The sequence below is a fragment of the Pieris brassicae genome, chromosome 2 (assembly GCF_905147105.1).
Source record: "Pieris brassicae chromosome 2, ilPieBrab1.1, whole genome shotgun sequence".
Taxonomy (NCBI): Eukaryota; Metazoa; Arthropoda; class Insecta; order Lepidoptera; family Pieridae; genus Pieris; species Pieris brassicae.
The window spans coordinates 6,773,085-6,917,263 of NC_059666.1; the positions used below are offsets into that span (position 1 = coordinate 6,773,085).

General features: G+C 34.1%; 2 protein-coding genes across 4 annotated transcripts; one reads left to right on the forward strand and one right to left on the reverse strand.

Annotated features, from left to right (window-relative positions):
- The first annotated feature begins 920 nt into the window (after nt 1-920).
- LOC123720386 (somatostatin receptor type 2-like) lies at nt 921-96,323 on the forward strand. 3 transcript variants are annotated; one of them, XM_045676972.1, is made up of 5 exons: nt 921-1,095; nt 50,895-50,953; nt 90,699-90,765; nt 94,073-94,118; nt 94,418-96,323. In XM_045676972.1, the coding sequence occupies exon 5, from the start codon at nt 94,469-94,471 to the stop codon at nt 95,711-95,713; it is 1,245 nt and encodes a 414-aa protein (XP_045532928.1). In that variant the 5' UTR covers nt 921-1,095; nt 50,895-50,953; nt 90,699-90,765; nt 94,073-94,118; nt 94,418-94,468; the 3' UTR covers nt 95,714-96,323. The 3 variants fall into 3 exon arrangements, with proteins under 3 accessions (XP_045532928.1, XP_045532930.1, XP_045532929.1); XM_045676974.1 differs by lacking the exon at nt 90,699-90,765; XM_045676973.1 differs by lacking the exon at nt 50,895-50,953.
- Nucleotides 18,332-32,703, reverse strand: LOC123720385. The gene is made up of 2 exons (XM_045676971.1): nt 32,672-32,703; nt 18,332-20,384 (listed from the first exon to the last, which is right to left on the reverse strand). The coding sequence occupies exons 1-2, from the start codon at nt 32,698-32,700 to the stop codon at nt 18,578-18,580; spliced, it is 1,836 nt and encodes a 611-aa protein (XP_045532927.1). The 5' UTR covers nt 32,701-32,703; the 3' UTR covers nt 18,332-18,577.
- Nucleotides 96,324-144,179: the final 47,856 nt, after the last annotated feature.

Sequence of the window (144,179 nt, forward strand, 5' to 3'; positions counted from 1 at the left end):
ATTTAAGACTAGCTTAACAATTTAATCTCAAATGATGAAGATTATTAAAATTAATGAGAAAATATTTTTAAAGAAGCGAAACCCTAATCCGATCTCCAATCAATTTTAAATCTCCTTTATGAAGTAAAATGATTTATATGAAAACAAGTAATCCATTTATAATGATAACTTTTTGGGTTTTTACCTCTACGAGTTATAACATAAATGTAATTATAAAGACCTATAAATTTGGAAGTGTTAAGAATAGTGTAGTAGACACTGTAGCCTTCACGCACAAAACGTTAACATATTAGTTCTTCCGCGGTTAGTTAATTGGTTGTAGCACGATGGTTTAACCTAAAAGCATAATTGAAAAACGCTTATTAAATATATTCCTTCAGTTTGAACCACCTGGATTGTATTCTACTAAATGCAGCTCTTTAGTTTTAATATTGTATAAAATCAAGTATAAAAGTTGAAGAGTAAAAGAGAGTAGTAATTCTGTTTGAAGTATTTGAGTAGAAATGAAAAGTAACCCAGCTCATGCACAGAGTGCGCGTCGTGAATACTGACTCAAGTGGCGGCGTCGGGAAAGTTAGTCCTCATTGGACACACTGCTATGTATGTACTAACTTTAGCATTATGTCGAACGTATTGTAACAAATGATTATTATTGAAATACGTAAACTAAGGTTTTAAAACTATTTGACTGACTTTTAAAATGTATTATAATTTCATTCTATAGCAATATGGGATTTTTATTTGTCTCGTTTTTATTTTATTATATGCATGTGATTTTTTTTACTTTAAATAAATTAATGAATGAGTATTGAGAACAAAACCTACTGAAGAGATCACGCTACGCGACTTCTACATGCTACAATGCTACGAGCGCAGCTACAATTATTGTCAGCGTTGAGCGTTTCAGTAAGCGGCCGACGCTCCTACTAGACGGTTGTGTGCTCTGTAATTGCAACAACGTAAAACTTTATACGCCTTTATTGTCGAGTGCAAATAGTTAACTTGTAGTGAGACATTTGTATAGCTGTAATATAATTGCTATTAGATATAGATGTTATGTGTATTAAGATCATTTGCCTGAAATTTCATCATTAGGTAAGTAATATTTAATTCAACTGAAAAATATATTATTATTTATTATCGAAAATAATAATTAAGTTACGTATGCATTTTTAATATGAATTGAAAAGAACTTTAATGATTTCACAAAAAATGTGTAAAATAAAAACGTTTTAAGTTAAAATTAGGGATTTAAAAAAATGGATTGAATGCAACATAAACTTTTTTACGGAATCATTACATACAAAATGTACTTTACCAAATTAAATACATCTATAAAGTACAGTAACATCATCCTCTTATTGATAAAAAAAAAACAAGTAACGATTGAACAAATCAAAGTAAAAGCATTTCAAAGAAATTGTAATTGAATAATAACCAAAACGAATAATAGAAATTGCTGACTTCTTTTTATTTTCACGACAAAATCGCGGCTGATTTTCTTTTATCTCATCGTTTAGCATTAGCATAACGATTTGAGCTATCGGCGCGCCCTCCGGCTCCGCTCGACTCGTTCTGTTATCTGATTAGAAACATGAAAGGAGCACTGTAACCATGACAACGGATTATCTATCGAATAACTTTCTCAGCATAAGCACTAACCAGGACTTTGAAGGCAACAAATGTTGTGCATCGTGTATGTAAGATATATAAACCTCGTGATTTGCTTGGTTTAATTATGTTATAAGTATTTTAAATTCAAATTTATACCTTGTCACATTTGAATAATGGTTCCTGCAAATAACATTTAATATAAAAAAACCTGAAGTTTTATGGGTCATTGGTCACAAATGAATTTAATATTGTAGCAGTTTTAAATTACTTGCATTTTCTGTCAGTATTTAAGTCAACGATACGTTATTTAATCAGCTCTACGCTTATCAGGAAAATTCTCATATCCAATATCCGACGAAGCCGACACATCCGGTATCTATGAAGTATAAACTATTATGCTTATGAGTGCAACATAATGTATACAGTATTATATACCTTGGACCTGATCAGAAATACAAATACCAAATACATTAAGCAAATTTAAACATAAGGTCCACAAATTGAGCTTGAAATAGGCTGTCACAATTGCTTTAAATATATCAATTTGTAGTCTTCTTTTGCGTCTTATTAGTACATTGGTCAAAAACCGTTTCCCTCGTAAAATTATTAATATATGTAAAATTTATGGTGTATTTTTTAATTAGACCCGATTTAATTTTTAAATATATTCTGCAGAGGCCAAAAATGTGGCACGTTATATACTTATTTCTATATCACTTTAATACTATATATATAATTTTATTTTAAACATATCCGAAATACGTAAATACAGTCAGAAACGAACTGTAATGACTAATCTAAAATTTAAATTCATATTTCGTAATTAACGGTTCCACATTTTGAATGAATTCTATTTTTGAATATTTCAACAAACCTTTCTTTCGAAATTTAACTATGATATATGTGAAATGACAAGTAGCTCACTTCTGCCAACATTTGGCTATATTATGCTCGGAGCGGCTGGATGCGGGATCATTAGGTGCACTTGTTACACACGTGACACACATTTCTGACTGATAAAAACTCAGTTGAAGGCTGAAATTTCGCGATTGCCAAATCCTTTATAAGTAAAGCAGTAAATCCGAAACCCTTTTTTACTTAAAGCCCTTTCTTGTTATGATAGGACGTGATAGTTTTGTGAAGCGTACACTAGCTATTTCGTAAAGATAACATAAAGTGTTTTTGCCTAAATTTAAATACGCCATTTAAATATTTATACTTATACTTTAGCATATGTTAAAGTTGTATTAGTTTGAATGTTTATCGTAATCTTCGTGGTAAATTCAATCACGAATGATATATTGATTGCGTTAAATATCAGACACTAATAAAATAGATACATAATAATTTTATTTACGTTTATCTTAGCATATATTCATTTTATTTTATACGAAAATTAAATATAAAAAGGTGCAAGGCTTTTTAATTCGTAATAATAGTATAACTATGGCGGCAGTTGGTTGATTGCTACTGAGTATAGTACTGTGGTATGAAAGCCGCGTGAGGGAAGAGGGCCAGGGCCGCCCACCGACCTTGCACTATTGTATTGCAAATTAGCACAAAAAAATCTTCCCATTGTGATATGTGACGCAACAATGCCGTGTCATGTGCGACACTAAAACCAGACCTCTTAAAATTCTCAACTGCAAAGTTCTATTTTATGTAGTAGCTTTATTTTCGATGCATAAAGGTGTCATAGAATATTATGAAGTCTATTTGTGATCTATTTAAAAATAATTAAAGTTAAGTGAAAGTCTTCTTAGCTAGTTTAGATAACTGTTTAATTAGGTTTGAGCCACCTATTTGGATATAAAAATATTAGCATATTTCGAGGTTTTGTGACACTTTCACACTCTTCAATAGAAGGAAGTACATTGTAAGCTTAATAGGCTATTTCTCTATGTCAGACATTAATATATCTATGCAGCAGGCAACAATCGAATCTGCGTTAGTAATTATATCTTCATCAATGTCCCACACCCGGAATTACGGACACGCTATGATGTGGTATTAATTGTTTTGCTATACCATACCGCATCTCTCTATAATGTTGTTTACGGTTTTGCTGTACCGCTTCAAAAATAATTTATTTATTGCAAGAATATGGTACAAAAATGTGTAGGTACAATAGTAAGTTCGCATATTCTGCCACACACAATGGCGCGCAAATTTGTCTTTAAAGGAATTTGACATTATTAGTCAAATGAATTGGTAAATTCTTATATTATTTGTATCGTACATATCATATCATACGTTATTAAATTTATATCAAGTATAGTGTCTCACGCAAATAATCTTTATTGAATCATACATTAGACTCTAGTCGGAAGATCTTTTAATTCTTTTGGTAAATTATTGTTAAATATCTATATCATTTGAATCGCGGTATTCAAAATAAAAAAGCATTTCAATACATATTGTATATGAAATAAATAACAATTAATACATATATGTTGAATAAATTATGCATACAACCACGCAAATAAAAACAATGCGAGAGTTTTTAAAGGGAGAATCAAAAGAACAATATCATAAAATGGTAATGTAATTTTTTGAATTTTGTAGATATATTTATTTATTTATTCACTCTTCATTACCTTATACATAAACATACGTGTAAAACAGCAGGTTTCATAAGTTATCGGCCTTATCGCTAAAAAGAGATTTCTTCCAGGCAACACCAATATGGAGCAATAAAAAAGAAACATCTACAGAGGGTAAAGTACAAGAAGTGCATAAATAATTAACAAAAAAGAACACAAAATAACATGTAACACTTACTATAACTAAAATAAAGAAAAACATAATAATATGTATAAACAGATATGTAAAAGCCAAGGGTAAATTGAGTTACAATCAATATGTATATATATATACTACCCGGCAAACGTCGTTTTGCCATGTAAATTATAGGAAATTTCTTTTTAAATTCAAAAAAAATAACCTATCTACTATAATAAAAAAATAGGGGTTGATCGTAGAGGGATGACAATTAAGCGCTTATATAGCGTATTTTTGTATGCTGTTTAAAAAAAAATTGCCGTTTCGGAGGAGTATGGGAATGAACATTGTGACACGAAAATTTTATATATAGAGAGATACGTAGCTTATTACAAGGCAGAAGAAAATAATCAAAAATAATAATTTAAATAAATTTAAAGACAGCTCGTCTGGTATCAATTGGTAAGTAGTTCCAAAGCATACTTTGCACAGTAAAGGAGGAGTGATAGAATTTAGTTTTATTAGTACGAGTTTCAATAATTAGATTGTCTAGGGAACGTAAATCAAAACCACTGCCAGAGAGAAACATACAATTTTGCTTTTAGTAACTAGGAGAATTAGGATTAAAAAGAACATTATATAGAAGTTGTAAGTGTGCATCTTAGGCCACAATCGAAACGATAGCCCATTAAGCTTTCTTCGGAACTCCGAAATATGGTCAAATGGACGAAGTCCAAATATGAATCTGATGCAATCATTTTGTATGCGCTCTGAATTATCAATGCAACTTAGTTAAATCTGGATAACGCATCAGCGTTATCAAGAATAGCAAGTAGTACAGAATGATCAAGAGAATTTTAAGTAGAGATAGGCAAAACATTGTGTAACCTATTAAGTACGTGAGAAGAAGAAAAGAACCTCCTGCTCAGGTCGTTAATTTGTAAAGTAGTATCCAGGTTCCTAGCAGTGGAGCAACATGGAACGACAGTACAATCTGTAGTAATCTAGGGTAAAGTTGACTCATTTATTCTCATTATATACGATGCAGTTCCAATGATGATTGATAATGTACTTGCCCTTATGAGGGTTTATCTAAAGACCATGCGGTACGCCAGCGAAACATAACACAATGAAGAAAAGCAGTCGGTTAATTTGAGTTGTTGCTGGTCGATCGGAAACATAGCTTTTAAAACAATTAATCACAGATGGGAACATATTAATAGATCGGAACAAGGCAAGAAGAACATCAATGTCTACCGAATTGTAAAGTAAGTATTAAAAAAGTCAAGTAAAATATGTGTTGTGAGTTTTTAATTAACCATGCCATGCCTAATGTCATCTGTACTGTGCCGGACCTGGTTCGTATAGGAGGAAAACCGGATTCAACAGAATGAAGAAGGGTGTGTTCGTTGAGGATGATGGTTAATTGCTAATGAAGAATACATTCAAGGACCTTAGAAAGGAAAGGAAGGATTGAAATAGGATGTAAATCAGAATAGCCAACTGGGTTAGCGATTTTAGGAGTAGGAATAACATGAGCATATTTCCAGAAATTAGGAAAGACACCAGAGGAAACGCAGGTGTTGAAAATGTGTGTTAGTTCCGGAATTCATATGTGGACAATAGGAAGGATCATATCCTGACCAATGCAGTCATAACCAATGGCTATGGACGGGACAGACATGTTGCTAAATATATCTAATACTAAAAATATTTTTCGTTTTAATCTGCAACGGCATAAATGACTACATATTATACTAATTCTAATTTTACTGTATGAAATTTATTAAAACGAGAAACTAGTTTTATTTGTCACATAATTGTATATAATAAAATAGTAAGAAAAATAGAATTTCAGAACAGTTTATTAATATATTAGTTTTAATCCCATTAAAAGTGAAAATGTCTCAAAGTGATCGCACGAGCAGAAATTTCTAATATTCTCCGTAATCTATAAAATGAAATAAATAAGAAATGGGGATATCTCTGAACCAATTAAGTACTAACAAGACTCATAACGTTATTATCTAATTAGTATTATTTCTCATGTCGGTTTTGTTACATGAAGAAATACAATAACATTTAGAGAAACAAAACTACAAGCAAGATTGGTGGGGAAAGTGGGGGGTGGGCCGCGGCCCTTGTTCGAGATAATTGTAGTAAATTGAGACAACTCAGGTACTCACTGAATTAACAACGAATTCAATTCGAAAATTTATCCCAAAAATGGAGACATTTTACGATAAATAAATTAACAAATTAAATTAAATGAAAATTGAGTTTGGAGTACTGTTTACTTGTTTTAAGCTAATCATATGATACTATTGAAAACAGTAAATGTTTTACAAGTTTTGTTCTTACTAATGTTGTAGGCTTGTATAGTTTACTTTTGATAATGATTAAGTAATTTACAATTTAAAAAATTTGCTTAAAAAATAAATTTGGTATAGCTTGCGGACTTAGTTTCCGCACTTAGAATCTCAATAGGTCCGTTGTGCGGTATTAAAAGAAATTTACATACATTTTTTTCGTTCTGATGTGCGGTTTGAAAGCACCTTTTGCCACGCACCACCACACACACACACACCAACACGATTTCGGTTCTCTTAAGAAAATAGCGTACCAATTATTAAAAGGTTGCGAGCCTTCTGGTAATGAGAGTGTCCACGGGCGTCTATATCATCTATAATGAGACTCCTGCCTGTTTGCTCTGTAAAGAAGAATGTCTTTAGGCGCGGTAACTTTTTTCTTATGATACAATCTGGAAATGGACTTCTTTTTCCTATTTCAGGCATATAAATAAAACTAAAACGTAATAAGTTTACAATTTATTTAGTCTTTACATTAGAATTTACATCAGTAACTTGCGCGAACTTTTTGTGAAGAAACTAACACCTTGGCCCCTTTTTTAATATTTATAATATGATAACGCCAGTATCATAGTAAGGGCATGCCGAGGAATAATTAAGTTCAGTAGTATGGAACTATGCAAAACCTAATAAAGTTATCTTAAGCCGCACCACCACTTCCATTTAATTCACTTAAACACACATTCGTATGCATTAATTATATGACTTTAGACATTAATATGCTAATGGAAGATTACTTAAGGATAAGTGTTATGTTCGTAATGAATTTATGCTATTTCTGTTTTTAATCTACAAACCTAGGAATATTTGCAATTAATTGCAACAATAAGTTTTATGAACGAATTTTATTACATAAGTTGGCATTAGGAGCTATCTCACTGTGAATTTATGTTGCATTAACATTATTTCCAAATCTAGTCGAATAATGACTAAATTGTAATAAATAATACGACTTATACCAATTTAATAAAGCGCTGTCCTATACAAGATTACATACATGTTAATAATATCATACATTTATCATACTTAAAATATTTCGCAGTATTTATTTGAAAACCAATTCATTATACATATTGATACTGTCTGAACTTAGAAATGGGATCTCTTTGTAATTTTGCAGTAATATTATGCAGGATGTACTAAAAACAACGGTATGCAACTCTTGCTTGCCGGCTTGCCTTAGATCCAAAAAAAGTCGACGGCGTGCGTCAGGCACAGAAGGCTGATCACCTATTGACTACTACTTTTATCAAATGATCATGAAACAGATACAGAAATCTGAGGCCCAGACCTACTATCTTATTTATAAAACATAATCAGTATTTCCCCGTGTTAACGTTATTCGTCTCTTTCATCATCTTGTAAGAAAGAGACAATGTATTAATGTATAATTCTTATGTAGTTTTGCATTTCTTGCGTTCACCTTATTTAATTTTTTTTTCTCACAGTGATGACCTCTAAGAGATTGCTCGAAAGAGATAAGGATAAGGTACAACAACGATGTGTAAATAAATAAAATTAAATACTTTAGTTAAAGGAGTGCAATCATGCTGATGCAATTTTATGAATGTATGTCTACCTGCTATAAGTAACTTAAGTATAATTTTCACCTGGTAGATTATTTAAATTTTCCATAGATCATAATTTCCACGAGAAAGGATTACTGTATGTAAACTGTAAATATTATGACGCTCGTGTGTGAGCACGTGTGATAACACGGTATCAATGTTTGCTTGCGTTGCCGCCACTGGCGCCGCTATATATCATCGATTATTAATTGTTTTACTTTGATATTTGCATACACCTGTTACGGTCAGCGAGAGTACACTCAGATATTAAATTAAGAGAAAATTTCATAGTTTCTATTGAAATAACGGTATTGCCTTATAATTAAATTTGCCACGTTTTGCCTTGGTATTGGCAGTATTTTAATTAATTGCGCATATAATAAAAAATAAATGTGAATGTTTCGATAATTGACGTGACTAGGTGTTACAGATTCAAAATATACTTTTATTTTAATAAAAATATAGCGGATAGTTAAGAAAATACGAGTAAGCTGTTATAAGCAACGTTTCCGGTCACCGAGTTCTACGCTGACTATTTTGAGTCAGTTCTTTTGTTATATTGCAGTGAAGTTATAATGATGCAACTGAAGTAAACAGGTGATGTGGTTAGTAAATTTCTTATTAAATTTAATAACAATAATTAAATCTCATATAGCTGTCAACGCTTTGAACTGTAAGTCACGTAAGTCTACGAAAACGAAAACAAGTTTCACGTCAATTTTGAAAAAATATTCCCTGTCCATATGTAAATTTAGATTGCAATACTCGAAAATAATTACGTATTATCCGTTATAATTTCACCCTCTACAAGTCTGCATTTTATAAAAGTGAATTGCATGTATAAGATATCTGAAAATTTGCTATGAACAAAGAAACTTCGTGACTATTTTTGTAGCATAAAATAGAACCCTCATATTTTGTGTAATATTTGACAAAGAAATTCAAATTTAAATTATAGTAATTGCTACAATCTTAGATGTTTTATTCCAGTGAAAAATATTAACTCGCGTGCATCATGTATTGGATAACTCACTTTTAATAAACAGCGATAAATAAAAAGTCACTATGGGTGTGGAGCGCAGTTTGTTCTACTAATGGTATTAAAACATCATAAATGTTGCTCCAATACCATAACTTAATTTACTTTTTTCCGTTTATTATCCCTAAAGCAAATTTAGAATCTGTATAATGTTATGAGATTAATGGACCTGGTGGTGTTGTGTGATGTGTTAATATAAGGTTCTATTCCTATAAATAAAAAAAATATATTAAATTAATAGATAACGGAGGCTGATCACTAGAAATACGTAACAAAATGTCTGTTTAAATGAAGTTGAACAACAAATAATTGACATTAAATTAATACATTCCATTAATAGCTGCTTGTGATATAAAATTTAATTTACGTAAAAAAATTAGATAATATTATATCTATATATATATATATGATATATGAATTTGCATTGAATCTAAATTTATGTCGTAGCTACAAGCTTAAGTTCTAAAAGTCGAGCACAATTTTCTGAGATATGCCCACTCGCCGCCTACACTAAATGTGCAAATCTGTGACATAATTATCGTCTTTAGTCGAAACTCGAAAATTATTTCCAATGACTCATTCAAAGTTTCTTTCTTATGTTTTATTAGAATAGCGATTCTAATCTCCATTAGTGCATAATTTGTTTAAAGTTTGAAGCAATATTTGCAATGTTAACCATTGAATGTTTTATAAAGCTATTTGCGTTGTGCCTTGTTATATATTTCATACGTAATCCCTATCCGCTTTTGCCGTTAATGAAGTTTCCCAAGTAAATGTGTTATGCAAGGTGTTTTGTGTATAACGAATTGTAAAGCTTGTGGGAGTTTGTGCTATTTCTTACTTACGACTTCAAGTCGAACATAATAATAATATCTAAAGTGTGGTTCGTTCACTAAGGAGTTTAGCTTCGTATTAAGTCTCGGTGAAATGGTTTTAAAGAAAGTATTTATTCGATATCGAATGATAGGATAAGTTCTTAGCAGGTTTAGAATGCAGTTTAAAAATTAAAATATTGTGTTGCGATGTTGATTGTGTTTAGTAAACAATTTGTCTAAATATTTATTTACTGAAAATTCTAATTATTGATTTAACTATATTTCATTGAAAAGTGAAAAGTTGAAAAGGAAAATGCATGTAATTTAAAAAGTAAGGACAAATCAAAGCTTTTGTCTATGCACGCGGGTTTTATTAATTTTGCACGATCATAAGCAAACTGTAACGTTTATTATCTTGTGCTTTGGGAGTTTAACTAATTTTGGGCAGACACTACTTTACTTAAGTTAAGGGTATATGGTGACTGTATAAACGGTGGAGGGGCTAAATTCTACCTATTTCCTATCCTTAATAACTCGTACATTTACAGTACAGCACAGCAAATTAAAAATACTCAACATAAGTACAAAACCAGATGGAGCTTCTAGTCTGTGTGTACGTGTGTGTTATAATGAGAAGCATGTGAGAATAGCATATCATGTGATTACGGTATGTGAACTATATTTTCTAAATTCTAAGGATGGGACCCATCCCATTGTTATGGAAATAGTGTTTATTATATTCTAAGTCCCGTGGATATCTCGTTCGTTGTCACAGAATAAGTCCGTCCATCCACTACGGCCTTTATGTAAATCGCGCTCGTTTGCATGCGATATGAAACATTTCGATTCGCCCGGCCTGTTTAAAATTTAAATATGCGATAAAACAATTTGTTACTTCGTAAAAAACCATTTTATGTTGATGGCGAGTTTTGCGGCTGTGAGATTAAACGACACAGCCATTTATTTAATTATATATTATTAAGTAGAGTTACGAAGTGCGGAAAGTTGCGTACCTGGATCATGTGTTACGGCATCACCACTACCACCTCACTCAATTAATTATAATGGGTAGAATGCAGGGTGAAGGCGATCGGTAAAACGAAAAAATCATGGCTTCGCAACATAAGGCAGAGGTCGGGTATTGCGACTGCGTAAGATTGGCCTCACCAAAAGAAGAAGAAATTCCAATGAAATCTAAAACTATAAGGGGTGGTTTAACCGCTTAACAAATATAATATATATTATGATTAAGAACTTAAACATTTAATTAATCCAAGCTTTCTCGAAATTTTAAGATAGATATTTGTTTAATTCGAATGAAATCTAAAACTCGTTTGATGGTGTAACGTGGAATGAGTGAAGTGGGCGTTATCTTATCGCAATTTATCCGATTACCACTCATTACGGAGTACGGATCGCAATACCCCTTACCACCCTCCATATCCCCCATACAGCCTACTTCTACATCGTATGTATATACTACGCCTTATTTACTATCTGTTTAGAACATAGAAATGTTTTTTGAAACCGTATTCAAAGAGATTCAATTGAATTTAACAAACAACAAACAAATAAGATTTGACTTTGGCTTGCGTTGACCAACAGACTTATTAGATTGTCTACTGCCACCGTACCTTCTCACGGAACGAATAAAATTAGAAACCTACGTAACTTAAACATCTCTTAGGCTATCGCTATTTAACTATAATATATTAAGAATCATATTCAGAGTCAAATAAATTATGACTAATGGTTTTTATCTACTAATATCAATAATAGCAATAATGATGCACCTTCGCTACTGATTTAAGAAAGAATTAAGATATTTTTTAAATTGAGAACTTATTTAAATATTTCCTTGTAATGGCTTAAGTAATCGTTATCACTTAATAATATGATTCTGAGAACGGCTGTAAGACCTGATTAACTTGTACATTGTATAACGCTGATTGCACTTCGCAATCAACAGTTGAGCTTTTAATGTTTTTCGATAGACGTTCCCTTTTACTTTTGATTAAATTATTTATTACTTGGAAAAAGCTCGTTTTAATTGACGTTTTATAGAGAGTTCTCTTAATAATATATTAGATTGTATTTATAAAAATGTCAAATTAAATCAGCTTTTTAAGTTGGTGTTACACTAACTTCCGGGCGTATTTCCTGATGTAGGGACGGAAACACTCTGATCAGGTTTGAAGAAATTCGGGCATAATTAAAAATAACCAATGGTTTAATTTGTTTACGAGGTTGTTTCGTGCGAGGGCTAAACATATTCAGTCTTACAAATGGGGATTTATGCACATCATATAAGCCTGTTATAAGAAAAATGTATCTCTGTCTGTCTTGCCTGTTATGTATGTCTAGGAGACTTACAATTTACAGCATTTTCTATAACTTTACAATTAGAATATGAAACTAAAGACGTCTTGTTTGCATTTCATTTGTCAACTGTCTAATCACAGATCGAATCTTTGGAAGGCAATTTTTTTTAAATTATATATTCTAATATCTTACGTAATTCCGATGCGATATATGAAATAATTCGTTAAGTCCGCAGAGTTGGACGGTTTCCTTTCAATTTGAAAAATTAATAGCGATTTCCAAACCTGCCGTTTTTCAATGGTCTCCGGAAAGGCTTTCATCGAAGCTCGTTTTGTAAGCTTCGTGCACCGTCGACTATAATATAATGCTTTAAACTTGTAACAAATTTATTTTCTGTTATTGATTCACAATCGTTTAATTCTATAATAAAACAATGATATGAATCTCGCGGTGATTTAAGAATTTAAATCATCTCGCGTAGGAGGTAATATTTATTATGCATTTTTGTTAGAATAAATAGTTCTCGTGTCAATAATGTCCATCCACGAATCATTAAATAATTTATTTGCCGTGACATTGTCGACAGATAATAAAGGGCACAAAGACGACATTTTTTCTCGTTACGACAAAAAGGTACCGATTCGTTGTCATGGCAACCAGACTATGGCACTTGGAGAAGCTTTGATACCCGGGTTCTTGCAAAAAGACACCTGAAACTTGATTGATAGGCTGTAAAGATTAAAGCCTGACGTGATATATAAAATAGATTTTATTGAAAGCTTGATAACATTTATTGCCATTCGTTTGTTTGAAATTATATCGGCCGAAAGGTACAGTTTTGGTATATTTTGGTTACAAGTATTTATTTGTTTATAAATAAACAGAATACAGATATTAATGTTATGGTGGACCACATATTCGACACCATTAGGAAGAGGTGTCATTCATTATAATTTTTTTGTCTATATGTATATATAAAAATGAATCTCTATTTCCCTTGGTCACGGCATCACGCGTGAACGGCTGGACCAATTTCGCTAATTCGTTTTTTGTTGTGGTAGTTATGGTCGGGAGAACGTTCTTATGAAAGAAAAAAATAAGAAAATTTCACGGAAAATTAGAAAATTAAAGAAAACTTAACTTTAAAAAATAAGTAATACTAACTTCTAAAAAATTAGTAATACTAACAAAAATGACTAGAATGACTTGTTTTCGACGCCCGTGAATAGTGTCAAGGTACAGGGTGTTTTTAAAACTAAACTTTATGTTTGTAAAAATAAGTATAAAATAAAGTAAGGAAAATAAACGTGTATGCTTAAATATTCTTTGTTTTATATAGGGAATTTTTAAATTTTAATGTATTTTTTAAATAATGTAATGTAAACTTACTACAAGTTTATTAAATTTGGAATGATGGTCTAATATTTTTCCATATATGTATTTAGGTAATTATAATTAGTTTTTGAATGAAATATTTCAATTGTTTTTATTTACTTTTCATTAAGTAATGCTAGTTGTAATTTCTTTTGTATAAGAATAAAGTTGATAAATGCAAATGTTTGTCTGTAGTCCTTCATGACTTTAATGTCATAACAATATTAATATCGTAATAATCAATAATCCTTGAATGTTCTCTTAAGAGGAAAAGGAAAATTAATATACGAATCTTTATTATTAAATTACTTATTTGTACTTGTAATTCGATATCTTATCTTATTACGTTAATAATTTATTATAAAAATAAAATGTCGTTTTCATTTTAGACATGTTTCGTAACAATAAATGCAATAAATTGCTATTCAGACATCTTATTTTAAAAGGTAAATTAAGTAAGTTCTAAAAGAGTTTATAGACATATGTGTGAAGTGAATGTAGTGGGCTGAAATTGGGACGTGTATATCGCTCGTATATCCATGATACTAAGCTTCTCATGTAAATGAAATATAATTTTGTAATGAGAAATATAGTTCTGTAAACAAAAATGTGTCAATAAATATAATATAATAGGTTCAATAAATTTAAAATAGAAATCTTCAAATCGTGAATAAATCTGAAAACCGGCTGACGGGCTGGCCATTCTCCAACAGGGCTTTAACATCAAACACTGTACTCGGAAAGATCAATTGTACGTGATTCATAATATTCAAGTGTAATGCATTTAAAATGTTGAGTATAGTAATTGCACAATATCTCTTGTGGGTATCGTAACTACTTTAATATAAAAGCAGACAGTTAAGTCTATTATGTCAGAACGGCATCTATTTCACGAATATTTTCACGATTCACATGTGTGTGCTTATGCATGTTCACTCATTAGTTTTTATGTACGTTTGGTCCTTAGTCTAGAATAATAATTTAACATATACGGCCTCTTGAAATTGTCAAGTCCGCAAACATGTGTCAAGGCCGTACTGGCCTTAACATAAAACGTGGAAAATTAGGATACTAGTTACTATGTTTATTTTTTTTATATTAACTTAGTAACCATGGTAACACACAAGTACCCATTTATATTATGAATGATTTTAGTGCTAATTGAATAGCTATATGTAGAGATAAATAAGAATAAAATATTAACAAACAGAATACGAAACGCGAATACTTAAATTTCCTATGTAAGTACCGGCCGTTGTTGAAGGCTCTTTGTGTATCTTTCAAGTTATTTAAGTGAATGGTCCTCAACAAATATGTCAAATGCAGGTTCCTGACAACAATAGGAAAGAAATGTCAATTCCGGTAGTTTCGAGTTTGGTGGCTTTATGTGTTTTGTGTTTGAATGAACATTATAATAATATTATATTATTCCCTTTTCTATTTAAAATATATGTATTGAGTTATTTAGCTTAAGAAGACTCAATAAGGACTACGTATTTTTTCTTTCTGGTAACTAAGTACATTATGCAGTTGGCACTATTTGGCTTCTAGATATATCAAAATAAATATTGGAATAGCCTTTTGCCTTATAATCCCAATATGACGGGAATCGCATTCAGGACTTGTACCACTAAGCTACAATGATTTGGTAAAGAGAACTAACAACACTGTGTAAATACTGCCCAGCTAAGATTCATAGGCACGACCTTCTGTTATAATGTAAACTGATTTTATAAAGACTTCTATTTTTAGGGATAATATAAGAAAAATGTTTATTATGGAATAAAAGATACAGGTATCACTTATACCACGTCATTAAATTTGTATCAGAAGTACCTTCTCATCGGCAAAGAAGACAGGGTGTAGGTCGAGAGAAAAAGCCGGCGTAAAAAACTCTCATCAAAAAAAATCATCATACAAAATTTGTATACTAATTTAGTTTTTAGCCGCGGAGTTTATGTAGGTATTCTTGCATATTACGAGCACTCCGTCAGCTCCGCCATTAGATAACCTCGATTATTTTTACTCTAACATTACCTGTCAGTCAGATGTAACCGATCATAAATAGGTTTATATTATTTGTACTTCCTACATCAGTTATTAGTATTCAAATCACTAAGGAAAATAAACAACAAATGTATATTTATTTTTATCTTCCTACTGTTGGCTGTTCCGTAAGGTAACGTCTAATATTCATTTAAAATGTATGACTGCTATGAGTTACACTTGGAATAAATAGCTTTTATAATAAGAATTACTTTATAAATAGTTATAATAACATTATATAATTATACCTAGTTAATTATGTACCATCAATAATCGAATAATTTACACTGAATAAAAACTATAAAAAAAAACTATAAGACGTCTATAAGCTTCAGTCTTGGCATCAATCTGATCTTTTGTATAGACAATTCACCTGTATCTGACATACGCTATCGCTTTTTGAGTCTTACCTTCACAGTATTAGCAAGTAGATTAAAAATAATTGAATGCCCGAAAGCATAACTTCTGAGTTGACGTACGCGTATACTTACATTGCGCACACTTGCGAACATTAAGCTATAATTCGTTCAGTAATGTTAAATCGAAAAGTTGTTAAGTGTTGTATACAAAGTAGACATGAAAGGTTTAATTACTTAAAAGGCTTGTCAATGAGCAGTAATTAGCAGTAACAAAGCGACGTGTCAGCGATGAGTCGCAAGTTATTTTAATTAATTGAATATTAAAAGTTGATGAAGTGGAGGTCGAATTAATATGGCCCAAAAGTTAAAATCTACCTACTAGCAGTCAAATACTTGCAATTATTTTACAAAATCAAATGACTGTTGTGAACATTCGATTTAAAATTTTGTATTTTCCCTCCTAACTTGTTCAAATGACGTATTATTACAGTTTAATATCTATAACTTGAATGTCAAGGGAAAAATCGGTTTAAGGTGTTTTTGACTTAACAAGAACTTCGAGTTTAACTGCTGAAATTTCGACTTACAGAGGCGCGATTACCAAGTATATTTTTTTATTTGAATCGAGTCGAATTTGAATATCAATTCCAGTTAACTTTTGTAGTATTATACTTTTTTTTCATATTACAACGAATTAATGAAGTAAACTATAAAATATTAATGCACGTGTACAAGACAAACACAATATGTAACAAGCCCCAAACCCGATTTGGGATTTTATTGCTATTATTTCGGGAAATTCCAAGTACGACGTAATTATATTTTACTAACTACGACTTACGGAGTCTTCGTTATTCAAGTTATAGTTACTTGTTATTTTTTTTTTTAGTTATGAAGTCAAATAATTCGAATTAAAAAGCTATTGTACGCTTACTTAGTAGACACACGCCTCTGCAGCTCCATCGGGAGAAAGAGAAATATATATATATATGGTAATACTGGCAAAACATGAGTGTAATCTCTACGACAGATATTTTTGTCTTGAACTGTTAACTTTCTTATACATCTCTACAAGATTGCGGTATTATATTTTAAATCAGTGGATTCATGTACTAAGACTTATTTTGGAGCGCCCCCGTTTTGTTATATTTATAAATGAAAAAGATAATTGGATTGAAGTTCTTAAATAATATGACCAATAAAGAAAAAGAGCATAATTCAAATAGTACGTTGCTGTCGATACATTTCGAAACTTGCCTGCTGTACTAGGGGATTTCTCCTTCAATGGTTTAAAAGTTCCACCTGGATTGTGAATATTTATATATTTATAGAAGCTTGCCAACGATCGACACACTGACACATTGGTACAAGAACAATAAAATAAAATTTTTAATGTGACAAGCACTTATAGGCAAACGTAACACATACGAAGACATAAAAAAGAACTAAACGAAAATCGATTTTGAAGTGTGAGGGGAGCAGCTATGGATATGCAGGATATTTATCAGTTAGTTTTGGCCAAAACGCGTTCTCCGGAAAGGAGTGACAAATCAATGGTAGGATGGCTGAGGTGTCACGTAATTTAAATTTTGTTAAAAGGTTGGGACAATGGACCTGATTGTTAAATATCTTAAATGCAAACGATACATCAATTAATTTTCTACCGTTCTAACTGTACTGTTCTGGCCCTCATTAGGGTAAACCTTAGGTTACCAATTTAGTTATTATATTTCAATTTCTTTCCTATAAATTATTACAAAGCTTTTCAATGCCTGTGCTTATTTTGATAAAGTGTACCTTATATTTTTTTTGCGATGAATTCTCCATACTGTAACCGACGACCAGAAACACCTTCGCATGGACTGGTGTCGCCAAATGTTAGATAGGTTCAAGGGCGGTGACTCAAGACGGACTGTTGAATAATTGATTATGGCAGATGTCGGATAATGAGTCATCCGTCAGACAGTCCTAACCTAGCGCCCTGCGACTTATAATAATAATAAATTATCCGAAGAACTAAAGATAAAATTCGAGGTATTCGCTTTACGAGCCCTGAAGATGCGGTGAAAGCGTACTGTTATACGACGTCCCGGATTTAGAGTTTTAAAAAAAAGGATTATCTTTACACATAGGATTTATTTAGAAATATAGATTTAGAAAGACAACTGCTCGGTTTGAATCGTAAAGTGGGACTAACTTTAGCTGAAAGATAATGCTCATGGCAGTTGAATAGGAGAATGCCAGCTTGCTAAAATAGAAGTTGACATAGGGTGGTCTCTAAGGTTTTAAATATATAACAACCCCCTCGTTATGAGGAAACTTACGGTTTATTTGTAAGTTTCCTTAATATTTAACAAACTCGCAAGCGGGCTACTGAAGGATTACTCTGGTTTTCCAGATTATTATCTTGCTCAACCGGGATATTATTGGAAACGTGGAGTTTTCTCGAACATTTGCCTTTCTTATAAAAATATACAAAAACAAAACTAAAAACTAGGATTACAGAGAAAATACTTAAAATAGGAAAGCTAACATGACTATTAAAATTATTAGGATTTTTGATCTCATTTAGATCCTTCATTGACATGTCTGAAATAGCTTTAATTGATTTTAAATTATCAAGGTTAATAATCTTGATTTTTGGAATAGAAACGTTATTACTTAATTTGTTTACACTTTTACAACAATCATCGTCAATAATATCAAAATTCGAGGATACAGCGGGGACATATGTTTTAGGATACACTTTAGTCACCAACTTAAGGTTTTTATGAAAACCTACACAATCTATTGGTAAATTTAGTACACCTGTACCGGATATAACTAACTCAGATACATTTTGATTACATTCAATAGACAATTTAGTGGACTTTGATTGTACAAATATCCATTTGTTATTATTTAGCTTATGCCAAATATCTAAATCACCAAACATGACTTTAACAGGACAATTTTCTGGAAGGGTAGTTAAGGCTTTAGTAATTATTTCGATTTCACATGAAGGGTTATTAAGTACTGCGTAGACATCGGTTATTTCACAAAGGTAAGTATAGATAAGTATGCTTTTACAATCATTTAAATCTTTGAGATAGATATAAGATAGTTTATCTGTGCTTAAGGCTAAAAATTGTTCCGAAGGGAGGATCATAGCGAAAGAATTTAAATTACCCTCCGTATGTGGAATAGGCAATGGCACAGTTTTATAGATATTAAAATGTTCTAAGGTTACAAGTGGAATCTTTACAATAAACATTAATTTTTTGTTAAAATAGTAACAAGTTAAATCGGCTATATTAATTAGAATATGAATATTGCTTATTTCTATGTTTACAGGAAAGTCTTTATACTTAGGGAGTAACTTAAAATTATTTACAATATCATTGTACATTTGGTTTGGGGTTAGAACTGAAGGATGCAAGGTGTTACTTTTAATGAGTAAAATGGAATTAAGTAAGTCTTCCACCTTAAATGATAAAGTCAGTAAATTTGATTGCAAAATATTTAAAATGTTATAGAAATTATTCCTAAAATTAACCTCATTAAAAGCATTTGTTATATTGGATACCGTAGACGCTAATTCTTTGACGACACCATTCAATTTTGCTTGATTAAGGTTCATTTCATGTAAGGATTGATTTATATTGGTAATGGCAGATTGGGAAGCAATTACGGTTTTCTTCAATGTTCCTGAAATCTTTTTATCATTTTCATAAAGGGTTTTAATAGCGTCTTCATAGGTCTTCGCATCATCTTCGGTCAAGGTACCGAATATGTGTTTAAATACAGTGCCTATTCCGGAAAACCATGCGGATCTTTTCGAAACGTAATTATCGGATACTAGATGTGAAACGGCATTAAAGTCACGTTGGAGATCTTTAAGGATTGCTTCTAAAGGTTGCAATAAGTTATGACATTGCGAAACACCAATTAATTCGCTTCTCTGACAATAAGACTGAACGTTATTGAACACTTTATTTATGTCCATTATATGATTTTTTATGGGAATGATCTCTACGGGAATTACAATATGAAATTGGTCGTTTATTATCTTTAGTGTGCCAACAGGGTCGAAGAAGATCCCAGGACCTTTCACTATATTTTTGACATACTGATTTTCAGTTTCAGCTAGGGTGACATTGCAGAGAATTGCGATGACCCTGGAAAATATGTGAGCGTGTTATAATACTATAGAAAGGATTAAAATAATGTTACTTATAAAAAGTAAAATACAACAATAAAATTTTATAAAAACTTATCTTATAAAACTGGCATTTTAAATACCTATACAAAGTATATGTATATAATAAAAATAAAAAAATTTATAAAATGAAATTTAAATTAGATCTCGTGAGCTGGTTTTACTTCATCAAAATGATGTTTAACATGACGTCGATTTATTAAAAGGTGTAAAGTATTATTATCGTAGACTTTAACGATTTTATAGGGACCTTTCCAAATTGGCGAAAGGGCCTTGCGCAGTCTGACGTGATTTTTTAAATAAACATAGTCACCTACTTTATACTGTATAGACCGCGTGTGTTTATCATAGTAGGTTTTTGATCTTTCTTTGGAAGTTTTGATATTTTCCAAAGCCTTTTCTCGAGAAATTTTTAATCGGTGATGGAGCATTTTAATATACTCTGGATATGTAACGTCAGGGCGTGATTCAAATATTGAGTCAGGGATATATGGCTTGTGGCCGAAAACAAGTTCGTATGGAGTGAATTTAGTCGTTGTGTGGACACTACTATTATAGGTTAACATGGCGGTATATACGAACTTATGCCAGTTTGTCTGATTTTCATTTACGTAAGATTTTAAATATTCCTTTAAAGTTGAATGGCTTCTTTCTAAAGCGCCTTGCGTTTGAGGGTGGTAAGGTGATGACCAAATTTGTTTAATCTTTAAAAATTCGCATGTGCGTTTAAATAATTCGGCAGTGAAATTAGTTCCTTGGTCTGTTAATATGGTTTTAGGGATACCAAATAGGGAAATAAAGTGAACTAAACCTTCGCAGGTTTCTTCTGCTGTAGCGTTTGATATTGGGTATGAAATGGAAAACTTGGTTAAATCATCCTGAAGAGTAAGTATGAATTTAAGTTTTTGAAATCCAGCTTCAGGCAAAGGGCCAACTATGTCGAGACTAATTCTTTCAAATGGGCGTGTAGCGGTAGTCGTGATTTGCATGGGTGATTGGTTGATCTTCCTCAGTGCTTTGTTTGATTGACATAATTTACAGTTTTGTATATAATTTTCTATATCTGTACGCATATTCTTCCAGTAATATCGTTCTTTGATTCTATTATACATCCTATTTGAGCCCAGATGTCCTGCAATCGGGATATCATGGTTTTCTTTAAGGATTTTAGTGATCTCGGAAGGAACAGGATATAGGATGGTATTATGGTGTATATTTACTGTTATGTTACTATTATTAAATAAGTATATAAGCATGCCATATATTTTAACAAAGGAATGTTGTTCGAAGAGACTTTTAAAGTCAGATATGGCTATTTCTCCAATGTTCGCGGAAAGCAAGATATCGTCTCGGGCTGTTTTGAGAGTTTTGAATATATCTGGATATGTACAGTCGTCGAAATAGTAGACTTTGGTAAATAAAAGATAGTATATCTTGTTTTTATTTTCGATTTTTTGAAACGAATGTAGTTCTCTTTCTGAATTTAGGATATTGGCAGAGTCGGGTAGTGTGGACAGAATGTCTTGGAGATATGGATTTGATTCATCGAAGTCGATTGATACTGGGATTAAGATGGCTTTAGAATTACTCTTAAGGAGACTTTCATTGTGTTCCTTTATATGAGTATTGAAGTTTTCATTTTTGTTTGAGAAAGTTTTCAGGAAGTCGTTGTAGGCAGTGTTAGAATTTGAAATGCCTTGAAGAGGTGAAAAGCGTGAAGGGTTTTGTGAAGGTGAGTTGGTCTCATTCTCAGGGCTAGTAGTAGGAATCAACATTTCATCGTTTTCTAAAAGATCGATATTGGGTAGGCTGTCACTATCAGCATTGGATGTCGAAGGGAGTTGGATACCTAGATCATCTATTGTAAGAGGACTAAAGGGAAGTGGATCATTATCACTTGAAGACGGTATTACTCGTTGAGAATCAGTCTGATCTTTGATAATTGGATTGACGGGAAATCGAGACAGAGCGTCGGCGTTACTATTGATTTTTCCCTTCTTATATTCAATGTTGTAGTCGAACTCTTCGAGTTTTAAACGCCACCTTACAAGCTTGGATCCAGGATCCTTACAATTAAATAACCATTTGAGTGGTTTATGGTCTGTGAAAATTGTAAATTTGTTACCATACAGGTATGGTCTAAAGGTTTTAGTTCCCCATATGATAGCCAAGCATTCCTTTTCGGTAACACTGTAGTTACTTTCGGCTTTAGATAGTGTTCTAGACGCAAAAGCGATGGGGCGGTCTTTTCCTATAGGCCCTTGTGACAAGATAGCGGAGATTGCATAGTTAGATGCGTCGCATGTGAGATTGAATGGTTGGTTAAAATCAGGGTAAGCATATACTTGCTTGCTTGGCGGGTGCGGAGATCAAGCTATTTTTAAGAGTTTCAAAGGCTAACTGTTGTTCATGTTGCCACATGAACGGAACATCCTTCTTTAAGAGGTTTGTAAGGGGTTTAGCAATTTTAGACAGGTTAGGTATAAAACGACGATAGTAGGACACTAACCCCATGAAGGATTTAATGTCTTTAGGACATTTGGGTTGGGGAAAATCTTGGACTGCTCTGGTTTTTTCGGGATTCGGCTTGACACCTTCGTCAGTTATTATGTGACCGAGATAAGAAACTTCTTTGTGCAGAAATTCGCATTTATCTGGCTGAAGTTTGAGATTAAACTGTCGGAGTCTGTCAAAGACATTTGAGAGGTTTTTCATATGTTTTTGGAGATCAAATGAGTAGATTACGATATCATCTAAATAGACAAAGCATTGCAGCCCTTGCAGGCCTGATAGAGCGGAATTCATCAACCTCTGAAACGTGGAAGGGGCATTTTTGAGCCCAAACGGCATCCGCGCAAATTCGAAGTGTCCTTGTGGGATGGAAAAAGCAGTTTTGGGAGCGTCAGCTTCAGACATTTTAATTTGATGAAAGCCGGAAGCTAAGTCGAGTGTACTAAAATATTTACATTTACCCAATTGGTCTAAAATTTCTGAAATATTAGGAATAGGGTAAGAATCTCCAATAGTGATATCATTTAATCGGCGATAGTCGATAACAATGCGCCATTTACGCTGACCAGAAGCATCGAGCTTTTTTGGAACTATCCAGATCGGAGATGACCATGGAGAAGTTGACGGTTTGATAATTCCTTCATTAAGCATTTTATTAATCTGATTGTTTACCTCTTGTTTATGCACTTCAGGAAATCGATATGATTTTGTATTAATGGGTACAGAGGAAGAAGTTGGTATCTGGTGCTCGAGAGCATTAGTACAAGTCAGAGAATCTTCAGGGAGGTGGAATATATCCGAAAATTCAGCGCAAAGATTAAATAATGATTCTCGTTCTTCGTTATTAAGGTGAGTGACTCTTAAAAGGTCTAAGACCTGCTCAGTTCTGTTAACGGCATTGTTGGGGATTGTATGAGATATATTGAATATTTGGTGATTTTCTTTATTTTCCAAGGGCGTAAGTTTTAATTTTAAGTTTGAGTTTAACGTAATTGGAGATTCAGAGATATTTACAACAGAAATGTTTATTCTAGAATTAGGTTTCACCTTGACAATGCAGTTAGCAATTAGAATTGAGTCGACGGGATTTTGATCTACCATCAAGCCTTCACCTATTTCTGGATTAACTACCGAGCATTCTATGATGGTTTCAGTTCGGGGAGCAATAGTATATATTGGTTCATTAAATTTTAAAACAAGTTCAACTTGACTAATCGTAAGCGATTCATTCTTAAAATCAATGTTTGAGTAGTTGTCTGATAGGAAATCGTTTCCAATTATACCATCGTAAGGAAAATTTATGTTATCAATAATGTGGAATCGATACTTCAGAGAGTTGAATTCGATAGGTATACGTCCAAATGACCTCATTGGTTTATCTGCAGTTCCAATTCCTGAAAATGTTATAGTGTGTTCGTCTATTTCAGGCATGTTTTGAATAGATGATTTCTTTATAAGGCTAATAGATGCACCACTATCAACAAGGAGCTTAAGTAGTTTGGTAGATACAGAGGTTTGAACTTCCACAAAGGGTAAGTATTTTTCGGATGGATTTGAAGTAACGTTATGTATTTTGTTATATATTGTTACGAGCTAGGGGATCGGATAGAAAATGCCGTAGATTTCTTCAAAGGTTTATTTCTTAATAAATCAATGAGGAATTTATGGGCATAAATTAATTGCAGAAATGCACTAATAGCACACAAAAACACAGTCACTAATTACTTCACTTATGCACACTTCACACAGTACTTTATCACTTATATTCACTTTATCGCTTCGGTGTTTCGCTCTTGTTATCGCATTCAAAACTAAGTGACTAGTCGCGTTTCGGCTCGCTTATATATCCCTGGGAATAATTCTAAACAATATTCGAGAACTTTCTAGGCGGGCTTGCTACTGAGTAGCGATTGCACAATTCTAGAACGTTCGCACTCTTTGTCTCTTTCGCACGTTGCTCCGTCCTTGTCGTACGGCGTTCTAGAGTGCTCGTCTAGTTTCGAGAAAGTTCTGATCTTCTCTCTCTCTCTCTCGTATCATTTCGTCCTTGTCTCACACCTAGAAAGTTCGGTCTAGAATATTCCTTCACCAAAGGGGTATAACTAGGCCTGAAAACGGGTCTCCTGAAAACTGCACTACTCGACTACACATGTTCTGAAACCGACTGAAAAAAGGTTTCAGCTTCCTGAAAACTAGGGTAATATTATGAAAATTACAATTTTCTAATATGTGATTGACCCTCTCCTGAAACGGTCAGAAATCATATTACAGCTTGCTGAAAAGTTCTCTAACTAGTGGAAAAATCTAGAAACATTGCAGTCGACCCGTCTTCGTAACACTACCCCTTCCTTAGACATGCTCGTCCCGAGCATCATTACATCCTTTATAGGGAGCCAATCGATTTATGTGAACGACTTTCGGTTTGCTCCTTAAACCACCCACTTTCTTTATGCGATAGGTAACGTCATTTATCTTCGTGACTATCGTGTATGGACCGTCCCAGTCAGCTTGAAGCTTTGGTGATTTGCCTTTTCGTTTTGTTGGGTTATGGAGCCATACTTGCGAGCCTTCTTTAAATTCTATGTGATTCGTCTTTCTGTCATACCTAATCTTCGTAGTCTCACTTATTTTACTTTGTGATGCTCGTACGTGTTCATGGATTTCGTCCAGTTTATTGCGCAGATCCGCAGCATATTCTGTAACACTCTCCGGTGTGTCAGGTGGTCGCCCAGTTACAATATCCGCTGGTAATCTAAGTTGTCTCCCAAACATGGCTAAAGCAGGAGTAACATTTGTGGTTTCATGAACCGCAGACCGGTATGACATTAGAAATAATGGAATATACTTGTCCCAGTCTTTTTGATGGTTGTCCACCAGTTTTGCCAAGTGCCTTTCCAAAGTTTGATTGAAGCGTTCCACCATTCCATCTGACTGTGGGTGATATGGAGTAGTCCGCGTCTTATGAATTCCCATTAATCGGCACAATTCTTGAAATAGTAGAGACTCAAAATTTCTTCCCTGATCACTGTGCATTTCCAAAGGTACTCCAAATCTAGAGAATACGTCATTTACAAGTATCTCAGCTACTGTAACTGCCTCTTGATTGGGAATAGGGAATACTTCGGGCCACTTCGTAAAATAATCCATAACAACCATGATGTACTTATTTCCTTTTTCTGTTAACGGAAATGGTCCAGCTATGTCAACTGCTATCCTCTCCCATGGAGCTCCGACATTGTATTTCTTCATACTCGCTCTAGTTCTCGACTGTGGGCCTTTAACAGCTGCACAAGCTTTACATTTCCGAATCCAGTCTTCTACATCTTCGCGGCAATGTATCCAATAAAATCTCTCTTTAATTTTCAAAAGAGTCCTTTTTACACCTAAGTGTCCGCCTGATGAGCCGTCATGAAACATTTCCAATATGTTGCGAATCTTGGCTCTTGGCACAACTAACTGTAGATGAGATGCATCCCCACGAGCGTTTTCCCATTTACGACATAACACCCCATTATGGAGAATTAAGCTATCCCATTGAGCCCAGTAACTCTTGGTCGTGGTGCTAGTAGATGCAACATCATTCCATCGCGGCTTTATAGCTGAAGATTTCATCCAGTCCAGAATTGGTTTAATGTCAGAGTCTTGTTGTTGCTCTTCCTGAATTAATTTACCACACCAATCTGGACTAATGGTATCCGTTCTGAGTATCCTCACATTGGCAACCTCTCTACCTTCGTGTCTTGTACAATGTTTACAGTCTTCCTCACATGGCCTACGAGACAATGCATCTGCGTTCCCGTGCGCTCTACCCTTGCGATGTTCAGTAGCAAAGTCATACTCTTGCAATTGTTCGATCCATCGAGCCACTTGTCCTTCTGGGTTCTTGAACTGAAGTAGCCATTTTAATGCAGCATGATCTGTTCTAAGACGGAACTTGCGACCTAGTAAGTATTTACTGAAATGCTGCAGCGTCTTCACAACAGCCAGTAGTTCCCTCCGAGTGACACAGTAGTTTCGTTCTGGTTTCGATAACGACTTGCTGAAGTAGGCTATTACTTCCTCGCGCTCACCTTTTACCTGTGATAGTACACCTCCGATGCCAATTCCACTGGCATCTGTATCTACCACATATTCGCCATCATGGTCCGGGTAGCCTAGTATCGGAGTCTCACATAGTCGGTTCTTGAGCTCATTAAATGCAACTTCACACTCTCCATCCCATGTGAATTTTCTCTTCTCTTCGGTGAGTCTGTGAAGAGGTTTTGCAATATCCGCGAAATTTTTCACGAATCTTCGGTAGTAAGAACATAAGCCTAAGAAAGCACGGACTTCAGTTTTATCTTTAGGTACTGGCCATTCCTTCACCGCAACTATCTTCTCGGGATCTGTTCGAACTCCGTCCTGCGATATAATGTGACCCAAGTAGCTCACTTCTCTTTTAAAAAATAAACATTTCTTTGGACTTAATTTCAGGTTGGCTTTATGGAGTCTGGTGAGCACCCGTTGCAGATTCCGTATATGATCTTCAAAATTTCTCCCAATGATGACTACATCATCCAAGTACACTAAGCAGGCTTGTCCTATCAGTCCTGACAGTACTTTCTCCATTAGTCTTTCAAAGGTAGCAGGCGCATTGCAAAGCCCAAACGGCATAACTTTAAACTGCCATAGTCCTTTTCTAGTTGAGAACGCTGTCTTCTCTTTATGACTTGGGTCTATCTCCACCTGCCAGTACCCACTTTTCAAGTCTAAAGTTGTAAACCATTTTGCCCCACTTAAGGTATCCAAGGTGTCATCTATTCTAGGTAAGGGATAACTGTCCTTCTTTGTGATATCGTTAAGACGACGGTAGTCGACGCAGAACCTTAAACTGTTATCCTTTTTCTTGACTAAAACTACTGGAGAGCACCAAGGGCTGGAAGATGATTCAATGACATTATGATTTGACATTTCCGCAATCATCTTGTCTATATTCTTTTCATATGCGACAGGTACTCGTCGCGGTCGCAAACGTATCGGTGCTTCGGTTCCAGTCTCAATTCGATGTTTAACTACACCTGTCCTGCCTAGATCTCCATCGTGTGTAGCAAACATGTCTGAAAATGACTTCAATAGTTCCTTTGCTTTCAACATTTCTTCTTTTGACAAGGTTACCTTACAGTCCTTTAATACTTCTTGAACTATATCTCGTTGTTTACTGACTGTACTATTTTCAGTGATGGATCTATAGACGTCATACCCACCCTTCAATGTATTACCTTTTAGAGAAACTACCTCATCTCTACACTTGAACGTGCCGTTCTTCAAGTCAATCTTACAGTTGTAATGCTTCATGAAGTCTAAACCGATAATACAGTCATCCACGATGTCAGCAATAACCACCTTATGTCTGTATGATCTTCCCCCAATCTTGAAGGTAGCGATACCTTCCCCTCGAACGGTTATGTGCTGACCAGTAGCTGTAAGGAGCTCTACATTTCCACCAGAAAGGCTTTTGTAAAATGACTTCAGAAGTTGGTATCTAATTACTGTCCGGGAAGCTCTGGAGCTTCCCGGACAGTTGATACTGGTATCAAGGGTTAACTCACACCTACATCCGTTTACTTCTCCGTCGATAACAATGGTATTCCCATCCTGAGTTTGAGTGATCATAACTTTTGGGGCCTTCCTTACAGAACCGGCCAGCACCCGCCCCGTGGTCCTGGCTTCTACTCGTTTCCCTGCCGCTGTTCAGCGGCAGTCACACCCGCTGCTTCCGGATCCCCACGTCTAGTCTTTATTTCGCCTCTGAGATCTTTTTTAGGGCATGAAAACCTCATATGCCCTATTTCCCCACAGAGGTAACAGGTGGGTCCACGTTGGGTACTTGGTTTTTCCGTGACAGCCCTAATGCGGTTAGGTCGATGATCCTTGCAAAATGCTTCCACCTCCAACGCATGGGCAAGAGCATCCTTAAGTTCCTTATGGTGACCGAGGTTCACAGCCATTCGAATTTCACGGTCCCGAATACCGTCGACAAAAGCTTGAACCAGCATCTTGTCTGCAACATCTGGTGAGGATGCGTAGGCCTTCCTTACCAGCTTCTCTATTTCAAGTCCCCATTTTTGCAAACTTTCATTTGTCTGCTGTATTCTATCTTTCAATTGAGCCCTGTAAACGTGCTCTAAATGTGCGTCTCCATACCGTGATTCCAGGGCATCTAGCAGTTGCTTCAACGTCACCTTACCTTTCTTGGTATCTAATATGGAGAGGGCTTCGTCTCGCAATCCCAGAATAAGGGCGGTAACTGCTTGATCGTCAGTCCACCCGTTTGACTGTGCTACAGTCTCAAATTGAAGCTTGTACGCGCCCCAAGAAGATGTACCATCAAAGGGAGGCACTTTCACATTTCCAGGTGGTGCTACAGTCGTGACAACACCAGAGGTCTTCAGGCATTGGATTTCATTTTCTAATCCAAGGATACGTTTATCCTGCTTGGATAGCTTACAATCCATATTAGATTCCAAATTCTCGATCTTTTCATCTACCTGTATTTTCAGGTCACAAAGTTTTTCTCCTATTCGGCGAGCCTGCTCCTCTTGACGTCGTGCCTGCTCCTCTATCATGCGACGTGTCTGAGCCTGTTCTTCCATCATTTGGCGTGTATGTTCGTCTTGACGGCGTGCCTGTTCTTCTTGACGGCGTGCCTGTTCTTCCATCATTTGTTTTGTCTGTTCTTCCTGACGGCGTGCCTGTTCTTCTTGACGGCGTGCCTGTTCTTCTTGATGGCGTGCCTGTTCTTCCTGTCGGCATGCCTGTTCTTCTTGCCGGCGTGTCTGTTCTTCAATCATTTGGCGTGTCTGTTCTTCCTGACGGCGTGCCTGTTCTTCAATCATTTGGCGTGTCTGTTCTTCCTGACGGCGTGCCTGTTCTTCCTGACGGCGTGCCTGTTCTTCCTGACGGCGTGCCTGTTCTTCCATCATTTGTCGTGTCTGTTCTTCTTGACGGCGTGCCTGTGCTTCCATCATTTGCTGCAGAGCAAGGAGGATGTTGCCATCGTTACTTTCACCCATCCCGCGGTTCGCATCGAAACTTTGTCGCCGGGCGGCGTCGCGTGCTGATTGCGCCCTTGTCTGCACTCCCTCCGCAGCTGAAGACTCTGCCACAGACTCCTCTTGATTCTCCCTTGGAGTAATTGGCATGTTTCTATCCCACTTCTGACACCAAAATGTTACGAGCTAGGGGATCGGATAGAAAATGCCGTAGATTTCTTCAAAGGTTTATTTCTTAATAAATCAATGAGGAATTTATGGGCATAAATTAATTGCAGAAATGCACTAATAGCACACAAAAACACAGTCACTAATTACTTCACTTATGCACACTTCACACAGTACTTTATCACTTATATTCACTTTATCGCTTCGGTGTTTCGCTCTTGTTATCGCATTCAAAACTAAGTGACTAGTCGCGTTTCGGCTCGCTTATATATCCCTGGGAATAATTCTAAACAATATTCGAGAACTTTCTAGGCGGGCTTGCTACTGAGTAGCGATTGCACAATTCTAGAACGTTCGCACTCTTTGTCTCTTTCGCACGTTGCTCCGTCCTTGTCGTACGGCGTTCTAGAGTGCTCGTCTAGTTTCGAGAAAGTTCTGATCTTCTCTCTCTCTCTCTCGTATCATTTCGTCCTTGTCTCACACCTAGAAAGTTCGGTCTAGAATATTCCTTCACCAAAGGGGTATAACTAGGCCTGAAAACGCCTGAAAACGGGTCTCCTGAAAACTGCACTACTCGACTACACATGTTCTGAAACCGACTGAAAAAAGGTTTCAGCTTCCTGAAAACTAGGGTAATATTATGAAAATTACAATTTTCTAATATGTGATTGACCCTCTCCTGAAACGGTCAGAAATCATATTACAGCTTGCTGAAAAGTTCTCTAACTAGTGGAAAAATCTAGAAACATTGCAGTCGACCCGTCTTCGTAACAATATATTGTTTTTTATCTCAGGCGTGGTGTTTGGGGTATCGACCATGGATCTTGTAAGAGGAGATATGGCAGGCATATATTTTAGAGTGCCAGATACTATAGATGCATATGTCCTTTGTTGGGAATTTATTGCACCATTGTTAGAATTAGGGTTATGTGGTACAGAGGATTTTGAAATTGATTTATTAACGTTGCTACCACTATGAGTTTGACTACCCTGCTGTGTGACCTTGGATTTAGAAATAGGAGCATGGTCTTCGTTTTGGGGCTGGTTACCCTGCTGTGTGACCTTGGATTTAGAAATGAGAATATGGTCTTCGTTTTGGGGCTGGTTACCCTGCTGTGTGACCTTGGATTTAGAAATGAGAATATGGTCTTCGTTTTGGGGCTGGTTACCCTGTTGTGTGACCTTAGATTTAGAAATATTAATATGGTCTTTATTTTGGGGCTGGTTACCCTGTTGTGTGACCTTGGAATTGTAATAGGATATAGAATTTGCGGTGTCATTTGGATATAGCAATAGAGGACGTTGAAATTTCGGACTCGGGAGACACCGTCGGGAGTCCTTTATTCGTTTAAAGGATTATCTGTCTCATCGACTCCATAATCTTCATAAGAAGCTATTGCATGAATCGGTTGGTTCCGATTTTGAAAGGAAGTAGTAGGGTTTGTGCGGTTGTAGCTTGAATTTTGATTGTTTCCAAATTTCCTATTATTGTATTCTCGTTTGCGACAACCTTCAATAGTATGACCTGGAGCTTTGCAATATCGGCACACTATAGGATTAGAGGGCCTAAACGCGGCAGATGTTGTATTATTACTAGTGCCATATTGTAAAGCTGATCTATTTGGTGGATATGATGAGTGAGATGGGCGAAATCGCGCCTGATTCTGAGTATTTGGAGTTTGGGCGTAATTAGTGTTTCGTCGTGTCAAAGCATTGATAATCTTTTCTTCCGAAGTAGCGAAATTAATGGCGTCGTTCAAAGATTCAGGGTCACGGCATCGAACTACAGTAGACAATCTTGGATTTAGGCCGACTACAAACGTGTGTAACGCTAAGTCTTTCATAGCTGCGACGCGGCCTGCCAGTTCGTCCTTTTTCTTAGTAGGGATAGTTATATTAATTTCGGATAATAATTTTGATAAGCAAGACTCTATTCGTAATGCAAACTGGTTGACCGTTTCGTTGCCTAATTGACGACATTCTTGTAAATCAGAAAGCAGCGCAGCATAGTGCTTTTTATCACCAAATTGAGATTTTAAGAACTCTTCAAGCTGGTGCCAATTCTCAAATTCTTTTACACAACAAGCCGTTTCTGCGCGTCCTTCTAATTGACTTACAATATATTTTAGTAAAATGTCCTGTTGGTTTTGAGTAGCAAGTTCTACCGCATTTCTACAATTATTTAAAAATGCACTTAATTTTTCGCGGTTACCATCGAATTTATTTATGAATTTAATTAGTATATTTAAATCAACGTCTGTGGCTGACCTATTCTTAGACTCGCGTACAATAACATCTTCCTTAGGCATTGTCACGTAGGATATGGCTTAGACAAAACAATACTGATAACGACGCGACGACGGCTAGCGTTACTGAGAACTGATTAGGCGATGCACTGATTTCTTATTGGTATTGTAACCAATTATGAGATTGTAATTTTATAAAACAACCTTTCTATTTTTAGCACTTTAAACTTCACTAATTGTTTTCACACAACACACTGAAATACGAATATATAGGATTTTTGAAGACTTACAGGGATGCTGCAGTTTTACTGATGAACATCTTTGATGTATAGGGCGGAGACGGCGAATGTTTCTTTGCAAAACAATTTCAGAATTCACAGCGAATAGGAAAATCTAGTTATTCACAGAAATATTCACTTTTGTAATCACTCGTTAGTCGCAACTGCCAAACTGAGGCGTACCGAGGATTTTTTAAAAAATCCCTTGAGCTGCCACCAATGTTATACGACGTCCCGGATTTAGAGTTTTAAAAAAAAGGATTATCTTTACACATAGGATTTATTTAGAAATATAGATTTAGAAAGACAACTTGCTCGGTTTGAATCGTAAAGTGGGACTAACTTTAGCTGAAAGATAATGCTCATGGCAGTTGAATAGGAGAATGCCAGCTTGCTAAAATAGAAGTTGACATAGGGTGGTCTCTAAGGTTTTAAATATATAACAGTACGAAGATGCCATAGAAGAGACGACCCCTAAGGAAGAACTGCTTGTACAATAAAAGTATTGGCAACTTTCTACATTAAGCCGTTTTTAATTTTCTTAACCTTGTCGACGACAAATGCCTGAATTGAAAAATAAAAGCAAAAACTTCTTTCATATACAGAAATTACATATACAAAACAACGAATAAATTTTCGTAAAAAATGTAAATTGGATAATTCATATATACGAAGGTAATTCGAATGCCGTGTTTAATGTGAGGCTCTACGTCTTGAATGTGACAAGTGATGTGAACAGAGCCGTATTTATCACGCCTATATAATATAAATAACAAAGATGTCAAGTGAAGTAAAGGTTTTTCTAAAAGAAGGTTCTTATTTAACGAAGAGTTGCACCTCTTCGCTGAACTTCCTCCATACTTTAAGTATCTACAACTGCATAGCTGTAAACCGAATAGTCTCGACAAACTTGTGATTGTAGGGAGGAGTCATTTCTAAGTCAGGCACAACGTTCAATAATGAAGACTATGCGGCTTTATTTATTCATGTTCGTCATTATATACACTTATGAACGTCAATAGTAAAAAAAATAAAGATCTTTATATAAACTAACAGTTCCCAAATCAAGATCGTTTTATATGTACATGATTTTCCAGTTTATAAAATGAAATAACAGTAACTGCAAAGGCGAAAGCAGCTCCATGTTTGGGGGGGGGGGGGCAATAATGTGATTGAGGGTATAATACCAGTCGTATACCGATCTCATGAATTATTTCTTCAAAACATATTAACGAGTCCTCAAGGTCTTTGTTATTCACTCCTTTTGCTTATTCCCTTGTATTAACGTTATTCTTACTTGAGTTTGAATAATGTGATTCGTATTTACTCCCATTTCACGTATTTATATTCGATGAATGCTTAATTGTTTTACATTATTGACTGTGCAAACCTTTTTGGAAATGAACAGGATAAATACAATTCATATTTTATGACGTATTTATATTATATGATTTTGGAATGGAGAGCAAGTACCAAAGCATAGGGCTAGTATATTCATGCGTACGCGTGATAAGATACGCGTGTTGGTAATTAGTACCTATCACGCTCTAACGTAACACTGATAACTGATAACAAAGTCTATGTGTTACTTACACTTAGCTAGTTTCAAACATTTTCTTACATACTGCCTTTTTCACATGAATGACTTGGTTTTATTAACCAAATATTCTTTTGAGGGATCTCGGAAGTTCGTAATGAGGGTAGCCATTCATTCCTCAGATTTACTGCTCGTCTTCTATTTGTGCAAAAAACTAGCCACAAAGGCGAAAACACCCTTCGTTTTACTAGGCCGATATTGCAGTAATAAAGGCGGGTGGAATTTTAGGCTTCTGTAAAGAGTCTTAGCTTTGTGTTGCCGTGTAAATCTCGGGAAACTAGCTAAAGTCCTCTTCCTAAATGGTACGTGAAAATATTTCATATTACGAATGATTTATTATATTTACTGTCAAGGCAAGTTCCTTCGAAACATAATGGGTGACGACACAGCAAAATCAAAGGAAATTGACAATTGCCAATTCACTGGAGCCACAATGAAGGTGAAGGTGAATGAACTACATAACTCCTTATCGCGATAAAGTTATTTTTGGTTCACTTTATCTGAGCCTGTGACGTAGGAGTGAACGAAGTGTAAAAAAGAAAGAATTGTATTTAATTTTAAATTGAATTAATTGTCAATGCTTTGTACGCCTCTCGATGTTATGTATCATATGATATAATACATAAACAGTCTCTTAATAACTATCTAAAGCGATTTTCCTCCACGTTATCGGTATCAAACGCGGTCCGTCATATATTTCAGCGATTTGGGAGCGATATACTGACAGTGAACGGTAAATGTGATTTATAGCGCCGGGGGTAAGGCGATGAGACGATAGATACTTAATCATTATGAATGACGACCTCCCTCATTTTGTGATTACTTCATCGTCTAAGAACACTCGCACTCAGCACCTGTGGGGACTCATTCGGGTGATAATGATAATTTAAACGCTTTCAATTCACTTATTTAAGTGAAATATTTATTCTAAATATTTCTTACAGAAATACACGCAGGCACGCTTCAATTAAATATATTTCTAAGAATTAAGAATCTTATTTTGATTGTGTTCTCCGTAAAATTTAATTGGATCTATACATAACTACAACTGGTTAAATCATATTTGTTCTACAATAGTTTATGCGGCGGTAATAATTGTTTATGGTCAGTAGAGAACATAATGTAACTCCATCGTACCATATCGGTGTATCGAGATATAAAAGTCACGAAATAGATCTTAAATTTAGTCTAAGTAGAACGTGTTGTTGGGCCGAGGTCGCGGCTTCTACTCATACTCCAGTAAGCTGCTGAATGCCGGTAAGCCGCAGTAAGCTGTACTGATAGCTGCCAATATCTCAGCTTCAGCTAAAGTAAGTGCAACAGGTTCACATAGTCTTACTGTATTTTACGTATAATTGCCGTTTCATTTTGCTACGAGCAGAACAAAGTACTATTATCATTTCTGTTTATATATTCATGTCAAAATAGGATCAAAGGTTGCATATTAGTAATGCATACCAGTCTCTGAGTGTCATGAGATGATAAGTTCTACACATTCCACCATTTTCCGCTTATATACGCACTGAACACTTGCTGATAGCAGTAAAGTATATCCTTTACACGACCTATTTGATTGTTACGGGAACAACAGCCACCTTTATACATATCAACATAACTACAGAAATGAAAACATAGCTGTATAAAGAGACCAATTTAAGTTGATTTCACGTAACCGGTATTGACATAGGACCGATACTAAACTCGGTTTTCGCTCTTTGGCCTAAACTAAAACACGGTCAATGCTCAGCCTTTGTGTAATCAGCTTAATAAAGTACTGTAATAAAGTAAACTGCGTTGGTATGGAATTAGGTAAGTCTACATCTAATATAAAATTAGATTTATTGGTTTAGTAGTGATCGCGCGACAATAACGATCGTGTATTTTTTATGCAGATTATTATTTGCTTAATAAATAAACAGAGCCTGTGTCAGTAATAAAAAAAAACTTAAGCGTTCGAATAACGCTCGTGTAGAATAAAGAATTTGTATTTATTTATTTCCTCTTTTTACAGTAAATACTAATGAATACAATAGAAAACTTATTAATTTAAAAATTAAACTAAAAACATAATATGAACAAAACAAAAATCCTAATCCTATTTATAACTAAATAAAAATAATGCAATTGGGTGCGCAAGACATGCGTAAATGCCGCTTCTCTGAGTTAATTTGTAGGCGCTCGAGGCACTGCAAGCAATTGCGACCACGCCGAGTGTGATTATTTGGCATGCGCAACCGCAGTCTCCCCAATATTTCTGCATTATACGTATATATACTACTTATAAGGACCTTAATAAATGTCATAAAGGTTAGTAGTTTTAGAATATATGAATGAGAGCTGTGAAACAGGCTTTATTGTAGTATGCTAATCGTAGAGTTTGACCTAAGGATTTAGAGGCCTTACCGAACATACAACGTATTGTAAACACGTGTACAAATTGTATGGAGAGACGCTACTTCAGATCTGTCAAAAACTGACTTTATTGTCTAAATGCGTGTGAGTCTTCTAAATAAAATCCAATAAGTAAATCAATGTTGATTTTATTAGTTTAAACAATACGTGGGTAACGCTGAAAATGTTTAAAAAGGGCCAGTTACAAACATTGCTAATGAAAACTTTTTTGAATTTCAATTTTAGAACTCTTTGGTAACCTAATGTAGTATATTGCATTGATTTGTCATTTGTTTTTGTGAATTAGCGGCAAATCTAAAACTCTTACATTACATGTTGAAATAACGCGAGAACATTTTCGGTCAATGATTTATTATGACTTTCGTTGAGGGCTTACTCAATAACAAAGCTATAATAGGCTGCGATTAGTATTTCTTAATGAAGCCCAATCTCGTGCCACTATTTACAATGTTTAACGAGTTTAAGCGTGGACGTAGCAATCTCAATCATGATCCGCGTAAGGGACATCCTTTAACAGCGACTACTGAAGATAACATCAGTGCTGTGCGTCGGAAGATAAGAGAGTGGCCTATCAGCAGATACGAGCAAGCTTCGGCATTGGTATGAGTCAAGTTCAAAAAATATTACACGAACATTTCGGCTTCAGGAAGCTTTGTACCCGATGGATTCCCCATACTTTAACCGACGACCAGAAACACCTTTGCGTGGACTGGTGAATATTTGTCTATGGCAGGTGTCGAGATAATGAGTCATACAGTCCCGACCTGGTGACTTTCATTCCCAAGTATTAAAGTTAATTCGAGTTATTCGCTTTACGAGCCCTGAAGATGCGGTGAAAGCGTACGAAAATGCCATAGAGCCCTAAGGATGAATGGGCCCACTGCTTTTCTCAGTGGTTCCATCGAATCTGACGATGTGTAGAGAGGAAAGGAGATTACTTAAAATCAATTAAAGTATGGCAACTTTCTACATTAAGCCGTTTTTCATTTTCTAAACATTTTCAGTGTTACCTGTATTTCTAGATTATTAGTAACGTTTAACAATAAATCTAAAGGAAACAAATGCTATATATTATCAACTGTATTCCCATGAGATTTTAAAGTTCAAAAGGGTGAAACTGAATGAGTTTTGAGTGAGCTGAGAATAATATTGAATTTCAGTTAACGTAAGGCGAGTTCCAAACAATGAACTTTGTAACATGTAATCCTTTTGTAAAGCCTCCATTCAACACGCCACATGGCAATTCTGGAAATAGATGATATAATAGGCGTTAGAGAGATTTTACACGTGCAGATTAATCTTGAGCTTTGAGATTAAATTCAAAGTTTCATTCAGCAATATACTACCAATAACGTGAAAAATTGTATGTTTATATTTCTTTATAAAACTTTGCTTTTTTTACCTTGATCAATTAGATACTGTTTACCCATCGATTGTTTGTATGGTATGGTATGGATATAAATATTTGACGAGTATAATATATAATTATAGTATATATCTTAATTGAGTTAAACTCTTACAGAAACTCTAAATACGGATGTTTTGTTACTAAGCTTTGTCCTGTAAACACTTAGAAACTTAGCTATGGTAATAGGGGCTACAATGTTATCCAAAATATTGGGAAGGTTCAGATTTCTTTACAAGAACTTTCTTTACAATAGTACTGATGTGTTTTACAATAGCAACAATAGTGACACGAATCGCGGGCCTTCATTTGCCTATGGATATTAAACATGTTTTTAGAAGTGGCTACGCCAGGTCAGTTGCTAGTTCCGTAAAAAGATAAAACTAGATAAGTATGCAAATGACGTATATATAATAAGATCCCTATTAATAAAAAAGGGTTACAATCTACTGTATAATCTATGATCTATTTACGAGAAAAGTAATTTTCTTTAAAGCCACCTTATATACTTTTAGTAACTCTAATATTATGTAGGGTTCATAGTGCGAATGAATAGCATTTACATAGACATGAAACAAAAATGTACTATTAAGGTTAATGAGATGTTTGAACTAAGGAAATAAAACCAATCTCATTATATTAATTGGAGTGTAGAGTACGAATCGGCTACGCGTACACCCTTGTCAGCTCAAACGTCCTCTTACAAAGAGAAAAAATATTATTTTCAAAGAAATTAGAATTCTTAATTTATCAGCTTGCTGAAGTTCTATAATATGCCCCGCGAAAGAACAAAAGATAGAAATATTCCGCCTCTTATTTCAATACTTGAATGCATTTTTGTATGAATCTTGGAAACTACAATTTCTATTTGAAAATTATCAGAATTAACGTTATTGTAGAAACTTGTAAATTTATTTGTCTCAGTAATAAGTTGGGTTCACAAAACAATAAACTACCCTTGCCTCATAAATCAGGAGCGGCCCAACTTAAATCGAATTGAATTACGGCATATCTGTCCCCGGGCACAGCTTACAGGAATCGATGTGAAAACGGAACGTGACGGAATGAGGCGCGGCCTGTTTACGTATGTGTTTACCCAGACTTTACTGCTCTGTGCATTTCATACAGCCTTGCAACAGTATAGACTGCAATGTCACCTCCCAAGGCTTTAACTTTGGCCCTTATATGTCTACCGATAGTTTGATATCAGCATTTACTAAAATTAGGAATAATATTTTGTGATGAATCGTATTAAATTATCGCATTAATTTAATGAATTTACATTATAGAAATGTATAGATATACATGTCACAGATAATGTTATCAGAGAACAAAATGTCATTTGTTTTATTAGAATCACAACACACGTATATAGACATATTACAGTTTGTAAATTGTCAATGTGTCAAAGTCAATTTATCAGTAGTGCGTTGTATCGATCATTGCATTCTGCTCTACACCTGCGCCGGTTGTACTAATTGACTTACTTTAAAATAAAATCTAAAAGTCGGACAACGATAGTGATAACTATTTGGCTAATTTTAATCGCTTCGAATCTGCGACAAACATTTTTATGCACATTATTGTAATTAATATTTTGCTGCTTGCACTTGTAATTGCTCTTTTCCATACAATTGTCTAAAACTGATTATATACAAATATATAAGGCATATCAATTATTATATCAGTATAGTGATGGTAGCTACATCAAAGAACGTATTTAGTTCGGTATATATTGAATAATTAATAAAATTAGTGTAATCAGCCCACGTTATGAACAAAGAGATGAAATAACCATTTGGTACGTCGGTTTATGGGCGAAGACAAGTGTTACGATTGTTTCCGCCCGATTATTTCACCCTTAATTACCACCAATTATAACAAGCATTTAATATTATAACGAATTATTTACCCTTGTTGGGCTTTTAATTATTCTTGTAAATATTTTAGAAGAACTTTTATCACTTTTTCTTTCCTAAATATAATTAGATATATTGTAATGACTACAATACGTATTAGTAGTTTGTGAAACTGTATCATAGTAAGTTCGTTTGTATGTACATTTTGACATATTTTATATAATAAATTGGGATCAGATCTAATAAAAAATTGGTGTGTGACGGATAGCGCCAAAAGTGCAAATCGGGTGCGACCACAGATAAATAATATCTATAGTCTGTGGACGAAATACGATCTGAGATTTGATAAAATATTTGGTAGAACACCAAAAAATATACAATCATATAAAAATATTAAATAAGGCACAGTTAACATAAAACGAGGGCAAAATACTACGAATTCTGCGAGTGTTTAGACCGCGGTCACTTGGGTTTCGTTGAATTTCATAACGAGTCGTTGTAACAGCGTGTTTTTCGGAATTTCATTAATTATTTATTGGAATTTCCGCTCGTTTAATCCGATCATTGTAATTAAACTCCACTGAAACTGATCCATAAGCATAGCGATGGAAATAAGGTCAAGAATAATTCACAAGTAGACGACACATGTGACACAGTTTTATTTTCTCCCTTTTTTGACAATTTTGTCACAGTCAAGGCTAACACAATTACACAGATTATATAAATCTCGCAGCAGTGTCTGACCATAGATTTCGTGAAATATTCATAAAGTTTAATTGGATTCATGCGATAGTCACCGCGAAATATATTATTGATGACTTCATGTGACAAAAGTTTGGAAACGAATATTTTTATATAATTGAGAGCGGAATCCACAGGCCAGATATATATTTATTTCTAGTTCTTTCATTTGTATTTAAATATGTAGGATTTTACATCATTAGTTTATAAAATCGGATAGAAATAAAAAATGTCGTCTAAAGAACTATACAAAAAAACATCTATTCTATTAAAATCACACTTAAATCGATTCTCAGCGGCACGGCGTACAAAATTTGAATAAACAAAGAATACAACTTCTAATAACTTATTACTTAATGTAGTCTTCATATAGCGTGGCTTTAGAAAAACATACAATATTTTTAGTTAGAGAAGATGATACATAATACTTGAGAGCAGTCTGACTTTGCACGAAGGGTTATGTGTGCACTCGAGTCGCGACTGAAACTAGATACTGGATTAATTAAAATAATGACTGAATGAGACTGACTCTGAGTAGGCGGGAACACTGTCGAGTTAGCTGCTTTGTTAACTTTTAATTGGGTTTTTCACAATCCCTTTTTAGGTGACACGGTTGGGGCGATGTTTTGTTAACGCCAGGGCATTAACGTAATTCTGTGGAATAAAGCAATATTTTTAAGGCAAATATTATAAAAATAGCATGACGATAAAATTATATATTATACATTTTTAAAGTCATATCCATTGATGTACTAAAATAATATATGAAGGTTGGTAAATGTGCCCTTGAGTTTTAGTTTAAAATATAATAAAATATTTTTCAAACTAAATTTTATCTATAGCCTAATGTATTGTTATAATTAACCATAATAGCGTCAATTTTTATTCAAAGTCGTTTCCCCACTACCCTTGATTTAGTATATAAGTTAATGTTGAAGATTAAAGTAGTTGATACTTTCATTCAACAAAGTGGTTTAAGAAAATCCTAAAATCCACCCTCGAACTTAGTTTTGTCTAGAATTACTTTTGTACAAGAAAATAGTAGCTCTTTTTCTTAGTAATCACAATCGTGTAGACAATGAATAAGTCTATACGTAAGAAGTTTCGAGTAAAAACTTATCTGTAGTGAAACGTGACTTACTCCGTCCTTAGGTACCGAATACATCATCTAAAACATTTGCATAGATATCAACTATTGTGTGCACTTTAACATTATGAGCATTTTCTCGAAACAAACATTTAAGTTGATAAGATAAATACAATAAATAAAATTATTACAAAATGTCTCGTCTACCTTAATGTTAAAACCTTATATTATTGTTGTATCTATTACATTAAGAATTAACTCTTGTTTAAGCACAAAAACAATTTACACAAATTAATAAATAATGTATTGAGTAGTTGCCGTAATGGAAATGCATTAAAGTTCCACCACACCGTACATTTAGCAAATTTATAAATTGCTGTTCACATGTTTAAAGTGCTAATAAATTAATTTTTATAAAAATAATCCCTATGTAATTACTATTATTATCGATAATTACTGGTTTCTGTCCATAGTGTACGATGGACGATTCGATCGATTTGAGGATGATGAATCTTTTGCTTGATTGGTCCATCTAATTGGTCAAAGTCAAAGTAAAAAATCATTTATTCATATAGGTAACAAAATGTACACTTATGAACGTCAAAAAAAATACATTAAATGCTTCTAATTTTACATTTACTGTCAGTTCTCAAACCAAGTGCGTGGAACAGAAGAGAAGAACTGGCAATAAACTCTCCGCCACTCTTTTTAATCGCCAAGTTTTTTTTTACACAACGTTTGTAAGGAGCTGTAACCATTACATCATGTTCCACATGACATCTTAAGTAATAAATTATAATAAAATAAATTAAAAACAAAGATTTGTCTCAGATTATCAAAGATCCTCTATCAGCAGGAGGCATGGTGAAATAGGAGCAAGCACTTACATTCTCGTGGGAACAACACACACATACATAACAAACATCACCGCATACACGAATTCAGGTACCATCAGTCACCACAAGTAGCACCCGTTTACGAGTATGACGCATGGCCAGCCATCGGCCATATTTTTGGGAGAGAGAAAACCCGACGCATGGACGCATAGATGGTGGACGGCAACGTGACCTTTTTCCTCCTATGTTACCAACCACGATCCGTTTCTCATCACCTCTGCGCATTGTATGGCCGAAATATTACAACATTCGTTGTCGGAATATGATAGAGTTCACATTGATGATCGATTTGACTTTAACTTTTTTAATTAATTAACTTACTGACATACAATGGCAATGGTAGCTGACAGTAACCCTATTGTTCCGATATATATTATCTGTACAAGAAATACAGTATTATTTTAAAAAGGTGCCCCAAACTACTGATAATTTATCAGTACAATATGACTGACTGTACACAGTTAAAAACAGAAAATTTCTTGTTGTAGGCCTCTGTTTGTTGGAGGCAGTCACTTTTAGCCGAGTGAATTTTATATAGTATTGTCTTTGGTTAACATAGCTACACATTGAAAGAAAACAATTTTTTTACCGGATTAAAGCTATTTGTATTATTATACGTGAATGAATAGAGGATACCGTGAGTAATTTCTGCAAAAACCCGTCATCTTTTAGTCGCTACCAACTGCGGGGAAATAAATACAGATAACACAACTTTCTCTACAGCTGTGACACTTTTGACATTCAACACCTTTTGTCTTCACTCACCGTGACCACGCACGCTGTAAAGCAGGCGAAACGTCGAAAATTTTTATATAGTTAAATTAGTTATATCGGTCAGACTTTCGGTCGGGACTTTCGGGTCCGTATATTAAATTATTTCGGCTTTATTACATTAAATCATTTCCAAAACTATTTTAAGCGTTTTAACAAACAAATCGTTGTTCATCGCACCATATTTTTATATACAATTAATACTGTCTAGCCTATAGATATTAATAAGTTTTATTAAGGTTTAATAACATTAACGCTATATAACAAAGATTTCACTAGCTACCTATATCAAATAATGTTTTGTTTTTAGATTAGAAAAATTATAATGGCAATATTATACAATTCTGTGGTGCTCTTTGTGGGCGTTTTATGCGTCTTCGCCTCAAATTGGCTTCGTGTCTACTGGTGACGCACGGTTTTTGGGTCACCATAGACCAAACCCATTCACAACCGGCGTGAAATGCACGAACTCAGGGTCGAGATTCGCCCGGCTAGCTACTACACTATATTTTCGTAAGGCATTGTTTAATGAAATGTCAATACTGCAGCCACTTGAGAACCATAAATCATATTTTGGTTATAACAGTGTGTAGGAAAATGATGTATCTTCTGTCCCGTAAATTGCAAACTTCAAATGCAGTCTGTGCTGATAATATTTTCGACAGACTTAAGTGACCACGGCGGGCGGAGCCCAGTGGACACAGATAATAAATAACGCTAGGTATACGCAACGCGACAGTTTTATCGAAATAGTTTCGGCGATACAGCTATTATTTAAAGACTGAATATCGGTTCCGAGCCGCATCGCTTGCAGTTTTGAGTCTGTGGCGAGCGTACCGGAAATATCTCTAACGGACACATTTCGTAGACATCATACGTGCCGCATATTTCTGATACATTCAGCTTTTAAACGAAGTTTTATAGCTCTTTGAAAATATAGGGATGTCAATGGTTGAACACTTTTATTTATGGTAGAGGGAGTGCTATTAGATCGTAAAAATTTATGTTTGTTCTTAGAAAGTGAACTATAGACAACTATATAACTTACATTTCGATTGCCTTTATTAGATGGTAATAAAGAAGCTGAATTTTTGATTGAAATTTATGAAAAGGTATATGATTGAAATTCAATTAAATATTTGTTAAGTTTTTAAAAGCGTCGCGGTAACTCAACGGACCAGCTGTTGTCCTATAAATAGTTCAAGCAATTTCATTTAGATGATTTTAAAAAGAAAAAATATATTTGCGAAGTAAGATTGCGTTCTTAATAACGAAGCATGCCTCCGGCCATCAAAGAGATTTATGGAGCGACAATTTGCTATTGAGATATTCGTCATTAATAAAATTCATGTTGAACCAAAAACTTAAATCACGCACAACTAATACCAAGGCATATATATACTTTTAAATGTTTTAACAGATTTCGGAGTTTTATCGTGAACTCAAACTTTTATTGAATCACGATGCCATTGTAATGTGGAAACTAGATGCATAAATTAAACTATAATAGGCATCAGTTCTATATGAATACAAAATTATTCTCATTAACTCGCAACAAATTGAACCTTTTCGGACTCTTGTTTTGTCAGTCTATCGTCACCTTTTATAACTAAAAATATATAACTTGCAAAATTTAATGTATGTTTTGTAGTAACAAACAGCATTCTTCTTTGATAATACTAATGTTTACCTATGACACCATTTTGGGTCTTATTTTGATTTAAGGTAAATTGTAATTCAATGTACACTTGTCTAGTTTTAAATATTATTTTTTAACTTTCTTTACATGAAATTATAATAAGGGTATAATTATTAAATCACATATTATCTTTTTGAAAATGACTTTAAAAGTAAGTTATTGTATATGATCTGTTCGCGCTAAATCGGTCGGCTAATTGAGTTTGACACACGAACCGGAGATGGTAGGTGGTGTCCCGGCGTAATGGCGCAAGGGAGTTAAATTTTAACCGCTGTCGCGTGCGCACTAAATATATACCGCATACCATATAGCATTTACTTTTATTTTGATTCATCAGTCCAGTCCAGTGTTTGAAGTGAGATGCACCACCGTTGATGGTAAGTGCTAGTCTTATCGATTATTGGATTCCTTTTTTTATTATACTGACACGCCACAGCCGAACCAGCGCATATTATTTCACCGGGGGAGGGAAAGGAGCATGAGCATCCTGGATATAGCTTCCGGATACACAGGCCCACACATGATCTTTAGTATTAAAAAAAAATGCAAGTAGCGGTTTATTATAAAAGATGACAAATCTAACAACTACAAAGAACTTAAGTTCGATACTTGACTATAATTTTCATAAATTCGTGTGGGTGTAGATTGTGTTTAGCGAGCGTTATCATCTGAATCCCTGTCTCGTGTCCACATCCCGACAGATAAGATAAACCTATGTTTTACATATCCTGATAATTATAACTTATTATTTAATATTATACATATGAGAAATATTTGCTTATTAAAATTACTGAATAACTTTTATTGCCGTTGGTTTTTGGCCTTTAAAAAAATAACCAGATCGGTTGCTATTAATATATTTACAATTTGCTATTAATTTATTTTATGTTTAATTTTTTTTTACAATAATAAAAATCACTCTACATTATATATTAAAATAGTGTTGGGGGGTTCCTTGGTTAACATTTAGAGTCAGACTTGAGATGGTAGTCAAAGTGGTGACAGTTAGAAACGACACTTAACACGACCTATGACTTCGTGTGTCAATACGTTTTATTCTACTTATTGAGGATTGTACTACGTTTATAAGACAATCTTTACAGTTAACGAGTACAAGTCCTACCCTCAGATCTTTACCCTAGATACAGATTTTTATTTACATCATCATTAAAGAAACAATACATACCTTCCGTAACTATATAACTAGCCGCCTTATACGCCTAAACCAGGCGTAACTCTGTATCCACGCAAATGCATGCTAGTAATTTATATAAATATAGGATGTTATTCTTAGAAGGAACTTGAAGTTTGAACCTCAATTACTTTGCAAGAATAGCACACTAGCCGACGAGCCAATTTCAAAGAAAATACTTCAATTTTATACCAATATTATTGTTTTAATATAATGAAAGTTATGTAAGTACTTTATTGTTTAAGTGTGATTTTTATACTACATACATTTCAGGGTTCAGACCTGAATTTTGTATTACTATGAAGACCCTTCATAAGTGATATATTGTACCCTTTTGATAAGATGCCAACACATTGAATTTTCGGGAACCGATCCCGCTATCAATCACTCATGAACAAACTTTAACTAGAATCCTTTGATACAAAATGATAAATTGTCTTAAATACCATATGAATACTTGACGTACGGTTGTTTGATAGACATTTTGATCAAACTGGGCTTTTGGAAATCTCGAAATTACTAAAGGTTTCCGATATTCATTGTACACGAATTATTGACATTGCAATGAGTTTAATTCAAATACTACCGAGCTACGGAGATTATGAGATGTTTAATATCAAAGTATACCATGATAAGTTTTTGGGTCATAAATGCAATTCAACATTTTTATAACAAATAATTACAATTATATTTAATTACAATATAATTATTATATTATTGTTTTTTTTTACATTAAATACATGCACAAAAAGTGTATTCAAGACTTCGTCTACGGCCATAATCTTAGCTTAGATTCTAAACCTAATTCACACCTGAATGTTCTCAAACAGGAGCTGTAAAAAGTCTTTTTATGTCCCAGAGTAGACACTGTTAGAACGTTAAACACATGGGCTATAGAATGAAGTAACCATTGAATGAACACTTCTCGTTATTATGCACGGACAATGCAACTCTCCATCAGACTAAAAGGCTCTTTAGATCGGTATTAAGAGTGAGCTTATTAGCTAAGTAACGGTATACGGCGCCACGAACTTAATTGTTAAAAAGTAAGTAAACGAAAAAGCTTTTGTAGATTTTATTAGTAGTAACTTTGCACCGCAAACGTTTCATAATGTAAAGTGAATTGTTATCTTATATATATACTGTTTTCAAAAAACTTTTATTTTATTTTATTAAAAACCTGATTATCCTTAATGTATGTAAGAAACTAAATTTATTTCTACAATTTTTTTAAAAAGGTTGACACTAACATTGATATAAAATAGTTATAATAATAAATAGTTGTGTGCTGAGGCCCTATTTATTTCGAATATGTATTTCTGTGTTGTTCCCACGAGAATGTAAGTGCGTGCTCCTATTTCACCATGCCTCCTGCTGATGTCATGCGGAACATGGTGTAATTTTTGCAGCTCCTTACAAACCTTGGCTAATATAAAAAAAAGAATTTGGCGTTTAAAAAGAGTGGCGGAGAGTTTGATGCCAGTTCTTCTCTTCCGTTCTACGCCCTTGATTTGAGAACTGTCAGTTAATCTAAAATTAGAAGCATTTAGTGTATATTTGTCTTTTTTTATACGTTCATAAGTGTACATTGTGTTACCTATATGAATAAATGTTTTTTTGACTTTTGACTATATAAGTGAGGTTGTTTGCTATGTTTAAAAAATTATAATTTTCAATTTCAACATATCAAAAATAAACTAACAAAACAAAATAGGTATTAGTCATGGCTTTCACTTGCAAATAATATTCATTTAAGTATTTTTAAAGCGTAAAATCTTTGCGCTGTGAGAAATTCGCTTTGAATTTAATATAACCTGAATTTTAATAGAGGTAAAATCGACTCAGTTTTTTTATGATTTATTGGCTTTATTGTGGAAAAACTACAGCGTTGAAAACTTACCGAGCGAACGTGAAATTTCTGTTTAAAGTATTTTTGAATAAAACTGCCTTCGGGATATAATATTTCTTGGCATTAACTGAGAATCTTTCTTTAATTTTCTGATTTTTATTTTAAATAACTTTGAAATATGCTTAAAACTGTAATGAAGTTTAAAGTTCTTAACTATTTAAGTTATAGTTTTATTTGCGATCTTGGCGAAAAAATGCTTTTTACTAAATTTCTTTAATTTAAATAAAGGGGAAGAGAAATGTTAGGAATAAGCCGAATATCTTTAATAAAGTTAGTCGTTATTTTATTTAAATTCATTTTATTTAAAACAAAAATTGGCATTATTACGATATTTAAATAAATGCTAATGCTAAAATAAATTATATTGACTTCAGATTTAAAGCTTTATTAAATTCGTCTTTGGGTCCAGCAAAGCAATAGCGAGCCTTCTGGCAGCCCCTCGCTCTTTAAAAAGGTTTCTGTTAATGTCAAAATTCGTATCTTAAGCCCAAATAAAGTTCGTCTTTTAGAGGCTTTACATACTTACATATTAAAACATTTGTACATAAGTAACAAACTTAAATAATTTAAAATATCTAAATATGTAGTTCCATATAAGATTTAAATGAATTCAATTTATTTAAAATATTGACAAATTACACTATTATCTTCCTTCCCGTTTTAAAATATGTAGTGATAGATAAGTACACTCACGTAAACAGTGAGAGTTATATTCAATTTTAATATCGTTTTTTTATAAATTGCTCCGCTTCCTTTTCCTCAAAATCTTTATTCACGCTAGTGCTTTTATGCAGCAATCTTATTCACATAAAGTTTATATACCGAGTGCATGCTGATCGAACGAGATATAAAATGTACGTCCCAGTTGAACGTATCAAATACTCTTTATAGATGAAGCGGAAAATTGCTGTGGCTAGAATGCGAGTGATGATCCCCGCCCAGTGATCTGTCATTGAGAATAAAATTAGCTGGTTTACATTTAAAAATTATTCCTATTAAGAAAATAATGATAAAGTGTACGATTTTCGAATTAATAGCGTGCGTTCGAATACCTGCAGCGCATTATATTTGCTCGTATTGTGAGGTAAGACAGATTATCAAGTATCAGAACTAGAAAAACGCAACGTTGCCGATAAAAATTAACAATTTTATGTTTATTGTTCTTTTTACAACTACCAAAAACATCCACTGCTTTATATATTTAGAATAGTGTTGTGGGCTATAACGTGCGACTCTTAATGCTGAGTGAACGCACTGCGCGTTTCAAGCCCGATAATCAACGTGACAGGCACAGAAGTCTTCTATTTGTTAATAACAAATAGGTTCATTCATTCAGGTCAAGACTCGTAAAGCTGTTGGGTAATATCTAATAATGCTGATTGCTCTATAGTCTTTTGTTTCTATTAATAACAATATGTTCATAGTATGACGTGATAATTACGCTGTCGATCACCTCTGTCGGGTGCAGCCGATGCATTCAAACAGGACTAGCTAGTACCAAACCGATTATAGCTAATCTATAAAACAGGTAATTTCATGATAAGTAGTTTCATATTAATGTTGGTAAACCATAATTAGAAAACGCTCGGTCCGCTGAAATGTCTTTAAATAATATAAAGATTAAATAATATTTTTAAATTGTGATTATTTAGTATCACTTATACTTTTAGTAATCAATCAGTTACGTTTAAAAAATACATTTTAATTAAAAGTTAAACTATATTTGTGAATTGTATTTATCGGAAAAAAAAAATTATTTTATGTAGATCGGTAGTCGTTTTTGGCATGATTTTGTGCGGAATTGTATATAAGCTTTTATAATATACTATAAACAGAATGGCTAAAGGTTTTCTAATTCAATTGTTTGTATAACACATAGAGTTTGTTAGACGAGAGTAACCAATGGGTTAGAAAAGAAGTAATGACTTCTCAAAGTACTTTATAAAATGTAACCTATACTTATACTTATTTAATTTAGGTTTACTACTATGAAATATGTTACATTTTGTAATACCTAACTACAATTATTATTGTAAATACAATACAATAGATATAAACAAAACACCGTGCGCCATTTGTCAGTCCGCCCACACACTATCACTTTATAGACGCAATCAGCGCCTGAAGATTGCTTTTCGGTTAACAATTACGCTCACAGTACTCGTATTTTTGATTACGTTCCGAGGTGTATATCGAAATTGTGTTATAATAGCACAATTGGGTTATTATGAACAGCATCCGAAAATCGTACGAATAAAGTACTAATTTGTCGCTTTGTATTTATCGTAGTATAGTAATATGGGCTTATATACATAAAGTACAAAATTAGTACAAAATGTTTTTAATAAATGATAAAATAAACTTGTGAATCTTAGCTAGGCATTACAAATAAAAAAAAATTAGTAAGAGAGAGTGACTATTTTTACAGAAAGGTTATATTTCAATTAGTTAACGAGTTGTCTTTTTTTAGTCCTTAAGTATAAGAAATAAGTTCAATTAATCAGTTTTGCCACAATTCTAGTGTTCTACGTTACGTGTAAAAAATTCTAAGATTACCAGTAACTTACTCTGTGGCTTGACTATTTCATAATTATTGACGATAAATTATGTTGAAAATGTTGAAAAGTTAAATACATCTAAACAGACATGATTTATATTTTGTTCCAGATATTGTTGAGAGGCAATTAATATTCACAAACTACGCCTGAAGAAATTCCTCAGTCACGGTATGTTTTCATTGGTTTTTAAATGATTAACTATTTGTAATTGCGTAAATTTTTGTGAGATTTAGATCTTAGTTCAGGCCAATCGTATTATTATTAACTTTCAGTAAGAGTTACAATTATTATATTTATATTGAAATTATTAAAGATTATAAAAGATCCAACAAATATGACAAAGTTTTGAATGAAATTGTAATTGAAAATACAGATTCTAGTGGTAAGAAAATCTCCACCCTGTCTATCAGTTTACAACTGAACGGTTGAAACTTTTTTAGGTTTTTTAACGCGCACTTTTATGTTCAACATTCTTCTAAACCAACACGACTAAAGATTTCATTAAGGGGCTAGCAACAACCTCGCAAGCCTTCTGGCAGTGAGTGATTGTCTATAGGTTGCCGTATCAATTAATATTACGTGGCCTTCCGGGCCGTTGGTCCACAGATCTATAGATACGTAAACAATGTATAGAATTGATATACCTATCCAAAAAAACCAAATACTGTTAATAGGTGAATGAAGTATATCTCTCCCCAACTTGGCAATACGCCAAGCTACATAACTGCCCTCACACAATGAATGGAAAGTTTTTGCCTAAATACTTTTAAAGTAGGCAGTAATTTTGAACTTTTTTATATATATCTATGTATAGAAGTTTCCTTTGGTACTGAATTATATAATTGTTTGCTTCGTTAGTATTGCTAATAATCTAATGCAATATTCCATTTGTTATCATAAAAGACATTTATATTTGGATAATGAATTAAAATATACGTGCGATTAAGAACGGACATAATATGTCAGGTTTGGGCTTTCTGTATCTGTTCAGCTTTCCACAGCCGAGGTTTGAACCTATAAAAATTAAAGTATCATAACTAGTGGTGGCATCGCTTTAATATTTCGCATATCTATATAATAAAGCAGATTGTATATGTGAATAAATGAAGTAGATGAATGGGATTAAGGGAATCTCGAGGTTCGCCACAGGCAGAGATTACTGGATTACATGCCTGGGATCAAACAACAATCGTTTCCTAATATTTACTAGCGAAAGTGCCTATCAGAAACTCTGTTCAGATCGCTGTGATATATTGCTCACGTTTCAAGACAAATTATCCTACGGTTATAGACATTTATCAAACGAACGGTTTTCGTGTGAATTACGAAAGTATTCGTAACTGGTAACTTTATTTATTGGGATTGGAGCAGTGTTAGCCAAGTGGCTTGAGCACCTTTCAACCCTGAGGTCGTGTGTTGGAATGACATAATGACCTTTTTTTTCTATGTTGGCAATGAACATGCGTTCGTACGGTGGAGGTAAACTGGCATACCTAAGATGATGGGTATGTCTAAGTACAGAAGACTGATTCCCTCTTATCTATTAAGAAAAATAATTAATATGAAACAAATACAGTACATTATTTGTATTCCGGACTTAAAGTTGGACGGTTTTTATACAAGAAACATTTAAAAATCTAGAAGAGGGCAAGGCCAGTTCTAACCAGCTTGTGTGTTAAGAGATTTTTTTTAACAAATTGTTATACATTGTGCTTGTACTTAATATGCATACAAACCAGAGTAACGTTTATTTAAATTTAGATGCTTACGTATAGACAATCCTCTATAATGTTCAAAAGATAAAAGTTTAGATAATTATCTGCGGACGTCGATGGATACGTTTTCAAGCTTAACATTTCGATATGCGTCGTTTCAGAACTGAGTGCTTATAAGACATTACGAGTTGAGTTCAACGAACTGCCAAGCATTCCCTCTATCATTCTTGGTTTTCCATATTATTCAATAGTTACGCCTCCAACCCACTTTCTATGTTTAACACTCTCGAAAATGTTAAAGTAGAAATGGGCCGCTCGTATTGCCCGCGTTTGTGTTAACAGATGGGTCGAAAAGACCATTTCTTGGAATGGCTTAGCAGGATGAAAAAAGAGATTGGTAATTGGAAAATGGTAAAGATGAGAAACAAATGGAAGAATTTGGAGAGGACTCCGTCGTAAGTAGTTACTAATTTATTTAAATAATTAATTAAATCAAAAGGAGGGCAACTGGCGGCCTTATCGCTTTCGAGCGATCTCTTCCAGGTAACCACTGTGAGTAAAGAACAAAAATAAATAATAATGTATTAAATTACATAAGATAGGCAAGTAGTGCATAAATACATGTTATACACAGTTATAAAGACAAAACTAAACAGGAACAAAAAAACAAACTAAACTAAAAAGATGATACATTAAAAATAGAAAGTAAAAAGACACATATTATTTTATATTTATATAGTATACTGTACTCAAATACATGCTATTTTTATATTAATTTATTTTTATAAACTAGGCAATTCTCAATATTTATTAGGAAAGGAATCAAGAAACTATCTCTGTCTCAATCACTGTGAGATATTGCTCACGAAACTAGAAAAATTGTTGTACGTTTATTTTTCTATCAAAGCAATGTATCCCAAGAGTTGTACGAAAATAAGTTGAGTGGCGAGGCTTCGTTTGATGGCACAGTGCCATTTTTTAGGCTGACCTTTCTAACAAAGAATTAACATATAATATATTTTAATACGTTCAAGTAAATAGCATTAAGTATAAATACACCTAACAGTGTCAATGTAGTTAATATAAAGTCAACAGTTACTTAAGGCATTTAGTAAAGATTTAATTAGTCTGAAAGTTTTATACTTTTTTAGGTTAAGGCCTCAGATTTATGTATCTGTATCATGATCATTTGTCTATCTAATAGGCAAGTAAAGAATCAGCCTCCTGTGCCTGATGTACGCCGTCGACTTTAAGGGTCTTAGGCAAGCCGGTTTCCTCATCGTTCGAGCGGATGTTAAATACATAGGAAGAAAGTCCATTGCTGCACAGCCGAGAAGCGAACCTAAGACCTCAGGAATGAGAGTTGCATCCCGAAGGAAAGCTAGAAATAAAGAAACTGTACCTAACAGCTGTAAAAATACTAATGATAGTTTGTTTTTCAACATTTCAAAGACACAACTCATTTTACTTAAATTATTAAAATAATTGACAACACTTATTTTTACGCACCTGTAAAAATAATTAAGTTAAAATCAGTGTGAGCTAATCGACTCTTGACGCAGATGTTTTCAATCAAGTGACTCATCTGGTGACGGGTGTGTCGTAAAACAAAGGAATGCTCAAATTGCCTCCAAGCAAGTCGTATGGACGGTAAACATTGTATTTTGTTTCCAATTTTATGATAAGCAAAGCGACGTTAATGTGTTAGCGGCGCTTAAAGATGGGTCACGGTTTTATTGCAATTTCATTACTGCCACAGTCTAAAATAATCAGTTGGTTGTTCATTTTCATGATATTAAATATATAAAAGGCAAAAAACGGTGGTAATTTATACAAATACCATAGGCCGTACCGTATTGTTAAAGAGCTCGCAAGTTTGTAGGCTTTTAGGAATTGGTCCGGAAATATCTTGGTCCATATAATGACGGACATCTAAGTAACTTTATTTTGGCTAAGTTTTATTATCTAAGTTCTAGTATCTTTACTAGAGGTAAAGACAATTTACCTTGATTGTGTTTTGCTAGAGGGCTCGGAAATTCGTGGCCTTTTTAGATTCAGTTCGGGGATATATGGGTCGGTTTGACAGTCTGACCTCTTAGTATATTTATTTATTTATATGGCACACTAACAATATACATACAGCATTCTAAAATATATGTATGTAAATAACAATCGTTTAAGGAAGAAAATATGTTTAAAAATAATGATAAATGTAAAAAAACGTATTGCTTGAAAAGCAATTTTCCCAAATAACTACTACAAACTATATAGTTAGATATACCAGATAAAGGCGATTAAAAATCGTACAATTTTGTTCTGAAACCATCGCAATACAGTTTTAATTTAGCCCTATAAATGAGGCGCGTCATTCCTTCCTGAAACGATACCTGTACAAATCCTTTGACCGGCAGTTCGAATAGTTAATATAGTCAGAGGACTGTATTTTATTCTACCCTCTCGCCACCCTCGGCTCCGGTAACCTATATACAATTCTTTGTGACCGCAACATTCGCACAATTTATGAGTTATAATTTTGATTCACAATATATTGTGGCGATGAAAATAGAATTTCTATTTCGGATTTTATGAGTCACAACTCGGAATTGCCGTAATTTTTTTGGAACATCGACCAAACGGTTCATTAGATGACCTACTGAACTGTAGTATTTTTAATTTATTTTTTTCTACATTATAGTGAATTAGAAAAAAAACATAATATTGCGTATACTTAGTCAATATTGTAAGTTAAGCTTAATAAAACATTAAAGAAAAAACATAAGAATATCTACCACACAATTGCATAGAAGTAAAAAAAAAATACTTTTTATAGGTAGTGGCAGATTCACAATATTTTTTCCTAACAGCCCCCACTTTTCGTCGGGTCAAGTAGCTGTTGATAACATGGGAATGAACCGATAGATTTAAGAAGGTTCTTATGTTCTACATAAGATATTACCTTTTGCAAGAGTAATTATTAGTGTATAGCGTAGTCTTAGGCAATCTATATGGGTCGCGTTTTCAATGTGTGTTTATAGCAAATTAAAAAAAAACATTAATTAATTCACAAATCTAATCTTGTGTAAAGAGGCAGTGTGTCTAGTCGTGTTTACGAACGGGGAATCTTTAATCTTTGGCCTTAAACAAAAAAACATACCCATAAAAGTACATAATATCAAACACTCACACGAGCCTTTACAAATATTTATAGAGACATGTTTTCATATATACAGGTTAAATATCAATTTGTCAAATCTCTTCTTTCATACCATTATGGAGTAAGGCAATTTCCAATCTCCAATCCTAATATTTATATTGGGTGTGTTTTATGAAAGGAGATTGGTGTATGTAGGAAACTAAATTACGGGTTTACTTAATCCTATGCTAATTTGTACATTTATAAATATTTTTCAATACAAAAAAATAAGCGCGGTTGCGCTACAAACTAAGGGTTTCAGATTTTTGTGTCTCTATTTCGTGATCATTTATTTTGTGTGAAATGCGCACATAGAAAGTCCATTGCTGAAAAGCCGGGGTTCAAATCTACGAACTATCGATGAGAGTCGCACACCGAAGGCCATGCAGTAAAATATCGACAATTCTGTAGGATGACAAATACTTTATTGAACAAGATCAATGCGTTTTAAGCTATGAAATGATTCACAAATTTATGATAGCTTGTTGAGATTCTAGAAAGATTCATAACATTTTAATTTCTTGCAAATTCTTTTTGCGTTCACTACAACCGTTTATCTAACCTTTATATAATTAACCTATCTTAGCAATATTTCAAAACGTCAATTCAGTCCTAATTTCAATATTTCTCCTTCAAATCCAGCTGTCTTTGAAGTAAGGCTTAATATTAAACCGACACGATTAAATAGATGTAAATGTAGAGTCAAAGTGTGTTATTATTTATAATCATATAATCGTAGCTAATATAGGAATATAAGATCGTCTTCATTCCTCATCAGTCATCATCCCCTCAGTCGTATTCTTCATTGCTGACACGACTCACTGTAAGGTCCCAGGTGCCCTGCTAGTGATGTAGTTCGGTCTGTAGCTTCCTATAGCGCTGCTGTGAGAATGAGAATCGTGACTTGGTCACACCAGCGGATTGAGATCTGACCCGCGGTCTTCCACGTTGTCTACGATAACCAGCTTGTCCAGGTCATGTGGATCGCGTTAGGCGGCATGAGAAATGTGACCCCTTAAGTTAGTAAGTTCTATTAAACTACAGATTCAATTCCGAAATTGTGAGTAATTCTAGTAGCCAGGTCCTATCCAAGAACCCCGACCGCCAATGGTTTTTCGATATGCGCTGATTAATACTTGATGTAATGGTGAGGGAAAACATCGTAAGGAAAACGTCTAAGATACAAAAATTTATGGCGTGTGCTAGGCACAGATGGCTGATCACCTAAATGCCTATAAAAATGATACTGAATAAACACAACGTTTTGTGCAAACGAAGCTTGGATTTAAGCTAGTTTCACGAATAATACTTAGTTTTCAAATATTGTAATTTTGATTATATATACACAATTATATATTGACAAGCAAGACAATAAATTGTCTTTGCTTATACATAAGATGACAAAATTAATATTGTTTTCTTCCAGTGAAGTCATTAATTATTTAACAACGTTATATGTTTCATTCGTTATATTACAGTATAACCCAAAGCCCAAAATTATTCAAGAGGTTAACAAAATGCAAACAATAGTCGGCAATAGGAGATCAGATCAGTAAACACAATATCGCCAGCATAAGGTGTGGTCCGCATTACAGGGTTTTCCATAAATAAACAGAAATAACTTCAGAAACACATGACAGGTTTACCGGTAAAATGTAGTAATCACAATAATTTTCAATACCACGAATTACAGTTATTTTATAATATAGTCTAAAACTAGTATAAACTCAAATTAAGTAGCAAACCTTTCCTAGTGGTAATTCCTTATAATTAATTAGATTTGGTAATTCGGAGCAATTCCTTTAAATATCCAGATCTGGAGTGGCGAACATCGAGATGATTGGGGTAGTATTTGGCATTATTATTTTTATTTATGAAACTTTAAAGAGGACATCAAGTCGAAAATTCTAACGTAGTAAGGAAATTCACATAAGTTCACTGTTTGATAGTTCCTATAAAACAATAGTTATTACGCATAACTTTATTGTTAATAGTAGTTAATAATAATAATAATGCCTACGTAGTGCGGCCGGAACCTTACGTCAGCAGCCGCTGGCCTCTTGACAATCATAATAATGTAATGCGCGAAGCTGAATGTATTCATGTTGGGTTCGAAATAATGTACGCTTTGAATACGAAATACGATTCTATTGTCAATGTTTACTGTGTTTAACCTGCTATATCATTGATAGATCGATAATATTTACATTATTTTAGTGTTTATTATCCGTTAGTGTGGACAGAAGTTAAAAATATGATAACTCCTCCTTTTGCGGCATAAAAATATTTCTTAGGAAAAACAAGTATTTTCCAATTTTAGTAAATTTGTAAAGTTACACTATTGCCATACAAAAAGTTGTAGTCAACATCACATGTTTTTCGCCAAAGTTATCTCGGGCATAGACAAGTAAGCATGCTATAGAGATGGCGGCGCTGGTTTAAAAATGGCGGAACATTATAACATAAACTGTTGCAGAAATAATACCAGTTTTTTAAAAGTTTTAAAATTTGGAAATATATGTACAAGTTGATTTATAGTAACTGTAATTCACTTGAAAATAGCTGACAGTGACTGTGATTTCATCTTCGTAGTGTAAAAATATTATCTCTATATGATATCTATGTTAGTGTCGGTAATTTTTCATTCACCAATGTATAAAATGATTTTAATTTGGAAGCACTGGTGAAAACTCTAATTAATAAATATAACTTCGTAAAATATAACTAAGTTCAAAAATAAATATAACTAAGTTCAAAGTTGTATTGTTCACCATAGTATGACAAAAGGGTAAACAAATGAATTAGATAGAGAAGATCTATAAAAGCGGAGGCCACATGAAAACGGAATGAACTTAGATTAAAAATAAAAACCAACTTCTGAGATTAAATGACCTAAGCTTTTAAACACGCTTATGGTTAAAACTCGTTTATGTAAGTAAACTTTTTAAACTTTGAAAATGTGATTTGAAACGGAAAATAATTTTTAAGAAAATATACCAAGACCAATAAAAATTCAATAGTTCATTATTTTATTGTATATTTAATTTTACGCTATTATTAATAATGTTAGAATGAGAAGAGTTTTATTTGAGTATTTTGGTGGTATTATTGCAAGATTAATAATTATTGATGTGTATGTTTTTTACGAACATTTGTACGTTGAAGTTACACTTTCTTTATTCATAAGAAGTATTATTAATTTTATGACCACAACTGTATATATATTTAAGTAGATACTTAGAAGCGTAAACTAAATTCGAAAAGGAGCCCTTTTTAGTTTTGTAATATAATATTTTCGTTTTCGATAATGTCCAAAAGGCTGACTACACTTCTATGCTAGGGTTCGAAACCCACTACCACTAATTTTATGTTAGTTATCAGTTCATATTTTAAACGATTAACCCCAGACATCCAATCAAAGAGTTTCATTTTCCATACATTTGACCATCACTCTAACTACCGCGAGCGAATTTAACTCTTATTTTTCTATAAATTTTATCGACACCTTAAAATACTGTCTAAAACAATAATATTACTTGACAATTATTTGTCATATTAAGAATACAAATTTTACGATAGTTTCAAAAAGCTTTTAATACAATTCTTTACTGCTACGATAATAAATTAATTACGTGGCTTATGTTGCAGGGTAGATAAAAGAGATAGAAGACAAGATATCAAAGCTATGACTATGACTTGCATTTTAGGCATATGCATAGCATGCATTAATCAATTAATCGTATCGGGTCATTATGCAAATTGTCTCTTTCTGTTGCCTTTTCTCAGGCAAGCTGTTAACATATATTGAAAATATAATAATAGATAAATCCGTTTATTTAGTACAAGCGATTACAATAGATATATTTTATGAGACACTTAAAGTTAAGTGTTTTAAGTGTCAGTAATACCAGGAGGTTTATAAGGTAGTGGTAGGCTCTAAGTCCCCCCTAAGGCGTAGCTGTTGGAAACACCTGGATTGGCAGCTGGTTCCATTAAATGTTGGTGCACGGCAAGAAGTATCCTAAAAAGCGCTCTGTCGTAGAAAGCCATATCCAACGGGTGGAATAATCCTATATGTATTTTGTAATTGTGATCAAACACGTTCTATCAGAATTTTAACAATGAAATAAAAAAGAAAATAATATGTATATTCGCTTGCTTTAGACTGAAAGTGTATAATATGCATGCAGTGTTACTTCCAAGATAAATCGCTTTGTATACTTTTGCTGTTTATTTTTACTAAGAGTTTTTTAAGCATTAGTAATAAAATGACAATTATTCCCGTGTTTTTTTTACTTTTTGTGTTGAACTAAATATTATAGAGAAACTAATAAAAAATGTGTAAGGATATTCCACACGAATGTCTTCCATCATAAATAAGAACTATTCACAGTTCACTCTCCTCGAATATTGCCACCCTTGTCGGCTGTCACAACAGGGATGTCTACATGTGTATTTAATTAGCTAAATAAAGTTGTCCGAGAATTGTGTACCTCGTACAATTGTATGATGCGTTACTATTGTTTGTCTGATACGGGGACTATTTTAAGACGGCTTTGTGCCATAAATTACGTAAGTATTAGGCGCTATTAGAAGGCTTGCAAGCCCTTTTTTGAAAGACCCTAAGTCGAAATTCTTCACTGGGCAGCAGGGTTATCCAGGACGAGTTTCTAGTATATACGTAACCTACATTCGTGTTTTTTTTCATTAGTGTTGTAAGTTAAAATTAATTTTATATTTATCGCAGAACTTAAAAACTTTAGCCAGCCCTGTTTCCCAATCTGAGATAGGTATTCGTCAAATGTATATAAGTGCATCGGGTCGACATGAGACAAAACTCGTATCAACTTCAGACGGAACAATTTTTACTTCATTTTGTCCGACTCACTGAATTATTACGCGAATTATCAAACTTCGAATCGACTTTATTCAAACTTTTTTACTGAATTCACTGGGTAGTTAAATAAAAAAACAAAGTAGCTTTTACGGCTTTACGATGGCACTAACTTTTTATTGTTTTATCTCTCTTTGTGGTTTGATTTAACACTATGCATTATTTAGATTTTAGTGTTCCAAACAAAGTCACTACATATTTAATTGTAAATGTTATTTTGTTATAATAAAATAAAAAATTCCTATGTTAAGGCTTTACTCAAACAGTAGCAGCGTTGGCCAAGTAGCTTCAGCGTGCAACTCATCCTTGAGGACGAAGGTTCTAAGTGCGCTTTTAACAGTTGCTAGTATTTAATAGTTAATTTAGTATTATAGTAGTAATAGTCTAGTAGTAAATTTAAAAATCATTTGAATCTAATTTAAAATTTATGCAATTGAACATAATTATATATTTTTTAAATTTGTTAGGTCACAGCAATTTCTTGACGTCTGGAAACATAGCTTCTATAACGGGACATTAAGTTGCCGCTATGAATAGCGTGTAGCGATTCCATTAAGTTAATTACAATAACACATACATAAACTAGAAAATTAATTAATTTCAATGTATTATTTTTGCAAGGTATTTCAATGACCACGTAATTTAAATTTACCAGTCTGGTGTATTTCTTTATAATATTATTTAAATTGAGAAAACAATCTTCCTGCCATTTTTTCCTGCTTTTGATTTTTTTAGAGATAAAATAAAAATATGTAGTAGACTGTACTCTTACCGTTTCCTAATTAATTAACGTTAATTAAGGTTTTTAGATGAATCAACCTGGAAAATATTTTTATGATTGTAGTACTGGTGTTAGAAAACTTGAAACAGGTTCATCGTCTTGAATTGACATAACATAAAATATGACACAGAACATTATAGAATACGTTTTAGGTTTCCGTTCCTTATCTGTAGTAGCGGCAAGTGATGCAAAAATAACACTCATGCATTGCAACCCACACAAAGCGAACTCGTTATTTCTAAAGCCTTTTAATGCATTTTTCTTTGTTTCTAGAAAATGCGCAATGCGAATAGTGTTCGCTGTCTTCGTTTACTCGGTTCTGCCATAATACTTTACACACAAATATATAAGCAAAATAATTAAAAGTTATAAAAAAATGAAAACCAAAATAGATTCAAATAGTTTGGTCCCTATGGCAGTATACCTTTAACGCTGGCAGCATTTCCTCGTTGTATTGCGACACTTATTCGTTGAGCAAGGAATCTATCTACCAGGCGCCAACTTAAATCTTTAATAAGCGTCTGTGCACTTGAACCCCACGTATTACTTGTAATACGTTTAATTGTATAATATATCTATTATTATTATATTGTAGTATTAGTAACTACTTGGCTTATTGATTACGAATTAAATAAATTTGATTATTTTATAAATTTCTCAAACTTTCGGAGCACAAGGAATCTTAATATATGGTATATTATGAAATTTTCGAACATTTGAATATTAATTGTTCAAATTTAATAATTGTGCTAATATTGTCCCACGGTTACGTCAACGTTACGTATGAACTACAAATTATAATAAAATTTATCTAATTTAAGTGAATTATTTACATGACATAACTTCACGTTTCTGGTGGTTTAATTTTTTCCATAAATGTATTTATAAAACATTTTAAGACTTTAATCTTGAAGCGTAAACATTGAAATGTTAACATAACAGCGCGAGTGGCGGCATTACGTTCAAAATGATAATGCTTGCTGATGTGCAGAAGACCGATTGATCGCTTATGTTCAGGTCCATTCACGAGGTACACGTGCGCTGCCATATAAACATTGGCCTTTGATACCTATTATTTTTACACTATAAGATGTTTTACTAACTTTTATTATAGTCAAAACCCGCAAGGTAATACCGAAGCTTGTGGGAAAATCTCTTTTAGTAACTACACGATCAAAATATACTTATTGAGGTGTAAGTTAGTCGTAAGGTATATTAAAAGCTCCCGTCTTCACAGTTGAGGCTTACTAAACATTAAATTTTTTATATAGTTTACTTTAAATATGTAATTTTAAAGTAAACAGTATATATAAGTAACCTATTTATTAGATAGATGTCATCTAAACTGGGTAAGATAGTGGTTCATCTTCTTGTCTTTAGACTGTGATTCAATCTCTATAGCTCTCATAGTTGGGACAGATGTCGCCCCAACACCCAACGGGGACAAGGCTAGTTCAAGCAACAGCTTTTACGTGTTCATTCGAGGCCGTCCATTTCAAAGACCGCATAATCCCTAACTTGGAGCTGAAATATTTGTATAAATTCGCTATTACAATTTTCGATCATTTTAACTATTCAAGACGGCTGATAGAACATTCTGATCATTTGTGATACAGTTAATTGGGTAGATGATAAGTTAGGGAACAAAAGACGACAAAAATTCCAAAGTAATCTAAATGTAAATGACAATACGATATTCACTTCACATCGGAGTTTTTGTCCTGAGTTGTCCTGTCGGCTGAGACTTGGCAGGTATGATAATAACGTTGTGGTTTGACGACGCGACACTCTTACAACTTTCCCAGATAACTTCACCCTTACAACATTAACTATTTGTTCCTAACTTTGGAACATTACAACTTGCTTGAAAGAATTTCTTACGCTATTTTTATATAATCCGCTGGCTTTGCGACCCAAAAAGTGTTATGGCCTCCGAAACGAGAATCTTCCAGCGCTTTTTTTCCTGTACCACCGTCCCGCTAATTGATGGCTTTCATCTGAAAGAGGTTCTTCTCCATACGGGTCGACTCCACCATTAGGTCAGGTTAAGTAAACTTCCTTCACCCCCCGACCTTGGCTCACGCTCTCAAGGCGCGATGAATTTGCCTATGCCTTGTAGGGCTGAGCTACTCTCTTCTATTTCTGATACTCTATGACCGGTCCTCCCACCTTGTTAGTCTCAGGATTTTACGCGGAGCCAGTGAGTAAATATTTGTAAATACCTAGTCTTGCCAAAAATAATGAAACAAAGAAAAAACATTTCTTTTCCAAATAACATTTATTGCTTTTACAGTGTGTTAGTTTATTACATAAATATAAAACAATTTAAAATAAAAAAAACTTATTTGATGTGGTCTCCATTGGCTGCAATACATCCCTTTAAACGTTGTGGCCAGTTATCAATAGAACCACCCCTTTTCGTACGAACAGTACGAACGGCCAGATTTTTTTCTGTTACAAACAGAGAAGGTCTTGTTGTACCTATTAATAGTCCGGTAAATTAATATTTTACTAATACCAAGCGTATGGAAAGTTTGAAAATGGCATTTTGCTCCATACCTACTTTGTGTAATGCAATCACAGCGATTCGGTTCTCTTTATAAAATATTGCCAATAAACAATGTATTGGCGCCAAAATTAGAAAACTCAATGAACAATCATATAAAAATTTCAGATTCCAAATTCCAATGTAATATTTTGTTTTAATTGTAACAGTATTTATGGACGGACTAAGTATTTTACCTCATATATTATTTATTATTTGAGAAATTGCGGGACTACACATACATACACTGTACATGAGTAGCATGACAGGAAAGATGGTTTTTGTCGAAGGAATAATTCAGGGATGTAGAAATCAACAGTATATGAGGATATACTTATACCTAGGAAGTGCTGGAATTGAAGATATACTTTGAATTACTAAACATTAGAGTTCATCATAATAAAACGTGATTTTAATATATTCTTTTATTTTTATTTTTAAACTATATAAGAATAGAAAGAAACAAATGAAGACGAATGTAAGTATAAACCACAGAGGGCTTATTAAAAGAAAACAATTGTTTAAAAATATCCCATCAAATACATGTTATTTTATTCAGACAAGATATTATATCAGGTTAAGCGTCCTGACATAATATCTTGTCTGAATAAAATAATATTCTCAAGGATAAAAACTCTGAAATCATAAAACAGTGAATATAGAATATTATGAAAGGCACAGCTCGCTGGAAATCCAGTGCCAGATATCAGCGAAAGTGGGTTCATTGGCGAAGCAAGAATGCGAATATAACAGGCCCACGATGTAGGTCAACGCAACTAAAAGGGACACAGTGGAGCACGAACAGTTTCTCTTTAGTTATTTTTCGTCTATAACGGTTTTTAAAGTAACATTGTAGATTTACAAAAGCTTTTTCAATGATAGGAAAAGTTGTTTAAGAAACCGAAGTAAATCGGTTATGCATTATCACAAACATTTATTTATGTATGTTATCGTTTTACATATTTGTTTAATTAGCTGAGGCGTAAACTAACAGATACCTTAAGTGATACAAAAATATACATAATTCAAAGAAAAAGAAAACAAAGTATTTTATGCTGAACTTTTGTCTTCTCTATTGCATCTATATCTTCTATTAAAAAACCATTAAACCCTATTTGTTTAATTGGTTACACGTCAATTCCTTCTTGTAAAGCATTAAATCGAAAGGTCTTTGTTCAATGTAGAAAATCCACCTTCAAACGTTAGAAATTCTATTTGACATTTTGATATTTCACTAACTTTTATGCAACCAATGCAATAACCTCAAACTTGATCTATTTATACACATTACGTATGTTTTATTTCAATCTGCAAAGGTTTATAGAATGATATGTACGTATCTTTTGGAATTTGAATATCAGTAGTCGGTGATCCGAAAACGCGTTGACATGTAAAAACGGAACAATAGGGAGTAAGAAGTATGAGACAACCTTATAATAAGCCCAGGTGATAAGAATCTGTATTTTATGTATTTGGCTATTTACTTATTACTATTACTACTTATTATAATATATTATTTGCTACTATGTGTTGGTGGTGATATCTACCTGAATATTTACTGTACTGTAAGTACTCACCGGTCTTGATCGCAGCGTAAGTATAAGTAATATGACAAAAGGATTAAAATTGGAATGATTTTTTCCACTGACATATATTGATTTACTTTTTAAAAATAAGTGGGTTAATGGCAACACTTATTTAGATACAAGAAACTTTAGTTGAGGAGTTTAAGTTGCTCGAATATATAGAAGTGAAATTCATGCCTCGTGTAATCTTGAGCGGATTTCCGGCGCGTAACATGTAACTATGCCCGACGGCGAATCTCTCAGCTTTGTTATTTACACACAACTACGATTAGTATTGCTGCTTAAGTGGATGAGTTGTTAAATTGTAAATTTATTTCCTTCAATAACCGGGAGAAGTAGCCAACATAATTGTCTATAAAATTATTTATTAAGTAAGCAAAGGTTGCAACCATCAGTACTCTTAAATATCTATATTTATCTTTTCCATAATGTCATCAATAACAAGCTAAATTCTAACAATTTAATGATTTGAAATATCGTGTTATTTTTGAATTATATCGTTATTCAACATTCACAAAGTCAAAATACACCAGTAACGCGATTCTCTTAATAAAATAACGTACGAATAATGTTGTTGCTTTATGTTAAGGTTGCTATTGTTTTAAGATTAACGTAAAAGCCCCTAGAATCACGATATCTTGAAGTCAAAATGTTTATATTAAACTTTGGCTAAAATTGCGATTCAGTGACAAGAAACATTTAAAATAAAGCATTGAATTCTCAAGTATTAATACACTTTACAAGCGAAAGAAAAGCTCTTAAGAATCTTAGTCTGACATTTAAATGAAGATCAGTCACGCGGTGGAACTGTACCCTTTAGGACTCACGTGAGCGGTGCCCCTGCCTGCACGTTGCACTTCTCACATGTGCTGACACAACTATAATCAAGCCACGAGGAAACTGTCATTATCTTTATCCTGTAAATAATGGACTGAAGGTCTATTGTCTGTGTTTAAACATAGTTATGCTTTACGGAATTTTAAGAAAAATGCATTGGATCTGGCGACATTACGATATGACAAGGCCGGATCAATGAATAAATAATTAAGACAGCGAAATACATTTAACATTTAGCTATTTCGTGAAATTTACATAATATTGTGATTCATTCTATATTTTTCCCTAAAATTTATAATAATTTTAAGTTCTTATAGAACTTTTCAGATATATTATATAATACATAATTGCACACATGCATACAATACTCTTGGATGTAACGGGTGGCCTTACGTAATAAGCAATACCTAGGTAAGGCTGAAAATGTTTAGAAAATGAAAAACGGCTTTATGTAAAAAGTTGCCAATACTTTTATTGTTTTTCTCAGTAAACTCCGTTCCTCTTTACACATCGTCGCATTCGATGGAACCACTAAGAAAAGCAGTAAGCCCATTCTTCCTTAGCGGCCTCTTCTGTGGCATTTTCGTACGCTTTCACCGCATCTTCAGGGCTCGTTAAGCGAATACCTCGAATTTTATCTTTAATTCTTGAGTATAAATGAAAGTGACAGGGCGCCAGGCGGATGACTCATTATCTCGTTACCTGCAATAGTCAAATATTCACCAGTCCATGCGAAGATGTTTGTGGTCGTCGGTTAATGTAAGGGGTATGATCCATCTGGTACAAAGATTCCTGACGCATAAATGTTCATGTAATATTTTTTCAACTTGACTCATACCAATGCCTAGGCTTGGCCGTATCTGCTGATAGGTCACTCTCTTATCTTTCTCAATCATGCGTAGCATAGCACTGATCTTCAGACGTCCCTCACGCGGATCATCATTGAGATACGTCTACGTCCACGATTAAACTCGTTAAATCAATTGTAAATAGTGGCACGAGATGGGGCTTCATTAAGAAATTATCGCAGCCTATCATGGCTTTGTTGTTGAGTAAGCCCACAACGAAAGTCATAATAATCATTGGCCGGAAATTTCTCGCGTTAGGTTCATTTTTACGTGTAACTAGAGTTTTAGATCTGCTGTCAATTCACAACAACAAATGAAAAATGAATGCAATATACTACATTAGCTTACCAAAGAGTTCTAAAATTGAAATTCAAAAAAGTTTTAATTAGCAGTATTCCTAAATGGCCCGTTCTAAACATTTTCAGTGTTACCCACGTATTTTCCTTCGTATGAGGTTATATATATATATATATAACAATTTGTTTATATTAATAATGTAGTATATTTTTATTTTGTACTCATTGGGTATAAAAACTAGCTTCACGTTTTGTTATGCGAGAAAACACGTTGTATCCTAGTGCCAAGGAGATAAGGGAAGTCCACGTCTCACAGGTTATAAATCTTTTCTAGGACATCCAGTTAAGGTTTTCTTGTATCCATTACATTTCTTATTAAAACATTAAAGCATACACGAACATTCTTGTCTTATGGTTTTATTAAATTTCGGATAAACATCAGTTTTATATAAAAACTGATAAGACCTCATTAAATAATAAAATAACAATATTTTTTATTTCTATTGATTGGTCTTGTATTACAAAGAAAATTAAATGTATAAAGATAATTTTAGACAATTTTTTGGAAGTTGGTTGGTTTGTTCGATCAAAACTATAAACCCTATTTATGAGATCTATGCTATGGTTGAACATACACAAAGAGTACACAGTGAATTGAACCTTCTTTAGATTTCTGAAGTGATTTAAGATGTTGACATTGGAGTATCTCAGCAAATTAATTGATACATCGTTTGCATTTGAGATATTTAATAATCAGATTGATTCCCCGAACCTTCTATGTAAATATCGTGTACCCTCTTACTTTAAAATCGATTTTCGTTTAGTTTTTTGTAATGTTTTTTTGTTTAATGTTTGTATTGTTTAATATTTGTATGATCTTTTCGTATATGTCATGTTTGCCTATTAGTGCTTGTCACATTTATTTAACCAATGTATTAGTGTGCCGAGCGTTGGCAAGCTTGCATCAATAAAAAAAAGTGAGTTACAAAATAAAGATCACAAACTTCCGTTTGCCCATTTTTTAATTTAGGAGTCTATTTTAATGTGAAATATGTTATAAACTGAATTTAAAGTAAACTTTAGGTAGCTACATCCCTTTGATTAACCGAGCTAGAGTTATCACGGATCTATTTGCTTGTTAGAAAGTTTTATTTAATTTTAAAACATTGTAAAATTTTGATGAAAAGTTGCACGTAAAAATATTCACTTCAAAATATAACATAGTAGTTTTAGGTTTCAGGGTAGTGTTGGCGTTCAAATGATCGATCGATCGGTCGGCTCTGCACTATTACTGTTGATGTGTACATTTAACACGCTGACGCACACGACACATGTGTGTCAAAATTAGAAGGCTGATCTCTTATTAGTAAGCTATTTGAAAAAACAAAGAAATAGAAACAGAAATACAGAAGCCCACACGTATAAGCGTTGTAGAGTGTTTATTTTAGAACTTTTTACTTTAGCATCATATCATTCAAACAGAAGGTTCACCTGTGCCTTTGTTATAGGGCTTATATTGTCTTCGTTATTTGAAATCTAAAACTTGGGTGATGTCTATGTCAGGCGTTCAAATGAGTGATTCCCTTTGAACTCTAGAAGAAAATACTTAATGCCTGAAATACTGATTGTAGCTATTGAGCTAAAACATTATAATGACAGGATAAACCTGCACTAAACTAGGCGGATCAAGCTGGTGGTTGCAAAGAATAAACTCGTTATACACAAGTGAAGCGAATAATTAAATATAAATAACATCGAAAAGTCAAGGTGAGATATCTTCGTTTCTAGCCACGTTCTCTAATCTCAGAGCTCGTTTGTTTCGTGAAATGAAACACCTACCCCCCTCACCCCCTCTCGACTCACATTACACATCAAAAGACTGACACGCTTCAGATTGAGTCGCATTGAGGAATTTTATTTCTATTATATAAATTCTTGATCCAAAAATAATTGTTCACATATTTTTCTTTCTGATTGTCTTTTGAAATTCTCGCTTCAATATTTTAAATATACTGTGTATATTTACAATTGTGGTCTCTGAAACATTAATAATTTTAAGCTTGATTGTATTTTGTTTTCATTTTAGAAAAATGTGTTCCTGAATGACGATTGTCTGTTGTTGGTGTTCGCTGTTAATAGCTGTATTATACCTAGGTACTACGAGCATCCTGAATAATTATTGCATGCGTAAAATTCTCTTTATAAACGCAACAAAATAACTCGGAAGAAAATCTTAAACAAATAATTAAATTCCTTTATCTCCGGATACCAAGTATTCCACTTGCGTAGATTATAATCTCTCAGTAATCCCATATTATTGAAAAAGCGAAGCCTCTTGTGGGTCAATAGAGAGGGATTAACGGTCGCGGACGTCTGATGAAGGACACATTAACTTGATACTTATATTTGCTTTACCCTGATGAGCATAAAATAATGCTTAACCCGTACTTAAAAGCACTTCAAACTTTTAACTGGACCTTTAAAAATTCTCTACAGGAGAATAGTATGACTTTTTAATCATATAAATAATAAATCATATAAATATAAAAAATAAATCAATGGCACTACAATCTTTTTAGGTCTGGTCCTCATTTGTTAATCTTGTATAGTCAAGTAGCCGACTTTTTGGCAAGCCGGTTTCCTCACGATGCTTTCCTTCACCGGTCGAGCTAATGGATGAACGGCAAGAAAATCCATTGGTGCACAGCTAGGGATCGAATCTACGACCTTAGTCATGAGAGTCGCACGCTGAAGCCACTAGGCCAATAATACTCAACCATTTCAAAACCATTTAATCACTCTGTTAAAAATAATAAGTTCTACTGTGTGTCCAAATGTTACCTGTTTGCATTATTATTTATTTTATTTAACACATATTTTCACATGTATTAAATAATATAATGCTCCTTTGAGGCCCGTTAAACTCAAGCATTTACCTGCTCCTTGGCTCAACGATGAAATCAAATCTTTGATTAAACAAAAAAACCGTGCTAAGACCAAGATGAGAACAGCCAAAACGGATAAGGAACATGTATTTTACAAAACCTTGCGCAACCGTTGCAACACGCGTTGTCGCGATGCGCAGAGACGACACATTCACGACTCAGTGTCTAATGGGGATCCCCCAAAAATATGGAAATTTTTAAAATCTCTGGGTATCGGTAAGCCACCACGTACTGCCATGACTCCCGATATCGACGTAAACAGCCTAAACGCCCATTTTACCTCTCACTCCACTTCAAGTAATATCGATCTGGACTTAACACTTGAGTATATATCATCTCTCCCTCGTCCTAGTTTTCCATCTTTCTCTTTCGCTGAATTCTCTAGTCAGAAAGTTGAATCGAGTATTTCGTCTATTCATTCCAATGCTGTTGGTTCTGACCTGATTGGTCGTGCTATGATCATACCTATTCTCTGTCTTATACTTCCTGTAATCACACATATTTTTAATTTTTCCATTTCTATAGGTGAATTTCCTTCTTGCTGGAAGGATGGACTTATCATCCCTATCCCCAAAAAGGCTAATCCTAGTACTTTTTCTGATTTTCGACCCATCTCGATTCTGCCATTTCTATCCAAGGTACTTGAACGCCTCATACATGAGAAATTAAATAATTTCCTAAACAAAAATTCCATACTGAATCCACTTCAGTCTGGGTTTCGACCTGGACATTGCACGACTACTGCTCTGGTCAGAGTAGCCGATGATATTCGCGAAGGCATGGACCACAAACAACTCACAATTCTCATACTGCTAGATTTCAGCAACGCTTTTAATACTATTAATTTAAAAAATCTAATGGTTGCTTAGATCTATTAATATTTCTTCTCATGCTGTTAACTGGTTCTCTAACTATCTTAATGGGCGCCGCCAGTGTATTAAGACAAGCGATTGCATATCTCAGTGGAGTTTTATTGAATCTGGCGTTCCGCAAGGTGGCGTACTTTCTCCTCTTCTTTTTGCCATATATATTAACTCCTTAACTTTCCGACTTTCAACTAATTTTTATTTATACGCTGATCTTCGTCTTCGATCTTAAAATCTACGTACAATCAAGTCTCGATGATCTCCCGCAAGCCATACAATCTACTAACAATGAGCTGGCAAAGATAGTTGACTGGAGTAAAAATTTTGGTCTTCTAATCAATCCCAAAAAGAGTAAGTTATTAATTATTGGCAGCCCCTATTTCACGACGAGAATTGATTGGGCCAGGATACCCCCTATCCATATCGATGGTGTAATTTAAAATTTTAGCCGTACAGTAAAAAATTTGGGGGTTTTATTTGATCAAAATTTATCCTGGGAGCAGCATGTTAAAGAAGTTAGCCGAAAATTATACGGTGCCTCCAGCATCCTTCGACGTCTTAGTAATTTTCTTTCCTTTAGTACCAAAACCTCACTGGCGCAATCTCTCCTCCTGCCTTTACTGGACTACGCCGATTCTTGCTCCTCCGATCTTAACGAGGAATTGCTAAATAGACTGGATCGTCTCCAAAATTTCTGTATCAGATTTATATTCGGTCTAAGAAAGTACGATCATATCTCTGCGTTCTGTTATACGACGTCCCGGATTTAGAGTTTTAAAAAAAAGGATTATCTTTACACATAGGATTTATTTAGAAATATAGATTTAGAAAGACAACTGCTCGGTTTGAATCGTAAAGTGGGACTAACTTTAGCTGAAAGATAATGCTCATGGCAGTTGAAATAGGAGAATGCCAGCTTGCTAAAATAGAAGTTGACATAGGGTGGTCTCTAAGGTTTTAAATATATAACAACCCCCTCGTTATGAGGAAACTTACGGTTTATTTGTAAGTTTCCTTAATATTTAACAAACTCGCAAGCGGGCTACTGAAAGATTACTCTGGTTTTCCAGATTATTATCTTGCTCAACCGGGATATTATTGGAAACTTGGAGTTTTCTCGAACATTTGCCTTTCTTATAAAAATATACAAAAACAAAACTAAAAACTAGGATTACAGAGAAAATACTTAAAATAGGAAAGCTAACATGATTATTAAAATTATTAGGATTCTTGATCTCATTTAGATCCTTCATTGACAAGTCTGAAATAGCTTTAATTGATTTTAAATTATCAAGGTTAATAATCTTGATTTTTGGAATAGAAAAGTTATTACTTAATTTGTTTACACTTTTACAACAATCATCGTCAATAATATCAAAATTCGAGGATACAGCGGGGACATATGTTTTAGGATACACTTTAGTCACCAACTTAAGATTTTTATGAAAACCTACACAATCTATTGGTAAATTTAGTACACCTGTACCGGATATTACTAACTCAGATACATTTTCATTACATTCAATAGACAATTTAGTGGACTTTGACTGTACAAATATCCATTTGTTATTATTTAGCTTATGCCAAATATCTAAATCACCAAACATGACTTTAACAGGACAATTTTCTGGAAGGGTAGTTAAGGCTTTAGTAATTATTTCGATTTCACATGAAGGGTTATTAAGTACTGCGTAGACATCGGTTATTTCACAAAGGTAAGTATAGGTAAGTATGCTTTTACAATCATTTAAATCTTTGAGATAGATATAAGATAATTTATCTGTGCTCAAGGCTAAAAATTGTTCCGAAGGGAGGATCATAGCGAAAGAATTTAAATTACCCTCCGTATGTGGAATAGGTAATGGCACAGTTTTATAGATATTAAAATTTTCTAAGGTTACAAGTGGAATCTTTACAATAAACATTAATTTTTTGTTAAAATAGTAACAAGTTAAATCGGCTATATTAATTAGAATATGAATATTGCTTATTTCTATGTTTACAGGAAAGTCTCTATACTTAGGGAGTAACTTAAAATTATTTACAATATCATTGTACATTTGGTTTGGGGTTAAAACTGAAGGATGCAAGGTGTTACTTTTAATGAGTAAAATGGAATTAAGTAAGTCTTCCACCTTGAATGATAAAGTCAGTAAATTTGATTGCAAAATATTTAAAATGTTATAGAAATTATTCCTAAAATTAACCTCATTAAAAGCATTTGTTATATTGGATACCGTAGACGCTAATTCTTTGACGACACCATTCAATTTTGCTTGATTAAGGTTCATTTCATGTAAGGATTGATTTATATTGGTAATGGCAGATTGGGAAGCAATTACGGTTTTCTTCAATGTTCCTGAAATCTTTTTATAATTTTCATAAAGGGTTTTAATAGCGTCTTCATAGGTCTTCGCATCATCTTCGGTCAAGGTACCGAATATGTGTTTAAATACAGTGCCTATTCCGGAAAACCATGCGGATCTTTTCGAAACGTAATTATCGGACACTAGATGTGAAACGGCATTAAAGTCACGTTGGAGATCTTTAAGGATTGCTTCTAAAGGTTGCAATAAGTTATGACATTGCGAAACACCAATTAATTCGCTTCTCTGACAATAAGACTGAACGTTATTGAACACTTTATTTATGTCCATTATATGATTTTTTATGGGAATGATCTCTACGGGAATTACAATATGAAATTGGTCGTTTATTATCTTTAGTGTGCCAACAGGGTCGAAGAAGATCCCAGGACCTTTCACTATATTTTTGACATACTGATTTTCAGTTTCAGCTAGGGTGACATTGCAGAGAATTGCGATGACCCTGGAAAATATGTGAGCGTGTTATAATACTATAGAAAGGATTAAAATAATGTTACTTATAAAAAGTAAAATACAACAATAAAATTTTATAAAAACTTATCTTATAAAACTGGCATTTTAAATACCTATACAAAGTATATGTATATAATAAAAATAAAAACATTTATCAAATGAAATTTAAATTAGATCTCGTGAGCTGGTTTTACTTCATCAAAATGATGTTTAACATGACGTCGATTTATTAAAAGGTGTAAAGTATTATTATCGTAGACTCTAACGATTTTATAGGGACCTTTCCAAATTGGCGAAAGGGCCTTGCGCAGTCTGACGTGATTTTTTAAATAAACATAGTCACCTACTTTATACTGTATAGACCGCGTGTGTTTATCATAGTAGGTTTTTGATCTTTCTTTGGAAGTTTTGATATTTTCCAAAGCCTTTTCTCGAGAAATTTTTAATCGGTGATGGAGCATTTTAATATACTCTGGATATGTAACGTCAGGGCGTGATTCAAATATTGAGTCAGGGATATATGGCTTGTGGCCGAAAACAAGTTCGTATGGAGTGAATTTAGTCGTTGTGTGGACACTACTATTATAGGTTAACATGGCGGTATATACGAACTTATGCCAGTTTGTCTGATTTTCATTTACGTAAGATTTTAAATATTCCTTTAAAGTTGAATGGCTTCTTTCTAAAGCGCCTTGCGTTTGAGGGTGGTAAGGTGATGACCAAATTTGTTTAATCTTTAAAAATTCGCATGTGCGTTTAAATAATTCGGCAGTGAAATTAGTTCCTTGGTCTGTTAATATGGTTTTAGGGATACCAAATAGGGAAATAAAGTGAACTAAACCTTCGCAGGTTTCTTCTGCTGTAGCGTTTGATATTGGGTATGAAATGGAAAACTTGGTTAAATCATCCTGAAGAGTAAGTATGAATTTAAGTTTTTGAAATCCAGCTTCAGGCAAAGGGCCAACTATGTCGAGACTAATTCTTTCAAATGGGCGTGTAGCGGTAGTCGTGATTTGCATGGGTGATTGGTTGATCTTCCTCAGTGCTTTGTTTGATTGACATAATTTACAGTTTTGTATATAATTTTCTATATCTGTACGCATATTCTTCCAGTAATATCGTTCTTTGATTCTATTATACATCCTATTTGAGCCCAGATGTCCTGCAATCGGGATATCATGGTTTTCTTTAAGGATTTTAGTGATCTCGGAAGGAACAGGATATAGGATGGTATTATGGTGTATATTTACTGTTATGTTAGTATTATTAAATAAGTACATAAGCATGCCATATATTTTAACAAAGGAATGTTGTTCGAAGAGACTTTTAAAGTCAGATATGGCTATTTCTCGAATGTTCGCGGAAAGCAAGATATCGTCTCGGGCTGTTTTGAGAGTTTTGAATATATCTGGATATGTACAGTCGTCGAAATAGTAGACTTTGGTAAATAAAAGATAGTATATCTTGTTTTTATTTTCGATTTTTTGAAACGAATGTAGTTCTCTTTCTGAATTTAGGATATTGGCAGAGTCGGGTAGTGTGGACAGAATGTCTTGGAGATATGGATTTGATTCATCGAAGTCGATTGATACTGGGATTAAGATGGCTTTAGAATTACTCTTAAGGAGACTTTCATTGTGTTCCTTTATATGAGTATTGAAGTTTTCATTTTTGTTTGAGAAAGTTTTCAGGAAGTCGTTGTAGGCAGTGTTAGAATTTGAAATGCCTTGAAGAGGTGAAAAGCGTGAAGGGTTTTGTGAAGGTGAGTTGGTCTCATTCTCAGGGCTAGTAGTAGGAATCAACATTTCATCGTTTTCTAAAAGATCGATATTGGGTAGGCTGTCACTATCAGCATTGGATGTCGAAGGGAGTTGGATACCTAGATCATCTATTGTAAGAGGACTGAAGGGAAGTGGATCATTATCACTTGAAGACGGTATTACTCGTTGAGAATCAGTCTGATCTTTGATAATTGGATTGACGGGAAATCGAGACAGAGCGTCGGCGTTACTATTGATTTTTCCCTTCTTATATTCAATGTTGTAGTCGAACTCTTCGAGTTTTAAACGCCACCTTACAAGCTTGGATCCAGGATCCTTACAATTAAATAACCATTTCAGTGGTTTATGGTCTGTGAAAATTGTAAATTTGTTACCATACAGGTATGGTCTAAAGGTTTTAGTTCCCCATATGATAGCCAAGCATTCCTTTTCGGTAACACTGTAGTTACTTTCGGCTTTAGATAGTGTTCTAGACGCAAAAGCGATGGGGCGGTCTTTTCCTATAGGCCCTTGTGACAAGATAGCGGAGATTGCATAGTTAGATGCGTCGCATGTGAGATTGAATGGTTGGTTAAAATCAGGGTAAGCAAGTATAGGTGCGGAGATCAAGCTATTTTTAAGAGTTTCAAAGGCTAACTGTTGTTCATGTTGCCACATGAACGGAACATCCTTCTTTAAGAGGTTTGTAAGGGGTTTAGCAATTTTAGACAGGTTAGGTATAAAACGACGATAGTAGGACACTAACCCCATGAAGGATTTAATGTCTTTAGGACATTTGGGTTGGGGAAAATCTTGGACTGCTCTGGTTTTTTCGGGATTCGGCTTGACACCTTCGTCAGTTATTATGTGACCGAGATAAGAAACTTCTTTGCGCAGAAATTCGCATTTATCTGGCTGAAGTTTGAGATTAAACTGTCGGAGTCTGTCAAAGACATTTGAGAGGTTTTTCATATGTTTTTGGAGATCAAATGAGTAGATTACGATATCATCTAAATAGACAAAGCATTGCAGCCCTTGCAGGCCTGATAGAGCGGAATTCATCAACCTCTGAAACGTGGAAGGGGCATTTTTGAGCCCAAACGGCATCCGCGCAAATTCGAAGTGTCCTTGTGGGATGGAAAAAGCAGTTTTGGGAGCGTCAGCTTCAGACATTTTAATTTGATGAAAGCCGGAAGCTAAGTCGAGTGTACTAAAATATTTACATTTACCCAATTGGTCTAAAATTTCTGAAATATTAGGAATAGGGTAAGAATCTCCAATAGTGATATCATTTAATCGGCGATAGTCGATAACAATGCGCCATTTACGCTGACCAGAAGCATCGAGCTTTTTTGGAACTATCCAGATCGGAGATGACCATGGAGAAGTTGACGGTTTGATAATTCCTTCATTAAGCATTTTATTAATCTGATTGTTTACCTCTTGTTTATGCACTTCAGGAAATCGATATGATTTTGTATTAATGGGTACAGAGGAAGAAGTTGGTATCTGGTGCTCGAGAGCATTAGTACAAGTCAGAGAATCTTCAGGGAGGTGGAATATATCCGAAAATTCAGCGCAAAGATTAAATAATGATTCTCGTTCTTCGTTATTAAGGTGAGTGACTCTTAAAAGGTCTAAGACCTGCTCAGTTCTGTTAACGGCATTGTTGGGGATTGTATGAGATATATTGAATATTTGGTGATTTTCTTTATTTTCCAAGGGCGTAAGTTTTAATTTTAAGTTTGAGTTTAACGTAATTGGAGATTCAGAGATATTTACAACAGAAATGTTTATTCTAGAATTAGGTTTCACCTTGACAATGCAGTTAGCAATTAGAATTGAGTCGACGGGATTTTGATCTACCATCAAGCCTTCACCTATTTCTGGATTAAGTACCGAGCATTCTATGATGGTTTCAGTTCGGGGAGCAATAGTATATATTGGTTCATTAAATTTTAAAACAAGTTCAACTTGACTAATCGTAAGCGATTCATTCTTAAAATCAATGTTTGAGTAGTTGTCTGATAGGAAATCGTTTCCAATTATACCATCGTAAGGAAAATTTATGTTATCAATAATGTGGAATCGATACTTCAGAGAGTTGAATTCGATAGGTATACGTCCAAATGACCTCATTGGTTTATCTGCAGTTCCAATTCCTGAAAATGTTATAGTGTGTTCGTCTATTTCAGGCATGTTTTGAATAGATGATTTCTTAATAAGGCTAATAGATGCACCACTATCAACAAGGAGCTTAAGTAGTTTGGTAGATACAGAGGTTTGAACTTCCACAAAGGGTAAGTATTTTTCGGATGGATTTGAAGTAACGTTATGTATTTTGTTATATATATTGTTTTTTATCTCAGGCGTGGTGTTTGGGGTATCGACCATGGATCTTGTAAGAGGAGATATGGCAGGCATATATTTTAGAGTGCCAGATACTATAGATGCATATGTCCTTTGTTGGGAATTTATTGCACCATTGTTAGAATTAGGGTTATGTGGTACAGAGGATTTTGAAATTGATTTATTAACGTTGCTACCACTATGAGTTTGACTACCCTGCTGTGTGACCTTGGATTTAGAAATAGGAGCATGGTCTTCGTTTTGGGGCTGGTTACCCTGCTGTGTGACCTTGGATTTAGAAATGAGAATATGGTCTTCGTTTTGGGGCTGGTTACCCTGCTGTGTGACCTTGGATTTAGAAATGAGAATATGGTCTTCGTTTTGGGGCTGGTTACCCTGCTGTGTGACCTTGGATTTAGAAATGAGAATATGGTCTTCGTTTTGGGGCTGGTTACCCTGTTGTGTGACCTTGGAATTGTAATAGGATATAGAATTTGCGGTGTCATTTGGATATAGCAATAGAGGACGTTGAAATTTCGGACTCGGGAGACACCGTCGGGAGTCCTTTATTCGTTTAAAGGATTATCTGTCTCATCGACTCCATAATCTTCATAAGAAGCTATTGCATGAATCGGTTGGTTCCGATTTTGAAAGGAAGTAGTAGGGTTTGTGCGGTTGTAGCTTGAATTTTGATTGTTTCCAAATTTCCTATTATTGTATTCTCGTTTGCGACAACCTTCAATAGTATGACCTGGAGCTTTGCAATATCGGCACACTATAGGATTAGAGGGCCTAAACGCGGCAGATGTTGTATTATTATTAGTGCCATATTGTAAAGCTGATCTATTTGGTGGATATGATGAGTGAGATGGGCGAAATCGCGCCTGATTCTGAGTATTTGGAGTTTGGGCGTAATTAGTGTTTCGTCGTGTCAAAGCATTGATAATCTTTTCTTCCGAAGTAGCGAAATTAATGGCGTCGTTCAAAGATTCAGGGTCACGGCATCGAACTACAGTAGACAATCTTGGATTTAGGCCGACTACAAACGTGTGTAACGCTAAGTCTTTCATAGCTGCGACGCGGCCTGCCAGTTCGTCCTTTTTCTTAGTAGGGATAGTTATATTAATTTCGGATAATAATTTTGATAAGCAAGACTCTATTCGTAATGCAAACTGGTTGACCGTTTCGTTGCCTAATTGACGACATTCTTGTAAATCAGAAAGCAGCGCAGCATAGTGCTTTTTATCACCAAATTGAGATTTTAAGAACTCTTCAAGCTGGTGCCAATTCTCAAATTCTTTTACACAACAAGCCGTTTCTGCGCGTCCTTCTAATTGACTTACAATATATTTTAGTAAAATGTCCTGTTGGTTTTGAGTAGCAAGTTCTACCGCATTTCTACAATTATTTAAAAATGCACTTAATTTTTCGCGGTTACCATCGAATTTATTTATGAATTTAATTAGTATATTTAAATCAACGTCTGTGGCTGACCTATTCTTAGACTCGCGTACAATAACATCTTCCTTAGGCATTGTCACGTAGGATATGGCTTAGACAAAACAATACTGATAACGACGCGACGACGGCTAGCGTTACTGAGAACTGATTAGGCGATGCACTGATTTCTTATTGGTATTGTAACCAATTATGAGATTGTAATTTTATAAAACAACCTTTCTATTTTTAGCACTTTAAACTTCACTAATTGTTTTCACACAACACACTGAAATACGAATATATAGGATTTTTGAAGACTTACAGGGATGCTGCAGTTTTACTGATGAACATCTTTGATGTATAGGGCGGAGACGGCGGATGTTTCTTTGCAAAACAATTTCAGAATTCACAGCGAATAGGAAAATCTAGTTATTCACAGAAATATTCACTTTTGTAATCACTCGTTAGTCGCGACTGCCAAACTGAGGCGTACCGAGGATTTTTAAAAAATCCCTTGAGCTGCCACCAATGTTATACGACGTCCCGGATTTAGAGTTTTAAAAAAAAGGATTATCTTTACACATAGGATTTATTTAGAAATATAGATTTAGAAAGACAACTGCTCGGTTTGAATCGTAAAGTGGGACTAACTTTAGCTGAAAGATAATGCTCATGGCAGTTGAAATAGGAGAATGCCAGCTTGCTAAAATAGAAGTTGACATAGGGTGGTCTCTAAGGTTTTAAATATATAACAGTTCCGTAAGCGGCTAGGCTGGTTGCCAATTCGTCAGCGACGTGATGCTCATGTACTTCATCTCCTATATTCCATCCTGTTCAACCCTAAAACTCCTTCCTATCTCAAAAATGATTTCAATTTTTTGGGAGCCCATAACTATAGCTTACGCTCTTCCGAAAACTATACCCTTGAAATCCCATCTCATAACTCCTCCTTTCTTGGCGATTTCTTTAAGGTCTCCGCAGTTAGGCTATGGAATTCACTTCCCGTCCCTATTCGCTTAGCTCCTTCTTTATCTTCCTTTAAATTTCTTCTGTACAAACATTACCCGTCCACATCGTATCCCTAACTTTCTTACTAACTACTAACTGACGTGAGACTTATCTTAAATTATCGTGATTTATGTGTCTTTTTACTCTTTAATGTATCTTTAATATTTTATTCCTGTTTAGTTTTTGTTTTAATAACTGTGTATTAAATGTATTTTGCACTACTTGCCTATCTTATTTAATACATTTCTTTTTTCTTTACTCACAGTGGTTGCCTAAAAGAGATCGCTCGTAAGCGATAAGGCCAGGCCAGGCCAGGCCAGTTGCCCTCCTTTTGATTTAATTATGTTAATTTTTATTTTTATTTTGTAGTGTAACGAAGTGTAAATAAATAAAAATAAATAAATAAAATATAATATATTAGAACAGCATCAACATGCTTTTAAATAAAATAACAACAATCAATACCTCACATTGTTTAAGCGGAATATTTTAGCTTTAACTTTCTCAACTTTAAACAAAATACAACATTACGTTAGAGATTATTTGTGTATTTTACTGGAGTTTTAATTGTTAGCGTTTATAACGAAAGCTTTATAGTCGTAAATTTGTAGAACTTATTACGAAACTTGAACGATAGTCAGAGAGCGTGATATGTGCTTAGTACAAGCTGAGTGCTAAGTTTAGTAATGAAAGTTGTGAAGTCTTATTTGAAATCCGAAACCCGACCTGGTTTTGAGACTTTTAAACTCTCACCACATCACATTTGAAACCCAATTTATAATTTTGTATAATAGATATGAAAGTTTCAGCGTTCAGAAATTTAATATTTTCTGTTGACTGAATTTTAATAATTTTGCGATAATTTAACAAAATTAAATTATAATAAAAAGTAAATATCATCAATACTTTTGTTCAATGTATTTTTTTCGAAACTATATATCAAGATACTATGTATGTAAATGTTATATAAAAGTGGAGGAAGTAAATGAACGGAAAATGTAAAAACTACCTTTAAATGAAGATTAAATACTTGCTAATCCTAATCAATGTTTCAACTAAGACTAATTACAGAATTATTCTAAAGCAGCTCGTGCAGTTCTGATCGTTTCCTTGGAAAAAATTGAATACACATAATTAAATTTGTCATTAAATATGTGGGCATTTACGATTTTTTCTGGTATTATTTTCCATTGGATGTCTTTCTTTCAATCTTTCTCAATCATCTCCAGCTTGAATGTTGTAAGGAAACATCGCGAAGAAAATGTCATGCCTTTGAACTAAATTCCGATCTTATACTCCTTATAAAGAAAAATGCATAAAGCTTAACGTGAAGACTAATGCCTAAATAATAATAATTATTAAAAGAAGTCATATGCACTAAAATACGTTGTGTACTAATAATATAAAGCCCAAACCGGATATTAATATCCCAAAAATAAGTATCAGTCAAAATTAAGTTCATTGAACTCAACAACCAAGTCGTTTCAAATGTCATTCACCCGTATTGTTTACGATACGATACAAATCCAATATTTATTGAAGAAAGTTCTTTAATTGGCGACTCTTCCAGTTTTGTTTCAGTCGTATTGATTTTATTCTAAATTAAAATATTTCAATTAAAATATATAACGACACAAATATATTGCAATGGAAAACAAGTGTTAAAATTGGATAGTTGTGATAATTGAATAAAATCATTGGTCTGGAATTTCATTTAAAATTTACGGTATACAAAGGCAATAATTTAAACTGTTTTGCTGCAAACGAAACGAAATGAAAAACATTTTCAACTTGAGTGGCAGACGTATGTTTCCAACACACATACTTTACCGAGTACGAACACGTCAATCGAACAAAAATTAATTTTACCCTTATACAGAGCTTTTAAATCACGAAATAATTAGGCTTCATAGGGACAATAGACTCATTTAGGTCATTCGGAAGCCTGTTTGGTATAATTATTGGTTATTAATAATATCATGTGTTTATTTACCACATGATGTGATCAGTCAATAATGAATATAGAAAATTATTTCTTAAATGTAAAATGAGGTGATATTTCATTTATATAACGGTAACTGTTTTTCATACTCTCTTGTGTATATAATTGGGTTGAGAAGAAATATTTTTAAATTCATGTTAAATAGACATTTGTTAACCGTAAAATGAAAGGTTTGCCTTGTTAAACTCGTAATGCATAAATTAACTTGTTCCCTTTAATTTATTATTTTTTCCCTAAACAAAAACATGATGAAGCAGCTAGGAGCAGTTTGCGTTTTCAATTATTAATAAAATAAAACTTCGAAGATATTGTGAGTCATAAATACAATAATGACGGTATATTTTACGATTTTTTGATCTAAGAAATTTTTACAACGAATTGTTAAATAATGCTACGCCGTAGCACTCGTAGGGCTTATGTGACAGGTTGCATACAGTCATATTAAAAATACAAAAGAAAAATTAATTGAAATCTCGCTACCGTAGAAACTACACGAAGTTACAAAACTACGGCATTTTGAAAAAAATATCCTGCCATTTCGTGATAATAAATGCACTAGAATAAATTTTAATGTAAACTTGAATGTTGTGTCCTTATCACAATACCACACATGAACATAAAAAGATTCACGCCCTACAAATTTTGTGATATAAACAAACTTTATTTAGTAGCTTTTGTTGCGTACAGTTTCAGTATTTTTAAAATTATTATTCTTTTGGCGTGTTAGGGAAAAATTATGAGAGTAATTTATACGATGCGCGCGCACACCGTCACCAAGACCGACCCCCTGAAGTTAGCATAGTCAACATTTCAAAATAAAAAAACTGTCCATTTCTTTAATTATGTAGGAATATTTTCTTTGTGATATTTAAATAAACAACAGTTTAATGCGTTATAATAATACTTTAAATGTATTATATACCTTTCTCCTATTGTTAATGTCGTTTTTTCTACAAACGTAGAGTACATTTTTTTAAAGATTTTTATCTTGTTACGCCAAAGAAGTATAACTTCTAACGCGTGTACATAAGCACACATCCATGTTTTCTGTGTTTCATGTCTGCTGTTGATATTAGCCATTTATAAACAAAGATCAGAAAAAGTTTTATTTAACTCTTGCAAACTAACGAATACATAACAAAAACTTGGACAACTATGTTTATAGACGACACTGTCAATTAAAAGAAGTACTAATTGGTATCTTTTCTATTAACTATACAAATAGATTGATATAAGTAAGGGGCGCTATGAACCGCGTTGTTGGAATATTCTTGTAAAATCGTTTTAACAACTCACAAACTAGGAATAAATAATTTTAACAAATTTGTTTTGTTTTATTATATAACAATCTAATTGAAACAAGTGCAAAGGTACGCCGAACCAATCATGGACTAGACAAATCATTATAAATTTCACAATAGAAAAATTACTTGAGAGATCTCTGCGGTATATGGGGGACCAAAATCGCTTTATACTTGTAAAATTCCTGTAAATAAATGTTGTTTCAGTATGTTGTGCAAAACTATCGTGCCATTGTACTATTTATACATCCACAATCAAAATTACAAGTTAAAGTTAAAAGACAAACAATGCACAGCCGTAACAAATGTAGACAACAACGGGGTATACGTTCACGGTGGCTGCGTCCATTTGTATAGCGTGGAGCACAGATGTGTGGCTGGCGGGTAAATCTAGCTGACGAAGGAAATGGCTTCATAAACATGGACCAGTTGTAATTGCCTTCTGTCCTTTAAGTACTGTACACACGAATACTTTTTTGTTACATGTCTGTATTGATTAACCGTCGTGTATTTATTGTAGATATCTCATTATTTGTAGAATTTATCGTGAGGAAACATAAAATAATTCTGGATATGTATTCATATCAGAAGCTGAAGACTTCGAATACAAATTCGTACTTGCTTTTAATTTGAATTAGTGACCATTTAATATTTTTTGTATCAGTAACATAAAAGGCTTTTATTATCTAATAGTAGATTATCTAAAGAACTTCTTAAGCTTAGCTGTGCGAGCTTTTACTTTCCGACTGGATCAATAAACATCTTATCAAAACTTCGTAAATGATAAAAAAGAATTTGTACAACTGTAAAGCGCAAAGAATTTATTAAATATTCTAAGTGAGAGAATGTATACAAAAAGTGGCTGTACCAGTGCAATCTACACTACTTAACATACACCTGCTGCAAGAGTTCGCTACAAAATTACATTATACAAACATTACATTTCCCTACTTCAATTATATAAATAAATAAGATATTGTATAAGAATACGAATAGAAAAAATTCTTTATTCAAATTCTACATTCTTATTTCAAGCACTTATTAATATAACTGAAAAATAAATATGTTGATTTGTCTAATAGAAGTTAAATAAATCATGTTTTATAACTAAAGGGTGCGCCATATCAATATTTAAATTTTGATTTGATTTGCTTTTTTAAGCAAGTATCCACCTATGCCTTTTATGTCTACCAACTTGAAACAATTTAGTATGCATTTTGAATCAAGTTAGACAGCGGTGCGATGGTGACGTAATTAAAATCAATGTCTGAGACTAAAGTATTCACGATTGACGTATAAAACTGACGCTGATGAAATAGTATGACCGGTATCTATAGTAATATATGAGAATTCTGGCATATCTATCTATTATTCAAATCGACGTTTGTTCGGAAATTTATTCGGGATTCCCCAAAAATATGTGTCTGGATCACACGTTAAGTGTCGGTCGTAAAATAAATGCTGATCTATTGAAGATCAGATAACCAGCACGGATGCAGTTTTATTGGATCTCAAGACCCTTCGGGATACTTTACGGGCTTACGTGTTGACGCCCGTTGACTTTGTACCTCTGAGATATTGAATTATTACGATATATATGTGTTGTACAGGTAAATATATTTACAATTAATATTAAAACCGAATACAAAAGTAAAAAACAAGGCTTATATGGAATTCATATTTTAATGATTAATAAATTCTAGATGAGTCTCAGAATCGATTTGATATAAAAAAATGTAATATTTTGAATTCCATATGTATTTTTTTATATTACCTTACTAACATATTTAATTTACTAATACATAACATATTAAACATTTAGGTTATTTATTTTAGGTTAGATTCAGAACATCAAATACAAATACTTAATTAGATTACTAATTCTTTATTCAATTATTTGAGCCCATAGTAAAATAAGCGTATTTTCTGTAAGTATAACTATCATAACATTTCTCAAGATTCTAAGGGTAATGAGCCGTTAAGACATATTGAAAGCATGACTCAAACTTAGGGCATAAAATCTGTAAGCCCCATTGCACTTTAGCTACCAGATTTAAAGTACAAAGTTTACGAAATGACGTACAAAGTGATTTGATGCAAGATCAAGCAAACTAAACTGTATTTCCATCTAGTTCGTAATACATTTCTGCTTTAAGTTCCCGTCTTTATTTTTTGTGCTCAAAGGAGAAGCGTTGTAAAGCAGTGAGTTACAATAGACGGATATTTTCCAGTGCATATGGCGAAGGTCTTATGAAGTTGGCCGCCTGCTCGGGTCTCGGGTCGCTAACCGACAGTGCACTTACAAACTTTGATACTTTGAGTAAATAAAAGTTCTCTCCGAGAAAACGTAGTTTGAGAGGTTTGTGATCAAAGAGCAGTTGTTAGCTATTAATTATCTACTTAGATTAAACTCGATACAAATTGCTGTCAAGGACGTGAACTGACTAGTGGCTCATCAATTTATTAGAAAAGTTTTAATGTACGATCGTTACAAGTATATACATGTGTAAAGTGAGCTTAGAATATCTATTTTCAGGCATACGTATGTATAACACATAGAGACTATAAATGTACAGTATTCACAATATCCTTAATCTGCTGAGTAATAATAATAATAATTTAATAATGAAAAATATAAAACAAATTTGTTATAAAACAAGTTTGGTTCCTATGGCAGTGTACCTTTCATGCTGGCAGCATTTCCTCACTTTTTGCGATATTTATTCGTTGCCTCACTCAACACCGCCGGTGCCAGCTGCCTATCCACCAGACGCCAACTTCCCACAGGCCATGAGTCTCTACTCCAAAAAGAACAAAATCAAAGTCGGAGGCTTTCCCTATATTTTAGATGCTTCTTTGACTAAATAGACGTCTATGAAAGCTACTACTATTGAAATAACTGAAAATAAGAAAAACATAATCAGTTCTGATAACTCTCAGAAATAATCAACACATTCAGTTGATCGATTCCACCTGACTCCTAGGCGATAATTTAACGTGTCCCATCCTGTCACGCCCTGTCAGTTCTGTCAAGTGTCATTTGTCCTGATCACACAATGTGTCATCTTTATGATGAGGCGACGAAATTACCTCCATTGAAATACAATTTCTTTTTTATACAGTTCATTTATAAATCGCGAATAATATTTGTTCTTATTTAATACTGTTTACAAAAAAATTGTGTTCATATTTTTGGTTACACAAACTAACCGTGACTCTTGCATTATATAAATTTTGGATAAAACCTTATCAAAATATGACTTGCCAATGACCTATTCGTAGACAATGACCCTATTTAAAGTCATTACCTAGTAATAGTGTTTACCGAACAGAGATAGCTTGTGCCTGTGTCTGAACAACGCGATAAAGTAGTGTTTATGTTTGTCCCTCCGTAAATAATGGAGATTTAACTCGCTTTACGACCGTCCGCCCGCCCTAGCGCTCGCGTCATTGACAATTTATATTTTATGTGATTTATATTAGTAATTATAATTGTTTGTGTTTGTTGTATCATTTAATGTCAATGCACATTTTGTACTGTACATACTTTTGTAAAGAGACTATAATAGGAAGTAGTTATCTTACACAAGTCGTATTGGTATGTTTGTATATTTCCACAGGTAATAATAACTTGTGTTTGTCTAATTCATTCCCGGTTTTCTTTATATATTATATTTTTTCCTTAAAGGCTGTTTGATTTCTTTTCTTTCATTATAGATCATTCAGTTATATCTGTAATGAAAATTATAAATCTATTGAGTGTATCACGTCATTTTATCGATCACTTTCGTTGATTACTATTGAATGGTGGTTTGTTTAGCAGACTTGGCGCTTTGCCTTTAATCCATTAATAGTAGCCTTGATTGTCGCTTAATTTGAAATAATTCATTCGTGCATTTTCTGCGAGTTCAATAACCTTTATTAATGTAACATAAAACGTTCAGATACTGATAATAAAACAAATTATGTTCCACTGGTAACTTTAGTAAGCTGAAGAAGTACGCGTCTTTGCTAAAAAAATATGTTTGAGTTGCGTTATAGCAAAGGAAAAACAGGATAAAAATCGTTGCAAGATCGAATATCGACCACTTAAACTTAGTGTTAACCAAATGAGGCGACAATAGAATTCCGGATATAGTATAGAATTCTTGTAGGCAAACAATTTTCTATTGACACGATGTGTTAAAAATATATATTACAAAAACAAATCTAAATTGGACGCACGTCAGAGATGTAAAGATGAGAGGCGGACGGCCTGTTAGCGCAAATTGTGTTTTTATGTTTTAGAAATGGCTGATTTAGAGCTTTTATTATAATATCTCAGTGAGATGATTTATGAAATTATAAATAGCTATACTGTTGTTAATGGGACTGTCACTGATATGAGGTGTTGTAAATTATTTTCAGCTGATGAATATTAGAGGGATACGAGAGTAAAGTAAAGTAATTACTACTCTTTGGGAAAATTGTTACTTGATTAGCTTTTATAAATATATTTGCAAGAAAACTATTTTGAAAATATGTTTATTTTGTGCGACGTACCCAATGAGTATCAAACCCTTGGTTTCATATTGCATTCGTTTCTTTAGTAAATTAAAACTTCTGTCATAATTTCTAATAGCTGATTTTTTATCATCATTCTGTGCCTGTCACGCAACGTCGACTTTTTGACAAAGACATGCCGGACGCCTCACGATATTTTTCAACGTACGGGCGAGTGTCAAATGATGAAAGCTTTACACGTTTAGATAAAATAATTTCTTAAAAACCTTGAAAGAGCTGTTCAAAAAGACACTTGACACAAGATTTGGTTTATAGCTATGTTATGGGCTATTATTGTAGTTTTCATTCAACACCTTTGTTCAACAATGATTGACGTCACACGGTGGACGTGCGCACGCGCAATGTTTATTGTGATAGTTATGATGGATGACCGAAACGTTAACAATCGGGCTGTGTTACTTATTGCTAGCGTTCGATCTTAGTGTTTTCAACCTCCTTAGTCATATCTCAACAGGTACAATAATGTGTTATTACAATTTAGAGGGATCATCTGGATCATTCTTTCTATGTGAGCAATTACAAATCATCATACATCACCAGCTATTATAGGTATTTCTGAACTGAACTTGAGGCCTTCAAGAGATGTGCGTACCACGTCTTTAAAAGCTGACAACGCATTGCAATGCACCTGGTGTTGCAGATGTCCGACAATTTTATATAACGACCGGCCTTCTCGATATAAAATAATCTGTATTTTACATGATTTTAAAAATACACGACGGAGTGATACAGTTTAATAGATTATTAATAAATCGTTACAGGAGCAAAATAATGCTGCGGGAAGGTCAAGGGTTACAAGTGGAGAAAGGTAGGAAGGTAGTAGCTCAAGGGCAGGAACTGACAATGAACGATATGATTATTGTTGTCTCGACAGGAACCGATGGTTGACAAAGCAAGAATCGAGAACCTGAACAATTACCAGAAAGTACTATCTGAATTTTAACAATCATAATGTGTTGAAAATAAGTTGTTGAAGATAATGTCGTCAAAAATTTGTTTGTTGGCATCAGTCGTTTAATTTCGACATGAGAAGAACTTCTGTTTGGTTTGACCGCTCAATTGAACTGAGGACCACGCAGGGGTAATAACTAATGTTTGTACCCAACAACGGGATAAGCCTTGTCGAAGTGGCGTGCGGACGCCAAGTTCATACATTGGATTATGGTAAGGAGCTCCAGGTCGTAGTGGAGATCGACGTTCCACATGTAAAAGGGAGTGGCTGTAGCCGGGATGTGGTTGAGGGCCGCACCAACCAGTGCTTGTATTTACAGCAACCCGAATTTGTGATAAACGAGTTTGTGACCGAGCCCGAATCAACTACAGAGTCAAACCGGAATGGTAGAAAAGAGTTTCAATTGATTACTGTAATGTTCATTGATTTTAAGTTTAAAAGGTTGAATGTTATGATAAATTACGTTTAAAAATAATAGTAACTATATTTATAATAATCGACAATTTAATAGTCATTAATTTATCGATTTAGCAACATTGACAAATAAAAAAAAACACTGTTAACGATTTTGAAGTAATTATTTTGTCACTGATGTTACTAAATTATAATGAAAAATGCAGTTGACACGAACGCCATTTCTCCGACACAATAAATTACTTTTAATAATATTGACTACGAGATAATTATTACTATATAATATCAAGTAGTTTTTATTTTATACATATAGTAATATTTGAAAATCGAATAGACCACAAGTATTAACGGCTAAAAACTAATAAGACTTTGACGTTATTAATTTTTGAGCTCTGTGACATGTTATGACAATGGCATCTATTTAAAAAAGGATGCTAATGTTTTTAATTTTAGAAAATGTTAATGTAATTGTGCGTGCGAGGCTGTGAGGCGATAAAACCTATTGATCTGTGAAACTCTTTGTGGCTAACCGGCTTTGGTCGCTCACGGCGTAACATACGCCATTACAGAAGTAAAGCTCGGATATCCAAAACACAATATGCGAAAAATATAACTAGCATTGGCATTTTCCATAAAAACAATACTGATGTATTTTAGAGAACAAATACAAAACATACTACTTTTATCTATATTTTATGCCTTTTATGGACTTCACGCACTCTCTTTTGCTATATATAAAAAAAGAGAATTATATCTTTAGTATGACCTATTGTTTCAGATGCTGTGAGAGGCCTGACGTGACCTTGACGTCTTAAGAATCGATTAAATCAGATCCGAAGTAAAAGGTGCAAAATTATTTCTATATTAATAATCTAGTAAATATTATTTTATAAAACTAGTCTTGCTTAACATCAGTTCTGTTTGGTCAGTGCGAAACTGTCACATTAAGTTGAGAGGTAACATGAGTACAATTACTCTAAATTTTAGAAATACAGCAGAATATTTCTATACCAATGTAATGCTAGATTTGCAGCTATAGTTCTCCTTCCATTCAAACATTTAAAAAAAACATTCTCTTCGGCTCCTCTCGTCCGTTCCGCCTTTGATTTTGAGATTTGTCAGTAAACGTAAATTTAGAGGCCTTTTTTCATTATTGGTATTAGAGTAGATTTTGTTGAATAAATGATATTTAGATTGTTTTTAAATGATGAACCATTTTATGTGTTAATATCGAATTATTTTGAATAGTAAACTTATATGTAAAAATGTTCTTATGTAACAGAAATGGAAATACAAATTTAACTACATAAATTTATTTACATAATACCTCAAAGAGATACAATCATTTCATTTGGGACAAAGCTAAAATATAAAATCCCATTCGTACACTGAGACTTGTCTTTCGTATCAAACCTAAATTATTGATATTTTAATCGATAACCTTATTTTAATTAATATAATAATAACAATGTCAACGTCGCCACTAGGTCAACCTCGTGGCGTGCATCCGTTAATCCAGGGGGGCATGTTTCTTTCGAACTGCTCAATCTGCTCATTTAACACTTCCTCGTACGATAAAATAAAAATCGTGAGAGAACAGACATGCTTTAGACCCAAAAATCAACGTCGTGTGTAGTTCTACTGGGCTATTAACAAAAATAAATAATCACGAAATAGATACGAAAAAGCTGACCTAAAAGTTTTAGCGCAGATAACCTAATTTATTATATATAATATTATTATAAATGTGCTTAATTGGAAAAGTAAACACTGCAACGAATGAAGCTGCAACAATAACAAAATATAAATTATCAGTATTGCTTTATATATATGCAAAACAAATACAAACATTTCGGCTCATTGAAACGTTGTGTATTTATCGTAAACAGCTAAATATAACATTAAATAAACTTGTATGAAATTATTCATTCATAGTCGTCATAATTGCCTAATTAATCATCTCTTTCTAGCATTTGGTGAGTAGGTGATTAGCCTTCTGTGCCTGAAACATTAGATTTTTGAGTTATAGTAGGCCAGACTACTCACGAAATAATTACCTTCATCGTAAGTTTTCATCTGGTGTTTACTGGCCGCAGATAGTCTTTACAAGTACACTTATCAATGTCAGAAAAAATCTTAAATTAATTTAAAATTTACATTAACTACCAGTTCGGGCGAGAAGAACTGGCAAGAAACTCTCCGTCACTCTTTTAAATCGCTAAATCTTGAGTCATAAAAATTGTTTGAACTGGAGCAAAACAATTCCAAGGATTAAGATCATTTAAATATTCGTCAATTTTATAAAAAAGGTAGATAGCTCCAAACGCGTGTATTTACAAAAATATTAGACTTATTGCATTCCTATATTTAAAAAATCGCGTACCATTAAAAACGAAATTAAAAACTGTTTAAAATATTGTTAGACAATTCAATATGGAAACCTTAAAAGGCAACATAGAATTTTGTGAGTACAGTTGGTATGACAGTATATCTAAAGCATAAACAACACACTAGAATTTCTAAAACAATAGACGCCTAATCAACCATTACGCTATGTTCGAAGAGTGGGCTCGATCTTTAACAACGAAAAACGGAAATGCATGAAGGAGGCGGACGGTATGATATATGTAGTTATTTTTATGAACTGTGGAAACGCTATACAATTATGCGTCAAAACGGTTGCCTAAACGACAGCGCAGACTTTGAGCTTGGCAGATATTTTGCTATATGACTATGTACTCGCCCATCTTATTTATTAAACAAACATGACCGTACTGACAAGCACATTTTTGCAATTTGTTCGATATCACGGTTGACTGTTTGCATGAAAAATTACTTTTTAACGAGACACCACAGAGGCTTTAACACATCGAGCGTTCATACACATACTTAGAATTAGCTAATGAATTTAATTTAAGTTTAATTTACGTTTTTTACCATTATTTTTTTTATTTTATTAAAATCCTTTGACAAAGGTTCGTCAATAACATTAAAAAAATGCGCTCAGACTTGAATATTCACAGTGTCTTAAATTCAAATTTTAAGGTATTTTTAAATGAATAAACTAAGAAAGCCGTACCACATAACTCTGCCTTGTTATTAATAAATCACCAAAAGACATCGGAATGTTGTTTACTGTTTGTATTTGATTGGTGGGGCATGCAAACGACGAACACACCTATGCAAGCATTTTCTGATCATTGAATATTATTTTTTACAACAGGTCAAAAATAAATATAACTTAAAACAAGCTACAAATACATGAGTACTTCCAAATTAAAAATGCACATACAGATCTTCGCCTGTGGTCGAATCGTATGAGCCCTAAACAATGCACTTGTATTTTGCACCTTGTTCGAATAATATAGGAGTCAATATCTTGTGTACGCAATCTAAAACTACTTGTTCGCCCACCCTAATTGGTTTCCGGCAATACGACCACTGACCAAGAACTGTATGCGCATTTTTAATTTGGGAGTACTGTACGATATGTCTCTTCCAGAAATGCAAGGATATCTCATAAATTGAGTCGATTTGGATGAAACTTAGATTATTTCCCCAAAAGAGGATTATCTCGCATAAGTTTCAAATTCCGCCAAATATTTTAATATTTTTTTACGCTTTTAAACAAATTATTAACAATTGTTACCTTAACATAATTTTTCCAATACAATGATTAACAAAGACGTTGCGCCTACTGAATTCTGTCTCCGACATTATCGACATCTTTATGTGTTCTCAGAGTGAGTTCACAGTAGTGATTTTATGTATTTAATATTATATGATTATTTTTTTCGACACTATCGTATTGGCTTAGTACTAAAAAAGTGTATGTATTTTTGTGTATAAATAAATGATTACAATTTAAATTATTAAATAATTAATAGTAATATTAATTTTAAAGATATGTTATGCAAACAAATATCCATTAATTAACATCTCATAAATCATAAACGTAGTACTATCAAAGTAAAATAGTATAAAAGTATTAAGACACCATATGTATAAAATGCTCATGAAATTTGTCTAATATTTATCCAATAAAATAGAGTATGTGTACGCTACATAAGTGGAATGGTAAACAGTTATTGAATTGAAAGCCACAACGGAACTTTTCCAACCTACCTTTATAATCTTATTCTTTCGTTTCAGATAATTCGGGTCCGGGAGTTTTCTGAGTCATCCATCATTGCACGATGTAAGTAGATTGTAATAAATAATAAATTACATTTTAAGAGGGGTTACTAGATACCACTTGTAGACCCTCAAATTGCTTGGACAGTTTTACGAGTAAGTTAATTAATTTTGAAACATAATCAGGGTAAAAGGTTGAACGTTTCAAAACATCTCTTCTTAATTATTTACGCGGAAACTCGTTTATTTAAGTAAACATTTATCGCCTCTATTGATAATAATGTGTATATTACAGTAATTTCTGATGACCTAAACAGACCAGAAAAATTATCTTTTATTGAATAATTCTTATTTCTTTTCCAGGTAAATAGTCCTGCTGCTAACGTCGACAAGTGGCATAACAAATCCGTGAAAATGGAGCTCGAAGACGTGGAGATGTATGGCAGCGGCAACTACCTGTATGATGATAACAGTACCTTCAACAACACATTCGAGAACTGTCCTAATATAAACTTGCCCGTCGTGTATGTGGTTACGGAGTTGCTGTATGCAATTGTATGCGTAGTAGGGCTCCTGGGCAACACACTCGTCATCTACGTAGTGCTACGGTACTCCAAGATGCAGACGGTCACTAATATGTACATTGTCAATTTAGCCATCGCTGATGAATGCTTCCTTATAGGCATACCCTTTCTCATCGTTACCATGTCACGAGGCGCTTGGCCCTTTGGAAGATTCATGTGCAAAGCGTACATGATATCGACAGGCATTAATCAGTTTACGAGTAGTATTTTCCACTGCATTATGAGTGCAGATCGCTACATAGCAGTTTGCCATCCTATAGCAGCCCCACGTTTCCGTACACCCTTTGTATCTCGAGTCGTAGCTGCTACAGCCTGGACAGCCTCCGCGCTTGTCATGACACCTATATTTATGTATACCACCCTAATACCAACCGAGAATGGCGTTTCCTGTAATATTGTCTGGCCAGAGCGTGATTTCAATAAAGGATCAAGAACATTCACCCTGTATTCCTTTGCTCTCGGCTTTGCGGCACCTTTAACGCTCATATTTATCTTCTACTGTCTAGTCATTCGAAAACTAAAGACGGTTGGACCAAAAAATAAGTCCAAAGAGAAGAAACGGTCTCACCGGAAAGTTACTCGCCTCGTGCTTACCGTGATAGCTGTGTATGTAATGTGCTGGCTTCCTTACTGGACTTTCCAAGTGGCTCTTATCTATTCGCCTCCAACAGAATGTGCGAGTCGAATAACTATTACCGTATTTCTGGTCGCTGCCTGCTTTAGCTACAGTAACTCCGCTATGAATCCCATCCTATACGCCTTTCTGAGTGACAATTTCAAGAAGAGTTTTCTGAAAGCGTGTACCTGTGCCGCCGGAAAGGATGTAAATGCAGCATTGCATGTTGAAAACAGTGTCATACCACGGAAGAAGGGTGGTGGAACAGCGAGGACTCAAAGCCGCGCCGGCGTTGGAGTGAGGCGCACAGGCGCGGCGGTGGCCGGATCCCGTTCTGAAGCGTCGACTGCGGTGACGTCACAGTCATTTGCCGCCGGTGAGCCATTGCACTTGGAGGCACGGCCATCTACTTTAACGCCACTAATAACTCCCAATGGCCTTACACACACGCGCCTCTGAGTGAGGGCCTCGCGCCGCGTCCGCGAGCCCTCTGCCCCGCTACTTGACGAAGATTCGCTCATCGTCTCCATAGACTAGATTTAACCAAATTATAATATATACAGAAGGTCACCAGCTTGTTCTTAAGCTGAAAGCCATAGCGTACTAAACGGCTAAATTGGGAGTTATAGAAATGTAAGCCGTTTTTGCTATGGCATATTGACTCAAGAGCAAATTTTCACTTATTGCATATGTGGTTCGAAATTTGGACCAAATTGTAAAATATAAATAATTTAAATATATTTGTCGTTTTCTGTCATCGGTGTTGTGTGTAAGTGACCTTCTGTATGTTTAAGTGTTGAAGCCTTTGACAGGTACAAGACACGAGCCCTGTTGCGTCTCTGTCAAATGTCTTTCAAGTTTCAGTGTTACGACTAAAAGGGAAGTAAAATATTGGCGCGTGCGGTTATTAAGTGTTCAGCAGTGTGAGACAATTTGTTTCGGCCTAGGGTTGTAACGAAGAATTTATTAAGTTTAGATAGGCTCTCGCAAGGCGAATAATCAATAAATGTTTGTATACCAGTTAATATTATGTAAAAATGTACATATCCTGTAAATACTTATAATTGTCATATTGTCAAAGTTATATTAATTAAATTATTATTAATATTCAAAAAGTGTTTTACTTTAAACCTTTATCAATACATATTTTTTCATATTATAATTAAACCACCTCGTTTGTTCTTTTATTATAAAAGAAAATTTACAGAACCTTTTATGTTTTTACGACAAAATGTAATTGGACGACTATTGAAAGGACGCTTTCTTTCCCAACAATCAACCGCTGCTAATGAATAATAAGGTTAATATTGTAAGCTGGTAATGGCGTAAACATATGATTATATGTGTGTTTCATTGATATTTCTTATATTTTTCTAAAAAGTATTGTAAATAACGTACGCCTACGTTTTATTTAGATGTGAAACTAAAATTAGTATCAATTAACTTTAAGAGGTATTTTTCAAGTACCAGTGACATTTCAATAACAATAAACAAGTGTAATTTTTTTCAAACAAAAGTTGTAATAGAAAAGGGGAGCAATTTGTAATGTCGCCTCGTTAAGCGTGGCAGACAAATTGACACACATCTTGGCCTACATTTACATACACATGAGTGGTATTTGCATACAAATACGACGTTACGACATTATGAGACGGTGATGTTGGGTGGGCCTAACCATAATCACGCCATACAATCATAAGGCTACCATTAGGTTGATATTAGATTATGTTCCGTAAAGAAATACAAGGCGCGTATTGCAAGTTTGTAATGGACTGAGAATTAAATGTATCAAACAGCTATTAAAACCAACCTAGGAGTTAAGGTCACTCAAATAAAAAGAAATAACACTTGTCATTCAGAGCTTGATATATTCGGTAATGGGGTCGTTTTTACTGATTGTTTCCTACTCTTTAAATTCGTTATTATTAAGTTATTTTTTTTACATTTCCAAAATATTTTTTAATTAATTTCAACTGTTAAAGTTGATGTGTGATGCGGGTTGCATTAATAAATAAATAAACATGAGTCAAGAGAATTAAATGTATTAAACGAGCATGAATGTATGTATACATATAGTGTGTAAGTGTATAGTGATACAATCTTCTTTAAGATCCTATTTGAGAAATTTTAGGAATTCGGTGCTAAAAATAAACGTATGTAATAACTACATCCGTACATTTTGTGTCTCCAATATCGAATTTAAGACATGTAAACGCTTATCTTATACATGCCTGGCATGAAGTAAAAAAAATGGTGGCATCTTTTGTGATTAATGATAACAACAACGAACGCCAAGAAGTTCTTTGCAATATGCGGGACAACTTGTACTAATATATAGTTGCATTATAATAACAACTTTACTTAATATAAGCTGCAATTAGTGTTTTATTAAGTACCAGATGACCCGGTGAACTTTGTATCACCTACAATCTACATATTATATTTGTGTCAAATCTTAATAATAATTTTTTAACAAACTAATCAATAAACTAGACGCGTATCAACCACAAGACCAAGCTGGATTTCGAACTGGTTATAGCACTTGCGATCAACTGCAAACAATTATAACCCCTATTCAGAAATGTAATGAATACTAGAAGCCTATCATCATCACATTCGTAGGCAATGAAAAGACTTTCGATACACTGGAAGCATGCGCTGTAGAGAAAATGCTGTAGACTGCAGAATCGACGAACGATACATTACTGTTCTGAAGAACTTGCAAGACCACGCCAAATCATGTGTCACATACAAAATAAAACGAATAAGTTTCGGATGGAGAGAGGAGTAGGACAGGGAGATACTATCTTTCCGAAACTTTTCACTACGGCTCTTGAAAACTCCTTGAAGATACCACCGTAGGATGATTATAAACGAATCAACACTGACGGCCAAAGACTGTTGTCAGTCTTTGGCAGTTTGAGATTTGCTGATGATATGGTCTTATTTGCTGATAGCCCTGAGGATATTGCTACCATTATCAGCGAACTAAGCCGGGAGTCAGCGAAGGTGGGCCTAAAGACGATCTCTCGATTAAACTGGACAAAAACCGATGGACCCGCAGTCTCCTTGAATGGAGACCCCGGCAGAACAAAGGACTGTGCAGCTGCCCACCGACTAGGTGGACTGACGACATCGTCAAGGAGATTTTGCGCCCAGTGGATACAGAGAGGCCAGTAGGGGGCGTTCTGGAGAAAGCCTTAGTCCAAAAATGGACCAAATACACAGGCTGTGTAATAAATGATGATGATAACATGCGGTTGAAGTGCGTACGTATATAATCGCGAGATACTGCTGGTTAAAACAAAAAAAATTAAATTCAAAATATTTTTTTTAAGTCGATGTATTGACCCAGTGACCGATACGGGCTAATATTACTTACACTATTAGCACAAATCTCATATGTTGTTTACTTGTAGCACACATAGGACTTGCGTCACTATTCGATCGGATGATATTGAATTAAGCATGTAGGTCAATTACTTATTGTGGCCGATATACCACTACAGTACACGGAGCCTTATTTGCAGACATGATCAGACGAATATACTCGATAAATATACCTGGGGATAATTGACATTTAAGTTTTTTACTAGATGAAACACGAAACAGCTCAAATAGATTTTTAATATATTTATTTAAACTATGAATATTGATTTCGAATTGGTATAATTAACTAAAAATACGTGATGATATTTAACATTCTTTGTTTGTTTTTCTGGCGCGTATATAAATAGTTTTGTTGGTATTCCGACGTAGGAATAGGCCTATAACTGGCCGTGTGAAAAACATGGATTTTCAAGATTTACGCCACAAACAATTAGCGACTTTAATTATTTTATAATATTTTATATTATTATAATAACTCCGATCGTAGCATTTTTTGCAAACGATATTCATTTTTTTACATCCTCTTTGACGATATTTGCTGCACACATTTTGTCAATGTTATGTCAAACGCCATAAAAAGTTTGAAGTTCAAAAGCTGTGAAATGCATTGAAAAAACAAAAAACAAAAGGTCATGAATACTTAATTTTAAAGTTAAGTACTTACTTACAAACTAATAATTTTATTTAAAACGCCCATACGGTTTTAGATCAAAAAGCAGCACTTTATCAGCTATAGCTGATCTCATTAGTGATATAAAGCAAAACATTGACTCTAAAAAATGGCGCTGGGTGTCTTTATTGATTTAAAAAAAGTGTTCCGTGAATTTTTTTTTTCATTAGAACTTTCTCCAGACAAAAACTAACACAAAAAAATGTGAGCCGTCACGGGACGCATGGCAGATGTGAAACATCAACATTATTTTGTAAAAGTAATATGCAGAAAAGAACATATTGTGATAGGAACTAAATATGTCATAATGATAAAATAAAATATTACGATTTTTCCAGATATCGATGACTATTTATTGAATAAACATTTATTTTCATTAAATACAAAAAATTTACGAATTTATTTCAAATCGTTACTACTTAATTCGTTTAATCAGTGACTTCGGTAATAGTTATATTCGATGATGCCTCTGAGGACGGTATTACTGTGACAATTGGTCGATGGTAACTGAAGTATGTTACAAAAGTATTGGACATAACATTAGTCAATTTTAATTGGCTTCAATATATTAGTAAACTCAAGCTAGTTATTTCAATATATTACTAAAATCGTAAATTATAAGTATCAATAATTAATGTTTCACAATAAATTTGTTTGTTAATTGTTACAATAATTATTATTATTGTAAATTATATATACATATAAGATTGTGACAGTATTTAGATAGAAAACCATGCGTAAAGCAATATTCTATATCTTAATAACCTTCTAATCTAATAATCTAAGGACAACTAAATCTGTAATTGCTTTTGCATGTAAGTGATCAGTATTCTGTGCATAGTAGTTAATGTTTTTGGTCATCACAAAGTACACCGTACGAGCATATACTAATTGTGCCTAGAAATTAAAGTCTACCGCTTGAGTGCAAACGCCAGATCATGGTATTGGAACGTCACATAATAATAATAATAATTTCTTTATTTTCTCCCATATAACATTTGCAACATATAATAAGATTGAGTTGAGAAGGTATTGGGAGACTGGTTTCCAGACTAGGTAAGAACCTGTGATATGGATAACCAGACTGACTTTACATACTTCTTCAACACTGTAAAGTATTAAAGGATTAAATTGTGTTCAAATATTACAATTATATTTAAAAATTATGGGCTGCTTTCCATAAAGGGTGACTTACTGATTCTATAGAAAATTTAAAAAAAAAACCGTTCTTATTTAACGTTGTCAAGTTAAAGAGAATTCTTTTTATCACATAAAGGTAATATATTATGTTAGAATTACAAGTAATTCCAAAGTCTCACAAAGACTTATTGTTCTGAAGTCAAGATAAGTAATTTATTACATTTTCATGTTTGTGAGTGAACAAAGGCGTTGGTAGGACCATTAATTAATTATTTCAAACATCTCGCCGCTCTCGTGTAAGGTATCGTGGGACAATAATATATATGATAAATAGATTATACGTATAAAACTATATCCTAGCAGAGCATAAGGTCTTATAAGGTATTGCGCACAGTAGTATTTGGCGAAGGTATCCCTAATGACATAGATCATAGACAGTGCTTACATAATTGCAATACAATTCATTTTAACCCAGTCATATAGAAAAAATATAATTTTAAATTATTATATTCTTTATGGTAATGATGACGAGCAGACAGAGCAACGCATGGAGGCTTGTGAGGTGAGCTGAAGGCTTCTATCGGTCTAGAAATACCTCTACTGACTGCTCGTTCCACAAAGAAGTGGTGCTGACAGAATATTTTAACATCCATAAATCCTTTAATATGACAACGCCATATAATATACGTGTATAATTTGTATTTACAATTTTCTAAAGCTACAAAGTAATATTTCTATCTATCAGGCTCAACATAAATCTCCCAAAAGTGCTCCAAAGGGAAGAAAATCGAAGTTGGTGGAAAGACTCTTATATATGTGCCGTTTATTATTTTCTGCCTGCTATGTGGCCGACCCAGCTGTTTTGCAAACAGGAGTTGGATTTCCCCAACGTGTCCACACAAGTAGTGTGAAGTAGTCACATACTAAAGCCCGTTTTCCAAGAGATCAACGACATCCCATCCAGCCGCTTGCCATCGTCCCTTGCGATGCCAGTTGGCTTCATAAGTGCTGGAACATTGACAGAGGCAAGAGAACGGCATTTAATGTTGTTGAGTGCGGCGTGGCGAGAAAAACGACTTGCACTCTTTTGGCAATGTAGGCTATGGTGTCCAAGGCTACTTACTTACGCCATACAATTATATATTTGTACTACGCAGTGTACAGAGGACGTTCGAATCACACCTGTGCAATAATATACTTTTCACACTCATCTACAGTACCTGCATATGTTAGACCCAAAAATCGACAGAGTGCGCCAGGCATACGTCGGAAAATAATATCAAATAAATATGCCATTGGTTTTAATATTTTTATTATCACGCAATTACCTATTAGGAATATATGAAATAGGCGTTTATAACCTAAATTGAAACGAACGAACATCTTTTATTCAACAAATTGTGAATCCAAAATATAATCTGCTTATCTGCGCCCTGATTACAACGAATCTGTTTGGAATATGTATTATCATTTTATGCGGACCGGATTCATGTTATCATACATTGGGATTATGCACAAATGCAACAACACGACCTCATTGCTTCTATAATAATTAGAATATGGTAGCGAAATATATAATGAGACTGACGGTTTCAAAAAAATCGTATATTAAATGTTAAATACCTACCACGTTTGTTACTATGATTACCATTAATCATTCAAAAATATTTTAATAATATTATACAATATTTATAATTTTATTAACTTACAAATCTATAATTAAAATTGTAAAGAAAATCAAAACAAATTTAAAAAATTTGGTCCCTGTGGCAGTGTACTTTAACGCTGGCAGCATTTCCTCGCTGTATCGCTTTGAGTTCACTAGTACCTACTATCTACCAGGCACCAACTTAAATCTTTAATAAATATAATTGTAGAACATATAATTTCTATTGAAGTTCAAATGAAGGTGAAGTCAAGTATATTTGATCCGTATGACGGCTTCTCAAAAACAAACAAACGGAGGTCGCCTTATACGTAGGGTAATTGAAATTTCAAGTGACTATAGTAGATATAGAATCTATTCTGAATGACGATCCATAGTGAACGTTGACAATTCAGTCATTCATTCAGTCCAATCAGCAATACGATCGAATAGTCTTATGAAACCGTAAAAATTTCTAAAAATTCTGTGACAATCGAGATACTCACTGCAGTAAGACGGCGAATACAGACTTTGAGTTTCACCTTGTGTCTTTTAAATTTAGATGTCTTATAAATAAGTAAGTTTTTTTCTATTTGCTATTTAGATGAGTAACCATGATCAATATTTTTATTTAGTTAGCGCGTTCAGTACTTATCGCAGAAGCAACTGGTTGATAGAAAAAGTTATATGACGTATGGACCGAATTGACTGGACGACAACTAATATAGAATGAAAGTAATTTAAAAAATTCAACCGACTTTGAAATTCTGTCAACTGAAATGGGAAAATTTAATTAGGTACCTCCGTCCGTCTTATTAAAGTGAAACAAAAATAAATAATAATATACCTAGTACACACGTTGACAATTTTTTGAACAGTGCAACTATCCAGGAGCATGTTTAACATACACTTACAAAATTTGGCGTTACGTATATATTTGGCTTTAATAGATCATCAATTACCGTCTAATTTCAACAATTTTCAACAATACCACATACGATAGGTCAAACCGAAAACCTCCCTTTTTTAAGTCGGTAAATAAAATAAGGGGTAACGGGCATAAAATCATTGGGAAACATGTCCAAAACACGTCGTGAAAGTTTTAACGAGCCCCGTACAATGTATGCAGGGGCTGGGCTGAGTCATCAAAATGTCTGTAAGGCACTCGCGACCCGCAAACTTATAATTGCTTCTTTTACTTAGCCGTATAAATTAAACTTGGGTTTTTATTAGCCATCTGAAGTTCCATGAGATAAGGAAGACGCATCTTAGTCCAGTATGAAACTTTTTTTTGCCTACCACCACTATGTGGACAACAATCGAAATATTTTTGGGAAAATTCGACTTATTGTTAAACAACGTACCAAATATTAAGAGGCCCGCAGTGCTATCACGTCTTTTGATTTCTTCATATTATTATTGAAGGCACTAAAACACATTGTGGTGTATCACCTCTAAGGACTTTCAGTCTAACAGACACCGAATTCATCATTCCGGTTGAGATACGACACTTATCTTAAACTTCTTTTCATAGTAAGTCATACTTGAGAAAGAAATTACAGCAATAAAACGGAGAAAACAGTCTCGAATAAAAAGTATTGAGATGGTACAATGAAAGGATTTAGTGGTGGACGAGGTGCGGGGTAGACAATGATATATTGTGGGCAATAATCGGCTGTGATGCGACAAAGACGCGCCCTCTTGGGATTTAACCACACTGCACTGTAGGGATGACACATGCACTTTTCATACATCTTTTGAATTAAGCAACTATTATTTTTATTAACTATCAGATCTCGTTAAATTTCAGAAAGAATTCATCACCAAACATTCGTTAACGATATTTGTGCAATTTTACATATTATTACTACAAATTAAATAACTTAACCCATCGTAATAACCAGTCCCATCCAAAAGATAGCCTTAAGAAAATCATTATTAACAGAAATTATGAAAGAATACTAGCTGTCCTGTGGGATTTATAAACTAAGAGGAGGAGATCGAAATTTTTTAGTCGATGAACACCGCCTCAACTTTAACGAAAATTTTGGGTAATAAATTCAAACATTCTACAAACAATGTCATTATTATAAGAACTTTAATATGTACATTATTCTGTTAAAATTAACATCAACAAATAACAAATGTCATCAGTCACCTATGTTATCGTAAGCCCTAGAACACGAGATTATTATATTTATCATTGTTATGGTCTAGCCCTAGCGTGTAAAGCTAGACATACACCTGAACCGGTCGCCCCTCGACGGCCAGACGGCTTCACAAAGATTAATAGTGGCACCGAGCTTTGAGTCTTTTGACCCGGCAGGTGTGGCGTTTTGTTCAGGAACAACGCCTGACAAACCCAATGTAAATATATATTCATAACTGTTTTTCTATTGTTTCCATAACCTTGCCAGCAAGTTAAACAGGACAATTTAGAGCAACTGCACAGTCTTAAAACTCTCTAGAACACTCAGACATACATCTCTGTCAGTGTCTATTTTTAACTAAATATTACTATGCCCGCCATGTCTCTGCCGCATGTTGGAAAGTTGCCTATTCGATTGCATCCCCACAAAACTGCAGAGGCGATAAACCAATGACAAATATCTAAAATAGTCTACTGGCTTAACTATAGATTTTTAGGCGTGAACATATTTCCACAAAATTGTACGTATGCTACAATATACTAATATGTCTACCTAAATAATCAAACGAGCATTTATATGTTTCAAAAGATTATAAACAGAATTAAAACATCGTCTTATCATTAAGCTTTGAATATAACTTACACTAAGATATATACCCAAACAAGATAACGTTTGCAATAAAAACACTGTCTTAGGGCAACTGCCAGATTGTTTAGTTAAATTTTCACTTTCAATTTCCATTGTAGACGCATAAATAGATCTAAATGTGGCGGGCTGATGGCTCGTGTACTCGCGGCACAAAGTGGCGGGAAATAATGCCGTTCCATGCCCCATGCCCGCTATCAGTATGCTAAGCAGTGTAATCTATGCAGACGACACAACATAAACAAAGATTAAATGTGTTTACTTGTTGGAGAATATGTAGAAAATGTGTTTCTTTTACGATGTGAACCGGAAAGAAAACGTATACTTACTGTTAGGATAAATGATTTGCTAATTTACGTGAGATGAATTGTGGTAACAAAAGAAGCTTTCTATTTTGAAATTTAGTGTACATTTTAGGTTTGATTTTAATGACTTTTCACCGCTTAGGGTTACTAATTAAACGGATTAAATTTTTTATCATTAGCAGAATTCGACAGTTAAATTCAGCCTCACCGTCGCGCATTCGAATCCTAACTACTAATGGATTTTTATATCTGGTTTCCGTGATTTTATGAAAGCGTTAATATATTGAATTTAAGTAAACACATCGCTTATTTTCTTATTCAAAATTACAATTTTATTAGAATATAATCTAAGCATACTATTATTTAATTAAATTTTTCATGAACGCTGCCCTTTATATAAGGGCAAATGTTACGATTTTAATACGTTCCATATCTACAACGTCAGGGTATATCTGTCAGGCATAATACGCGGGGGATATTTAGATAATATTATTTTTTTAAATTCCTTGTAGACGGACCTTTGCAGGGAGACAAAAAATGTTAAGCCATTAAGATAAAGGGTTTCGACGAATAACAAAAGAAATAGAAAATGCTTGTAACTTTCTTGAATATTTTTCATGAAACATTGAATGATTAATCATGACATCACTGTGAAGACTTCAACGTGTTTTTGTATCATGGATAAAAAAATCCTGCTTTTTCGCTGAGCTTCTGAGCTGAGAATCTGAGGTCTTAAAACATTTCACACTCTTCACAAAAAACAATCGAAAACAATTTGAAATCGCAACTGAATTGTTATCTCAACCAAAGAGCAATATCTTTCTGAACTGTATGCAGTCCTTTATAAACGTTCTTACAGATGATTTAGGTTTAACAAGAAATTATCAATTATTTACAAATGGGTACACCTTTAAATATTAAAATTTGACGTAAATAAGCTGTTAAGAAATTAAGTCTTCTGAATGAAATCCCGTGAAATTTTAAAAGGTTTTTATTTTCTAATTTACTAAAGGTTTACGAAAATTACATTACCTTAAAAAGGGTAAAGAGGTCCAAATTTCATAATCTCCTATTAGAATTATTTAATATAAATATACTTAAAGTAACTTTATACCTAATCCTAAGCCTGAAGCCTAAGCGTGTGTGCATAGTTTATACATGAGAGTTTATATACAAAATACACTTGCACAAACCAAACAGGGGTAAGGGATATTATGAGATTAATATTCCTTATTGAAATAAGTATAAACCACTGAAGTGATCATTCATCATACATTGTAGCTCAGACAGGAACAATAGGGTTCGGCCGAGGAAAGGTTCTATTGTGATACTGCTTTTCTCATTCAAACGTTAATTTATTACTTATTATTATTTTTTATTATATATTTATTCCACATCATTATTATATCTTGACGGTTACTAGTAATGCGCTAAAACGACGCAATAATATTCACACCGATCCTACATAAATAGCAAGCAAGTCTTGTGTACTCAGCCACACACTGTAAAAACAAATAGATCTACCGAGGTATAACTGTTTATTATTTGTATTGCTAGCGTGAGTGGCGCTTCGCTATCAAAGTTGGAGTTCCACCTCAGGTTTTTACTTAGTACCCAGAGACCTAGTCTCTCCATTATATCCAGATTATGAACCCGTCCTGTAAGTATCTTAAATAAATACACTGACAAAGCAAGCTCTCTTCTAAAGCGTAGTTGGTCATAACCCCCCATACCCAGAACAAACAGGGTTGAGTACATAATATATGAAATACTGCAAGATTTCTCGTTATTAAGAACTTCGATTTCATCCACACTACATATTTATTTGTGAAGAAATTCAACGTTTGAAAAGTTGGTGTGATAGTGCATGTTGATTGATTGAATAAAAATATAAGTAAAATAATTATTCCAAAAAATAAGTAGGTATGGTTGTCACGTATAGTGAATATCATGTTCAAGGAGATATCAACGGATATTTCTATATTAAATATAAATTGTGAATTATGTGCTAAATATTCTTCACAATTTATTTTACATAAAGTAGTTGTGTAACAAAAGGGACCAACTGAAGAATTAGTTACATATATTTAAACGATCGCGTAGGTTTGGTGTAGAGACAATTGAACAAGTTCAATCACTAAAAACGAATATTATACAGTTTTTAACCTTTTTAAATTTAAATGTATTTCCTAAATTAATGCCACACGTAAAATATTTGACAAGAAATCTAAATTAATAATAAAATTAGTTATTAAACTATTCTAATCTTGTAATGCAATTACGCATCCTCTTATATAATATATTCCGGGCTGCAGCTTACAGGCTTTCTCCGAGATGTGTGTGGGATAGTGGATTTGGCTTCTGCAACATGTCACCTACAGATTATTCGGTTTGGTACAGTTCCACGAGATATATCAGTTAATTGGGTATTTATTAAGAAATACATATGTTTATCGAAATATAAACATTTAACATTTTATTTTCACTCTTTTGCAAAAAAACTGGCATTTCTGCCATAATGAATATTACAAGAAAGGGGTTTTATGTTTTATTAGTTTGATGATGTATTGGTTACTTGAAGCAAACTAGCATGATTTTTTAAGTTATAAATTAAAATTTGTGACCTTAGAAAGTACATTTCCTTAGGTGCATTGTTTTGGCAATTAAGTTTATTTACAGTTGTGAATCGAACTATTACTAATAAAGCTTGTAGAGAAGACTAACTAACGCAAGGCTAATTTAATTTTAATATCTGATATACTATTTACGAAGTTATATTACTTTGATGCATTACTTAGTGCCTCAAAAAATGTATGCGCGTCATGTCATTAATTCAGAAAATGTTGTACTTTTATTATATTATGTTACAGCTATATCGCAATGACACTTTACAGTGACGCGATTTTCACAAGTATCGAGATGTTTACTGTTGATATAAACGAACGGAACAATATTGTCAATATTACAAAAGTTATTAGCACTGTTACAATGTTCAATACCCACGTCGGTCCACTTCCCGTTCCTGATGTTATTTAACAAATGTTTGCCAAGGGTATGTTTAGTTACAGTCTATATAAAATTAAACACAGCTAAAAGTTGAAACAGTTTTCAGAATTTTTACAATATATACTAATTTTACGAACAAAAAACGTCATGCCAGGCCAGATGCGTAGTATTGCCAAAACATCAGAAACAGACAGCTTTATATGTTAATAGGCACTAGCTAACTTAATCCCACGGGATTGACTGTAAATACTGTTTAACGAAGTTGTCGGTAGCTTTGCATATATCAACGAAGCAATATTATTTTAACGACTATACTTTTATAAAGCTCAGGGGATCTTTATCATTTCCTATTTTGTTTTCTCTGCAACTTTAATATGACAGATAAAATATTGTTATTTGAAATCAGATTGCATAGTCTACCTGTGATATTGCTGTAAAATACACAAGACGTTAAAAAAGTTATGTCGAAAATATTTAAATAATAGGTGTCTGTACACTTTCTACTAAACGAATATTTTTTTTTACTTTATGTCGACTAAACTAGCTATAACTCAAGATTATTTTTGCAGAGATATTTAAAGATATATTATCGAAAGTTAAATGTATATTTTAACTTGTCTGTATCAGTTTGTTTAAAGGTTCTATCTCTAAACTAATATGTTGTAGTGATATTAAACCCTTTGTAGAATAATTAGAACGTATTCTGCTACCGAAATAATTCATCTACTTTATGTATATTTATAATGCAAATAACATAAGAAACTAGTGGATCAATATAGACTGTAGTTTAATTTTGAAACTATTAAATCACTTTCATAATATAAACTTAAACATTGGACGGTAAATAAAGGTTTATCAACTATATTAATTGTTATAGAGAATTTATTTAAATGAAACTATAATATATAACAAACCTCCATGATTTGAAAACAAACGCCTTTCTTTAACGGTTATAAAATGTTAGCAGTAATTATTTAATTGTAATGACAGTTTTATAATCTAAAATCTATTTTCTTGTGCCGGAATCGGTTATCGATCTTTTTTCGCACTCCTCTACTGCTTCATTTAAGAATAGGTTAAAACAACTATTCGAGTAGTAAACCTTGTATCTTTCTTCTTATTTTGGCTACTAGTATGTGTTTTGTTGTCCTTCTACCGATCTATTATCTTTGTATTGTCTACTTAAATATTTTGTTCTCTGTCATGTCACGTTTTGTTTTGCTTTATATCCTTTTTTTATCAGTGAAACTTTTTGTGGATATATCCAATGCTTTAATTCTTATGTTTATATTTCTTTTCTGACTTCTACTTTTAGAGATGTATCTGTTTGTTTCCCAAATGAATAAATAAATGAATTAGAATGACACGTGTCAAACGTTTCATTCTAATTCCGGCAAGAGAAAATATATTTTATTTAAATGTATTTAATACTGAATCAGTTGAGTTTAAGCGTGGGTTTTCTAATAGAAGCTGAAATCAATGTGAACAAATCGCATGTCTGCGGCTGTCTAAGCGCGGTCTAACTTCTCTAATTAGCATATCGACGGGCTCCATTAGTCGCCAACTCGTCGCCAATTCGATTCACATTCGAAACTTCTTGCAACCGTTCTTTGGGATTCTAATGTGAATTGATTGTAATTGGATTTTACGAGCCACATACTATTAGATTGAACTATAGTTTTACTTTAAATTTATTTAATTATTATTTAGACAGCAAATATGATATCAAATAGTATAAGATTATATAATTACCAGCTCGGCCAGCTCCCACCGATAATTATATCATTCAAAAAAGTGATAGGTTATGTAGGAATTATGAATTTCTGTCATAAGTATAAATAACAAGCGGACGCGACAGGCGTTGTCCTGTCTTAACTATGATTTCGAATTGGTATAATTCACTAAAAAAATATTTCATATTTACCAAAACTCCATATGTAATTGAAATTTTAATATAAGGCGTGATAGCTCTGAACTAACGGTGATGTGCACTAAGAAATTCATTTTTTGTTAGAAATCATACATTAATTATTTTATATATATTTTATCAATATAATAACATCCTCTTTGACGATATTTGCAGCACGCATTCGGTCACTGTTATGTCAAACGCCATAAGGTTACATGAAAAAAAATTGAATTGTAAAAGAGCTATATTGATGCACTGAAATCGGTCCAGCCGTTCACGCGTGATATCCCTATTTCCCTTAACAAGGGATAAATATATAATATATATCTAACCGGTTATTGAGTTTTTTTTTGTTAATTTTTTTAACATGCGCAGTAATAATGAATGAAACTTGTCGAATTGTATGGCAACTCCCTATTGGATAAAACTATTCAGAATGACTTATCGAAAAGCAATCAAGTGCAGGAAGTTTTAATGAAGTAGGTGTCGGCTGATAATTAATTTTCTAAGGAATTAAACGAGATTGTCGAGGATCTAAGATTAAATTGTTACTAGTAGCGGAACTGTATTTCTAGCTTTACAAAATATTTCTTAGGAATTCTAAAAATTGAAGATCTAATGAAAGAAACCAATAACGAGATTTTCTAAATAAAAACAAGTGGGCTTCGGTTGCTGTAGACGCTTGGATAATATTATTGTTATAAATATTGATAGCGGTGCTTATATAGAACATAAAAATATATCGCTATGAACTGAGTCAAGACTTGTTATTTAATAAAATAAATCCATGAGGTTTAACGACAGAATAAACTCGATTACCTAATAAGTAACCCTAAAGTAATACAAGTCATAAGTGTATATTATATAAAATCTATTGAAATCTTTATAGTTGTCTTAAATAAATTACAGGAGTCAACGAACCCAGAAGTAGGGGCGGATTCTATTATTATTACTTAGCAGAGACAGCTAATACTGACCCTGCTTGTTTTGAGGCTTCGCACACGAAGACTTTCTGACGGATAAATTCTTATTATTATTATCTATCTCTATATCTCTCATGCGATGAGAGACGCAATTGCCCGTGTCTCTCAGAGGTGAACAATTTTACACGACAATTAAATGTGATGCGAAACGTCTATTTCAGTTTAATTATTATCGCAAACATAAAGAATATGAAATCGTTGATATTGGCTAAATGTAGTGAAATTATATGATATTATATATAACAAAATCTTCTGAATACAACTACCCAGTTCCGTCATACATAGAATTACTACGGTACCTAGCGAAGATAGCCACCCAGTAATAAAAGCCCTTTAAGGGACCAACAATTTGAAATGTAATCTAATCTATTGAAGCAAAAGAAAAGGTATTTTAAGAAATACATATGAGTGTAAAGTATAGACATATACATACATTACATTATACATTTGAAATTTTGAAAATAATGCTTCAGTATTTTCAGTGATATTACTAACGTTTCCAAATACTTCACTGGTGCATTATTGTTTGTTATAACGGTTAATATAAATAAAATTGTGTGCATGTACTAGTATACACACGTAAGAAGTGAAACATTATTATGACCTTATTTTTCGAAAAATGATCTACTGTATCCAACATGCAAGGCTTTTGTCATCATAGACATCAATACAAATAATATAATTATTTCATTTTACCTTATTACTACTAAGATTATTTCAGAATTTCATTAATTGTAATAGAATTATTGCCATCTTTGTTATCGTTATTATATATTTTTGTTATTAATGACTTAGAATAAACCGTGGACAAGAAAAAGTTGGCGCGTAATGGAAAAATGTGACGCGTAACCGAAAAATGTTACGGTAAATGTTTTTTCCGATACGCCGATAAAGTTTCACTTCAATAAAATCAAAAATAAATAATCCTAAGGTAGTTCAGACGTTGATGATTAATAAATAGTATTTTTTACTTATTCACTTTATTTGTTTTATTATTTTTTAGTTTAATTAATATAAAAAAAACAGCTCTCCCTTGCCTAAACCCTTGAGGGTATGAACGATTACTGTATCTGTCTCGTGATTATTATAAAAGGTAAGTCAAATTATCAGTCTCCTGTGTTCTTCCAAATCTAAATAATGCTGGTTTTACCATTCGATACGCAAATAGAATTTCCACTAAGGACTACGTCATCAGGGATGAGACACCGCACTGAAGCCACTATGCCTAATAACACTGTTCTTGTATATCGTAAATATATCCAAATGACACCAAACCAAAAATATTTCCGTTACCTGTTAAGAATTGTCGATATATAAACTCAATATATACGATTATTATGTACGCTGATATTGACGTATACTGTTCGTTTATTCAATTTGCAACAGTTCGTAATCCGTAATACATTGAAATTGCCGATGAATCAAAACGTCACATGTTTCTTTGATTTATGATCGCTTATTGCTAAACGCTGACAGCGTTGTAATATCTATTTACATTCCAAAACAGAAAACGTGGAATTACTCAAGGGAGTATTTAAGTAGTTTGTAGACTTACTTATGTTCAAAAGTAAATACGTATATGATAAAATATTTAATGACTTATATAACGATTTTCATAATCAAATAATTTTTAATAACAAATAATATAATTGTTTCGTCCATACATCGGTCAAAGCTTATTTCTCGACGGGCCTATGGCAAGTGACATACTGGCTTACTATGTTATCTGTATAGCATATGGTTAAAACTTATTAAATAAATACAATACAAAATTTGTAATTCTAGTTGCGCTACACAGTTGCAAAAAGATTTCCTAATATTTTCTAAGATTAAGTTTCACCACGAGATTAAGTTTTTATTTAGTTTTAGTTTAAGTTTGTTTCTTGCTTGTAGGTTATTTATTTGTTCTGTATAATTTATGTGTATGTCTGTATAAAAACAGGTTCAGGTTAAAAACAATGAACCAAATATCAGGTACTGAGACGATTTTTTTGATACTTATCTTATTTTTAAGCAAAATATATTTCAAGATGAACTGTCCCGTAGTAAAAGCTGTGACATCACGAACCGGAAACACCTCATCAATTTTATCTAGGACAGCCAGCACAGATCAAAACAATTTTCGAAGCTCTACTACAGAATAATTTATTACCGCTTGATAGTTATAAAAGATTTTGTATCGAAAATAAAAATTATGTTATATATTCTACTTTATAAAGACGACCGCACTGCGGCATTTTCCCGCGAATGAACCGTAAAAATGCAAACCAGTCATGATAATCTTTAAATTAAGTGTTTATTTATATTTAATATATTATACTCTGCTGTAGTGACGTAAATTGGATAAATTGATCTACAAATTGTTGTGTACCGAAAAGATTCACTCTTTTCATTTTATTTCGATATGATTTTCAGAGTTATACTTCTTTTCGCGCCGTCACAAAAAACCGACACCCTGTAGCTACTATAGTCAACATTTGAAAAAAAATGTCCATTTCTTTAATTATGTAGAAATATTTTTTTTGCTATATTTAAATAAACTTTATTTAACTAGTTAATGCGTTATAATAAAACTTTCAATGTATAAGCGTACGATGGCTCGATCTGAACTGCCTACGCTACCCTCGAAATGAAACTCGAAATGGAGTTATAATTGTTCCGTTTACTGGTCGAACGTTAGTGATGGTCAAACAAAATTACAAGGTGAAGCAAGCTAGCCAACGCCCGTCAGGCACGGCTGCGTAAATTTTTCTGACAAGTATACAAATAAAAACCTACAAACTACACGCTGGTAAAAGGGACTGGCCAACCCTTCCGCTTCCTAGAACAACGTCTGCCAGCTTCGTTCACCAGCTTTCTAAATTGCATTGTTTGTTATCCGTAACACAAAGTATTAAATACGCAAACTCATTGTAAATCATATTAAACTAGTTTCGGATCATACGAACTCTAACCTTTGATTTAAATCAACATCAATCAAAAACATTTTTACTTTATACAACTACAGTTACCGAAAAACTAATATGGATTTAATGAGAACGTATTCTCGTTACTTGTTAAATACTTTGAAGTAAAGAGAGGTGTACTAAATTTTATTTAAATAACAAGTTTTTTAATAACTGGTCTTACAAATTTATTAAAACGCGCCTTAAAAACCGTGGCTGGTTATCCGCAGTGAGACCTTAGTCTAATCACTCATGGAATTTCGTGTCATTCTTTATTAGGCCTGTCAATAAGTAACGATAACTGACTTGAATATTTATTTAATTAGTTACAGCCTGTCCCCTATATATTTCGGGTTTTGTGCCAGTAATAAAATTAGTTCAGAACTTATTTTTACTCCAATATTCGATTACGAGGTGATTCGATTAAGGTTTTTAAAGATATACTATCTCTTTCTGGCGGCAACTTTAGTGTAAGTGTTATGAGAAATTCCTTAAATCCTAAACAGGAGTTAAACTCGTTACCAAACCCCTTCTATAAGGCTTCTAATAAACAATTAATAATGATTTCAAATTCTCAAAAATGAAGTTCGTGGCTGAAAGTAATCACATACATGTCACGAAGGTGTATATCGCTTAAACATTATATACGTAGTGTAGTCTGAAAACGGAGTGACAAATTATGTCACTTCTCAGTAATTGGCACGATGCTTCGTCTGAGTGCAGTACGATATGCTTCGATTCTATAAAATGTGTGCGTGTACTAGTGTACACGTAAGAAGTGAAACTTCTTAATAACCCTATTTTTCGAAAAATTATCTACTATATGTAACTTTACAGAAAATGGTTAGATAAAGTTTAACAAATGGCTTTTATTATCATAGAAATGAGTACAAATAATATAATTATTTCATTTTACCTCATTACTACTAAGATTATTACAGAATTTCATTAATTGTAATAGAATTATTACTATCATTGTTATCGTTATTATATTTTTTTGTTATTTATGGCTTCGAATCAACCGTGGTAGGGACAAGAAAAAGAAAGCGCGACGGAAAAATGTGACGCGTAACTGAAAAATGTGACGGTATTTTTTTTCCAAAGCCGATAAAGAAGTTTCACTTCAAAAACTAATAATGCACTTAAGTCACGAACATTGCGGACCTAATATTACCAAAGTAATCTTAGAGGTAATCCTTGTGGGCGAGCGTACGCAATTTCCGCGCGCCTTGTGTTAGCTTCCTGCATACAGTAAGCTGTTCCACTGTTTAACCACGATCCAGTCCATACTGCAATTTACTAAGACAAAAATAGCATTTGAAAAATATCCCACGTATTATAATATTGTTCTTGTTTTTAGTTTTATTAATTTTAGTTTTATTATTATTAGAAAGAAAAAAACGATTTAGGGTAAACCTTAGAACAAAATATGAATGGCGTATGTAATACAGTTTACCTATAAATAAATGATCGATGAAATTATTTAAGCGTGAGGATAGAGGGAACTGTATATTCCATATAGCTTATATATCTAACTAACTAATACTAAAACAGTAAAATAATATCATAAAATGTATTTATGAGAAGAGATGGTAGAAGAAAAACTATTAAATAGAATATGAAATAATTAATTACAGCACAGCAAAATATATATTGTGCGTCACAAAATAATTTATATTCAAATTCGTATTAAATTTACCATTTATTACAGACAGTAATAAGAAAATTGTTCACCAAAGCGCTATAATTCGTCGCACGATTCCAAGTTAGGATTTATTAGTTCAAAAAAGCCGAACGAGATAATTTTTCAGTCTAGCAGAGCGTAGTCATTGGGATGGAAGCGCAGTCCATCACCATAGTTCACTTTTTAAGCACTTATAGCTTCGGCTAGACGGATGCTGAGACATTTTTCATGTCAATTTTAGTTCATTGTTTTACGTTACACTAAACATACTCAAACTTTTGTTTTTATTTATGACCCCTTGAAAACAATGCAGTTACATATATTAAAATGATGTACAAATATTATTCTGGTATTTATTCAAGAATATTTTAACTTAAAAAAAACCTTTTATGTCCAGAATTTTGAATCTGTTTTGTGATAAAAAAAATTTTGTCAGCCTGTGCCTGATACACTCCGTCGATTTACAGGGTTTTGGGCTGACCGGTTTCCTTCACCATACAAGGGAGTGTTAAATGTTCAGATGGACAGAAAGTGCACAGCCGAGGTTCGGACCTACGATCTCAGTAACGAGAGCGACACGCTACAGCCACGAGGCAAACACTGTTTTTTTATTTAAGAAAACTAATCAAAAAGTTATTCAAGATTAAGAGTCGAGAAGACAACAAAGGTCGGTCTTACAACGTGGATTTAAAAACTGTATTAGGTCAGCATAAATACACAAGTTGGGGTAACGACATCCTATCATAAATCTTACCATTCTTAATAGAACATTAATACAATATTATCAATTATTTAAGATAAATTGTTTTGTACGACCGTAGATAACATATAGTCCCATCCGAGACCTGACAACCAAAGCTCAATCACTAAGATTCCATTATAGATTGCCGTATTTTAACAAAATCAGAGTATCTGTTTTTATAAAATAACCATAATGGACAAATTGATAACGCCGCCTCTCGCCAATATTGTTCTACAAATTGGATATTGTGCTCGCAGCGATCATTTTATATTGAGTGCGAAAACGTTAAAGATTTTTCTAGGATCAATATGTATTTTTTTTAATTTAAGGGATTTATTTTTTTAATTGAGCGTTCGTGCGCCGTTCACTAGTGTTTTTATATACGCAATACTTGGATTTTAAAGGATACCTTGTCAGGTACAGATTGCTAATCATATTCTAGCCTTTTAAATAAAATTATATCAGAAAACTAATGGAATAAAATCATCAAACCATTATTTTATTTGTTTAATTAAAATACTACAATTACTTCATTAGAATGTATTTCATATTAAAGATAAGTCTGTAAATTATAGTTTTAGCCTCCAGAAATGTAACTCGTTCATACCATACAATTAATATATGCTTAGTTATAACATTCCTCGGACATACTTTTAAAACCACTAAGAACAAAATATATTTATATTATAACAAAGGTTTTATATATAAAGGATGTTATTCTTTGTTCAATCGTATACTCATTCGTGATCAAACACAAATATTCCCATTGATGTAAGTAGGGTTCTTAAGAAAGTCTTGACATTGGTCGAGTTCAATTTAATGGTTTATTTGGTTTAGTACTTCCGTAATTTTTAACGAAACGTATATTTTTTTGTCAGAGAGAAATGAAAAGTGAATTTATGTGTATTTTATCTAGGATTCGAACGAATTACCTATGTATGACGTATGCAGTATGCTACGAAACATAACTTTATTTTATAATGTATTGATAATACCTACTAAAACTATTGTTATCGACCTTGAACAAACTGAAAACATTTATACCCCTAAGTTGAGAGAGATTAATCAGCTAATCCTCAAGATCTCGTAAATCACAGTGGAGGATATAATTCAATGTCTATTACACTTAAATACTTTGGAAAATCTGCCTAATTTAGTAACAACTATTAGCATTTTGATTGATGTGATAATTGTTGTTGTAAATTCGAATTGAAAAATTTGAAAATAGAATTTCGAGTTCCGCTCAGCTGTTAAACAAAAAATTGTGAAACAAACTAACTTGTTACCTAATATTATTAGGTAACAAGTTAGTACAAACTTACATATGAAATTGGCGTTTTGTATGGGAGGAACAAAAAGTCGAATATTTTTAAATATAATATATTTAATTAATCAAAGTATGAACCATTGTTTTCTATGCACTTTTGCCATCTCATAGGTAGTTCGTTGATCCCTTTACTAAAAAAACCAGTCGGACGGGAATCAATAAAATCTGTGAAGGCGATTTGAACTGCCCCATCAGAGTTAAATTTTTTCCCTTGCAAGAAGTTGTCCAAATTTCGAAAAAAATGGTAATCTGTTGGAGCAAAGTCCGAGGAGTACGGATTCTCCGTACTCCCCGTCTTAGACATTCCAATTGAAGCTCTTCTAATTTGGTAGCCGTCTGTTGTGCAGTGTGTGGTCTAGCGTTGTCGTGAAGTAGCAGTGGCGTGGAGCGATTGACCAGCCTAGGTTGTTTAGCCGCTAGCTTTTCCCCGGCACTAGTCCACTAAACGCTTACAAGTAACTTTTTTGGGGTTAATTTTCGCTTGGAGCAGAATTTGTCTGGCTGACCAGGATCCAACCATCGCGCTGAGCGCTTCCGATTATCGTAAAGAATCCATTTTTCATCACAGGTAATGATTCGGTTTAAAATACCTTCATTATTGTGCCGGTTCAGTAATGTAACGCAGCAGTCGACGCGTGTTTGCCGGTTTGCTTCAGTCAATTCGTGAGGTACCCACATTTCAAGCTTTCTAATCTTCCCAATTTGCTTCAAGTGAATTAAAACAGTTTTATCACTAACACCGCAGCCTGCAGCTAACTCGGACGTGGTTTGCGATGGATCCGCTTCCACAATAGCCTTCAATACTTCATTATCAACTTGGGTCTCAGGCCATCCACGGGACTTCTTCTGGAGGTCGAAATTTCCAGAACGAAAACGTTGGAACCAAAAACGAACTGTGTTTTCTTTTGCAACATGACCGCCATACACATCATTCACCCTTCGAGTCGTTTCCGCAGCACTAGTGCCACGGCGGAACTCGTACTCGTAAATAATGCCATACTTTAAGTTTTCCATTTTGTAAAATGAGTGACGCAAACAGCAAAAAACAAATGAATAACGGTCATCGAAGCACAAATACATGAGTAAATAGCTGTACAAATTTGAATTGGAAATTCCTAACCAAAGAGGACCTCCTCTTTGAGGTCAAAGTGGCCAGTACGACAAAACGCCAATTTCATATGTAAGGACCTAATATTAATATTTTCGATATTTTTATCATATTACATTTAGTCTAGATTCAAAGTTTAATCTTACTTAGAGCCAGTGGCTACAATATTAGAAAAGATGTCTCAGTCTTCTGTAAAGCATTCGAAACCACAAATGTAGTCATAAAGAAGCTTCTATTTCTGTTAAGAAGTTTTATTCAAATATGTTCTTCCCTAAAACAAAGACAAGATGCTTTCGTAACATTAAAACTTTGTAAAATTTAGCTTAAGGTGAAAAATCAGGTTACATTGAAATTGTTTGCTTACCACACAAACGTTCACCACGGACCCAGATAAAAATCTACCTCAATGCTACTGCTGTGTTACATAAACTGTTTATTTTCCTTTTGAAAGAAAACATTCTTCAGGGTAGTGAGGAAGATGTTTTATTCAAATGTTGGTAAGTGAGTCGGTGTCGTTAGTGGCTGGCGCGGACCCAACGCATACATTACTCAAGGAAGCTAGGCTTATGCATTTTCTACAACGACTGAACTCTACACTGCCACTACACATGCCACAGCTTACTCACTATTTTACTCGTTACAATACTATACATACCATTAATTTAAATCGAAAAATCTAATATCCTTAAATAATAACGAGGGAGACGTAAAAGTGTACTGTCTATAGTACACTTTTACGTCTCTGTATTCATAAACGCCGTCACAAATTAGAACCCACCACTGTCCACCACCACCACTGCTGTACGCTTGATAGATGATTATCATAATCAGGGTACAGATACTACTAATATACCGTCAGCCTACATTTGCAGTAGTATGAGAAATCTCAACCGTACAAACCCCCGACACAAATTGATTTTGTTTATTTATACGCAATTACAATTTGCTCATAGAGCGAAGAAAAACATCGTAATGAAAAATAATACACATCACTTAGAACTTAGGGATTAACTCTTAATGACTCCGAATAACTATAAAAAAGGCAGAAATGTCTCTGCCCAGTGTCCATATGGGGTTTCATATTTCAGTTCTAATAAAAGTATATTGAATAGAAGGAACCTATTTAGTGAGATTAGAATAACACAGTGAGTAAACCGGAAGTTCTAAGGGGTAATGCGAGTATGTTTTGCAAATCGAGTAAAGTGCATCGAAGGACGTGGGATAGTGAATGTTTTGCAGCACGTATGACCCCCATACAGACAGTTTGATGTTTATGTAATGAGGTTGAACTATGTATTACATTGCATCAGTAAATAATTCAAGTTCTTTTTGAAACTTATAGTAAGCGTTAATAGAAGGAAAAATTGGCCCAAAACGTGTGTTGGCTTCCAAAGTCACATCTTACAATATGCTAGCTAGGTTTCTGCAGCTCAGCTGCAGCAGGAAATTTAATCGAATAAATTCCGCAAATGAAAAACTGAACGTTGTTTCCACTTTTGTTATTTCTCATTCTTTTTGGAGCATAAATAGAGACGAAATAGATGCTAAGTTAAAACAGATAAATTAGTAAAACAGGGAAATGGTTCTTTCTTATTCTCTATGGCTACGCCAAAAATTATGTAATAACAGACCAATACCAAAAGCCTAAAAACGTTAATGTAAAATACAAAAACGTAAAATTGTTTAAATGATCGTAATCCTTGGGATTGCTTTGCTCCAGTTCAAACAATTTGTATGACTGAAAACGATTAGGCGAAAGAAAGCGATTAAAAAGAGTGGCGGAGAGTTTCTTGCCAGTTCTTCTTGCCCGCTCTACGCCCTTGACTTGCGAACTGGTAATAAATGTAAATTTAATTTAACTTCTTTTCTGAAGTTCATAAGTGGACTTGTTTACCTATAAATAAAGTTTTTTGGTGTTTGAGTTTGTTTTAATTTTCTTTCACCAGATGATATATTTAAAATTATTACAGAATTGTGATAGGAGTAGGTAGAAAAGTTTTTCTTTTATTCCTTGAAATTCCTTGAAACGTGTTAATAAACACGTTTCATACTTCATATATCAATGGCACCACATCCAAAACTTTCGATGTCTTCAACAAGTCGCAAAAACAATAGTTTATTAAAATAAGACGTACACCACGATTTAGTATAATTTATATAAGAACTTGGAACATTAAAGCGTTATTGTGCCTATTTTGGCCGAAATAGTGAAGTTGTAAGCCAGGAGCTTGCCTGCTGTTAAATTACCCTGGAGTAGCAGAAGTAATGGGCCGTGCCGCGGTATCACTTGGCAGGCATTATTTGGCTCCATCTTGGCTCTCTCGGCGAAAAAATGGTTGACTTGATTTAATACACGCCTACTTAACTTTATAGGGCTTTCACGGTAATTTCCTGAGCGCTGATTTAAGAGATGTAACTATAAGAGACTTTTAGGTGTGTCTCATTTCACAGAAAATCCGCTAAAGCCTTCATTTTCCCTAATGCAGACTATTTCTTTCAACGCATTCGCTGTATACACATTAATGATATTGTTTTATTCAAATTCTCTACAATATTTATACAATAATAATTCAGGATGTTCTTGATCTTAGTTTTCATCTGTTTGATATTGTTTTTATTAAATATAAGGAGCTAATTAGAGTGACATCGATTGAGTCGAAGAAATAAACAAAATAACCTTCTAGGTCTGGGTCTGTAAATATCTATATCCGTCTCGTAATCATTTGTTTTTCTTAAAGGATGGACGTAGGTGATCGTGACGTGCCAGATACGTCCATTTTTTAAGTCTAAGGCATTCCGGTTTCCTCATGATGCTTTCTTTCTCCTTACGAGCAAGTGTTAATTGCAAACAAAGAAAGAAACATTCGGGTTTCGAAAGCACTAGTCTGTCCCACAATATTTATATAACGAACACATTACAAGAAAAATTGTTCAAGTGAAAACGTTATTATTTCGACCTGTTAAATCAATTGTAAGGGAGCACGTTTCGACAAAAAGGCAAAAATAATATTTAATTCCAACTTTACCAAAAAGAATCAAGAACAAACGAAGACAATAGAAAAACATTTCCGATCCATTGAGCTTTACGTTTTTACATTGTTAAGACTGAGAAAATATTATACATTTATTAAATAACTAAACGGCTATTCTTTGTTGATATTGATAGTTTTTTTGATGTACTATAATATAGCCTAAGAACGGCTTCGTTTCGCGTAAGTTTATGCCTTTCATGCAAAGTCCGTTTTTTATACTTAAAAAGGCAATATAAAATTTTGTTGTTAAGCTAGAAAAACACGTGGCCTGACGTATTCAAACTGCGATGTAAATAAACTTGTATTAATAATATTTTTTTATTGTTTTCACTTAATAATGAAGTTAGGCTAGATCGTAATGTTCCATGATGACACAGACACGTGTTAAACTAAAAAAAAACTTGAAAATGATGTATAATTTCGCTTTATTAAAGTTCCGACGATACGTCTATTAATATGTCCATTATAGAATGCATTAACTATAAATATGGGTCAGCTATAGCGCCACCCCTGCGATCGTCAATAAGTCAGAAGAAACAGTTATTTATTAAAACTGGCATACCATTATTAAACAAGGTGCGTGCGTACAAAGTACACATGTCTGAAGTGAAACTTTTTCGTAAATTAATTATTGCTAAGGTAAAAGACCCCAACAGATGATCATATACCAGTATATGAACACTCCATGTATTTATATATCTATATTCACACGGTTACACACTGTATACGTGCTAATCAATGAATAAAGAAATAAAAAATCTGCATTATTTTATTTTATGCTTTAGAATTGCCATCTAAAGTCTAATAGGTAACTTCTAAACGAATACATCAACCCATAGCGTGTATATTTTCCGATCTCCCTTTCTCACTCTTTCTCAATCGGTCTCACTCGCCCTCTCCCTTTTATTCGACAAAAACGCTGCACATCTTCGTGACGTTTCCGTCAAAATTTTACCCTTTTAACCCCAAAATTCTTTATTTGTTTAGCTATATGTACAATAGAATTCAGATTGAAGCCTCCCTAGTAAGTCAGAGACCTGTGACAGGGAAGCTTCGCTCTTCTTTAAATTTACAAAGTTTCATCAAGGGTAACCAACACAATTGGTTTTAAAAAAACGAGGGTACTGTAAGAATAATAAATATATGAATATATTGTGATAACTATGTAAATGTGTGAGTTTGTGGAAGACGAAACAAATGTGTGCGCGTGTTGCATGAATTGTTTTACATTTGTGATATGTAAGATTATATAAAAATACTTGTTAAGACACTAATGTAAGATCATTACCATCTTTGTTCCGTGGAAATGATCAATGAATCAGATATGGTTATGCGTTGAATTTCCTTTTACATGTCACCGTGCTCAGGAAAAACCCTTAAGGCTCTTTGCGTTTCCTGTATTTAGGAACCTACATCACTGTCACATATTCAAGTATACAGGAATTCCAGTATCACATTTCTCGCTGACACTATTCGTTGTCACTTATATTTTATAATGGTCAAAAAAGCATAGAAATTGAGATGAACGCTTCCTAGAACACAGTATGAAATGTAAACTTTTTCCACGTAATAACGTCCTTTTTTATGTTACAGGAGGTTCACTTGTACATGGTCACTTAACATCAGAATGTGAAGTACCATGTACACTCGCACTGCCAGAAGGCAAGCAAGCGCGCTGCCGGCCTTTTAAGAATTGGTACGCTCTTTTGAAGTCTTGAAGGTTAATTGGTTCGGAAATACTTCAGTGGGCAGCTGGTTTTACTTACACAAGTGTGATTTTAAAAATAATTAATCATAGTACAGTTTATTATATTAGATTATAAAGTATTAGCGGATCCGACAGACGTTCTCCTTTACCCTGTGTCTTGAATAAACAACTAATTGTAAATCGAAATGATTCTTTAATAAACATGCAACACAAAAAATAATCATCTTTATCTTTACAAATTAATGATACAATTAATAAAAACCTCAACACCATTTACACATCAGTTTTCTAACTACTTCCACAAATAACTCAACCAATTATAATAAACTTGGAATAATTAAAAGCGTTATACTATTAGAATGCGCTTAATTAAGATGAATGTTGCCATCTAATTGATAGATTGATTTGCAAAATAGTAATATACGATGGCTTGCAAAGTCTCAATGTAGTTCAATTTTAATATAATTATTATACGAGAATTAATTATTTTGGTATATAATTATACCTTAAAAAATCGCGTTGATAGGTTAAAATCATAAATATAGCTAAGAATATCTCTTTCTTAAGACTTCAACGTTAAAGTAACACTAAATCAATATTATATATCCGTATTTGAAACCGCACATGTAATATAATTTAATATAAAATCTGCAACAATTCACGGGTTTACGTCCAGTCTCGTGCCTTGAGTGCTCTCAAAAAATGCAATTTATGTGAGAACAAGCAAGACCCGACCCTACTGTGCACACATACGGCTGGACCTGCTTTGTCAGCGATTTTGCCAAATGATAAAAAAGGACTTTGGATGTATGTCCCACCGAACATTATCATTAAGATACCACAGACACAGCTTCGTTGCCAAAACCGTGGTGCTGATTTTTCACGTCGTATAAACGCTCAATGGGTTTGTGTCGAGATTTCAGCGTCTGATACATTTAACGTCTCTCTAAGACAATGTACTCGTACTTTTTGGTAATCAGTGTTCTGTAACAACCTATACAGGATTCTGCTTAACTGATATGATATCAAAAATATCTGCAATGGATTTGTTTAACCTATAAAGATAAAACATTGTTATGTTGCACTTTAAAAAATTACGAAAGGTTAAGACGTGGAACCTATTATTTCAATTTATTTTTAATACCATTGGGTTCTGTAATCATATTAATATTCTTATTAGCTTGATGAAAAATAACCGTAACCTCGATGTTAATGTATTTTGAAATTACTTGGTTTGTTACGAATCGATGTGAGAGTCGGTCAAGACATCTAAAGCGGAAAATACTCACATACCCGGACTGACCTCCGGTTGCCCTTTCACAGTATCGTGCTTTTTATATGACACCCCTGCCCCCTCCCTCCCCACCTTTCATCCCTCTAAAGCTCGCGACCCGAAACTTCGCGTTGATTAAATTTTTAGTGAAAGAACGCTGCACATTCCTTGAAGACAAATGGCTTCATAATGCAAGCCATATTTACACAACACGGCTATTTCGTCTGCTGTAATCTAGATAAATAGTACTTCAAATTTTATTGAGACTTTACAAAAAAATATACCAACGCGGCTCCACTAATTGGTCTATTATTTTTCATTTGTTGTCTCTATAGCAGCCTTCTAAACGACTAAGATCTATTTAAAATAACCAACCACACACAAAATAATATTATGTTATTAAAAAGTTATTAATATTATCATGTACTGCCTTATCACGTAGTTACGTTTATAATCACTGAATATGTCGTTAAGTCTTTGATCGAAGATGTTATAAAGGATAACAACATTAGTAAATCCCTGGATGGTATAGTTAGGAGAGCTATTGAAGCATATATTTTCCGCGAACACCCTTTAACTATTTGCGAATGAAAATGGCAAATATATACTAAGACAATAGTACAAATTAATAAGATAACGTTGTACAAACATTGTATAATATTTTATTAGAGTGTGTTGTATTAACTATGTAAACAAAAGCAACGGGCTTAGAGTTGTTCTACGGATTATGTATTTGAAACAATAGTAGGAAACCGTGAATAATGATTTCACTATTATCTAAGTCTCTACTATCTAAATTGTTTTGATTGTGGAGAAAGGGATAATTATTATATTTTGAATTATCAACGCAGACCTAAACTCTACTGATTTTTGGTAACCTTAGGTAACATTTCTGACTTACCGTGGAAGATAGATTTTTTTAATCTAAAATTGTTTTCCAGCCTTCAAGATCTACGAAGGAAATACAACCAAATGTATAACTCCGTTGTGTTTAAAATTAAAATGAAAATTAAATTGGCTTTTACGTTTATACCTACATTTCATCGCATATTTTGTGATTAATAATGTAGTTTTAGTAAGTAGTGAGTATTTCAATCCATTCTGGATCCCGACTTTGATCATCTATCTTTTTATTGATGATCTTCCTTTTTGGGGAATTTTTTTATGTACCTGACTCGTCAATTTGGTGGTCTAAGAAAGCCGGTTTTTGCATAATGTTCATTTATATGAGAAAATATTAATTTCGTAGATCTGCACATCCATGGTAGTACTATACTACTTACAGATGTACGCAAACCAAGGATTGTAACAAACAATTTAGCATTTAAGATCCGGCTAACACTGCTTATTAAAACAACTATATGTTACCTAAAACATTAATAAGAAAAATAACAAAATATATTCAGAAAATCAAGGCAAAAGCAAATTAACTAATTCAAACATAAACAAAGGGAATTACTGTTATATATTAATTTAAAGAGCCTACTTAAAACGTAATTGCTTTGAAATTCAGATGTTGAGACTCAAGGAGGTCATGTACAGAAATCTCATTTATAATCTTTCCTTTATTTATCTTTTCTACCGCCGAGTACAGTGTAATTATCTAATTTAATTGTTAACATATCTGAGATAAAATTATTAATGCTTATGTTAAAGACTCTATGAACCCGAAAGTATGTATGTATTTTAAGTGACTGTGTATAAGGTGCCACCTGTGGACCGATTTGGTTATTTGAGGTGTCCAATAACTTCATCAGCAAAATGATCCCATTTAGGACTCTTAAATAAAAACAAACAGTTAATTAAAGGTGCTAATTGTTGGTCTCCATAATAAATCAATTAAGGAACATTACCTGGCGCCCTCTCCCACTTATATAAGTGGGAGCGCAACACCCATATGTGTGTTGCTTTTTTTACGTACTGCAGGTATAAGGATTTTCTTTACGATAATTACTTTATACTTAGTACAATGTAATGTAACTACGAAGCCGCAAAACAATTAATGCACATTTCACCACCTTGCCCTAGATTATATTCCGCAAAACAAAAGTATGTTTGTTATTTTATTGGACCGTAAAAAGACGACATGTATTGTTTATGAGGCTAAAACAATATTGATATGTTTACAAAGGTTTGTATATCATTCGTTATACATGTTATTTATTGAATATTATCTATTATAGTGAAGTCTAGTTCTTTCTCCAATGAGATATCAGGATCGTTTCTGCGTGTTTTAATTATTATTAAGAAAGTGTTATTATTTACAGAGTATCAAGTTTATATATCCTACTAAAAATATAAACGTGAAAGTGTGTAAGTATGGATGGGTGTTTGTTACTCTTTCACGTAGAAACTACTGAATGGATTTTAATGAAACTTTACAATAATATAACTTATACATAAGAATAAAATATAGGCTACAATTGATAAAGATATTTTGTGAATTGTCGAAAATATTAAGTAAGTAGGAAAAATCTACCATCTGAGAACTAAACTGGCCTGCGCTGGCAAAACCGCTAGAGTTACATCCCGTCCCGAAGCACGACGGGTGAGGTGGGAAGAAGTCGCTCATCGCAAAACAGTTGACGGTCAAGAACTTGCATGTTGCATGGAAAACTCCGTTAAATATAGTTTTTTGAAGCACACTGCAGTAGCTACCTATAGGCCTATGATTAGCTAAGAAATACGGTAACTAAGTATAGTGCGACTGTAACATCTCAATATTGTCGGGATGTTATATTTTTCAAATGCGACCTAAAAATTATTTATGTGATAATTTTAATGCCAGTTCTTTTCTACGCAACGCTCATATAAGCTACTGGAAATCGTATAATTGTATAGTTGTACAAACTATGTCGCATTTTGGAGAAACGCAGTAATTAAAAAAAATATTACATTTACAAAGATCTATTTAAGGTAAGGTAAAAAATTAAATGCAATTTCGTAGGGGCTTGTCATTATTTATGTCAAGCAATGTCATGAATACCTTGTATATAATTTTCATACCAATACATTTTGGTAGCAAGCGTATCATTAAATTAAACCATGAATTAACGGGTAATATAACAACCACAATGCAATTAATGTTAAGTCAAATTCATGTATTGGCAATGCAGTGATCCCTGCGTAGTCATTGTTCCCCGGTCTGTGACATCTGCATTTTATTACGCAAATTGGCTCCCATTATTGCATTTCATTTATTTTATAAGGGTTTAATAAACGAATACATATTTGACGTCTACATTAATATGCCATTTATTATACTTATGTAGAACTACATAACCAAAGTTTCAAGGAGTAAAGCTTATGAGCTAATGTGATGTGTGATGAGATAACAGAAAATGTCAATAAATGTCTTCTAGTCGAGATGTCATAAAAAAACGAGTTGAGCATGATGTACAGACCTAGGGTCTGTAAGGAAAATTGTGCTCTGTACACTGAGAGCAAACAACGTTACATATGGTGAGAGAACGTTTTGGTATTTGCTACCGCGGCTAATAAATTGACTACCCAGTCAGTTATTAGACAGCCTAACGTTAACCAACATAAGAAGTAAGTTCAAAAACTAGTTTTATATGAATTTGTCACGCTCCTAAATAATTGGTTACAATATTTGTGTGATTTTATTATAATATTCCGTAAAATAAAATAAATTAAAAAACAAATATAGTAATCAAACTGACCTCAAAGTATAAATGTATAAAGTATATATGAGGAGGACGGAAGGTACTGTTTCTCCATCTTAATGAAGCTGTATAGTCGAACCACTGACCGATCGGTTTAAAGGCATGGTGGCTGATTTTAGTATGTTGTATATTAGCGATCAGACACACTCATAACGTGATTCAGTATAAAACGTCATACTCATTATAGCCGCAGATTGTAGGTGTTTATTACATTCAATTCATAAATACATTTTTACATAGTGGGAGTGCCATGCTGTTGCTTTCGGGCTTCAGCCAATCGGGCAGGCACGACCGGGGCAGTACCACTGTCTCACAGAAAACCGGCGTGAAGTGATGCAATAGGTTCATCTTATTGTACTCGCGTTTCGTGCGGTGAGTGAGACTCCCGGAGCCCATCAATTCCCCCCTCCCCCAGAATATGAAGATGCAGTTTAAACAGAGATTACCCCAGGGGGGTACCACACGTTTCCGCTGTGGAGAATCCCCCTCTGAGCGTCCATCATCGGAACAATCAGTATTCGGTGGTGGATGCACAGGCTGCCCTTCGTATTCTGGGGTGGGCAAAAACTGCTCAAAAAACTATAAGTTTCGATCTCGGGGCAAACGGAAGAATTTACCGAAGGCATCCCCTTCCACGCTCTCAGTGGACTTTACCAATGTTAGGGGGCTCAACTCTAATCTTAACGCGGTTCACTTTCACCTCGAAACTGCGAAGCCGGCCTTATTCTTCCTTACTGAGACTCAGATATCCTTCCCGGCTGATACTTCCTACCTCTCCTACCCGGGGTACAAATTGGAACATTCATTTGTGCCGCGGGCGGGAGTTTGCGTGTACGTCAGAGAGGATATCTGTTCTCGTCGCCTCGGGTCGCTTGAAGGAAGGGACCTATCTAGCCTCTGGCTGCGCGTAGACTGCGATGACCATCCGCGATTCTACGCATGCCTGTATAGGTCCCATAGCGGAAATACCGAAACTGAGCGACTCATTGAGCACATCCAAATGGCTACAGATTCCCTGCTCGAAGGGGTTCCTACCGCTGAAATCGTGATACTTGGCGATTTTAACGCTCACCATGCCGATTGGCTCGGTTCGGAAACCACCGATCACGCGGGAAGATCCTTTCACGACTTTGCTTTAGCTTACGACCTGTCACAAATGGTCCCTGCGATTACGCGAATACCAGATGTGGATGGTCATAAACCCTCTTTGTTGGACCTTCTGCTGACCTCACATCCGGAGACCTATCAAGTCTCTGTTGACCCGCCATTGGGTTCATCGGATCATTGTGTGGTCCGGAGTACTGTGCCTACTACGCGCCCTCCTCGGCCCCGTTTTTCGGGTTGTCGTCGTATTTGGCACTATCGGTCAGCAGATTGGGATGGGATGCGGTCTTTCTTTGCGTCCTACCCTTGGGGGCCTATGTGCTTTTCGTCGGAAGCTCCAGATTCCGTCGCTGCCTCTGTCGCCGAAGTGGTTCTGCAGGGCATGGAACTTTTTATTCCATTCTCTGCGGTGCCGATCGGTGGCAGGTCACAGCCCTGGTTTAAGCGTTCTTGCAAGGCGGCATCGCGTCGAAAGCGAGAATGCTTTAATGCATGGGCGGAGGCGGCGATATCTCGTGATGCCAATACCAGCGAACATAAAAAAGCATATAACTCAGCCTCCAGGTCCTTCAAACGGGAAATCGCTAAGGCAAAGTCAGAGCACATCGCCAGATTTGGCGAGAGATTGGCCCAACTCCCTTCTGGGACTCGAGCCTTCTGGTCTCTCGCCAAAGCTGTACAAGGGAATTTTTGTCAGCCATCGATACCACCGCTGCACAGAGAGGATGACTCGCTCGCCCACACTGCGAAGGAGAAGGCCGACCTCTTGGGCTGTCTCTTTGCGTCCAACTCGACTTTGGATGACCGGGGGAGATCACCACCGGCGATTTCGCGGTGTGATAACTCAATGCCGGAAATCACATTCCAGCAACGTGCTGTTCGCAGAGCACTATCTTCCTTGGACATTCATAAGTCGAGCGGGCCGGATGGTATCCCTCCAATTGTGCTGCGTACATGTGCTCCTGAGTTGGCTCCGGTCCTGACGCGCCTTTTCCGGTACCTGTACTCGCTCGGCACTGTCCCGAAGTGCTGGAAGACCGCTTCGATACATCCGATCCCTAAAAAAGGCGATCGCACTGATCCATCCAACTATCGCCCAATCGCAATAACCTCCTTGTTCTCCAAAATAATGGAATCCATTATTAATGGCCAGCTCTTGAGTTATCTAGAGGGCCACCAGCTGATTAGCGATTATCAGTACGGCTTTCGTCGTGGTCGTTCAGCTGGTGACCTTCTAGTATACCTTACTCATAGATGGGCAGAGGCAATTGAGTCCAAGGGGGAGGCACTAGCGGTTAGTTTGGACATAGCGAAAGCCTTCGATCGGGTGTGGCACAAAGCACTGCTCTCGAAGCTACCAGCCTACGGGCTTCCTGAGAAATTATGCGACTGGATCTCCAGCTTTCTAGCCGATCGGAGCATCAAGGTCGTCGTCGACGGAGCATGTTCCGACCTTAAACCCGTGAATGCTGGGGTCCCACAAGGCTGTGTTCTGTCCCCGACCCTGTTTCTTCTGCATATCAATGACATGTTGCAACTTAGCAACATTCATTGCTATGCGGACGACAGCACTGGGGATACTCTTTACACTGGCCGGGCAGGTATTTCTCGGGCAGTTGTCGATGAGTACCGGAACAAACTTGTGTCTGAAGTCGAAACTCTTTTACGTGGAGTCTCGGACTGGGGTAGACTAAACCTAGTCCAATTTAACCCCAAGAAGACACAAGTTTGCGCGTTTTCCGCGAAAAAAATACCCTTTGTCGCTACTCCTCTTTTCGAAAACACTCTTCTTGAAGCCACAGCCAGCATCGGAATACTTGGCGTTGACATATCGAACGACGTTCAGTTTCGCGGTCATTTGGAGGGAAAGGCTAAATTAGCCTCCAAAAAGCTTGGTGTGCTCAGCAAGGCGAGACGGTACTTCACTCCGGGCCACCGCCTGCAACTCTATAAAGCGCAAATACGGCCCCACATGGAATACTGTTCTCACCTCTGGGCGGGGGCTCCCCAGTACCAGCTCCTTCCACTTGACCGTATCCAACGAAGAGCGGTTCGAATCGTCGATGACCAATCCCTCTCCGAGCGGCTCGATCCTTTGGCGTTGCGTAGAGATGTGGGGTCACTCTGCATCTTCTACCGCATTTACCATGGAGAGTGTTCAGAGGAGTTGTTCGGATTAATACCTGCAGCTGAGTTTCAGCATCGGACGTCGAGGCAAAATACAAAATTCCACCCGTATCACCTCGACGTCCGACGTTCCACGACTGAGCGTTTCTCAAGGCAATTTTTGCCGCGCACCACCGCTATGTGGAACCAGCTGCCCACTGAAGTATTTCCGAACCAATTCGACTTAGGGTCCTTCAAGAAAAGAGCGTACAAATTCTTAAAAGGCCGGCAACGCACTCGCGAGCCCTCTGGCATTGAGAGTGTCCATGGGCGGCGGTATCACTTAACATCAGGTGAGCCTCCTGCCCGTTTGCCCCCTATTTTATAAAAAAAAAAAAAAAAAAAAAAACCATTTTGAGTGCTTTTAACAAACGTGGTTCAGGAGAGGCTGTAATAAATGTGAGTAGACATATAAAACAAAATACATGTATATAAATATAATACAACCCTTTATATGTCTCGGCCTCACAAATTTTTAAAGTGATAACTTCTTATGGGAGGGTAAACCGCTTCGTTACGTTACGCGTTACGGTGCCAGTTTGTCTAGCTTCCCTTCTTCTCACGCATACAGCAGCGGTAGGTAGGTTCCTCCTATCTCACTCTAACCCGCAGCGCTAGCCGTATTTCGGACAGATGCTTTCCCTCTATATACTGTGTTCATTGTGGGTTAGACATTTACTGTTGACAGTGAGCAACTATCAAACTATTACGGTTTTAGAAACTGTATTATTAATATTAGTATAAAATATATTTTATTATCAATAGAAGATTTTATTAATAAATAAGGTTTCCTTATATTATGCTAATATATGTACATACAATTGAAGTTATAACCAACAACTCAACTGAGTTTAGTTACGTTAGGCGTACCGAAACGAGCACATTTTTTGTATCATTCCCTCATATGTGAAATGTATGTCAAGTTTGTTTATACACTTAAAATAATATTTATGACTATGGAATATGAAAATAGCGAAACGTTTACGCATTCTATCGCAAGTTGATACCTATTGAAAAGCCTATTTGATAGCCATTTTTATGACATAGTAAAAAGGGTTCGAATGTAATAACCAATGTTCACTTTACTTGCCCTTCGTTTTAATAATCGCAATAAACTAAAAATTCATAGTTTATTTTTAGCTACCTGATGACATTATTACTGAAGTATTTTATTCTTCTATTTACAAAATCTAAAATGTATCATAGCTAAGAATACCTTGTTTTTGTATATAAATGTTATTTATATTTATTATATATCTACTTCATAAGTGGACAAAAACGTCAGTTTTATATGTAATATAAAAGTTTAATCAAAAAGATATTTGACACTTATATACGTGGGTAACACTGAAAGTGTTTATAACTGGCCAGTTAGAGACATTTCTAATGAAAACTTTTTGAATTTGAATTTTAGAACTCTTTGGTAACCTAATGTAGTATATTGCATTCATTTGTCATATGTTTTTGTGAATTGGCGGCAAATCTAAAACTCATGTTACACATGAATTTAACGCGAGAAAATTTTTGGTCAATGTTTTTTTGTGACTTTCGTTGTGGGCTTACTCAACAACAAAGCTATGATAGGCTGCGATTAGCAGTTCTTAATGAAGCCCCAACCTGTTTACAATTAGTTTAACGAGTTTAAGCGTGGACGTGTACTTCGCAATCTCAATGATGATCCGCGTGGGGCACTTCTAGGTATTGGTATGAGTCACGAAGTTTTGTACCAGATGGATGCCCCATACTTTAACCGACGACTAGAAAACACACTTCGCATGGACTGGTGTCGAATTTTAGATAAGTTCAACGGCTGTGACTCAAATGCTGTACTTGACATCGTCACAGGTGATAAAAGCTGGATATATTCCTACGAATCCGAAACCAAAAGACAGTCAGCTCAGTGGGTGTTTCTTTTCGAGGATCGGCTAGTTAAGGTAAAGAAAGGAAGAAGTCAAGGAAAAAAGATGAATGCCTCATTCTTTGGTCGGAAAGGTCATTTCGCGACAGTTGTGCTAGAAGATGGAAGGGCAGTTACTGCAGACTGGTATGTCAATCGCTGTTTGCCTGTTGTCTTGGAAAGAATACAGCTTAGCTATACTTGGAAAGCAGGATCCTCCTTCACCACGACCATGATTCAGCGAACTCCGCAAAACGGACTATTGAATATTTGAGTATGGCAGGTCCTGACCTGGCACCCTACGACTTTCATTTATTCCCAAGAACTAAAGATAAAATTCGAGGTATTCGCTTTACGAGCCCTGAAAATGCGGTGATAGTAGATAAACGAGTAGTTGGACGAATCAGAAAAATAGTCAATGATTTCATGAAATTCTTTTGTTGCGTCGCGACACATATATGTCATACTTTGAAATCATGCTTTAACCCGGTTAAATAACCTGTGACAAAGGTTATTTGACATGTACACCAGTACGATCAGTCCCTTCTTAGTGGGCTTCCATGTTACTTTTGGGAGTGCCATTTTATAGCCAAATGGGCGATTGGGACCGTACCGTGTCTCATAGAAAACTGGTGTGAATTGATGCAATAGGTTCAACTTATTGTACAAAAATACACGGCGATAGTCAGCCAATGAAGTCTGCTCACATTATAAATACAAATTTATTCATAAATATTAATACATTTCATTAAAACAAGGATATATTTAACCGCGATAATAATCATACTGTCCCCTTAGTGAAAGGCATTTACTAGGTCTTAAACCTATGTCCCTGAGTGAGCTTCAAATCCATGACAAGTGACGAAGGTTAGACATCGCTCATGTTTCAATACAAGTTAATGGTAGGTACAAAGGGATATATACATCAAAACGACCATAAAAAGGGTAGATTTTTTAAATGAATTATCATATAATATGAGAAAATTAACTCACATTTCAGAAAAGTGAAATTTAAGCACCGTTTTAACAAAGTTGATTTACAAGGTAATAAAACTAATTTAGTATTTATTAATGAGTACAAATATAAAACGTTTGTTCGATCATTTCCCTTGTTACAAAAAAACGTTGCTAAATTGCAATTGTGGGGTATATTAAGTCTTTACCTATAAAATTGTGCCATTCGGTAAGAAGCTGTGATGTGCAAGTGCGGCACTATTCCACTAGATAGTCACTATCATTTTCCTGTGAGTAATCTTTTTCTCAGTGCACTGATAAGGTGCGAGACACTGAGACGAACGTTTTCGAACAGGATCCGCTTATCATCCGATGTAACAATTTTGAATTTCCTCATTTACGCCGATCCAGTAGTAAGTCTCACTGTGGGTGGCTTAGTTCGTGTGGCACCCATATATCTTTTTGTCATTCCAATTTGATGCAGGTACCACCAGCGGGCTCAGCCATAGATTGAGTTCGATCCACTTCCACTATCGCCTTCAATTCGTCGTTGTCGATAATTACCGGCCGATCGCGAGGCTCGTTCTTTAACTTAAAATTTCCAGATTTAAAACGATTGAACCAATATTGGACCGTGTTTATGCAGTGGTAAATACTGTAAATTCTCGTTATAGAATCTCCAATAATAAAAGACCTGATTTTAAGTCAACAACTAAGATTCATTTTCAGTTTTATATGCTTATGTATAATTATTATTTATTTATTAATTTAGTTTGAAGGAAACCTTAACTTTTACAATTTACTTACTAAGTCTCGATACGCAAGGTTTGTTTTAAAAAAAACATTTAAAACGAAAAGGATTCAATAAGACATTAATATTGATGACCTTAATTGTTATCGCTCCGCTACGATTGTTTAGTTTGTATTTCTTAGAAATGTTTTGAAAGCGTTGTCTGTTTGTAAAGAAAACTTTTAAAAGCCTCAGAAAGGCCGATTAAATTATAATATCATCCAGGTTAATACATGAATAGATTTGTTTTTATTCGTTCTTTTAAAGCTGCGTTAACTCCTCTTTACCCAAACTCCTTAACCTACGTCACGTTTATATAGTTTTGTTTATAAACCGTTAGATGTATGTGTGTAAATTCACGGTGGCGAGCTGGAAAAATACGAATAGATTGACACGGGCTCGTACCTACCATTTATGCCTGAGGCTCGTTTATATACTCCTAATGTTGGAAAGCATTAATTTAATACTAAAATATATTTGTATTCTACCTTGGCATATTATCTAGTTTAATATTAACTTAGCCAATGTTACAAGTATAATAAAAGTCCGACCACGTTAGTACCTTTCTCGATAAAATAAAAATAGAAGTAATTTGTTATGACACCTTACAGATTGTTTTGAATCTCACGTAAGGAATATCGCGCTAATGATCAAAGAGCACGCGGGTCTAATATGAATCACGTAGCAGATTGCGTCTGTCACACGAATTATATTAGCCCCAATTTATATTTGTAAATAAATAGATTATAATTAACGTTTTTTGGGTTTAATATAAGTTTAATATACTACGGTATTACTAGAAAAATCCGCTATGCCGTTGAAGTTGGTGGAGCGGGTATAACTTTTAATTAAATTGACAATATAACGTTATAAGTTATAACTCAATAGAAGCCTCATAGAATATCGTTATTTGCCTCGCGATTTTGTAACTATTTCATTTATTATATTTATTTATAGGCGACTTGTCTTCTAGACTGTCAGATTTCATTAACTTTTGGGTCTTAGACCTGCTGATTACTTCTCAATTTGCATGCATGTATTAATTTCGCATGCAACAATAAGCTCACTAATTTAAAATAGGTGCTGCCACATTATATCTTTGAGACACTTCAAATAAAGAATTAGAAAATTAGAACAAGTGATGACAGGTCAGTCCTCACATTTCTGTATCTGTTTGTTGTTCATTTGTTTATTTATGATCCAAAATTTCTATACGTTTTTACAGCTTACTTTGCCAATGTCAGATATTAAAAGTTTAAACAGTGCTATTTTTGTCCCCTGTGATATACTCACAGATACAGTCTTCGCTTTGTGTTGGAAGAAATATCGAAAAATGTTTTTATAGTAGGTATGTAAGTGATCAATCTTACGTGCTTGACACACGCCGTCGATTTTTAGATCTAAGGTTTCCTCGCAATGTTTTCCTTCACCGTACTAGCGAGTGTTCAATGCGGACATAGACTGATAGCCCATTGGCGAGGATCGAATCTTCGGCCTCTTGCGAGTCGCATTTTAATTTCTTTTACTTATAATACTGTATTAAGGGTAACGATAAATTGCAATTTAATAAATTATTACTTCTCTTTCGTTATTATTGCATCAACGCACAAAGAGACATGACTTTTTCGCTCAAATTAATTGGATTCCAGCGAGCATGTTGATGGAAGCACTCTTGCACTGAATATATCTTTGAGCTCACTGCACAACGATAACTTTGTTATTGCTTTCAGTCTGAAATACGATAGAACTGACATTTCAAGTTTTTTATTTAAATTCTTTCTACCTGTCTTATTACCAATATATTTTTTCATATATTTAAGTACTTCAATAAGAACAATAAGCCTTTTAATAATACTAACGACTTCATTATCGACGAAATATATTTTCATAATAATAATAAGTCATTTATTTGCCATGATAGTGGTACAGTGATTAGATCGATCAACTACAAATATCCGTACAATCAGCCATATATAAATAGGCATGCAAATGTCATATAAATTTTTACAATGTCGTATAATTACAACATTAACATAACGTTAAAGTTAAGTAACGAATCATACGTGTTAATTTTTGGTGTATAATATAGGATAATGCATAACTCACTAGTAGCACAAATGTATTACAGTAAAATATCAGTGACACTGCAACCTTAGATTTCTGTTTCTGTCATTTGTTTTTTCTAATATGTAAGTAGTCGATATCAGCCTTCTATGCTCGACACAAGCCGTCGACTTTATGAGTCTAAGACATGTTCGTGTCCTTACGACGTATTCCTTTACGAGCGAGAAACAAAAATTGTTCACGTTCAGAAAAGCCTCAATGTAATAGTTATTAAAAAGAACTTAAATGAAAATAATTTATATTAATGTCTATAATATTTGCAAACACAATTTGGAGACAGGACACGTAGGGACTTCAATTAGTGCACCTGCAGGCTTCATGAAACAATAATTACACACAACGCTTGTCGCACACCACAGATTAATTACGATTCAGTTTCTGCTTGTATATAATATAAAATGTATGTAGTGATGAACGAAATTCCGTGAATGCCATGTAGAGCATAATCAGCCACTGAGTCCTTTTAATTGATATCACACAATTCTCCTTTCTACTACTCCGATGTGTTCAACAAGTAGAAACGTAAAATCGTAGTTAAGCTCTTTAAGGTCACAATTAAACATTAAAATAAAAATATCACTACGTCGGTTTGAGCTTCAAACACACGATGACAGTTAAACGTCATATACTTCTTCTTTCATGGAATGTGGAGGATATTACTGGAGGTTGGTCGTATTGTGAACACTCTAACGACATGCAAACATCAACATTTCCTTCTTTCCCTGACGCCGTTTACCTATCATTCTTAAATTAGGAGTAGTAGCAGTTGGCTTATAAAAAAGTGTATAATCAGTGTAGCAACTGATTATACATATTCTATGACAACACGTACCGTCTGGGGAAACAAAAAGTATTAAAAGGACATTTGGAAATCTCATTTTATTCTATAGTTCTTCTATACACTGTTTGTAAATGTTAACGTCTCGCTAGCTTAAATTTTTAATAAAGATATAAAAAAATTAATTTTTATACAAGACATGACAATGGGTAAAAAATGTAAAGTATTCGCAAGTTTGTTAAAGTTATAATTACTTGGAGTTTACAAACAACGTCTAAATTAAGAAATTGTTTAAGTCTTAAAAAGTTCTTAAAGCAAAGGTAATTCACATTGTTAAAATCTGTCAATATTATTATTAATTAAATCATTTAATTACAAGTTAATTAATTTTAACTACATGACACCGGTCAGTCTTGCGTTCCCACATGCCGCCTAGAACGAGCTATTTATTTCTTTTTTGCGTCTTTCTCGGCCAGGTGACCCCCGCTGTTTTTTCAAATATTATCCCTCCACTTATCACTGTCTTCTTCTTTTTTTAAAGCCCCACTTTTTTTTCTACTCCACTTTTTTTAGTGTACTGCAGATTTCCACTTTTGTTTTTATGTATATCTAGTGTACGAGACAAGGCTGTACATTTTATTTACTCGGGCTTTCTTGGTTTCATAAGCGTGGCGAAATCCTAAATCGTCGGAGTTACGCCGCGAGAGACGTAGGCACTCTCTTTAATAGTTTTTTTAATGGCGTTTTGTCTAGCGCAAGGGCGTACCCTGTGAGACTCGAACCTTGGCTTGGGCCGTCGCGGGGTGGTCAATCGCCTGAAGTGCAGGACGGAAGCTCACTGGAGTGAGTGAAGTACGAAGTAAAGGTCCTCGCCTTCCCCGGTAAAGGCGGTTTTTTACACTACATTCATTCATTCGTAATATATACCAATTGAAACCGCTCCCACTCCCGCGGTCGTTTTGCTCCCGTCTGTAAATAATTTTGTCATAGTAAAGTTATCGATTTCTGACTGGTCGTCCAGTTTTTTGTAAGTTATTTTAAGTCTTTTGCCAGGGGTTAACATTTCATTACTTATATTCTGTTGTTGTCCGCGAGTGGTTAATATAAAGTAATATGTAATAATATTTATGTTTATAAATATTTTTTTAAAGTGATGAAACAACTTAACAGTACCAGTTTCAAAACTTCTTAAGTTAACTTCAAAAGTTTAATATCCTTTAAATACTTTACAAAGGTGAAGCCGTGCGAAGCCGAGGTAGTCCCTTTTTATGGACAATATGGTAAAAGCGGCAGCTCAGTGGTATGATACGCGTTACACCTTGCATTTTTCACACAGAAGTTATTTTCTACATAAAGGTTTTAAAGGAATTTTTGTTGTTTAAGAATTTAGAACTGTTCTTTATCCTTTTCTTTAGGAGTGTTGGCCTAGTGGCTACAGCGTGCGACTCTCATCTCTGAGGTCGTATTCGATTCGATCGATTTTCTTTCTATGTGCGTATTTAACATTAGCTCCAACGGTGAAGGAAAACATCATAAGGAAACCGGCTTGCTTTAGATCTAAAAAAGTCGACGGCGTGTGTCAAGCACAGAAGGCTGATCACCTACTTGCCTATTCGATATTCAAATGATAATGAAACAGATACAGAAATCTGAGGCTCAGACTTAAAAAGGTTGTAGCGCCTTTGATTTATTTTATTTTTTTCTTTATCCAAAGCCTAGACGAGTCTATAGTTGAAATATAAAAGAAGAAAACATTGATTAACTTAGAATATGAGGGTCGTGATTTCTGATGTTGGGACTCGGGACAGACTCGCTTTTACATTCCTAATTATAAAATTCACTGGGGTCTCTCCAAATAATTTCGGAGTTCACAAAGTTCGTATTTCTTCATTCCTGTATGCGATTCATCTGACATTTGCATTACTTAAACTAAACTAAGTAATAAATAAATTACTATAAAAACTACCAGAAACGCAAAAAATACTACAGCCGTATAAACGTGGACTACAAATTTAATGTTTGTTGCCATGGCTACCGTATTAGTAAACAATGTCATTGCTATGGTTAAAATTACGTTTTATGTTTTACATATGTAAAATACTAGTACCATAATACAATGCATAAGATAAATTAAGCAATAATAAACTAATATTTGTTAAATTAATTTGATTACCACTATTATGACAAAATCAATCAAAATTACAAAAAAATTAATATGTAATGACAAAAAAAATCTCTGTTGAAAATAATGTATAAAACATATATAAACACATACTTTTAATAACCAACACTGCTGTATAATAAATAAAAAAGTGCTGTAGGTACACTGGAAATGTAGTCATTTGTTTGGTAACAATAATTATTTATAAGCCACTTCAAAGAACCATGCATGTTCGTGTGCCAATGTTTAGTAAGTCCCCACCAGTCTGCTTACAGCTAATTTACATTCAAACTGCTTCAGTTGCTCCAATCGGCACTGTTAAGTACGTCTCACCTATTGTTTACATTTAACTATAAACTGACATTTAATACGCTCACTTTGTGCAGGTGTAAACTATTTATCGGCACACGGCTTCAACTTCAACAAAGCTTTCACGCAATAGTTTACAATTATATGAATATTATGCAATATTTTATTTATTCTACGTTATGGATGGATATTCTGTATCTAATCATTGGTTATATACAAATAAGTTATCAAAGTTATGCTGCTATGAAGTTGTTTCATCAAAAATTGACCACGAGGCTCCAGGCTGTGGGCTACAGGGATCACACAGAAGTACGTAAATAAATATTTTATCTCTAACTCTGGTGGTATCTCCACTAATCATTGAAAGTTATTCTTCGTAAGAGCAGTATTGGCCTAGTGAATTCAGTTTGCGATTCTTATCCCTGATAACCTACGACAGGTTCGAACCCTGGCTATGCATCAATGGACTTTCTATGTGCGAATAGTCTCCCTTGTATGGTGTAGGAAACCATCGTGAAGAAGCGGCATGCTTTAGACTCAAGGAGTCGAAGATGTCTGTGAGGCATTGGCTGATCACTTACTTGCGTATTAAAAAGAAATCTGATTCCAAGACCGAGAGTTATTTCATTCTTCTCTCTCTCTCTCTATATCTTTTTAATATTTTTTAAACGGAACTGGTTAGACGTCTGGCCATAAACCCATCTAATGTTAAGCGAGATGCGGCATATTGCCTAGGACACGCCTGTCCAGAAGATGCCTATTTACCAGCCCTTAGACTAGGAGTAGAACTTCTAGTATAAATCTGCTGTTTTTACAGAAAACTACGATCCAAATACCTCCTTGTTAATTGCCATAACAATCCTATAACTCAATTCAAAGTATCAAGTGACCTACTTGACGTACAAATAAGTTCGGTCTTTACGCATTCTCGAGTAACATTAATTTTGATTGAGCAAGTTAAGAACGGTATGCATTTACCTCGAAGAAGAGTTTTATGCGTTTCCCGTTCTCCAGCTTGCGGGTTTATGTGCCGCTAGACAGGCTGCGTCTCAGCTTTTACGAGAGCTATAATTTTTCAAATATAACTTTATCATGAACATAGTTTAATGGTCGCGATAAGAACGCATAGAGCTTACGTGACGAGCCTGACAAACCTGTATCCTTTATGGTGCTTTTACCAACACTCCGATAGTACTGCTCGTAAAATACTACTAAATATGATGATTAATGTACTTCGACACATGTAGCATCTATAAAATTTTATAATATTACACTTAAGTGTAAAAGATTGTGATGACATTTATTTAATAATATTTCTTTTTTACAAAATAGATTATATAATTGCAAAAATAAAAAATAAATAAATGAATGGCGCTACACCCTTTTTAGGTCTGGGCCTCAGATTTCTGTATCTGTTTCATGATAATTTGTTACTCTAATAAGCAAGTACGTGATCAGCCTTCTGTGCCTGACGCAAAGCGTCGACTTTTTGAGTCTAAGAGATAAGCCGGTTTCCTCACGATGTTTTCCTTCACTGTTCGAGCACATAGAATCCATTGGTACACGGGGATCCGCCGGGCTCGAACCTAAGACTTCAGGGATGAAAGTCGCATGCTGAAGCCACAAGGCCATCACTGCTTATGCATAAATATATAGTAGTTACAAAATTATATTTCCGTCAATGTTATATTGAATCAATATAATTTCCGTTTATCTCTATATATATATATATATATAAAATTCTCGTGTCACAATGATCGTTCCCGTACTCCTCCGAAACGACTTGATCGATTTTTATGCTTTTTTATGCTTATTTATGTTTCCTGCAAATAATATACATGGTAAAATGGCGTTTGCCGGGTCAGCTAGTATAATATTGTCAATATCTTCAATAATTTCCCTAATAAATAACTAAATAAGTTTAACGATATAGGTCCGAGATCCAAGCCGTATTTATGATTGTTTTTTTTTTAAATTTCTATGTATGTATGTATATTATCTGTAGTTATATCGGGATTTGTCGTGTCCCTAAGAATAATGAAGGTGAGGATGACTTCTATTTTTGATAAAAGTTTTATAAAGAACCGTTTTTAATAGAAAAAATAAGCCTCCGAAGCCATGTATTATTTTAAGGAAATATAACAATAAAAGTTTTGAATTATCCTTTGCTTGTATGTATTTAACAAAAATAGTTCGAATTAAAATGTATATTTGAAAACCCATATATTTTCGGCTAAACCCCTGCAGAGTGCCTGTCCTCGACCTGACTCACATGAATTAACACTGTTAACGAACGTTCAATAAATTGTCTTCCCAGAAATGTGTTGTAAACTAATCGAAGTTTTCCAACGCATACATGTTAGAAGTGGTTATATTTATTGCTGAACGAGTGAGCTGAGTTCAGGATAAAACAACTTTTGATATGAACGGGAAACTATTCATGCAAGATAAACCGTATGAAATAACAGTTCTACAGTTCTAGATGAGATGTAAGTAAAATAAACTGAAATAAAACATAAAATCAATACTAAATTTCTCTATAACTTTAAGAGATACTGTTTTTTTTATAGAACAAGTAGCAAACGGGCAGGAGACTCTCTTGATCTTTAGTGATATACCCCATGTGCGTTGCCGGCTTTTTTAGAATTGGTCGGCTCTTGCCTTCAAGGATCGTAAGTTCAGTTGAGCCCATAGAATACGAAGGAAATTCTGTGCGTTCACCGCTGGATGCTGAATATTCACGGACACCCTGAATGGAAAATGTGTTGAAGTTCAAACATATTAAAACATTTTACAAAAATAATATGTTACATAGAACATTGTTTAATATAATTCCTTAGCAGGATAAGTACAAAAGCGTTCCGTAAATGAATTTGTAACAATAAGGAAGAATTATTAGTAACCTACCCTTATAACATTGATATCAAAGTAATATATCCAGTTCTGTAAGAACGCGTGCGGCAACCCCGGAGTCCCGAGAGCGAACTCAACTTCCTTAATAACGCGATTCTGTTTATCCACAGTTAATTTAGATCCACTGTGTGCCGACTGCCGAAGCGTAATATATTTTCAGAGAGCACTTACTTTTAACTTTTTTTTGTTATGGCACGCGTACAGAGAGGCTGAGAAAACGTGTTGTGGGATGTAATTCCCACCACGGGTGCTACTTGTGGTGACTGGTCGAACTTGAATTCGTGTTTGCGGTCATGTTAGTTATTTCGACTATGTATTTGAGTTTTGTTTTATTACTTAAGATGTCATGTGTGTTGCAGCTCTTTACAAACACTGTGTATA

Excerpts from the sequence above, each read along its gene's own strand:
- LOC123720385 (XM_045676971.1), bottom strand. The coding sequence starts at position 32,700 with ATGTTCATCAGTAAAACTGCAGCATCCCT. Across the intron at positions 20,385-32,671 it reads AGTAAAACTGCAGCATCCCT|GGTCATCGCAATTCTCTGCA; the intron begins GTAAGTCTTCAA and ends CATATTTTCCAG.
- LOC123720386 (XM_045676972.1), top strand. The coding sequence starts at position 94,469 with ATGGAGCTCGAAGACGTGGAGATGTATGGCAGCGGCAACTACCTGTAT.